We start from the raw sequence: 144,179 nt of genomic DNA, 5'->3' as shown, positions 1-144,179 counted from the left end.
CCTGTCTCCTCCATCCTCACCTCCAACAAGTGTGAGGAACTCATGGAGCTTTTTTGTCACTAAGATTGAGACAATCTGATCAACTGCCTCTGCTGCTTCCCTCCCTTCCAGTGGACCAAACTGTCCAGTTCTCCTGTCTTAGGCCTGAACTCGAATCTTGCTCCAGTTTCCCTACTTTCTGCCTTCATGCCTCTCAATGCTGATCTTATCCATCAACCCTGTTCAATAAAAACTTCTGATCACCCTACTTCCCCGTGGTCATTGATATTGTTAATGGCTTTCTCTCTTAACTTCCAGCTCTGTGACATATCCCGTTTCGTCTCCTGTTAGCTTATATGCTGCTGAACCACCTCATTCCTGCTTTTTCTTGCTCCAACATTTCCAGAACTATCGTAACCCTCTCCTCATACTTCAAGCACTGTAAATCCTGGTGCCTGTTTAAAAAAACTTTGCGATGTGACAAAGGCAGGATTTGCTACCCATCTTGATTGTACTTTGAACTGAGCGTCTTGCTGAGTCACGTCAGAGGGCAGTTCAGAATCAACTTTGGAAGAATGAGGGGGAAAAATGTTCCATAGAAATTAGAATTGTCTATTCTGAATTTCCATCCTTTTTTAAATAAATTTAGCGTACCCAATTCATTTTTTCCAATTAAGGGGCAATTTAGCATGGCCAATCCACCTAACCTGCACATCTTTGGGTTGTGGGGGTGAAATCCACGCAAACATGGGGAGAATGTGCAAACTCCACATGGACAGTGACCCAGAGTCTGGATCAAACCTGGAATGAGGTGCTGTGAGGCAGCAGTGCTAACCACTGTGCTGCCCCCCCCCTCTCCCCCTTGAATTTATATCCTCACTAAAAGTGTTGACTTTTGTAAACATCTACATGTATTGGAAGGGAAGGATTTGCAGACAGAAAGCTCAAACCAAACATCACATCAAGATCTGACAGAGTCACTCGATTCATCAGAACCTGAATATCATCATTTTGAATGTAGAAAAAGAAATGATTGTCTGTTCTGTCTGTGGGAGACAATTTCAAAGATCGGAGTGCCTGGAACAGGACCAAGACACACACACACCCGAGTGAGAGGGTTCCAGAACTGATTGTGGAAAGAGCTTAAACCAGTTTCACTGACTGAAAAAAACTACACACCATTCACAGCAAAGAGAAACTACACATACCATGTGTGTGGACAAGGAGTCTACTGAAATCCTAACTGGAGAAACACGGGCTGCCTTGCACCATGGAGAAACCATAGAAATGTGACACCTATGGGAAAAGATTCAATTATCCATCCCTGCTGGAAAATAATCCACACACTCGTACCAGGGAGAGGCTGTTCATCTGCTTCAAGTGTGGAACTCAATGCATGCCATCTGCATAGACACCAAAGGGCGCGGAGAGGCAAGTTGCTTGCTCTGACTGCGGGAAGGGATTTACTCAGTCACCTGACCTGCTGACACAGGTGTGTTCGCATGCGGAGAGGCCATTTGCTTATTACGAGTGTGTGAAGAGATTCGCTCAATCATGAAATCTTCTGCTACACCAGCAAGTTCACACTGGAGAGAGACTGTTCTCCTGCTCTGAAAGTGGGCAAATATTCACTGGGTTATCGCACCTCATTGCATAGCAACAGATTCACATTGGGGAAAAGACCATTCACCTGCTCCAAATGTGGGAAGGGATTTGATCAACTATCCCAGGAGTGGCCATTCATTTGCTCAGTATGTGCTACCGGGCAGTACGGTAGCACAAGTGGATAGCACTGTGGCTTCACAGCGCCAGGGTTCCAGGTTCGATTCCTTGCTGGGTCACAGTCTGCATGTTCTTCCCGTGTCTGTATGGGTTTCCTCCGGGTGCTCTGGTTTCCTCCCACAGTCCAAAGATGTGCAGGTTAGGTGGATTGGCTATGATAAATTGCCCTTGGGGACCGAAAAGGTTAGGAGGGATAATTGGGGTACAGAGATAGGGTGGAAGTGAGGGTTTAAGTGGGTTGGTGCAGACTTGAAGGGCCGAATGGCCTCCTTCTGCACTGTATGTTCTATGTGGGAAAAGTTTCACTGGATCCACTAATGTGATAAGTCATCAGCGAATTTGCACTGATGCACTTCAGCTGCACCTCCTGTGGAAAGAGATTCAAGCCTTCCAACCTTAGTATGCACCAGCAAGTTCACACTGGAGAGAGGCTGTTCATCTACTCCAAGTGTGGAAGGAACTCATTTAGTCATTCCACCTGCTGACACACGAGCGAGTTCACAAATGACTTGAACGATATTCATTTCAGTCTGTTCTGCTGATGTTAATTAACTCCAACCTAGGTATATGTATTAATGTTCTAAACAAAAGTCTGAATTAGCTGTTTGTTAAACACGCAGTGTGTCTAGTTTTTAATATATCTCTGACATTAAGTTAACTCATTTCGAAGGGCTCTCCGTTTCCCCTGACCCTCCTCCATCCTCACTTCCAACAAGTGTGAGGAGCTCATGGAGCTTCTTTGTCACTAAGATTGAGATAATCCGATCAGCTGCTTCTCTCCCTTCCACTAGCTCATCTGGGCAAACTCTCTCTAAAGTTCCACCTTGTCCGAACCCTGAACCCATATCTTTCTTTTTCCATAGGATCGTAGAAACCAGACATTGCAGAAGGAGGCCATTCGGCCCATCACTTCTGCACCAATACTCTGAAAACCCACCCTATGTGGACCCGTAACACTACATCCCTGGGTACTAAGGGACAATTTAACCTGCACATTTTTGGACTGTGGGAGGAAACCGGAGCACCCGGAGAAAACCCATACAGACATGGGGACAAAGTGCAAACTCCACACAATCACCCAAGAACTGAATTGAACCCGGGTCCCCGGCTCTGTGAGGCGGCAATGCTAACCACTGCTACCGTGCTGTCCAGATCCTTTCCTAACATTTTAATCAGTAATCTCCCAAATCCATGTCCATCTTTCCAGAACTCCATGTTTGAATCCCTCCAGTCAGGTTTTGACCCGGCCCCACAACTGAACCAGCTCTGATCAAAGGCATGGTAGCACAGTGGTTAGCACTGTTGCTTCACAGTGTCAGGGTCCTAGGTTCGATTTCTGGCTTGGGTCACTGCGGAGTCTGCACGTTCTCCTTGTGTCTGTATGGGTTTCCTCCCGGTGCTCTGGTTTCCTCCCACTATTCCCAAAAGACGTGCTGTTAGGTGAATTGGACATTCTGAATTCTCTCTGTGTACCCGAACAAGCGGCGGAATGTGGCGAATTGGGGCTTTTCACAGTAACTTAATTGCAGTGTTAATATAAGCCTACTTGCGACAATAAAGATTATTATCCTCTGTGACAAAGGTAAACTTTCCCTTCTTGACCTGTCTGTGGAGGTTAGGTGGATTGGCTGTGTTAAATTGCCCTGTGTCCAAAAATGGTGGGTGGGGTTACAGGGATAGGGTGGAGGTGGGGTGCTATTTTCAAGGGCCAGTGCGGACTCGGTTAGCTGAATGGCCTCCTTCTGCACTTCTAAATTCCCCGCTCTCACGCCCTGAGGTTTACCTGTTGTACTGAAAGCTGATAATATGAACCTTCTCCAGAACCTGTCCTGACCCTTCTACTGGTTCATTTGTTGACACCAGGGACTCTTCTTGTTCTACTGGGGACATTCCCTGTCTGCCCAGTTATTTCCTTTAAGTTTCCCTTGTATAATTTGTACATTGCTCCATCATATTGTCACATTTCAGTAACAAATGTTGAAATGTTTGCTCGTCATCCGTCCACTTTTCTCCTGGAGTTTCACACTAATCAAAATGATGCAGTTTCAGCCAATGAGGGAGATCCCGGCTCAGCCCCGCCCCTCATTCTCTCCGATTGATTGGAGGAGCAGCGTTTCAAGGTCTCCTTCCTCTATCTATTGGTCAGAAGCTGCCGTCAATCAGTGTGAGCTGGAGCATGCGCAGTTTGGACGGTGAGAGCTCCTGCACCCGGATTTTCAATGCGGGTTTTTACAAACACTGAATGGGAGCGGGAGCGGACAATAAACCCGTTTAGAACGACAGGACCGGCGGACGTGTTGGGAGGCCTCGTAAACTCACGCTGTCGGATTTAAGTCCTCAGGAAGGAACCATCGATCCCGGAGTTGACAGCCGGATGACCATTGTGGCTTTTAACGGGAGCCAGGTTCGATTTAACGGGTGCTATCTTTATCGGGGCATCGAGCAAGAGAGCGCATGTGCCGCAGTTCGTCTTGGGGCAATAACGGCTACCATTATAGTTTGAGCAATCGGCTCAACTGACTGAGATTGTGGCCAGACGGACTTCATCTCAGAGTGTTCCCAGGGAGAGGGGGGTCCAGCTGGTATTTAGTGAATGGAGATTGGAGCAGGGATTGCAAATTGCCTGAAGTCTTCAAAATATTTATGTGGAGTTAATTAGTAAACATAATAATCTTTATTAGTGTCACAAGTAGGCTTACTTACAGCGAAAATCCCCAAGTTGGCACACGCCGACACCTGTTCGGTGTCGACACCTTGAGGGAGAATTCAGAATGTCCAGTTCACCTAACAGCACGTCTTTGGGACTTTGTGGGAGTAAACCGGAGCACCTGGATGAAACCCATGCAGACACGGAGAACGTACAGACTACGCACAGACAGCGACCCAATGGTTGGGGCCTCACGGTAGCATGGTGGTTAGCATCAATGCTTCACAGCTCCAGGGTCCCAGGTTCGATTCCCGGCTGGGTCACTGTCTGTGTGGAGTCTGCACGTCCTCCCCGTGTGTGCGTGGGTTTCCTCCGGGTGCTCCGGTTTCCTCCCACAGTCCAAAGATGTGCGGGTTAGGTGGATTGGCCATGCTAAATTGCCCGTAGTGTAAGGTTAATGGGGGGATTGTTGGGTTACGGGTATGTGGGTTTAAGTGGGGTGATCATTGCTCGGCACAACATCGAGGGCCGAAGGGCCTGTTCTGTGCTGTACTGTTCTATCTATCTAATCCTGGAATCGAACCTGGGTCCTTGGCGCTGTGAAGCAATAGTGTTAACCACTGTGTTACCGTACCACAGGAAGAGAACCAGAAAACACAATGGTCATGAGACTGATCCCACATTTAAGTTAGAGAGAGATAGAAAAAGAAGGAAGGAAACCAAGACAAAACTGTGGCACAGTGGCTAGCACAGCTACCTCACAGCATCAGGGACCTGGGCTCGACTCTGGCCTTGGGTGACTGTGGGGAGTTTGTACTTTCTCCTTATGTCTTTGTGGGTTTCCTCCGGGTGCTCTTGTTTCCTCCCACAGTCAAAAGATGTGCAGGTTAGATGGGGTTGCCGGGACAAGGCGAGGGTGTGAGCCCAGGTGGAATATACTGACCGGGATGACTTTTGTAAATTCATTTTACAGAGAATTAGACGGAAAGCATTTTCCGTCTCCCAAGGGAGACACATCAAGATCTGACAGTCATTCGATTCATCAGCACCTGAATAGCATCAGCCTTTGAATGTGGAAGGAGAAATGTTTGTTCTGTCTGTGAGAAGATTTCAAATATAAGTGTGACTGGAAAAGCACCGACACACACATACACAAACATAGTCACCCAAGCAAGAGTGTTCCATTAAACTGACTGGAAAGAGCCTTCAACTAATTACACAGCCTGAAAAAAAAATCTCATCATTCACAGTGGGGAGAAACAGTAACGTGTCTTGTGTGTGGACAGGACATCAACTGATCATCCAACCTGGAGAGCAATAAGGACACCAGTGCTATGGAGAATCTGTGGAAATGTGAGAACTGTGGGAAAAGATTCAATTCCCCACTACCGCTTGAAAACCATCAACGCACCCACACCAGAAAGAGGCCATTCATCTGCTCTGAGTGTGGAAAGGGATTCAGTCAGTCAACCCACCTGCAGGCACACCAGCGAATTCACACTGGAGAGCGACCATTCACTTGCTCTGAGTGTGGGAAGGAATTCTCCCAGTTATCTACACTGCTGAGACACCAGCGTGTTCACACTGGAAAGCGACCGTTTACCTGTTCCGAGTGTGGGATGAGATTCACTGGCTCCTCTGACCGGCTGAGGCATCAGCGGGTTCATACTGAGGAGAGGCCGTTCATCTGTACTTCCTGTGGAAAGAGATTTAGATCTTCGTTCAACCTCACTGTACACCAGCGAGTTCATACTGGAGAGAGACCGTTCACCTGCTCCAAGTGTGGGAAGAAATTTGCTCAATCATCCACCCTGTTAAATCACCAGCGGGTTCACGCTGAAGAGAGGCCATTTACCTGCACTGTATGTGAAAAAGGATTCACTGGATCCTCTGACCTTCTAAAGCACCAACGAATTCACACTGAGGAGAGGCCATTCAGCTGCATTTCCTGTGGGAAAAGATTCAGGTCTTCATTCAACCTCACTGTACACCAGCGAGTTCACACGGGGGAGAGACCGTTCAGCTGCTTGGATTGTGGGAAGGGATTCACTCAGTTGACCAACTTGTTGAGACACCAGCGAGTTCACAAGTGACTGCAGGGTTGGCTTTTGCTGATATTCACACCCAGGACTGAACCATGTTCATTCTCATTAGTTTAAAGAATTGAACCATGTTCATTCTGACAAATCAGGTTTGTTTCTGCTGATGTTAATAATCCCTGTAACTGGGCTGGAATTCAATATCTTGGATCTATAGCTGATTGTGTTCTCGGGGCTGCAATGTCCCTTTAAGAACTGCTATCCGTGATCTTTCCCTGTGATTTAGGATCTCATCAGAAATTAGTTTACAGCAAGATTCTGAAATTTTACTTCAATCCTAAATTAATCCTTCGTATGAACTGTGCAATTTAGCATCTGGGAGTTCCCACTGATGAACACCTCCAATTAGAAAGTGCTGATTAATCTTGCTGACAATTCTGACTGACTTGCACATTACACCTCCATTATCCAGCAGAAAGAAGGGGAATAAGAATTGGTGGAGAATCAAAACTTCCCGAATGTTACCCCTCCTGCCTGGGACAGAAATTCCCTCGACACGGGAATGGAGACAAGGTCAATCCAAATAACAGACTGTCAGAAATCACTGTCTGAAAATCTTATAAAATCTTCAGAAATGTATGGAATATTATAGAAATTTCTCAATCTCTCTGCCTTCTGATTTCTTCTTTAGCAGCTTTTTGGTTGACAAACACAGGTCGGGCCTATTATCTCTGCCAAGGAGATGTCTCGAGCACAAGATATTTCTAACCCTCGCACAATTTGATCTCATGACCCATCCGTCTGTGTGAAGGTTAAAGCAGGCACTTGAGAGTAGAGAGATTTTGTAGTGATCCGCACTGTCCATAAGGGTGGCACAATGTTCAGCACAGATGCCTCACAGCGCCAGGGGCATGGGTTCAATTCTGGCCTTGGGCGACTGTCTGTGTGGAGTTTGCACTTTCTCCCCCTTTTCTGCCTGGATTTCCTCTGGGTGCTCTGGTTTCCTCCCACAGTCCAAAGATGTGCAGGTTAGCTGGATTGGCCATGCTAAATTGCCCCTTAGTATCCAAAGATGTGCAGGTTATGTGAGCTTATGGAGATAGGGTAGGGTGGGGTGGGATACTCTTTTAGAGGGTTGGTGCAGACTCCATGGGCTGAATGGCCTCCTTTTGCACTGGAGGAATTCTACTCTATGCTTCAGCCCAACACCCACACTCTGGCTCACACTAGTTAACCGTTCAGAGGAGACTGCCACCACCATCTACAGATTATGCTCCGTCCTGTTTGTCCTCCGGGAATAGTAAACCTGTCAAAGGTCATATGTATTTCTGCCTGTTTAGCTTCTGCATCATATTTAAATTGTTGCTTCTCAATAAACTACTTTAAAATCACTTCTGAGCTCAACCCCCTTTTTGGGTAATCTGACTCTCGGACCTAAATCTTACAAATGGTCTTCAGGGTGGGATTGCGGGAGTCGAGATCATAGGCTTGAGAAGCAGGCAGTAACTAGTGGGGTGCAATTTATCATGGCCAACCCACCTAACCTGCACATCTTTGGACTGTGGGAGGAAACCGGAGCACGGGGAGAACCCAAGCAAGCACGGGGATAACCTGCAGACTCCGCACAGACAGTGACCCAGCAGGGAATTGAACCTGGGACTCTGGTTCTAGCCACAGTGCTAATGACTTGTGCTACCCAAAATCAGGCGAATGGTATCTTGGCCTTCATTGCGAGGGGTTTTGAGTCAGAAGCAGGGATGTGTTGCTGCAATTATACAGGGCCTTGCTGAGGCCACACCGAGAATATTGTGCACAGTTTTGGTCTCCTTTTCTGAGGAAGGATGTCCTTGCTCTCGAGGGAGTGCAGCGAAGGTTTACCATACTGATTCCAGGGATGGCGGGACTGTCATAGGAGGAGAGATTGACTAGGTTAGGATTGTTCTCACTGGAGTTCAGAAGAATGAGGGGGGTCTCGTAGAGACTTTTAAAATTCAAACAGGACTAGACAGGTAGATGCAGGGAAGATGTTCCCAATGGTGGATGTGTCCAGAACCAGGGGTCACAGTCTGAGGATTCATAGAATAGAACATAGAACATAGAACAGTACAGCACAGAACAGGCCCTTCGGCCCTCGATGTTGTGCCGAGCAATGATCACCCTACTCAAACCCACGTATCCACCCTATACCCGTAACCGAACAACCCCCCCCCCCCCCTCCCTCCACCCCCTTAACCTTACTTTTAAGGACACTACGGGCAATTTAGCATGGCCAATCCACCTAACCCGCACATCTTTGGACTGTGGGAGGAAACCGGAGCACCCGGAGGAAACCCACGCACACACGGGGAGGACGTGCAGACTCCGCACAGACAGTGACCCAGCCGGGAACCGAACCTGGGACCCTGGAGCTGTGAAGCATTTATGCTAACCACCATGCTACCGTGCTGCCCAAACCATTTCAGACAGAGTCAGGGAGACATTTCTTCACCCAAAGAGAGGTGAGCCTGTGGAATTCGTTACCACAGGAAGTAGTTGATGCTGAATACATTGAATATATTAAGAGGCGGCTAAATATAGCACTTGGGGAGAATGGGATCAATGGCTATGGGGAGAAAGCAGGATTCGATTGTTGAGTTGGATGATCAGCCATGACTGTGATAAATGGCGGAGCAGGCTTAAAGGGCCAAAAGGCCTCCTCCTGCTCCTATCTTCTATGTTTCTATGGCACCCTGCACGAGTGTGCTGTCAATTCCAACCCGACAGAACTGGAGTCCCAACAAAAGTGAATTAACCAATAGTTTGTGCTTTCCGAAGATCTTTAACCCTTGACTGCTCCAATGGGTTACAGACACCAGATCTATAAGTAAAATATTAACAAACTGTTTAATAATAACAAAATGAAAGGATGAATATATTAAGAAAAAAACAGGACAATAGTTGACTAATCTACGTATTCCAAAAACCCTGCCCCACCCTCCACCCAGACAGACACAAGGGTTGGCGAGGATCAAAAAAAGGGAATTATAGGGAAAGGTTTGAACTGCTGTGGTTATGGCCTCTGGGAATAGATTTACTCAGAGGTTGAGGTTGGTGCAATTCTGTCCTTTGATCACTCAATGGCGCTTTACCCAAGAGTTCCAGGTTGGTGCAATTCCAATTGCCAGCCACCAGATGGTGCTGTACACAGGATGTTCAGATCAGTGCAATTTTGCTCTTCGACCGCCAGATGAAGCTTTCGTCTTCCTGTGAAATAATTACAGCTGCCTTCCTGAATAAACAGTTTTTATTCCCTTTGTCTGAACTCAGCACAGGAACTCAGGGTGTACTTTAAGGAATATTCTCAGTTTAAGCTTTGATTCAAGTTCTTTCCACGTCCCTGAGACACAGTGTTAGAATGTTACCAACCTGTGGAAAATGGCTGGCACTTTCTCATTCCAGATATCTCTAATGCAGGTCTTTTTTCTCTCTGTATCTTTTAAACAAGAAAGTCTCCACAGATTTAGTTAGAATGCCACTTTAAAATCGTCTGGCAAAGAGAGAGACAGACAGAGAGATTCTCCCCTACCTTCCAGCTGAGCTTCCTGATGGAACCCTGCAGAAGACATGCCTTCTTTCTGAAAGTTTCTAACTGGCTCCATGAATCACAGGCAACAATAGGAGAAGTGGGCAGCACGGTAGCACATGTGGCTAGCACGGTGGCTTCACAGCGCTGGATCACTGTCTGCTGAGTCTGCACATTCTCCCCGTGTCTGCATGGGTTTCCTCCTGGTGTTCCGGTTTCCTCCCACAGTCCAAAGATGTGCAGGTTAGGTGGATTGGCCATGCTAAATTGCCCTTAGTGTCCAAAAAAAAGGGTCAGATGGGGTTGTTGGGTTATGGGGATAGGGTGGAAGTGAGGGCTTCAGTGGGTCGGTGCAGACTCAATGGGCCGAAGGAGGCCTTCTGCACTATGTTCTATGTAAGTCTGTGAACTCTACAGACACCGAGTGGCTACCTCCCAAGTCTATCAAATTGACATCACAGGGTCTGCTCCAGAATCTAAAGGGAAAGTCCTGGCCTGCTCCAATGTCCAAAGGCTAATTTAAACAATTTGCAAATGCTGCAATAATGTTGTAGAAGCTCACCAGAAGACAGCGAGAAAAGGAAGCACAGGACAGATAAAAGGTCTTCCAACAATATTCCAACAATACTTGTTTGTTTGTTTTTTTATAAATTTAGAGTACCCAATTATTTTTTTCCAATTCGGGGACAACTTAGCATGGCCAATCCATCTACCATGCACATCTTCGGGTTGTGGGAGTGAAACCCACGCAGACACAGGGAGAATGTGCAAACTCCATATGGACAGTGACCCAGGGCCGGGATCGAACCTGGGTCCTCAGCTCCATAGGCAGCAGTGCTAACTACTGCACTACTGTGCCGCCTGACAATACTTTTTAAGTGGAAAGTTTCACTCAAGCCCCTTGAGTGTGTGTTTCCATGGCAGCCGAGTGTGCTAAGTGTACTTCACAGATGTGAAGCCCTCCAGTGTGCAGAGCAATCAGTCCAGATCATTTTGGAAAGTGACGATTGGAACTGCTTCCATCAGTCATTAGTGCATTCCAGATCATCATAACTCACTGAGTAAAATAATCTCTCCTCATCTCCATCCTGGATTTTTAACCAAATTATTTTAAAGCTGTGTTCTGTGGTTACCAACCATCCTGCCAATTGAAATAATTTCTCCTGATGCGCATGAAAACTCCTTGGCTATATCCACATCTCTATTAAATCACTCCTCAATCTCCTCTGCTCTAAAGAGAACAATTATAGCTCTCCACAGAAGTGAAACTCCCTCATCCCTGATAGTACTCTGGGAATCTTTCCCTGCACCCTCTCCAAGGCCTTAACATCTTTCCTAAAGTGTGATGCTCGGCATGGTCTACCTGGCGAATCTGAGAGTGACCTATAACTCAAGAGACTTCTACTTTGGGACAGTGGAGGCAGCGATGGCATTCATAAAGGCTGAGAGATGGGCTAGCATGAGCAATGGGACTGGGGTTTGGTACTGGACTGAGGGGAGGGGGTGAAATGCTGTTTACAGCCTCATTTCTTTGCTTCTTGTTTCAGGATGTTGATTTGTTTTTTTGGGAGGGGAACAGTTGAGGGTTTGGTTTTTGGGTTGGTTGCTGGGGAAGGATACCCTTTGCTATGGGTTACAGATGGTAGGAGAAGATTGAACTTTGGGGATATGGCAGTTTTCTGGGGCATGGTTTTTTGCGCTGGTTTTGTTTGTCTTTGTTTTCAGGGACTGGGTCATGTGGGAGGGGATCGGAAGGAGCAGGGTCTGGGTAGGGGCCTCCTCGCCAAGCAAAGGTTGGCTAGTGAATGGGAGTGGGGTGGGGGAAGAGGGGCCGCGGTCGTTGGAACCTAGTCGAACAGGTTTCGATGGGCCTGGAAAGTGGGGGGATGGGATTATTACTGGGAGAGGTGTTTTCAAGAGGAAGTGGATGGGGGGGATCCTGGGAGGGAGTTTTAGATGGCAAAGGGACTGAGCAGGTCAGGTTCAGTGGGCTGGACCGGGGTGCTGATAATGGCGGATAGGAGGGGGGGGGGGGCAGAAGGGTGAGAGACCCCCTGTCAGAATAATAATGTGGAACATGAGGGGTTTGGCGGGACTGGTGAAGAGGTCGAGGGTGTTTCTGCATTTAAAGAGCCTAAAGCCAATACAGGACACCCATTTGAGGGTGAAGGATCAGGTGAGCCTCAGGAAGGGCTGGGTAAGGATTTGATAGCAGGGCTCGGTTGGGGGGGGGGGGGGGGGAGGTGGTAGTGGTATTGGTGAGCAAGAGGGTGAGGTTTCAGATGGAGAAGGTGGTGGCGGACCAGGGGGGGAAGGTGCATGATTGTGACGGGGGAGTTAGCGGGGAGGTTGGTGGTTCTGGCGAGCATATGGGATGATGCAGGGCCCCCAACTGGGATGATGCAGGGTTTATGAAGAGAGTGCTGGGTGCCATCCCGGATTTGGATACCCACAAGTTAATGGGGGGGGATTGGAATATGGTGCAAGAGCCGAGGATGGACAGGTCTCAGCCACACTCACTGGCCCAGTGGAGGGAGAGAAGGTGCTGTCTGGGCTCATATGAGACATGGGAGGAGTTGGACGTTCCTGCACCTGAGGGAATCAGAAAATTTGGTTTTCTTCCTGGAACACAAAATGTATTCGAGAATAGACTTTTCTATGGTGGGGAAGACATTATTGGCCGGGGTCAAAGGAACGGAGTATTAAGCGATATTAATTTCGACCATGCACCGCGTTCGGTGGATGTGGTTCTGGAGTGGCCCAAAGGCCGGGCTGGAGAATGGATGTGGGGTTGTTAGGGGAACGGAGCTTTTCTGATAAGATTGGGAAGGTGATCGAGGAATATGTGGGATTTAATTGCAAAGCGGAGGTTTCGCAGGCATGGTTTGAGAGGCTCTGAAGGCAGTAGCAAAGGGGGAGGTGACCTCGTTCAAGGCTAAGGTGGACAAGGAAGCACCAAAAATTGATAGAGGAAATGCTGGAGGTCAATGGGAGGTACACAGGGGACATTTTTGCCAAGAGGAAGGAGCTGCAGGCAAAGTTTGACTGGTTGACAACAAGGAAAGCGGTGTGCCAGTTGAGAAGGGGCAGTCTATGAACTTGGGGAGAACGCCAACATGCATGTCGGCCAGCCAATTATGGAGGGAGGCAGTGGTGAGGGAGATAATCCAGATGCGGGATAAGACGGGGAAGTCAGTGGTGGCCCCGGAGCAGACTTATAAAGTTTTTGAGGAGTTCTATGAGAAGTTGTACAAGTCAGAGCCACCAGGAGAGAAGCAAAAAATGAGGGAGTTTCTGGGTGGGTTGGATTACCGAGGTTGGGAGAGGAGGGCAGGGCTGGAGGTGCCGGTGTGGGGAACAGGAGGTAAAGGAGACAATTGGGATAATATAATCAGGGAAGGCAGTGGAACTGGATGGATTCCCAGTGGAATATTATAAATTTAAGGACAAGTTGGCACCTCTGATGGTGGACATATTTGAGGAGGTGATAGGTAGAGGGTCTTGCCACGGACTTTGGGGCAGGCTTTGATTTCCCTGCTGTTAAAGAAGGATTACCTGTAGCTGGGCTGGCTAGTTCACTGAAGCGGAAGTGGATCAGACTAGACTGAGGAAGGGATGGGTCGGGCAGGTATTTCACTTGGGGCTAGGCTCTAAAACTAGGGGGGGTTGTGATCCTGATAAATAAGTGGGCGTCATTTGAGGTAGGGAATATAGTGGCGGACTCAGAGGATAGGTATATCATGGTGAGCAGGAAGCTGGAAGGGATGCCGGTCGTATTAGTGAATATTTACGCACCAAATTGGGATGACGCGGAGTTTGTGAGGCGGGTGTTAGGGAAGATCCAGGACCTGGACTCGTATAAGCTGATCATGGGGGGGGGGACTTCAATGCGGTTATTGATCCAAGGTTGGATCGGTCGGGTTAAAGGGTGCCAGCCACGGCAAAAGAACTAAAGGGGTTTATGGAACAGATACGGGTGGGGGGGGGGGGGGGGGGGGGGGTAGACCCGTCGATGTTCAGACAGTCAAGAGCAAAGGAGTTTTCTTTTTTTTCCCCCCACGTGCACGAAGTGTACTCCCGGATTGACTTTTTCATTTTAAACAGGGGGGTGGTGGATACCAAGTATTCAGCGATTTTTGTGTCGGATAATGCCCCACACTGGGTGGATCTACGGGTGAGCAAGGAGGGGGGTCAGCAATGGAGTTTAGATGTAGACTGTTAGCGGATGAGGGGTGTGTACGGACGGGTGAGGGAGGACACCCAGAATTATTTGGAGATAAATGATACAGGGGATGTGTCAGCACAGTGGAAGCGCTGAAGGCAGTGATTGGGGGGAGCTAATTTTGATGCAGGCTCATTGGTAGAGATGGATAGGCTGGTGAGATAAATATTCCAGGTGGATAGAAGGTGTTCTGAAGCCCCAGAGGCGGTGTTGCTGAAGGCGCGGCAGAAGTTGCAGATGGAGTTTGGTCTGCTATCCACAAGGAAGGCAGTGGGGCAATTGAAGAAGGCGAGGGGGGCAGTATATGAGTATGGTGAGAAGGCCAGTAGGCTGCTAGCACACCAACTAAGGAAGACGGAGGCGGCCAGGGAGATAGGAAAAGTGAAGGACAGTGCGAGAACATGGTCTTGGACCCAGCAGGGTGAATGGGGTCTTTTAAGTAGTTTTATAGTTGGCTGTATGAGTCGGAACCCCTCGCTAGGATGGAGGAGACGAGGCAGTTTTTGGAAGGGTTGGAGTTTTCGAAGGTGGAGGAAGGGTTAATGGAGGAGTTAGGAGCCCCGATCGGGATTGTAGAAGTAGTAGAGGGAATAGAGGCCATGCAGTCGGGCAAGGCCCCGGCACCAGATGGCTACTCTGTGGAATTCTACAAGAATGTTTTCTTGCTGAGCCCGCTGCTGGTGAGGCCATTTAATGAGGCAAGGGAGTGCGATGTCCTTCCCCCAACAATGTCACAGGCTTCGATCTCATTGATCATGAAGCGGGAGAAGGACCCAGAGCAATGTGGGTCAACCTCTCTGCTGAATGTTGATGCCAAATTGCTGGCCAAAATTTTGGCCTCAAGGATAGAGGACTGTGTTCTGGAGGTGATAGGGGAGGACCCAACGAGGTTTGTTAAAGGCAGACAGCTAACGGCCAACGTTAGAAGGCTCCTAAATGTGATTATGATGCCCACCGAGGGGAGGGAGGCAGAGGTAGTGGTCGCTATGGATGCGGAAAAGGCCTTCGACCGGGTGAAATGGAATTATCTGAGGGAGGTCCTGGGACGGTTTGGGTTTGAGCAGGGCTTTATTGACCGAGTTCGGTTGCTATACCAGGCACGGGTGGCAAGTGTGCGGACGAATCGGCTGAGTTCAGACTACTTTTGACTGCACCGGGGGACAAGGCAAGGATGTCCTCTCTCCCCACAGTTGTTTGCCTTAGCCATAGAGCCATTGATAACAATGAAAGCTTCAAAGGACAGGAAGGGGTTAGTCCGGGGGTGGAAGGGGGGGGGGGTGGAACACAGAGTCTCATTATATGCAGATGACCTACTATATATTTCTGACTCGTTTGGGGGGGATGGGGGAGATTATATGGATCTTTGGGGAATTTGGCCGGTTCTCGGGGTACAAAATTGTGAGCTGGGGACACAATTGGAAAATAAAATTATAGAAATGACAGGAATTAAAAGTAACACCTCTTGAAACCAAAACATTTTTGAATATCACAAAGGAACTTTGAACATCACAAAGGACAATGTAATCGGATCTGAGGGCTGAGGCCATGCTTAAAATGAATACTTAGTTGTATTAGAATGTTTAGATCAAAGGTACTTTTTACAATCAAAGTTAAATAATAGTTACTTTACAATAAGGTCATAAAAACTGAATAACTGTTAGAAAGAGAATATAAACCCAGAGACCAGAACCAGAATTCAGAGAGAAGGAATAAGAGAAGCAAGCAGAGTCAGCTCGGTCATGGGAAAGATAAGACATAGCAGCCGAGCTAAAACAGCTAATACATCTAAGGAAGACTAGAATTTAAACAGTAGGCAGAATCAGCTCAGAGATAGCCAGCAGAGCCAGCTCTCATAGCTCAGTACATGGAATCGACAAGACATAGCAGCCGAGCTAACCAACGAATACATGTAAAGAAGAACAGACTTTAAAGAAGATTGATTGTCAAGTTGGGCCTGAAGGTCCCTTCAACCAACCAGAAGGATCCAGAAGCAAGATCTTTTCACCTTTCTGTAAATAAAGTGATTGCAGCTTTTAAAAGAAAAAAAATAATAAAACTACTTAATTTAACCTGAAACAGTGGTTATTCCAAAGTCTACTTTACTTACTTAGCAATGCGGGACCCAGGACCGATGCTACTAAGTGGTAAGTAGATGAAATCTTCGGGGAAGGTATGGGTTATAGCGGGGGATAACTTGAAAATATAGTTTGACCTGAATAGCACCCACCGAAGCCTGCATCGGAGTCAGGGAGTGAGAATCCCTGTTCACCATTTAGAATGTCGGCCCTTTTTGGTATAGGGGGAATTCTAAGAATAGTGGTGAGGTTTTAACAACAGCCCCCAGAATCAAATTTTACCCTGATGCTTGATTCGGCTGCGAGCGACAGCGACAGCACAACTGGAGCCCCTGAGAGACCCGAACAAAGGACCCACAGACCAGGCCCCAGTCACTACAGCCCCAGAGACACCGACCAGGATATGTTCAGCCCCATTGAGACGATTTATTTGCCTACACCGGAACCTGACCCACCACCCGGTGATAACGACAGCCCCCTTGCGACCTCCCTACGGAACATAAAACACTGGCACCGTGATAATTCCTGTCACCTGACATGGAATGATGAAATGGACCCCACATCGGCACACGCTATGTCAGCACGTAAACTCTATGAACGAGTTTGGCACCCGGGAGATGGTGACAACTCAGAGTCTGACTCCCACCATTGTAACCCCTTTGAAAATCTTGGTGGAATGGAACCTTGAGGTGTTCAGATGATGAGTCAGGAACTGATTGAGATTTTCGGCGTCCTAAACTCCGATGGAACCTGCCCGCTTTTATGTTTATTTTGTTTTAAATGTTGTTCGTTCTCTCTTGTACGATTTTATGTGTCGTCCTCACGGATGCTTTCTTGATACAGTCATAACTACTCTTCCGAAGCCACATGGCAGTTAACGAAACAGGTTTGTTGGAGCCCATGGGCGGGATTCTCCAACCCCCCGCCGGGTCGGAGAATTGCCGGGGGGGGAGGGGGCGGCATGAAACCCGCCCCCGGCGTCCGACGAATTCTCCGTCACTGGAGATTCAGCGGGGGCGGGAATCGCACCGTGCCGGTCGGCGGCCACTCACAGCGCCCCCCCCCCTCAGCGATTCTCCGGCCTGCAATGGGCCGAAGTCCCGCTGATTGTTTGCCAGTCCTGCCGGCGTAGATCAGACTAGGTCCCTTACGGTGGGACCTGGCGGCATGGGTGGGCTCCGGGGTCCGGGGGGGTGCACGGGGTGATCTTGCCCTGGGAGGTGCCCCCAAGGTGGCCTGGCCCGCGACCGGGGCCCACCGAACTGCTGGCGGGCCTGTGCCGTGGGGGCACTCTTTTCCTACGCGTCGGCCGTGACAGCCTCCGCGATGGCTGATGCATAGGTGAACCCCCCTGTGCATGCACGGGATTGATGTCAGCAGCCGCTGACGCTCCCGCTCATGCACGGACTCTCGCCGGCCAGCGGAGTCCCTTTGGCCCCGGCTGGTGTGGCGCCAAAGGCCTTCCACGCCAGCCGGCGGGGCGCAAACCACTGCGGCGCCGGCCTAGCCCCTGAAGGTGCGGAGGATTCCGCACCTTTGGGGCGGGCCGACGCCGGTGTGGTTCACACCACTCAGCCCCACCAGGACCTCCCGCCCCGCCGGGTACAGGAGAATCCCGCCCTATATATTTACAAATTCTTACCGCTCTTGGAAGGTCACTCAGGCAGTGGAAAAACGGCACTTAGCCCCGCCCTACCTGGAGACCCCCTATACATTTGGTCAGCCAAGCTCGGGTAGTGGAGCAACGGCACTGATCACCGCTCTACCCGGGGATTCCACCCATTCTTGCCATTCATAACGCACCATCCCATTCGGAGAATTGTTTTCGAAACTCTTTTGCTGTTTTTGTTTTCAGTCCTGTGGTTTAAAGAATGCATTTTGCCACAACGTTTCCCCTTTCCGACGACCGTTCGGTTGCTATACCCCACCTATTTACATGTCAGAATCACTTGGTTGGAAAAACAAGTTTGCAGAGGACAGAGAAATTGTCTGCCCACTCAGTCCATCAAACACAGGCTGCAAGAGTGCTCGCACTGTGACAAATTTTTTTTTCTTCAGACGTCTTGTCTCCCAAATGGTTGGTTTAAAAAAAATGAGGGAGTCACATATGGTGACGATTCTAATGGGAAATTGACATTAAGGAGAAACAGACAAACGAGATGTTAAGCAACAAGATAATAACAGACATTATGCTTGTTCCCCTGGGAAGATACGAAGATACTCAACGGCGAAGGAAAGGCTGAACAAGATGAAGACCCTGATGATCGGCATCATGATCGTCGCTGGAACAGTACAGTTGCGTGCGTTGCCTACCTCCACCTCCCTCACCACACAAGCCCCAAACACGACTACCCAAGACAACACCCCCAGACTGGACACTACACCCCACATAGACCCAGCCACCGATACCCCCACATGGTGTGAGAATCTCGTTAAGTGGTATTCACTGTCATACACAATAGAAGCCTTACCATATACCTTACCTTACAATATAACCATATTGTACAGTGTCATCCAGACAATTAGATTGCGGCAATGGAGGAGGAGTACCTCCCAGCCTCCAGTATACACCTTTAGACCCCTTTCCTCAGACTCCAGCAAACCCCACACTCTTTCTGAACCTTTCTCTTTAATAAATTTCACCGTTGTTTTTTTGTTAATAAAGTAACTTCTCTGTATGTGAATGTTAGTGATAGGAATAAATATGATGCTGCTATCGGATTGTTGTATTGTAAGATAAGTTCTTTGATTGTTAAATAGTAGCATGAACATAGAACATAGAACATTACAGCGCAGTACGGGCCCTTCGGCCCTCGATGTTGCGCCGACCTGTGAAACTATCTGAAGCCTATCTGACCTACACTATTCCATTTTCATCCATGTGTCTATCCAGTGACCACTTAAATGCCCTAAAAGTTGGCGAGTCTACTACTGTTGCAGGCAGGGCGTTCCACACCCCTAGTACTCTCTGAGTAAAGAAACTGCCTCTGACATCTGTCCTATATCTATCACCCCTCAATTTAAAGCTATGTCCCCTCGTGTTGGTCATCACCATCCGAGGAAAAAGACTCTCACTGTCCACCCTATCTAACCCTCTGACTATCTTATATGTCTCTATTAAGTCAGCCTTCTCCTCTCTAACAAAAACAACCTCAATTCCCTGAGCCTTTCCTCGTAAGACCTTCCCTCCATACCAGGCAACATCCTAGTAAATCTCCTCTGAACCCTTTCCAAAGCTTCCACATCCTTCCTATAATGTGGTGACCAGAACTGCACGCAGTACTCCAGGAGCGGCCGCACCAGAGTTATGTACAGCTGCAGCATGACCTTGTGGCTTCGAAACTCAATCCCCCTACTGATAAAGGCTAGCACACCATATGCCCTATTAACCTGGGTGGCAACTTTCAGGGATTTATGTACCTGGATGCCGAGATCTCTCTGTTCATCTACACTACCAAGAATCTTGCCATTAGCCCAGTACTCTGCATTCCTGTTACTCCTTCCAAAGTGAACCACCTCACACTTTTCCACATTAAACTCCATCTGCCACCTCTCAGCCCAGCTCTGCAGCTTATCTATGTCCCTCTGTATCCTATAATATCCTTCAGCACTATCCACAACTCCACCGACCTTCGTGTCATCTGCAAATTTACTAACCCATCCTTCTACACCCTCTTCCAGGTCATTTATAAAAATGACAAACAGCAGTGGCCCCAAAACAGATCCTTGCAGTACACCACTAGTAACTGAACTTCAGGATGAACATTTGCCATCAACCACCACTCTCTGTCTTCTTTCAGCTAGCCAATTACTGATCCAAACTGCTAAATCACCCTGAATCCCATGCCTCTGTATTTTCTGCAATAGCCTACCGTGGGGAACCTTATCAAACGCCTTACTGAAATCCATATACACCACATCAACCGCTTTACCCTGATCCACCTGTTTGGTCACCTTCTCAAAAAACTCAATAAGGTTTGTGAGGCATGACCTACCCTTCACAAAACCGTGTTGACTATCGCTAATCAACTTGTTCTTTTCAAGATGATTATAAACCCTATCTCTTATAACCTTTTCCAACATTTTACCCACAACCGAAGTGAGGCTCACAGGTCTATAATTACCAGGGTTGTCTCTACTCCCCTTCTTGAACAAGGGGACAACATTTGCTATCCTCCAGTCTTCTGGCACTATTCCTGTCGACAAAGATGACATAAAGATCAAGGACAAAGGCTCTGCAAACTCCTCCCTGGCTTCCCAGAGAATCCTAGGATAAATCCCATCTGGCCCAGGAGATTTATCTATTTTGACATTTTCCAAAATTGATAACACCTCCTCCTTTTGAATTCCATCTAGCCTGGTCGACTGAACCTGAGTATTCTCCTTGACAACATTGTCTTTCTCCAGTGTCAACACTGATGAAAAATATCCATTTAACGCTTCCCCTATCTCCTCTGATTCCACACACAACTTTCCACTACTATCCTTGATTGGCCCTCATTTTACTCTAGTCATTCTTTTGTTCCTGATATACCTATAGAAAGCCTTAGGGTTTTCCTTGATCCTATCCGCCAACAACTTTTCGTGTCCTCTCCTCGCTCTTCTTAACTCTCCCTTTAGGTCCTTCCTGGCTAACTTGTAACTCTCAAGTGCCCTAACTGAGCCTTCATGTCTCATCCTAACATAAGCCTTCTTCTTCCTCTTGACCAGTGCTTCAACTTCCTTAGTAAACCACGGTTCCCTTGCTCGACAACTTCCTCCCTGCCTGACAGGTACATACTTATCAAGGATACGCAGTAGCTGTTCCCTGAAAAAGCTCCACATTTCGATTGTACCCATCCCCTGCAGTTTCCTTCCCCATCCTATACATCCTAAATCTTGCCGAATAGCATCATAATTGCCTTTCCCCCAGCTATAATTCTTGCCTTGCGGTATATACCTATCCCTGCCCATTGCTAAAGTAAACATAACCGAGTTGTGATCACTATCACCAAAGTGTTCACCTACATCTAAATCTAACACCTGGCCGGGTTCATTACCCAGTACCAAATCCAATGTGGCCTCGCCCCTTGTTGGCTTGTCTACATACTGTGTCAGAAAACCCTCCTGCACACACTGCACAAAAACTGACTCATCTATAGTACTCGAACTATAGTATTTCCAGTCAATATTTGGAAAGTTAAAGTCCCCCATAACAACTACCCTGTTACTCTCGCTCCTGTCGAGAATCATCTTTGCAATCCTTTCCTCTACATCTCTGGAACTATTCGGAGGTCTGTAGACAACTCCCAACAGGGTGACCTCTCCTCTCCTGTTCCTAACCTCGGCCCATACTACCTCAGTAGACGAGTCCTCAAACGTCCTTTCTACCGCCGTAATACTTTCCTTGATTAACAATGCCACCCCCCCTCTTTTACCATCTTCTCTGTTCTTACAGAAACATCTAAATCCTGGAACCTGCAACAACCATTCCTGTCCCTGCTCTACCCATGTCTCCGAAATCGCCACAACATCAAGATCCCAGGTACCAACCCATGCTGCAAGCTCACCCACCTTATTCCGGATGCTCCTGGCGTTGAAGTAGACACACTTCAAACCAGGGTCTTGCTTGCCGGTGCCCTCTTTCGAGCTTTTATCCCTATCCCTGACCTCACTACTCTCAACATCCTGTACACTAGGACTACAATTTAGGTTCCCATCCCCCTGCTGAATTAGTTTAAACCCCCCCGAAGAGCACTAGCAAATCTCCACCCCCAGGATATTGGTACCCCTCTGGTTCAGGTGAAGACCATCCTGTTTGTAGAGGTCCCACCTACCCCAGAATGAGCCCCAATTATCCAGGAAACCAAAACCCTCCCTCCTGCACCATCCCTGTAGCCACGTGTTCAACTCCTCTCTCTCCTTATTTCTCACTTCGCTAGCACGTGGTACGGGTAACAACCCAGAGATAACAACTCTGTTTGTTCTAGCTCTCAGCTTCCACCCAAGCTCCCTGAATTTCTGTCTCAAATCCCCATCTCTCTTCCTACCTATGTCGTTGGTACCTATGTGGACCACGACTTGGGGCTGCTCCCCCTCCCCCTTAAGGATCCCAAAAGTGTAGTCTAGTTAGAGACAGTTAGAGTTTCCCCTTTTATCGAATGTTAAATGGTCCCCTTAGGAATTATTCGGGATTGTATTCGGGAAATTTAGGTAAATGTTTTTGACCAATAGGACAGAGTAGCATAGAACCTGTCCTTGGTTGAGGGTTCCCGGCATTTCAGAGAACAAAGAAGACCCAGTATTATGATCCTTCACGCTTCGCGTTGAGGATCAAGGACGGAGTGTAGCCATCTGAGATGGCCACTTCCAGCTAGGTACAGGGAAACTCGCAAAGCCTAGCGGGTAAAATGGACAAGCCAAGACTCAGGCAGGCTCAGAGCCTGAAATGCATATTTGGAAGCAAGTCCAGACAGTATTGAAACTCCGGCCAATTAGCATTTTGATGGGCTGATTAGCATTTGACGGCCCATTTCCACTAAAACAAAGGACTGATACCCGAGCGACCGGTACAGTCCCAGACATTTCGGCGCCACTCCCTGTTCAAGGGAAACGCAAACAACGAGATGAGTGACCTCGCCCAGCCCAGCCCAACGCGCCCAGCCATCCAAACCCCCGCCCACTTATTGGTTAGGAATCGAATTGAGTGATCAGGGATCACCCAATTAGTGGGGCCCAAACTGAAGGACCGCCCAAAAGAGCACAAAAACCCTCAAGTATAAGAAGAAGAGTTTGCCACATGTTCGTCCTCTCATGGACCTGGTACCCCGGTCACGGCCATCTCCAATTGCAGCAACACCAGAAGCAAGTACAAGTTCAACGCTCACTACCAGACAGATGAGCCTAGCTGAGCAGCAGTTACTCCTTTGGAATTGATAGATCCAGAATCGAACATCGGCCACTGTTTCTCTGACCTAAGCCGGGTGCCCAAAGTTAAGTCTTAGTTGATTAGTGTAGTTAACTAGTAGTGTTTATGTTGCATGACTAATTGTGTGTAAATAAAGTACCCTTGACCATGAACTAACTGGTGTTTGGCCCTTTGATCAATAGCCGGTTGAAACTTGTGGTGGTATCATTTGATACCTGGCGACTCTAAGCATTAGGACATAGGTAACATAGAAAGAAGGGCAAATTCACTGATTGCCATAATTGGAACAGAGCCCCAGAAAGGACAGAGTAAAAGAGTAAAAGAAGAAAAGGCAATAGAACTAAGATGACTCCTGCTTTATTTGTCTTATCTCGCTTCCGTGTATCTCACCATTTCTCTGTTCCATAAGAACATAAATACTAGGAGCAGGAGTAGGCCATCTGGCCCCTCACGCCTGCTCCGCCATTTAATGAGATCATGGCAGATCTTTTGTGGACTCAGCTCCACTTTCCGGCACAAACACCATCCCTTTATTCTTCAAAAAACTATCTATCTTTACCTTAAAAACATTTAATGAAGGAGCCTCAACTGCTTCACTGGGCAAGGAATTCCATAGATTCACAACCCTTTGGGTGAAGAAGTTCCTCCTAAACTCAGTCCTAAATCTACTTCTCCTTAGTTTGAGGCTATGTCCCCTAGTTCTGCTTTCACCCACCAGTGGAAACAACTTGCCCGCATCTATCCTATCTATTCCCTTCATAATTTTAAATGTTTCTATAAGATCCCCCCTCATCCTTCTAAATTCCAACGAGTACAGTCCCAGTCTACTCAACCTCTCCTCGTAATCCAACCCCTTCAGCTCTGGGATTAACCTAGTGAATCTCCTCTGCACACCCTCCAGTGCCAGTACGTCCTTTCTCAAGTAAGGAGACCAAAACTGATCACAATACTCCAGGTGTGGCCTCACTAACACCTTATACAATTGCAACATAAACTCCCTAGTCTTAAACTCCATCCCTCTAGCAATGAAGGACAAAATTCCATTTGCCTTCTTAATCACCTGTTCCACCTGTAAACTAACTTTCTGTGACTCATGCACTAGCACACCCAGGTCTCTCTGCACAGCGGCATGCTTTAATATTTTATCACTTAAATAATAGTCCCGTTTGCTGTTATTCCTACCAAAATGGATAACCTCACATTTGTCAACATTGTATTCCATCTGCCAGACTCTAGCCCATTCATTTAACCTATCCAAATCCCTCTGCAGACTTCCAGTATCCTCTGCACTTTTCGCTTTACCACTCATCTTAGTGTCATCTGCAAACCTCCACTCTGGGTAGGGTGCTCTTTCCAGGAGCCGGTGCAGACTCGTTGGGCCGAATGGCCTCCTTCTGCACTGTAAATTCTATGATCAGTCACTTACCAGGGTTAAAAAGCACCTTCAAAAAAGCAGCTTCTCACTCTGCACCGAATTACCTCACTGCACCAAATTACCACGTTGTAATTCCCACTCTGGATGTGCCTCACTCCGGATGTGTCTCCTTGAAAAGCGCAAGCTTACTGAGTGCGCTTTCTGTCTGTCTTTTACACAGACCTCAGCTAACCGATGACTCAAAACTACTTAAACTTCAAAGAGAATACAATGTGCACCTTTGTGCACCTAAACAGGCCTCAGGTGACTGACAGATAACTGCCTCTCAGCAATTAGGGTGGGGGCAGCTTCAGCCAATCAGACACTAAGCTACACACTGCACTTTTAACTGAAAAACAGCAGAATTAGATTTACTACTTACCTTTCCTGATTACCTCACTGCACCAAATTACCAAGTTGCAATTCCCACTCTGGCTGTGCCTCACTCCAGCTATGTCTCTTTGACTTGCGCAAGCACAAATTGGCTGTGTCGGTATCCCACCCATCTTTGATCATTGTTTTTTTTTGTACCAGTGTATTTTGCTCTTACCCGAACGCCAGACTCATGGATCCCCAGGGACCCCAGAAAAGCGGCCTTGTGCCTCTCTTTTCTTTTCCATGATGTGTTAACCGTGTCGTCTCCATCACCCGCGTATCCGGTGTGACTAGGTGAATGTGCTCAGAGGCTTTACCTATTGTCCACTCCCGTAGGGTGGAGGTCCTGTCGCTTGGCACAGTGTCACAATAAATTTTGCGACAGTTATTCACTCAACAGTCTGTGCGTCTCGGATTCCCAACTAACTCTGGCAGTCAGTGAGAGCTCAATTGCCCCCTTAATTCAGGCTCAGTATGAGTCCTCGAGCAGCCAATTAGTACTAAAGAAAATGGTATAGCGGACCAACAAAACAAACCAAAAAAAAGAAATTTTAAACCGAGTCTTTTACTCACCTTGATACCAGATTCGTTGGATGTTGCTTCGCCGTCCATCCGCCTCGCCGTGTGACTCTAATTTCTGGCGGTCAAAGGTTTGACTACTGGCCTTGTCCACCGGCTTGAGTGGCGTTCGGCTCAGCAACCTGCCTCCGGACTACGCCAAATGTTTTTTTTTAATAAACAATTTTATTGAGGTATTTTTGGCAGGTAAAACAATGACATTGTATAGTACTGTACAAAAGGAAAAGCAAATAACACATAGTGCAAACCACGACTCCATTCTCTCAAGGACCTGCCTAAACCACCCCCTACTCTACACTACCCCAGCTCCCACCCCCTGCTGACGATTAATTCTCCGCGAAGAAGTCAATGAATGGCTGCCACCTCCGGGCGAACCCCGATAATGAACCTCTCAAGGCAAACTTAACTTTCTCTAGACCGAGAAAGCTCGCCATGTCCGATAACCATGCTTCGGTCTTCGGGGGCTTTGAGTCCCTCCATGCCAACAGTATTCATCACCTGGCTACCAGGGAAGCAAAGGCCAAGACGTCGGCCTCCTTCTCCTCCTGGACTCCCGGGTCCTCAGACACCTGAAAGATTGACATCTCAGGACTCATTACCACCCCAGTTTTCAAAACCCGGGACATGATGTCCGCAAATCCCTGCCAATAACCCCCCCCCCCCCCCCCCCCCCCGCCGAGTCTAGGGCATGACCAGAACATGTGCATGTGATTAGCCGGCCCACCGGCGCATCTGGCACACTTGTCTTCCAGCCCGAAAAATTTACTCATCCGGGCCACCGTCATGTGGGCCTGGTGCACGACCTTAAACTGGATCAGACTGAGCCTGGCACACGTTGCGGTCGTGTTTACTCTGCCCCGAGCTTCTGCCAAAATACTGTCCTCCATTTTCACCCCCCTCCCCCTGCCACATTAGTTTAAACCCTCCCCAACAGCTCTAGCAAACATCCCCTAGGACATCGGTTCCAGTCCTGCCCAGGTGCAGACCGTCCGGTTTGTACTGGTCCCACCTCCCACAGAACCGGTCCTAATGCCCCAGGAATTTGAATCCCTCCCTCTTTCACCATCTCTCGAGCCACGCATTCATCCTATCTATCCTGACATTCCTATCTGACTAGCTCGTGGCACTGGTAGCAATCCTGAGATTACTACCTTTGAGGTCCTACTTTTTAGTTTAACTCCTAACTCCCCGAATTCAGCTTGTAGGACCTCATCCTGTTTTTTACCTATATCGTTGGTGCCTATGTGCACCACGACAGCTGGCTGTTCCCCCTCCCCCCCCCCCCCCCCCCCTCCCCCCCAGAATGTCCTGCAGCCACTCTGAGACATCCTTGACCCTTGCACCAGGGAGGCAACATACCATCCTGGAGTCTCCATTGCGTCCACAGAACCGCCTGTCTATTTCCCTTACGATCGAGTCCCCTATCACTATAGCCAGTCATCAGTCTGTGTATCCTCTGCTCCCTTTAGTTCTTTGTAAATATCTGAGACTCTACCCTCACCAACTCTCCCCTAGAAACTACCCTGTCCTGCCTCCCCTTTGGCGGAAGGCGTGCGAAGGATGGCACCAGTCTGCGCACAAAATCCCGCACCGGTAAGTATCTAAAGTCATTCCCTCCCGCCAGCCCAAACTTTTCCTCCAACGCCCTCATGCTCGGAAAACTCCCTTCCAGGAACAGATCACCCACCCTCACAATCCCCGCCCTCCGCCACAGTCGATACCCACCGTCCATGTTCCCTGGGGCAAATCAGTGATTGCCGCAGATTGGGGTCCACACCGATGCTCTCACTTCCCCTATATGCCTCCTCCACTGGCCCCAGATTCGCAAAGCTGCCACCACTATAGGGCTGGTGGAGTACCGCGACGGCGGGAGTGGCAGAGGTGCTGTAACCAGGGCCGCCAAACTGGTGCCCCTGCATGAAGCAGACTGACCCAGTGCCCACCATTCATTTCCTTATCATCGCTATGTTGGCCGCCCAGTAGTAATTGCTCAAATTTGGCAACGCCAGCACCCCCTCCGCACTGCTTACGCCAAATGTTAGAGGTGAAAATATTCACACAAAGGCCTGAGTATAAGTAAAAAAGCAGTTCATTATGTCAGAATTCTGGGAGGCAAGGTCTGTGAAGCTATTATCAGCGTCTGTTGGGATACTCCCAATACATACCCACGGTTGGTTTTCATGAGACAGTTTACAGGGAATGTGGCTTGTTCAGCCATTTTGTGTCTTTAATATAACAAAATAGCTAACAGCCATTTTTGTCTTTTCTGATATTAACAGCATTGTGTATACACTATCTATTTCTACAAATTGCCTCTTCTAAACAGGTATCTAAGCCAATGAGTACCTTTTGTTTCATCAGAACTACTCAAAATACTCAATAGGACACAAATGTAGTTACAGGGCCACCTATAATTCATATCATAGTCCAGTATCACTAAATGCCCTCCAACAGATCTAATTCTTTTCTCACTGTATTTGAAATAAATATTCGGGAACTCACCTGGTAACAGTGGTAAAACGCTGCTATTTCCTTGCTGTCAACTTAAAATAACATCCCGGGCCTGTGTGACAATGAATGCTGATGGGGAGAAAACAGTGAAGGCTCCGTCCACTGGATGGTCTCGAACCACCATTCAGTTCACAACCGAATGCGCTGACCGATTGCGCAACAGAGTCCGCAACGCCGGTAGCACACGAGATATCCTAACCCAGGGTATCAGTGAGTTAAAGCTTCAGATTGCCGCCCAGAATAATAGTTGTTCTCTATCAGCTTTACTCTTGCAAAATAAAGGGTGGGACATTCATTTGTGGATAAATGTGAACAGTCTGATCCCACCATTGCAGACACATCCATGTCACCGGGAACCAGCTCACCTACAACCGGTAGTTTCCCTTCAAGCTTTTCGGTGTCGTGTCTGTTAGCTAGTATTCTGATTATCCCGAAGCTGATAGGTTTGAATTACTGATGTGCAGTAACGAGAACCCTTTCAATGTCTCCGATCAGTAAATTTCACTGATAACGTGATACCACACTCGGCCAAGTGCAACATTGCTGTCATTGGGCCAATTAGTGCTGAGGAAGTAGCTCTTCACAGCAGGACTGATGACCCCTTCCACCACAGTACTGGTGATCGAGAGTAGATGAATGGGGCAGTGATTGGCCGGGTTGAATTTCTCCTGTACACAGGACATAACAGGGCAATATTCCACATTGTTGCTTTGATGCCAATGTAACTGTATTGAAACAGCTTAGCTAAAGGCACAGCAAGCTTTGGAGCACAAGTCTTCAGTGTTATTGCCAGAATGTGGTCAAGGCCCATAGCCTCTATGGGGGCCATGTGAGTTTTAATTCACACTTCAACAGACAGGATGTGGGGGAGAGATTATTGGTTCATGATATCACCTGAATGATAGTGGGGCATGTTATCAGATTCATAAATACGAAGGAGCCTCCCAAATGGGTAAATTGAATTTAAGTGTGGTTTTACACATCTTTGGAACAAGATTGGTCTGTGTACAGATATGCGCAAAGCCGCAGCTTTGCTGATGGCTAAGGACAATTCTGAGAGGCCGATTCTACCACAAGGTCAGAGCCAGAATGAAGCCCCCAGGTGTGGTTGTGGGTTGATGTTTCCTCATTAATGACTATTGTGAAGTCACTGTAACCATTGGGATGCACGATAGCCCACAAGAGATGTCACCACGTTCCTCTGGGTGCAGTAAGAAACATTCTGGTGTGGAAATCCATATTTAGTGTCTTCATGTCACTCTCGCAAACATCATTGAAGTGGAGCTTTGGGTGTCCCACTGGTTGCCTGACTCCAGCTACCTCACTGTACATAAACCACTTGTGTATGTGACAGTCTCCCATCCCACTGATCAGAGGAAGCTGCCTCTGGTTGATGGGTCTCACAGACTTGGAAATTGTGCCTTTGAGAGAATCCTCACATTCCTGAGATGAGATCATGAATCAATCCTGTCTCATTCCAGAGGACAAGATCTAGGACCGTTTGTTCCCTTGTAGGTTCCATTACATACTGTTTGAGGAAACTATCGCAGATATATTCTATAAACTACTCCTCAAGACTGCCTTGACCGACCTGATTAAACCAATCGACATTGGGAACCTGAATTGTAGCACCAGTGCACAAGAAGCTGAGAGTAGTGAGGTCATGAGTAAGGTTTCAAAGTTGCAGGAGTGTACCGGCAGGAAGGAAGGTGGTTTAAAGTGCGTCTACTTCAATTCCAGGAGCACCCAGAATAAGGTGGGTGAGCTTGTGGCATGGGTTAGTACCTGGGACTTCGCTTGTGGTCATTTCGGAGACATGGATAGAGCAGGGCGAGGAATGGTTGTTGCAGATGCCAGGGTTTAGATATTTCAATAAGCTCAGAGAAGGTGGTAAGAGAGGGGGAGGGGTGGCATTGTTAGTCAAGGACAGTATTACGGTGGCTGAGAGGACATTTGATGAGGACTCGAATACTGAGGTAGCATGAGCTGAGTTAAGAAACAGGAAAGGAGATGTCACCCTGTTAGAGGTTTTCTATAGGTCTCCGAAACGTTCCAGAGATGTAGAGGAAAGGATTGCAAAGATGATTCTGGATAGGAGCGAAAGTAACAGGGTAGTTGTTATGGGGGACTTTAACTTTCCAAATATTGACTGGAAACACTATAGTTCGAGTACTTTAGATGGGTCCGTTTTTGTCCAATGTGTGCAGGAGGGTTTCCTGATGCAGTATGTAGATAGGCCAACAAGAGGCGAGGCCGTATTGGATTTGGTACTGGGTAATGAACCAGGACAGGTGTTAGATTTGGAGGTAGGTGAGCACTTTGGCGATAGTGACCACAATTCAATTACGTTTACTTTAGCGATGGAAAGGGATAGGTATACACCACAGGGCAAGAGTTATAGCTGGGGGAAAGGCAATTATGATGCGATGAGGCAAGACTTAGGATGCATCGGCTGGAGAGGAAAACTGCAAGGGATGGGCACAATGGAAATGTGGAGCATGTTCAAGGAACAGCTACTGCGTGTCCTTGATAAGTATGTACCTGTTAGGCAGGGAGGAAGTGGTCGAGCGAGGGAACCATGGGTTACTAAAGAGGAAGAAGGAGGCTTACGTAAAGATGAGACGTGATGGTTCAGTTAGGGCGCTTGAGAGTTACAAGTTAGCTAGGAAGGCTCTAAAGAGAGAGCTAAGAAGAGCCAGGGGAGGACATGAGAAGTCTTTGGCACGTAGGATCAAAGATAACCCTAAAGCTTTCTATAGATATGTCAGGAATAAAAGAATGACTAAGGTAAGAGTAGGGCCAGTCAAGGACAGTAGTGGGAAGTTGTGCGTGGAGTCCGAGGAGATAGGAGAGGTGCTAAATGAGTATTTTTCGTCTGTATTCACACAGGAAAAAGACAAAGTTGTCGAGGAGAATACTGAGATACAGGCGACTAGACTAGAAGGGCTTGAGGTTCATAAGGAAGAGGTGTTAGCGATTCTGGAAAGTATGAAAATAGATAAGTCCCCTGAGCCGGATGGGATTTATCCTAGGATTCTCTGGGAAGCTAGGGTGGAGATTGCTGAACCTTTGGCTTTGATCTTTAAGTCATCTTTGTCAATAGGAATAGTGCCAGAAGACTGGAGGATAGCAAATGTTGTCCCCTTGTTCAAGGAGGGTAGAGATAACCCCGGTAACTATAGACCAGTGAGCCTTATTTCTGTTGTGGGAAAAGTCTTGGAAAGGTTTATAAGAGATAGGATGTATAATCATCTGGAAAGGAATAATTTGATTAGAGATAGTCAACACGGTTTTCTGAAAGGTAGGTCATGCCTCACAAACCTCTTTGAGTTCTTCGAGAAGGTGACCAAACAGGTGGATGAGGGTAAAGCAGTTGATGTGGTGTATATGGGTTTCAGTAAAACGTTTGATAAGATTCCCCACGGTAGGCTATTGCAGAAAATACAGAGGCATGGGATTCAGGGTGATTTAGCAGTTTGGATCAGAAATTGGCTAGCTGATAGAAGACAAAGGGTGGTGGTTGATGGGAAATGTTCTGACTGGTGTCCAGTTACTAGTGGTGTACCACAAGGATCTGTTTTGGGGCCGCTGCGGTTTGTCATTTTTATAAATGACCTGGAGGAGGGCGTAGAAGGATGGGTGAGTAAATTTGCAGATGACACGAAAGTCGGTGGAGTTGTGGACAGTGCAGAAGGATGTTTCAAGTTACAGAGGGACATAGATAAGCTGCAGAGCTGGGCTGACAGGTGGCAAATGGAGTTTAATGCAGAAAAGTGTGAGGTGATTCATTTTGGAAGGAATAACAGGAAGACAGAGTACTGGGCTAATGGTAAGATTCTTGGTAGTGTGGACAAGCAGAGAGATCTCGGTGTCCATGTCCATAGATCCCTGAAAGTTGCCACCCAGGTTGAGAGGGATGTTAAGAAGGCGTACGGTGTGTTAGCTATTATTGGTAGAGGAATTGAGTTTCGGAGCCATGAGGTCATATTGCAGTTATACAAAACTCTGGTGCGGCCGCATTTGGAGTATTGCGTGTAGTTCTGGTCGCCGCATTATAGGAAGGATGAGGAAGCATTGGAAAGGGTACAGGGGAGATTTACAAGGATGTTGCCTGGTATGGAGGGAAGATCTTGTGAGGAAAGGCTGAAGGACTTGAGGGTGTTTTCGTTAGAGAGAAGAAGGTTAAGAGGTGACTTAATTGAGGCATAGAAGATGATCAGAGGATTAGATAGGGTGGACAGCGAGAGCCTTTTTCCTCGGATGGTGACGTCCAGCACGAAGGGACATAGCATTAAATTGAGGGGAGATAGATGTAGGACAGACGTCAGAGGTAGGTTCTTCACTCAGAGAGTAGTAAGGGCGTGGAATGCCCTGCCTGCAACAGTAGTGGATTCGCCAACACTAAACGCATTCAAATGGTCATTGGATAGGCATATGGACGATAAGGGAATAGTGTAGAGGGACTTGAGGGGTTTCACAGGTCGGCGCAACATCGAGGGCCGAAGGGCCTGTACTGCGCTGTAATGTTCTCTCTGTTCTATGTAGATTAAAATCCCCCATGATAACTGCTGTACCATTTCTACATGCATCCGTTATTTGTTTATTGCCTGCCCCACCATAATGTTACTATTTGGTGCCTGTAGACCACTCCGATCAGTGACCTTTTCACCTTACTATTCCTGATTTCCACCCAAATGGATTCAACCTTACCCTCCATAGCACCGATGTCATCCCTTACTATTTCCCGAATGTCATCCTTAAATAACAGAGCTACACCACCTCCCTTACCATCTACTCTGTCCTTCTGAATAGTTTGATACCCTTGGATATTTAACTCCCAGCCGTGACCATTCTTTAACCATATTTCAGTAATGGCCACTAAATCATAATCATTCACGATGATTTGCGCCATCAACTCATTTACCTTATTCCGAATACTACGAGCATTCAGGTAAAGTACACTTATGTTGGCTTTTTTTACCTCAGTTTTGAATCTTAACACCTCGATCAGTAACCTCTCCTAAGTTATATTTCCTCTTAACATTTCTCCTAATTTTCCTTGTCATTAGAACATAGAACAGTACAGCACAGAACAGGCCCTTCGGCCCTCGATGTTGTGCCGAGCAACGATCACCCTACTCAATCCCATGCATCCACCCTATACCCAACAACCCCCCTCCCCCCCTTAACCTTACTTTTTAGGACACTACGGGCAATTTAGCATGGCCAATCCACCTAACCCGCACATCTTTGGACTGTGGGAGGAAACCGGAGCACCCGGAGGAAACCCACGCACACATGGGGAGGACGTGCAGACTCCGCACAGACAGTGACCCAGCCGGGAATCGAACCTGGGACCCTGGAGCTGTGAAGCATTTATGCTAACCACCATGCTACCGTGCTGCCCCATTGAACCCATATTTTCATAGCGTCGCTTACCATTAATGTTTTTACTTCCAGTTTTATTCCTTTTAGTATTACTGAGCCTATTCACTGAGCTCCCCTCAGTCACTGTACCTTGTACTGACACCCTTTTTGATTTTTGACTATGACTTCTCTGCCTTACGCTTTCCCCTTACATCCTTTTGCTTCTGTCTCTGTTTTACTACCTTCCAACTTCCTGCATCGGTTCCCATCCCCCTGCCACATTAGTTTAAACCCTCCCCAACAGACTATATCTATCAGCAAACTATTAAATTATTCAATTCACATATCAATTATCCTCTCTTCCTCAACTCCACAGTGTGTGAGACAGGGAAAAGCAGCAATATGCCGGCCCCACACTCTCCAAACATGCACTGCCAGAAGAACATACTGGAGCTTTTGCTGAATGTATTTTTTAAAGAAATGGTGAAGAGCATATAGTCCATATTTTCCACCTATGTCAAATTGTGCAGTTTGATTGTACTTTAGAACCTTGTTTTGTGCGAGGACAATTCGGCTGAATACCTTAGCCATGTGGCAGAGAAATTAATCTGACATCAGAATCACAGAATTACTTTTGTCTCAATTTTGTCACTTTCTCTATAACTGCATTTTGCTGAATATTATTAAAAACTTGGGAAAGTGTAAATGTCACATGGTTGTGAGATAATGTTATAAATTAATGATTCACAACAAATGGGAATGAGGCAACTTTTCCGCACACCGAGAGATGAGTGAGTTTTAATAATGCTTATGCCTGGTTTTAAACAGGGGACCTTCCATCGTTAGGTGAATGCGGTAAATACACTTTGCAAAAATATAAAACAATAAAGTGTTCAGAATTTGGTGTGTGTCAGTTTGTTTCAGTGATGAACGTCTGTCATGTGTTGTCTTGTCCTTTTCACAGGAGCCACAGTGATCAAGTTGGCAAGTCTTGAAAATTGGAAGTTACACACGAGAAGCATGTGGAACTATTTTACGTCACTGTCGATTTGGGTTTATTGTCACGTGTACCGAGGTACAGTGAAAAATATTGTTCTGTGTACAGTCCAGACAGATCATTCTGTGCATGGAAAACATAGGACATACGACAGATAGACAATGTAAATACATAAACATAGACATCAGGTGAAGCATACAGACTGTAGTACTACTCGGTAGAGAAGATGTGTGGAGAGATCAGTTCAGTCCATACGAGGGTCATTCAGGAGTCTGGGACCAGCGGGGAAGAAGCTGTTTTTGAATGTTAGTGCGTGTTCTCAGACTTTTGTACCTTCTGCCTGATGAAGAGGTTGGAAGAGAGAATAACCCGGGTTGGGAGGGGTCTTTAATTATGCTGCTGGCTTTCTCCAGGCAGCGGGAGGTGTTGACAGAGTGAATGGATGTGAGGCAGGTTCCTGTGGTCAACTGGGCTGTGTTCACAACTCTCTGTAGTTTCTCACGGTCTTGGGCTGAGTGGTTGCCTTACCAGGCTGTGATGCAACCAGATAGGATGTGTTCTCTGGTGTATTTGTAAAAATTGGTAAGAGTCAATGTGGTCATGCAACATTTCCTTAGTTTCCGGAGGAATTCTAGGCGCTGTTGTGCTTTCTTAGTCATAGCATCGACGTGGGTGGACCAGCACTGATTGTTGGTGATGTGCGCACCTAGGAATTTGAAGCTGTCAACCATCTCCACCAAAGTACCATTGATGTAGACAGGGGTGTGTACGATACTTTGCTTCCTGAAGTCAATGACCAGCTCCTTAGTTTTGCTGACGTTAAGGAGAGATTGTTATTGTTACACCACGCCAGTAGGTTCTCTATCTCCATCCTGTACTCTGACTCTTCGTTGTTCGAAACCCACCCATTAGAGTTGTGTCATCAGCGTTGGAACCAAACTTTTCCACACTATAGTAATAATAATAATCTTTACTGTCACAAGTAAGCTTACATTAACACTGCAATGAAGTTACTGCGAAAACCCCCCAGTTGCCACATTCAGGCGCCTGTTCGGGTACACAGAGGGAGAATTCAGAATGTCCAATTCACCGAAGTGTGTATAGTGAGTATAGTAGGGGCGTATGAGCAGCAGCATAGCAGCCGTGTGGGGCCCCGGTATTGAGGACTATCATGGAGGAGTTGTTGTTTATCCTTACTGATTGTAGTCTATAGGTCAGGAAGTCAAGGATCCAGTTGCAGAGGGAGGAACCAAGTCCTAGCTTTTGGAGTTTTGAAATGACCTTGGCTGCGATTATGGTGTTGAAGGCGGAGCTGTAGTCAATAATTAGGAGTCTGAGGTAGGAATCCTTGTTGTCGAGATGCTCCAGGGAGATGGTGTCTGCTGTGGACCGTCGTGTTCCCGCCAACAACCGTGGGGACGACGGCCGGGGAGCAAGCGAGCGGGGCCGCCCCCCTCCCCAGTCCCGAGGGCCTGGGCCGCTCCCCAGCGATTCGCGGTGGACTTTGACAAAAAGTGGACGGAGATGGAGAATGAGATTGAGGACTGGGCTGCCCGCGAAAAGCGCCTGCTGCTCCGGGCCCTGAAGAAGGAATGCTCGGAGAGAGACCCCGACCTGAGCGGCAGCGAGGCGGCGGTGCCTGGAAGGAGATTGCTGCTCATCTCGAGGGGCTGAGGATCAGGTCGGTCCGGAGTGTCACCCAACGTAACTGCGCGAAAAACAGAAGAAGCAGCAGCAACTTCGAGCCCCACTACAGATCTGGACTGAACTGGCTGAAGAAGCCACGGGGAAATTGGATGAGGTGATTTCAGCTGCGTTCTCCCAGACATTGATGATCAGAGAATCATATAGAATTTACAGTGCAGAAGGAGGCCATTCAGCCAATCGAGCCCATCTCCCAGGGAACACCGAGGCCGAGGGCGTGCTGACTGTTCCAACATCCAGAGCTCCAGGAATGCTGGGATGTTGCCGGAGACTCCCACCTCAAGCCGGGATTCAGTGGTCTGCCTCCTGGAGACCCAGTGACTGAGCTCGGTCCCTCATCACAGGAGGAGCTTCTGCATTTCGACCAAATTTACACATTTCTGTCAGCAGCTTGGCATTCCTGCAGCTTTCTCCCCTCGAATCCGCAATTGTGCTTGATCTATCGTGGGGGCATGGAATGTACTGCCTGTGGAAGTAGTTGAGTCGGAAACATTGGGGACCTTCAAGCGGCTATTGGATAGGTATATGGATTACGGTAGAATGATGGAGTGTAGATTAATTTTTTCTTAATCTGGGACAAAAGTTCAGCACAACATCGTGGGCTGAAGGGTCTGTCTGTGCTGTATTTTCTATGTTCCACGTTCAACTGCGGCCATGCCATCTCCTCTCCAGCGACCGCCCCACACCGACCCCCACCTCCGCGCTGGCCGGCGTCAATCAGCACAACTGGTTGATGCCATTAAATAGGTGGTTCAATTTACGCCGGCGTGACCTGTGGTCACGTCGACGGGACTTCGGCCGATCCGGCTTGGAGAATTGGGGCGGTCCGGGGCCCATTGCGTCGCGCCGGTCCTCGCCATTCTGCGAGGTGCGCAGTCGGGGTCGGAGAATCCCGCCCCAGGTCCCCGGAACTTTTATAGCACTGCCCACAGTCTGGACATTTAAAAGGTTTCTCGCCAGTGTGAACTCTCTGGTGTTTCAGCAGGTTGCATAAGTGAATGAATCTTTTCCCATACTGGGAGGTGAATGGTCTCTCCCCAGCGTGACTGCGCCAATGCTTTTCTAGTACAGATGGGTATTTGAAACTCTTCCCACAGTCTCCACATTACCATGGTTTCTCCTCATTATGACTGCATTTATGTTTTGACAGGTCAGATGATCGGCTGAAGCTTCGTCCACACACAGAACACGTGTACGGTTTTTCCCCACTGTGAATGGTGCTTTGTCCTTCCATGTTCCGATGATATTCAGGTTACGATAAATTGGGCGACTCTGTTCGATCCTGATGTGATGCTTGGTTTCACTGTGCTGGTGGCAAATCTTTCCCTGTGAAATTGATTTAAAACAGAAAAAAGGGAGTGAGGGAGAACCTACAAAAACACAAATGCAGGTTATAAAATTGAATGAGTCTGGTAATTTGTGGGGCTGATACAAGGGAGAGGTGACCATGAAAGCTGTTCATTCGTTGTAAAAACAAAGATCCTTCAGGGAAGTGAACTTGGTCACAAACTCTGGGCATACACAATGTTATGGACCAGGGTTACAGAACCCCAAAGTGTGTCATGGAGTTCACCTGACTCACAACTTTTAAGAGATTGTGGTATGGGAAGCACACAGCCCACTCTGCAAGTGTGGTACAGCAGAAATGGAAAAGTATTTTTGAAAGCAAAACAATGTTTATTCTATGAACTCAAGTTAACGTTTAACAGTGAACATCTTAGCAACCATTAATTCAAATACTACCCCGAAAGAATACACTAAGTAATCCTTTAATGTTTTCCTTTTAACATTCATCTGACTTAAAACACCTTTTACCAGAAGCACATCAGGTTAAAGTCACTACTGTTATTAGTTTTAAATCACCAGGATTGATTTATAGTCTTTAGATTACAGAGAGAGAGATTCATACACCTTCTGGCTGTGACTGTAGCTATCCAGCTCTGAAAACGAAACTAAAACACACCCTGCAGCCTGCTCACAAACTAAAGTAAAAAGCTGACAGACAGCCCAGCTCCACCCACTCTGACATCACTGCAGTAGTAAACACCCATTTCTTAAAGGTACTCTCACATGACAACGACTTGCCTGCCATCCAGTTCCACTGAACAGAAATTCCGTACATTCTAACATTGGGAAGACTGAAGCCACTTTATGCAGTCCCCGCTGCAATCTCCAGTCCCTAGACAGATTCCATCGCTCTCCCTAACCACTGCTTAAGATAAGATTGTTCACAAAAATACTTCACTCCAACCACATATTCACATAACAAGGCCGTCTATTCCCACCTCAGTAACTTCATCCTGCTCCACCCCAGTCTCAGCTCATCTGCTGTTGAAACTCTCAGCAATTGTTTTGTCACCTCAGACGTAACTATCGCAACACCCTCCTCGCTTTTCCCCTTCTCATTCAACGTTCCTGTAATCTTAAGGTCATCCAAAACTCTGCTGCCCGTGTGCTTATTCACACCAAGTCTTGTTCACCCCTGTGCTCACTGACTTACAAAGACCCCCGTTGAAGACGCAAACTCTTAAAATTCTCATCTTTATTTTCACCATGGTTGTGACCATCCCTATCTCTGTAATCTCCTCCAGCCACATACCCTCAGAGGTCTCTACACTCAACTAATTATGGCTTCTGAATATTCCTGATTTTAGTCACTCCCCAATTGGTGATCATTCTTTCATTTCATAGAATTTACAGTGCAGAAGGAGGCCATTCGGCCCATCGAGCTTTTTGATTTTCATTTGTAGGAGCTACAAGACTCCTCAACGACTCCCCCTCGGACTGATCTGTTCCCTGTAAGAACACTATTCGCAACGCCCTATGCTGCTCTTACTCATGAATTTGCTTTGTTTGCCCCCTTGTTCCGCACTGGAACCAATCACTGTTCTGTCAATGTACCATTTGTCAATGTTCTCTGTTGGTTATTCTTCTGTCTACTATGTTAGTACTGTGTACGGTCCTCGGCCGCAGAAAAATACTTTTCACTCTACTTCGGTACATGTGACAATAAATCAAATCAAATCAAAATAAATGAAATCAAATTTGCCTGGGCCACAAGCTCTGGAATTTCCTTGTTAAACCTCTCCACTTCACTTTCTTCCCTCAAGATTCTTCTGAAAATCTCCCTCTTTGACCAAGATTTCGGTCACCTGCCCGAATATCTCCTTTTGTGGCTCTTTAGAAAATATTACTTGTCGAATTTCTGTGAAATGACTTGGAACGTTTATGAAAAGGTGCAATATAAATACAAATAATAGTCACTGACGTGGACATATTCGTCGTTCTGCCCCATCAATAAAAAATTGTGACTCAGTGTGAAGACATTTGATGGACAATTTGTTCCCATTCTGTCACTGAAAAGATTGAAAAACATTGCCTAATAAACATGGAGTCCTGCTGCAAATTGCCCGCTGTAAACATTGGCGGCCGTTAACTTGGGTCCGTAACTGGGAAGAAACTGCGACTCCGCTCGGTGCAAACGGGGTGAGGGAAATTCTTTTCCGGGGTTTGCAGTTTACACTGCAATGTTCACGAAGCCTCTCTGCCCACCTGCCTGATCCGTCGTCCCACCTTTCCACCCACTTACCAGTTCCGTATCTGATCAGTGTCTCTCCATCGTCATTACTCTCACTGCGCATGTTCCACTCCCAGCCCAGCCCAGCCCTTCATTCATTCCGATTAGACATACAGGCAGCGCTTCATCATCCAGCCCCACCTCCCCTTCCTATTGGTCCGGAGCTGCCGTCAATCAGCCAGGCATTGTGACGGTTCAAATGGTGAGTTCACCACAGATACAGCCTGACTTGCTGATTATTGGCAGCATTTTCTGTTTGGGGGTTCGAGCTCAGGGACATCAATTCCAGACCCTCCTCGTCCTGTTCAGACTGTTTTACAGCAGTTGGGCTTGGTGCAAGGTTCTGCTATTCTTCTGGTTGTCTGCTGCCTCTTCCAGAGTGGTTTTCTGCTTTCTCTGCCTGACTGTGCAGACGGAAAGGGGCGAACATAGAATTTACAGTGCAGAAGGAAGCCATTCGGCCCATTGAGTCTGCACCGGTCCTTACAAAGTGCACCCTACTCAAGCCCACGTATCTACCCTATCCCCATAACCTCCGCTAACCTTTTTATATACAAAGGGCAATTTAGCATAGCCAGTCCACCTAACCTGCACATCTTTGGACTGTGGGAGGAAACTGGAGCACCCGTAGGAAACCCACGCAGACACGGGAAGAACGTGCAGACTCCGCACAGATTGTGACCCAAGAAAGGGAGGGGTCGATAAGTCGGGGGACACTGATCTAGTGAGACCCGAAAACACGGTACTGCAGATGCTGCAACTCCCCATTTCGAAGCGGAACATGCAGGAAATACTCAGCGGGTGGATTGTTCGCTGCTGCCTCCTTTGTCCCCGTGCCTTGGACTTTGGACGGACGCTACAGGAGCAGAGGGGCAGCTGCCTGATTCGGCTGTGCAACTCCGAGGTATCAGGACACCTTGCGAATTACTGGTTAACTTCCGTGTTTGTGGCTATGTGCTGCTCCTGGTTTCGGAGCTGTGTGAATTGTTGATATTGTTTTACATCAGGCTACAGAAGGGGGACAGATCACTTGGTTGCATGGGGTACCGAAAACAACCTGTCCCTAAATGTCAACAAAACCAAGGGACCATCGACTTCAGGAAGGGTAGCACGACACACACTCCCATCTACATCAATGGCTCCGAAGTAGAGATGGTCAATAGCTTTAAATTCCTGGGGTCACCATCACGAATAGTCTGTCCTGATCCACTCACGTTGATGCAACAGTCGAGAAAGCCCAACAACGTCTCTACTTCCTACGGAAGCTAAAGAAATTCGGCATGTCTTCATTGACTCTCACAAACGTCTACAGATGTGGCACAGAGAACATCCTATCCGACTGTGTCACAGCTTGGTCTGGAAACTGCTCGACCCAAGATCACAAGAAACTGCAGAGTATGGTGAACTCAGCCCAGTGCATCACGCAAGCATGCCACCCGCACATTGATTCTGTCTACACCTCCTGCTGTCTCAGGAAGGCAGACAGCATTGTCAGAGACCCCTCACACTCAAGCTTTGCCCTCTTCCAGACCCTTCCATCAGGCAGAAGGTACAGAAGTCTGAAGGCCCGCACATCCAGACATAGGAACAGCTTCTTCCCCACAGCAACTGGACTCCTCAATGATTCTCCCTCGGACTGATCTGTTCCCTGTAAGAACATTATTCACAATGCCCTATGCTGCTCTTGGTCAACTCCACTCTGACTGGGGAACCCCATCTCCGTTCCAGGAAATGGAATCGGCCGCATCACCCAATCCAGCTCCCGATCCGGTGTATCCAGTCACCACCTGCAGACAGAATGGACAGAACCCCAATGTGTCTTACACGATGACGCAACTCACGGACATTGCTAAACTCATAGGCATATTCGAACCCTCAGGGGACCAAACTTGAGAACTTTGCCGAATACCGTATTTTAAACGGACCAATTGAGGCAGAGGTCAAGCTCATCTTATTATGTTTAAGCCCCACAATCCATTCCCCCCTACCTGACACCCAAAATGCAGCTGCGGACCCTACCTGAAATGAAGGCTGCCGATCGCGGTTAGGTATTCCAAGTGCTGCCTTTCCAAGGTTCTATACAACTGTAGCACAACTTGCCAGTTTTTATACTCTATGCCCCGTCCAACGAACGCAAGCATTCCGCAGAAAGCGGGTAATTGTAGGCCAGTTAGCTTAACTTCGGAAGTAGGAAAGATGCTGGAATCTATCATCGAGGAAGAAATTTTATAAATGACTTGGAGGAGGGGGCTGAAGGGTGGGTCAGTAAATTTACTAATGACACCACGATTGGTGGGGTAGTGGATGAGGTGGAGGGATGTTGTAGGCTGCAAAGAGACATTGATAGGATGCAGAGCAGATGGAGTTTAACCCTGATAAGTGCGAGGTGATTCATTTTGGTAGGACAAATTTGAATGCGGAATACAGGATCAACGGCAGGGTTCTGAGGAATGTGGAGGAACTGAGAGATCTTGGGGTTCATGTCCACAGATCGCTGAAGGTTGCCACTCAATTGGATAGAGCCGTGAAGAGGCCTATAGTGTGTTGCCATTTATTAACAAGGGGCTTGAGTTTAAGAGCCGTGGGGTTATGCTGCAACTGTACAGGACCCTGGTGAGACCACATTTGGAGTAGTGTGTGCAGTTCTAGTCACCTCATTACAGGAAGGATGTGGAAGCATTGGAAAGGGTGCAAAGGAGATTTACCAGGATGCTGCCTGGATTGGAGGTAGGTCTTATGAGGAAAGGTTGAGGGAGCTAGGGCTTTTCTCATTGGAGCGAAGGAGAATGAGAGGCGACTTAATAGAGGTTTATAAGATGAGGTGGATAGATAGAGTGAATGTTCAGAGACTATTTCCTCAGGTGGATGTAGCTGTTACAAGGGGGCATGACTATAAGGTTTGGGGTGGCAGATCTAGGAGGGATGTCCGAGGTAGGTTCTTTACTCAAGAGAGTGGTTAGAGTGGAACAGACTGCCTGCTGTAATAGTGGAGCGGGACACTTTAGGAACTTTCAAGCGGTTATTGGATAGGCACATGGAGCACACCAGAATGACGGAGTGGGATAGCTTGATCTTGGATTCGGACAAAGCTCGGCACAACATCGAGGGCCGAAGGGCCTGTTCTGTGCTGTACTGTTCTATGTTCCATGTTCTAAGAAATAACGAGGCATCTGGATGGAAATTGTCCCACTGGACAGACACAGCATGGGTTCATAAAGGGCAGGTCGTGCCTAATTTAGTCAAATTTTTTGAGGACATTACCAGTGCGGTAGACAACGGGGAGCCAATGGATATGGTACATCTAAATTTCCAGAAAACTTTTGACAAGGTGCTACACAAAAGTTTGCTGCAGGACTTCCGGTGGCAGCTATGAAGGAGTAGGTCGCACATTTGGTGGCTCCCGCTTCGGTCGGAACTTTGGACCTTTTTCCCCGATTTTCTGTCGGATCTGACGTGGAAAATTGATGTTGAATACAACTGTGACGAGGAATCCTGCATCAGTGCATGGCGAAGCGGACCAGGAGTGCTCACAAAGGAAGAAATAGGTGAACGGAGAAGGCTTGGGCTGAGGCTGCAATGGGAGAAAGCATGGCGGACGACCGGAGTTCTGGCTCTATGACCCAGCGGTCGACGGAGCAGTGGATGCAGTTTATACAGGAATGCTTGGGCCCGATTAAGGAGTCGATTGCATGATTGGAACTCAGACTGGATGCTCAAGATGGGGCGATCCAGAAAGTGGAGAAGGCAAGCAGGAGGAACAGCAAGCTGCAGTGGAGTTGGAGGTGGGAATGTTCAGAGACCAACAGAAAAGGCTCCAGGAGAAGGTGGAGGGTCGAGAGAACAGGTTCCGCCGACAGGACCCGAGAATCGTGGGTCTCCCGGAGGGATCCAAAGGAACGGACGCAGGGGCATACATAGCGGCTGTGTTTGAGAAGGTACTGGGGGAGGGGGATTCACCTGACCCCTTGAGGTGGACAACGCGTACAGAGTGCTAGCGAGGAAGCCGCGTGTGGGTGACCCCCCCCGCCTGCCAAGGGCAATGGTGGTGAGATACCACAGGTACCGTGACAAGGAGTGCATTCTACAGTGGGCCACACAGACGTGGAGCTGCACATGGGAGAACAGCATGGACGTGGCCAGGAGAAAAGCAGGGTTCAACCAGATAAAATCAACCCTCTTTAAGAAGAAGGTAAAGTTTGGGCTACTGTATCCGGTCCGTCTTTGGGTCCGCACGAAGAGCAACATTTCTACTTCGAGTCGCCCAAGGAAGCGATGGAAAGAACTGGTAGCGGACTGAACTTTGCTGCAGTGCTCATGTGGGTTTTTTTCTTCTGTTTAGTTTTTTTTTTTAAGTTTTTGTCTTTGGATGTTACTTGTAATGCCTTTTGTATAGATTTGGGGTCTGTGGACGAGCTGCTCGAGTTAAAATTTGCATTTGCACTGATGGGGGATGGAAGTGTGAATGTTAGATGTTGGATCTTCTTTTTGATTTTCTGTGTGTTTTTCTTTTGGGCAATTGGGTTGAGATTGTTTACGGTTACATATGTGTCCCCGAACGGTGGGGAGGGAACAATAGGTGGGAAAATGTCTGGCGCCATGAGAGGAGGCCCATGTGAGGGGTCTGGCACCACTGGGCAGGCTAGCTCGTGGAAGCGCAGTGGGGAGGGTGAGCAGATGGTATGCTTGTTGGAGGGGGCTGTGTATAGTGCTGTCACTAGGTGAGAGGGGGGGGGGATGTTTTGCTGACGGGGAGGGACTTTTGCTGTGGGACAATAGGGAGGTCAGGGACGGAGGTGCCGGCGGCGGGCCTACGGATGCGTGGGGCGCAGGCTGGAGATTGGCCCAAGAAAGGTGATGGCTGATCGGTGGAGGGGGGTGATAAAGTCCGTGCATAAAGTGTACTCCCGAATTGACTTTTTTATCCTGAGCAGGGCTTTACTGATGGGGGTAGTGGACACGGAGTATTCAGCGATCGCGGATCATGCCCCGCACTGGGTTGACTTACAGGTGAGCAAGGAGGGTGGCCAGCACCCGCAGTGGAGGCTGGACGTGGGACTTTTAGCTGATGAGCTGGTGTGTGATACAGTACTATCTGGAAGTCAACGACACTGGGGAAGTTTTGGCTGCGGTGGTCTGGGAGGCGCTGAAGACGGTGGTTAGAGGGGACACGGGCCCACAGGGAGAAGGCAGACAGAGGAGAGATGGACCGACTGATAAAGGAATTACCACAAGTCGACAGGAGCTATGCGAAGAACCCAGAGGCAGGGCTTCTAAGGGAACGACGGAAGGTACCAGGTGGAGTTTGGCTTGTTAACTACAGGGAAGGCAGTGGAGCAGCTGAGAAAGCCGGGGGGGGGGGGGGGGGGGGGGGGGGATCTATGAATATGGGGAGAAGGCCAGGGGGCTCTGATCAGGTTGGAAGCGATAGCAGATGGGCTGAAGGCCATGCAGTGGGGTAAAGCCCCGGGACCAGATGGGTATCCAATGGAGTTTTACAAAAGGTTTTCTGGGATGCTGGGGTCACTGCTGATGAGGACATTTAATGAGGCAAGTGGGAGAGTGGGCTTACCCCGACAATGTCACAGGCCACCATCGAATTAATCTTGAAGCGGGATAAGGACCCGGAGTTATGTGGATCCGACAGAACTACTAAATGTAGACGCCAAATTGTTGGCTAAGATCTTGTCCTCAAGGATTGAGGACTGCGTCCCAGACGTGACTGGGGAGGACCGGACGGGATTTGTTAAGGGGAGGCAGTTGGCGGCCAACATAAGAAAACTGTTGAATGTTATCATGATACCCCCAGTGGGTAGGGATGTAGAGGTAGTGGTCACAATGGACACAGAGAAGGCATTTGACAGGATGGAATGGGATTATCTGTGGGAGGTACTGGGGCGGTTTAGATTTGGGCGGGGCTTCATTGACTGGGTCGGGCTGCTGTATCAGGCACCCATGTCAAGTGTTCGGATGAACAGGCTGACATTGGGCTATTTTAGGCTGCACCGGGGGGACGAGGCAGGGATGAACCCTCCCCGCTGTTGTTCGCAATGGCCATAGAACCGCTGTCAATTGCGTTGAGAGCGTCAAAGGGCTGGAAGGGTCTGGTCCACAGGGGGAGACAGAGTCTCGCTATATAAGAACATAAGAACATAAGAACTAGGAGCAGGAGTAGGCCATCTGGCCCCTCGAGCCTGCTCCGCCATTCAATGAGATCATGGCTGATCTTTTGTGGACTCAGCTCCACTTTCCGGCCCGAACACCATAACCCTTAATCCCTTTATTGTTCTATCTTAACGATCTATCTTACCTTAAAAACATGTAATAAAGGAGCCTCAACTGCTTCACTGGGCAAGGAATTCCATAGATTCACAACCCTTTGGGTGAAGAAGTTCCTCCTAAACTCAGTCCTAAATCTACTTCCCCTTATTTTGAGGCTATGTCTCCTAGTTCTGCTTTCACCCGCCAGTGGAAACAACCTGCCTGCATCTATCCTATCTATTCCCTTCATAATTTTTAATGTTTCTATAAGATCCCCCCTCATCCTTCTAAATTCCAACGAGTACTGTCCCAGTCTACTCAACCTCTCCTCATAATCCAACCCCTTCAGCTCTGGGATTCACCTGTGAATCTCCTCTGCACACCCTCCAGAGCCAGTACGTCCTTTCTCAAGTAAGGAGACCAAAACTGAACACAATACTCCAGGTGTGGCCTCACTGACACCTTATACAATTGCAACATAACCACCCTAGTCTTAAACTCCATCCCTCTAGCAATGAAGGACGATCTGCTTTTATATGTGTCGGACCCATTGAAAGAATGGAAGAAATTATGGGGATTCTGTGGGAATTTCGGGCTACAAATTGAACATGGGGAAAAGCGTGATGTTCGTGATCCAGGCAAGGGGGCAGGAGAGGCGATTGGGGGAGCTGCCGTTCAGAGTGGTGGGGGAAGCTTTCGGTACCTGGGCTTCCAGGTGGTGCGGGAATGGGAACGGCTGCACAAACTTAATCTGGCTGGATTAGTAGACTAAATGAAGGAGGATTTGTGAAGGTGGGATGTGCTCCCGCTGTCACTGGCTGGGAGGGTACAGACAGTGAAAATGACAGTTCTCCAGAGATTCCTGTTTGTGTTTCAGTGTCGCCCCATCTTTATTCCTCGGTCCTTTTTTAAACGGGTCAGCAAGGTGATCCTGGACGAAAGAGAAAATGCTGGAAAATCTCTGCAAGTTTGGCAGCATCTGTAGGGAGAGAAAAGAGCTAACGTTTCGAGTCCGATGACTCTTTCTCAAAGCTAACAGACAGAAAAAGTGGGAAATATTTGTACTGTGGAGTGAGAACGAAAGAGGTGTCATAGCCACAGAAACCAGGGAAACGGGGTGCTAATGGCCACAGAAATCAAGAGGAAAGAGTGCTAATGGCAGTCCCCAGAGAGAACAAAAGATGTGAAAGGCCAAACATCAGAGGATGAACTGTAGATATGGGGGGAGGCGAAGGGGGAAGCAAAGAGGGGAAAGGTAGATAAGATTGGGGGGGGGGGGGGGGAATTGAATATATATTAAGAAAGACAAGAAATGGTAAAAGACAGTTAAAATGAAATGGGATGAAAACAAATGGGTCGAGGTGGGGGATAGCTGATCATTTGAAGTTGTTGAATTCGATGTTGAGACCGGAAGGCTGTAGCGTGCCTAACCGGAAGATGAAATGTTGTTCTTCCAGTTTGCGTTGAGCTTCACTGGAACATTGGAGCAGGCCAAGAACAGACATGTGGGCATGGGACCAGGGTCTTTTGTTAAAATGGCAAGCAACGGGAAGGTCAGGGTCTTGAATACGCACAGACCGAAGATGCTCAGCAAAGTGATCACCCAGTCTGCATTTGCTCTCCGATATAGAGACCACATTGGGAGCAGCGAATGCAGTAGACCAAATTGGAAGAGATGCAAGTGAAACACTGCATAACCTGGATTGAGTGTTTTAGGCCTGGAATGTTAAGCATGGAAGAGGTAAAGGCGCAGGTGTTACACCTGCGATTGCATGGGAAAGTGCCATGGATGATGGAAGAGGTACTGGGTATGTTGGAGGAGTGGACTAGATTATCTCGGAGGGAATGGTCTCTGCGGAATGCTGTCAGAGGGAGTGAAGAGAAGATGCGTTTGGTGGTGGTATCATGCTGGAGTTGGCGAAAATGGCGGAGGATTATGCTTTGCATACGGAGGCTGGTGGGATGAAATGTGAGAACAAGGGGGACTCTATCCTTCTTCTGGGAGGGAGGGGAGGGGGTGAGGGTAGGGGCGCGAGAGATGGACCGCACAATGTTGAGTGCCCTGTCCACAACTGTTGGCGGGAAATCACGGTTGAGGAAGAAGGAACACATTTTTGAAGCACCATTTTGGAAAGTGGAATCATTGGAACAAATGCGACGGAGGCGAAGAAGTTGAGAGAAAGGGATGGAGTCCTTACAGGGTGTAGGGTGCGAGGTGCTGTAGTCCAGATAGCTGTGGGAGTCAGTAGGCTTGTAATGGATATAAGTAAATAGTCTATTGCCGGAAATGGAGACAGAAAGATCAAAGCAGGTAAGGTAAGTAAGATGGACCAGGTGAAAGTGATGGAGGGGTGGAAACTGGAAGCGAAGTTGATGAATTTTTACAGGTCCGGGCGAGAGCATGACGCGGCACCAAAATAGTCATCGATGTATCGGTTGGTGGAGTAGCTTGTCGGCAGGAACGGCAGAGGCGCCGTTACCAATGCCCCCAAACTAGTACCCTTACAAGATGCCGCTTCAACTCTTCCCCCCCCCCCACCCCCATCCACTTCCTAATCATGGCTATATTCGCTGCCCAGTAATAATTCCTGAACTTTGGGAGCGCCGAGGTGATCTCGGGCTTTGTATGGGCAGGTGAGACCCCGCGAGTTAAAAAGGGGATGTTGGTGCGCAGCCGGGGGATGGGAGGCTGGCACTCGCGAACTCTCAACGCCCCCAAAGTCGGATCCTGGCTAACTGACATGGCTAGCTTTCTCTGTCTGGAGAAAATCAAGTTCGCCTTGAGAGGGTCAACGTTAGGGTTCGCCCGGAGGTGGCAACCGTTCGACGGCTTCTTTAGCGAAAATTAACCGTTAACTGGGGTTAGTTTAGTGTAGAGTAGGGGTTTAGAAAAGGTGGGACCGATGAGAGGAAGACGGTTTTTGGACTATGCTTATAATTGTATGTACACTGTTTCTTTCGTTAGTGTTATAAAACCACAAATACCTCAATAAAATGTTTATTTAAAAAAACACAAAAGGTTGCTGCAGAAGATAAAGATGCATGGCATTAAGAGTAAAATAGTAGCATGGATAGAGGATTGGCTAATTAATAGAAAGCAAAGAGTGGGGATTAATGGGTGTTTCTCTGGTTGGCAATCAGTAGCTACTGGTGTCCCTCAGGGATCAGTATTGGGCCCACAACTGTTCACAATTTACATAGGTGATTTGGAGTTTGGGACCAAGTGCAATGTGTCCAAGTTTGCAGACGACACTAAGATGAGTGGTAAAGCAAAAAGTGCAGAGGACACTCGAATTCTGCAGAGGGATTTAGATAGTTTAAGTGAATGGGCTAGAGTTTGGTCGATGGAATACAATGTTGACAAATGTGAAGTTATCCATTTTGGTAGGAATAACAGCAAGAGGGGTTGTTACTTAAATGATAAAATATTAAAACATGCTGCTGTGCAGAGAGACCTGCGTGTCCTCGTGCATGAGTCATAAAAATTTGGTTTTCAGGTGCAACAGGTGATTAAGAAGGCAAATGGAATTTTGTCCTTCATTGCGAGAAGGATGGAGTTTAAGACTAGGGAGGTTATACTGCAACTGTATAAGGTGTTAGTGAAGCCACACCTGGAGTATGGTGTTCAGATTTGGTCTCCTTACCTGAGAAAGGACGTACTGACGCTGGAGGGTGTGCAGAGGAGATTCACTAGGTTAATCCCAGAGCTAAAGGAGTTGGATTACAAGGAGAGGTTGAGTAGACTGGGACTGTACTCGTTGGAATTTAGAAGGATGTGGGAGGAATCTTATAAAAACAATAAAATTATGAAGGGCATAGATAGGATAGATGTGGGAAGGTTGTTTCCATTGGCTGGTGAAAGCAGAACTAGGGGGCATGGCCTCAAAATAAGGGGAAGTAGAATTAGGGCTGAGTTTAGGACAAACCTCTTCACCCAAAGGGTTGTGAATCTATGGAATTCCCTGTCCAGTGAAGCATTTGAGGCTCCTTCATTAAATGTTTTCAAAATAAAGATAGATAATTTTTTGAAGAATAAAGAGATTAAGGGTAATGGTGTTCGGGCAGGAAAGTGGAGCTGAGGCCACAAAAGATCAGCCATGATCTCATTGAATGGCGGAGCAAGCTCAAAGGGCCAGATGGCCAACTGCTCCAAGTTCTTATGTTCTTATGTCTGATTTCTTGACTTCCTTGCCACTTTCAAAGATCTGTGGACCTGCACGCCCAGATCTCTCTGACTCCATATATTCCGAAGAGCTTTGGCATTTACAGTCTATTTCTTCTCTGTATTTGGCCTACCTCACATCTGTCTGGATTAAATGCCATTTGCCATTTCTCTGCCCAAGTCTCCAACCTATCTATGCCCTTCTAAATCCTCTGACGATCATCAACACTATCTGCCACTCACGCAACCTTGGTGTCATCCACGAACTTACTAATCAGACAAGCCATATTTTAAGAACAAAGAACAAAGAAAATTACAGCACAGGAGCAGGCCCTTCGGCCCTCCCAGCCTGCGCCGATCCAGATCCTTTATCTAAACCTGTTGCCTATTTTCCAAGGTCTACTTCTCTCTGTTCCCCACCCGTTCATATATCTGTCCAGATGCCTCTTAAATGATGCTATCGTGCCCGCCTCTACCACCTCCGCTGGCAAAGCATTCCAGGCACCCACCACCCTCTGCGTAAAAAACTTTCCACGCACATCTCCCTTAAACTTTCCCCCTCTCACCTTGAAATCGTGACCCCTTGTAATTGACACCCCCACTCTTGGAAAAAGCTTGTTGCTATCCACCCTGTCCATACCTCTCAATTTTGTAGACCTCAATCAGGTCTTCCTTCAACCTCCGTCTTTCCAATGAAAACAATCCTAATCTACTCAACCTTTCTTCATAGCTAGCACCCTCCGTACCAGGCAACATCCTGGTGAACGTCCTCTGCACCCTCTCTAAAGCATCCACATCCTTCTGGTAATGTGGCGACCAGAACTGCACACAGTATTCCAAATGTGGCCTAACCAAAGTCCGATACAATTGTAACATGACCTGCCGACTCTTGTACTCAATACCCCGTCCGATGAAGGCAAGCATGCTGTATGCCTTCTTGACCACTCTATCAACCTGTGTTGCCACCTTCAGGGTACAATGGACCTGAACTCCCAGATCTCTCTGTACATCAATTTTCCCCAGGACTCTTCCATTGAGACTCTTCAAAGTCTGCTCTTGAGTTAGATCTTCCAAAATGCATCACCTCGCATTTGCCTGAATTGAACTCCATCTGCCATTTCTCTGCCCAACTCTCCAAACTATCTATATTTTCTGTATTCTCTGACAGTCCGCCTCGCTATCTGCAACTCCACCAATCTTAGTATCATCTGCAAACTTGCTCATCAGACCACTTATACCTTCGTCCAGATAATTTATGTATATCACAAACAGTGGTCCGTGCACAGATCCCTGTGGAACACCACTAGTCACCTTTCTCCATTTTGAGACACTCCCTTCCATCACTACTCTCTGTCTCCTGTTGCCCAGCCAAATCCTCCAAATCATTTATGTATACTACAAACAATGCCCCAGCACAGATCCCCGTGGAACACCACTAGTCACAACCTTCCATTGAGATAAAAACACCCTTCTACTGCTACCCTTTGCCTTCTGTGACCAAGCCAGTTCTGTATCCATCTTACCACCTCACCTCTGATCCCGTGTGACTTCACTACTCATCCCGGAATGGACACAGCAGCCCTGGAAAATAGATGCCACACTTGCCGAAGATCAGCCTACGATACCCCGGTTATATGTGGTTAACCCCACTGGATGCAGGTGAATGTGAGATGGCATCCTATGGGAACACCCCAATAAGAGTGTCACCTATGAGTGCAATAACCAAAAGGTGTTCAGGAAGGACAATGGGAGCTCCGATTACTGCTCTTTAAGGACGATCCTCACCAGTGATTGGTGGGCATACACTAACCATGGTTGTATGGAGCTAACCTGCCTGGCCCATGGCCTGGAGAAAGGACAAATTAGGACAGAGGTGCCAAGTAAAGTAATTTATAATGAATATGTTTATTAAATAATTTTAAATGGGTTACGGCCAACTTACTGTTCCTCACTTTTCCCGAAGTCACCCCAGGTTCCCAAAACAGGTTCATATTAAAACAAACGGGGAAGACATTATTTGAAAACACCCACAATAAATTGTTACTTGTGGTGGACCTAACCGGAACAGTTGCCAAGATGGTGCCCCTTCCCACTCAGGAAGGTATACGTCTACTTGACCTGAAGGTTACTAAGCAAAGAGACTGGGCCGGACAAGGGAGAGACGACATCCAGGTCAAGGGGTGCAAGAGGAGTGAAAACTTGAATGACTTGGCGACTGCGTATGGGGCAGGGGTATCCACCATTAACACGCATGTTTGGCTGATTTGGACAATAAGCTCAGAGTCCTAACTCGAAAAATAAAACAGACCTTGGGCAGCTTAAATGAAAATGCTGGGCAGGACACCAAGGGAGATTTGGCTGGGAACAGAACCAGTAGCCTTATGGTTGCTGTAACTAGAAGGACACACCCAAACCATTAATCAGATCACCTGTGGGAGGGTGGAAGATGATGCCACGCAACAGAACCAAACCCCTTGTAGCATCTACGGGCAATGAATGGTCAAGCAATTGAGAGAAAACCTCAACTGGGTGAGGAGGGGGAAGGTTTCATCCCGGATCAGTGAGCAAATTGAACACCTATACCGGGGGAAAAAGGCACTCCAATATCACTTCCTGCCAACTGCGGCAACTGACCAAGGCCTGGTCTAAAGACAGTTGTAGAGGGACCTCGGGAACCATCCTAGGGATGGTGATCCCTGTAATCTTAAAGGACAAGGTCAGGTTGAGATTCTTTGAAGCCGAAAACATAGGAATCATCCAAGGAGGAATATGGATGGGGTATCAGGGGACCCTACCATATGTGGTCAAGAAAGAGAAACTCATAGGAGCTGGTCTGGAGAAACACACAGACAAAATGGTCATGTGCCCATATCCGGTGTATGAAAACAAACATGCCTTGTGTGGATTCAGAACAACAACTGACCGAAATTGTACTTTTGGAAATTCGGAAAAGGATGTCACCCGGGAACTTACAGAAGGAGGGGGAATACTGTATCGCCACCTTGCTAGCAAAATACCAGTTTGGAGCAACATGTACCTTTTGTTTTAGGCCACACAACCCTGCTAGGATAGGATTAATTGAGATGGTGGACATATACCAGAGAGAAAATAGTAATGAATGCGAACCAGGAATTCGGACAAACTCTGGGGGAGTATTTTGAAAGAGTTGACACCAGGATAACACTTCAAAAGCCCCCAACAAATTCGGACACAATTGGTTACTACACACAAGACCTTTGCCAAGTGGTGCAACAAACAGGAGAAATAAAAACATCAGTGAAATAAAAGTCATTGAACCAGACGTGGGTTTGATAAGGTTCAATCTATGAATCATATCTATCAGAGAGAACACCAAAGACATTCCTTTCCGGACATTTTGGTGGGAATCACTCAAAATTGTCCAGTATCCATGAGAGTAGGACAGCATGTTGATATTAATTACACAAACTATCATAAACAATTCATAAAAGAATGAGACATTGTTTGCACAACTGCTCTATATTTATGAGGATATGTGATTTGTTCACAATCGAATGCAATAGCACAGTGGGCTAAACAGCTGGCCTGTAATGCAGAACAAGGCAGCAGCGTGGGTTCAATTCTGTACCAGCCTCCCCGAACAGGCGCAGTCATGTGGCGACTAGGGGCTTTTCACAGTAATTTCATTGAAGCCTACTTGTGACAATAAGCGATTATTAATTTGGAGGGGACGGGGAGGAGAAAATAAGAGCTAGACATTTGCCTCAGTATTCATGACTCTAGTTACAGAGGTGGGATTACACCAGGTGACCCTCACCCAAAGGCAATGAAAAAGGTTAATCTGGACTATTTCCTGATAAGGAGAGGGACAGTCAGAATGAGGCAGAAAAGTCAAAAAAATCAGTCTTTGTTGGCACAGTTTTACCATTACTTCCGTGGTATGATTCCTCTGAGAAATAGTTGTACATTATTTCAGAGAAGAAGAAGAAAGACATCACCTGTGCTGGAGGCACTTGAGGAATCCTAGGACCTTGAGGGATAAGAAATGTCCACATTGTCATCACTGCTTTTATAAGTGTATCTGACACATTGCTGAATGAATGAGATTAGATTTATAAATGAGGTTTTTGTACCTTGTTAGATCAGGCACAGCTGAGGACTCCAATGTAATAAATGAAGAATTGCCATTCGGTGATACAACCTCTTCTTGAAATGTCCTGATGAATGCAAGATCAAAACATGTCAGCAATACTCAAATTAAGAACTCAAGTATTTTAAATAAAAAAGGATTTATATCTCAAAAGCCCCAAAGGTAACGACAATGCCAATAGCAGAATACAATCCTGCAGTTACCTGTGAACACGTTGGTGTGTTAGCAAGTTGGATGACTGAGTGAACCCCTTCCCACATTCAGAGCAGATGAACGGCCTCTCCCCACTGTGAACTCGCTGATGTGTCTGTAGGTGCGATAGACGGGTAAATCCCTTACCACAAACGGAACAGATAAACGGTCTGTCCCCGGTGTGAACCTGCTGGTGTGTCAAAAGGTTTGAGGAGTTACTGAACCCCTTCCCGCACACAGAGCAGGTGAATGGCCGCTCCCCAGTGTGAAGCCGCTGGTGTTTCACCAGGGTGGATGAGCGAGTGAATTGCTTCCCACACACGGAGCAAATGAATGGTCTCTCGCCGGTGTGGGTATATTGGTGAGCTATCAGATCCTTTTTGCCTTTGAAGCTCTTCTGACAGTCAGAACAATTAAAAGGTTTGTTACTGGAGTGAACTCGTTGGTGCGTCGCAACATGGGAAGAGTGAGTGAATCCCTTCCCGCAGACAGAGCAAGTGAACGGTCTTTCCCCAGTGTGAGTGCGCTGATGAATCTCCAGCTCCGATGGGTAACTGAATCCCTTCCCACAGTCCGGACATTTCCACGGTTTCTCCATGGTTGGGTGTCCTTGTATTGCTCCAGGTTGGATGGTCAGTTGAAGCCTCGTCCACAAAACGTGTATGGTTTCCCCTGGCTGTGAATGGTGTTTTGTTTAGGCATTGCGATGGTTAAAGCTCTTTCTCGCTTGGGTATGTGCGTGCGTGTCCCTCGGTGCTTTTCAAGTCACACTGATGTTTGAAATCTTTTCGCACAGACTGAAGAGACGAACATTATCTCCATATTCAAAATCTGATAAATTGAGTGACACTCAGATTCAGCAGGATGTTTGGTTTGAGCTGTCTGCCTGTAAATCCTCCCTTTTCATTCCCTGTAAAAGGTGTTTACAAAAGGCATCACTGTCAGTACATACGAACATACAAAATAGGAGCAGAAGTCAGCCTATCTGCCCCTTGAACCTGCTCCGCCATTCAATAAGATCATGGCCGATTTCTTTGTGTCGAGTTCCACACTCCCCGTCTATCCCTGATAACCTTTGATTCCCTTGCCTAACAAGAATCAATCTACCTCAACCTTCAAATTATTCAGTGCCCCCCCCCCTCCCCCCTCCTCCACCACCTTCTGAAGTTCACTGCACTCCCTCGAGAGCAAGAACATCCTTCCTCAGAGAAGGAGACCAAAACTGCACACAATACTCCAAGTATGGCCTCATCAAGGTCCTGTGCAATTGCAGCAACACATCCCTGCTTCTATACTCGAAACCTCTTGCAATGAAGGAAGGATGTTCTTGCACTCGAGGGAGTGCAGCGGATGGCTGCAGGGATGGCGGGACTGTCAGATGAAGAAAGATTGACTAGGTTGGTATTGTTCTTGCTGGAGTTCAGAAGAATGAGGGGGGATCTCCTAGAGACTTATAAAATTCTAACAGGATTAGACAGGGTAGATGCAGGGAAGATGTTACCAATGATGGGTGTGTCCAGAAGCAGGGATCACAGGCTGAGGATTCAGGGTAAACCATTTCGGACAAAGACAAGGAGGCATTTCTTCACACAGAGTGGTGAGCCTGTGGAATTCATTACCACAGGAAGTAGTTGATGCTAAAACATTGAATATATTCAAGAGGCGGCTGGATATAGCACTTGGAAAGAATGGGATCAAAAGTTATGGGGAGAAAGCAGGATTAGGCTATTGAGTTGGATGATAAGCCATGATAGTGATAAATGGCAGAGCAGGCTCGAAGGGCCAAAAGGCCTCCGCCTATCCTCTATGTATCTATATAACACACCATTAGCCTTCTTTACCACCTGCTACACCTGCATGCTTACCTTCAGCGAATGGTGCACAAGGACACCCAGGTCCCGCTTCCCGCTGCACACTCCCCTCTCCCAATTTACAACCATTCAGGTAGTAATCTGCCTTCCTGTTTTTGCTTCCAAAATGAATAACCTCACACTTATCCAAATTACACTGCATAGAACATAGAACAGTACAGCACATAACAGGCCCTTCGGCCCTCAATGTTGTGCCGAGCCATGATCACCCTACTCAAACCCACGTATCCACCCTATACCCGTAACCGAACAACCCCCCCCCCCCTTACATTTATTAGGACACTACGGGCAATTTAGCATGGCCAATCCACCTAACCCGCACATCTTTGGACTGTGGGAGGAAACCGGAGCACCCGGAGGAAACCCACGCACACAGGGGGAGGACGTGCAGACTCCACACAGACAGTGAACCAGCCGGGAATCGAACCTGGGACCCTGGAGCTGTGAAGCATTTATGCTAACCACCATGCTACCCTGCTGCATCTGGCATTGGTTTGCCCACTCGCCCAACCTGTCCAGATCTTGCTGTAGGATCCCTGCATCCTTGTCACAATTCACCCTCCCATCTGATTTGGTATCATCTGCAAACTTTGAGATGTTACATTTTGTTCCCTCATCCAAATCATTCATATATACTGTGAATAGCTGGGGTCCCAGCACCGATCCCTGTGGACCCCACTAGTTACTGCCTGCAAATTTGAAAAGGACCCATTAATCCCTATTCTTTGTTTCCTCTCTGCCAACCAGTTTTCTATCCTCCTCAATACATTTCCCCCAATCCCATGCGCTTTAATTTTGCACAATAATCTCTTATGCGGGACTTTGTCAAACACCTTCTGAAAGTCCAAATATACCACATCGACTGCTTCCCCCTTGTCGACTTAGTTACCTCTTTAAAGAATTCCAATACATTTGTCAAGCATGATTTTCCCTTCATAAATCCATGCTGACTGACTGATCCTGCCACTGCCTTCTAAATGTTCCACTATGAAGTCCTTGATAATGGATTCAAGCATTTTCACCGCTACCGATGTTAGGATTACTGGTCTATAATTCCCTGCTTTCTTTCTACCTCCCTTTTTGAATATCGGAATGACGTGAGCTATCCTCCAATCTGCAGGGACAGTTCCAGAGTCAATCGAATTCCGGAAGATGACCACCAATGCATCCACTATTTCCAGAGCCACCTCCTTAAGCACTCTGGGATGCAGATTCTCAGACCCTGGGGATTTGTCCACCTTCAATCCAATCAGTTTTCCCAACACCATTTCTCTACTAATGTTGATCTCCCTCCCTTATGTACTTCAATCAAGTCACCCTTCACTCTTCTAAACTCGAGTGGAAACAAGTACAGGATTGAGGTTCAGAACAGATAATTCTAGTTTCGATGAAACATTGTTTTCTCTCTTGTTTCCCCACACAAATGGTTCAAAGCAAAAGAGCTAAAATCAACAACAAAAGGAAAGGGGAACTTCCTAAATGAATCAGATTGTTGTTTCCAGTATCTCAGACACTCTACACCCGGAGGTGCCCACTGGGTGCGGAAGGTACAAGTGGACACTGCATTCTCCCTCTGCAGGGCCACCTGGGTAGAAATAAGACCATGGAAGAGAGGTTGGCAGCTAGTGTAACCATCTCCCAGGTGTGTCATCCATCATGGACTTACATATTGCTATTTTCACCACAAGAAGGTCCAACTTACACTCCCCACACCTTAAAGGTTAGTCAAGGGAAATACTGTTTCTTCGAAGATGTGATCAGTAAGGAGGTGGAAGCAATAGAGAATTTCGATTTTCAAAACGCACTTGATGGGGTGCCACATTGGACTAATAACCAGAGAGCCAGGTGATGTTCTGGGGGCCTGGGTTTGAATCCGGTCGCAGCAAAATGGTAGAGTTTGAATTCAATAATCTGGAATTAAAAGTTTAACGATGACCATGAAAACATTAATGATTGTTGCAAAAATCCATCTGGTTCACTAGTCCTTTAGGGAAGGAAATCTGTCATCCTTACCTGCACTGGTCTAAGTGTGACTCCAGACCCAGAGTAATGGGGGTCTCTGAAATACCTGAACAAACCACTCAATAAGGGGATCAGAGGTTATGGGGAGAAAGCAGGAGAATGGGGATGAGAAAATATCAGCCATGATTGAGTGGCGGAGCAGACTCGATGGGCTGAGTGGCCTAATTCTGCTCCGATGTCTTATGGTTTAATTCAAGGGTAATCAGGGGTGGGCAACAAATGCAACATTCCATTAATAAATGTTTAAAGCACAAGAGGTCAGGATATAAAATTAGATCTCATGCGATTGGTGCTAATAAATTAACATGTGTTGAGACATCACATACACAGAATCCACAGGATTCAGTCAGTGCAGGAGGAGGCTATTATGCTCATCAAGTCTGCCCGGAGCGTCCTACCTCAGCCCACACCCCACCTTATCCACGTAAGGGCAGCACGGTAGCATAGTGGTTAGCACAGGTGCTTCACAGCTTCAGAGTCCCAGGTTCGATTCCCGGCTGGGTCATTGCCAGTGCGGAGTCTGCACTTTCTCCCTGCGTCTGCGTGGGTTTCCTCCGGGTCCTCCGGTTTCCTCCCACAGTCCAAAGATGTGTGGTTAGGTGGATTGGACATGCTAAATTGCCCTTAGTGTCCAAAAAATCTGAAGTGGGGGTTACTGGATTACGGGGATAGGGTAGATACGTGGGCTTCAGTCGGGTGCTCTTTGTAAGGGCCGGTGCAGACTCGATGGGCCGAATGGCCTCCTTTTACACTGTAAATTCTATGATTCTATGTAACCCACTTAATCTTTGGACACTAAGGAGTAATTTAGCACGGCCAATAAACCTGACCTGCATATCTTTGGAATGTGGGAAGAAGCCGGAGCACCCGGAGGAAACCCACGCAGACATGGGGAGAAACTGCAAGTCATCTAAGGCCGGAATTGAACCCGGGTCCCCGACACGGTGAAGCAGCAATGCTAACCACTGTGCCACCATAGCGGCCATAGGTTGAGGTTTGGTTAACAAATAGAAAACAGAGGATAGGAATAAACAGGGCATCGTCAGGTTGGTGGGCTGTAACTAGCAAGGAACCAACTCCAAGGCTTTGGGCTTCAACTATTTATAATCTATATTAATGGTGTAACTGAGGAGATGAATGGCTTAAATAAGGGGACTGAGTGCAACCTATCCAGGCTTGCTGATGAGACAAAGTCAGGTGAGAAAGTAAGTGGTGAGGCGGATACAAAGAGACTGCAGAGGGATGTAGACAGGTTGAGTGAGAGGGTTAGGAGTTTGGCAGATGGAATACAATGTGGTGAAGTGTGAAGTTATTTACCCGTATATACTCGCGTATCATGCGATCTCGCACATCATGCGACCCCTAAATTTCATCCCCAAAACATGATTTTATGCTATATCTCATGTATCATGCGAGTCACTTTTTTGGAAATTAATGGCCAAACTAAAACTTCCAAATGGTATCATTGTTTGTGGATTCTGCAGAGTGGATTCTGTTGTGAAAGCTGTTCGCGAATCGAACAGTTTTCCAGCTGGCTTTACTAGCGTCGTTCTGCCACTTGACGTTTCCATTCATAAAAACGGCAAGTAAAACACCCGCGAATTCTGTATCGGAAAAAGACGGAGATACTTCCAAGTTTGCTGACGATACAAAACTTGGTGGGAATAGGATGGTGAGGTGAGGAGGAGATTAAGAGATTTCAAGGCGATTTAGACAAGTTGATTTAGTGGGTATATGCATGGGAGCTACAGTATAACATGATTAAGTGTGAATTTATCCATTTTGGACGGAGAAATGGCAGCATATGATTAAATAGTGATAGATTGGGAAATGTTAACGTACAAAGTGGGGCAGCACGGTAGCATGGTGGTTAGCATAAATGCTTCACAGCTCCAGGGTCCCAGGTTCGATTCCCGGCTGGGTCACTGTCTGTGTGGAGTCTGCACGTCCTCCCCGTGTGTGCGTGGGTTTCCTCCGGGTGCTCCGGTTTCCTCCCACAGTCCAAAGATGTGCGGGTTAGGTGGATTGGCCATGCTAAATTGCCCGTAGTGTCTTAATAGTAAGGTTAAGGGGGGGGGGGGGGGGGGGGGGAGTTGTTGGGTTACGGGTATAGGGTGGATACATGGGTTTGAGTAGGGTGATCATTGCTCGACACAACATCGAGGGCCGAAGGGCCTGTTCTGTGCTGTACTGTTCTATGTTCTAAAGGGACCTGGGTGTCCTACTATACCAGTCACTGAAAGCAAAATACAGGTGCAGAAAACAGTTAGGAAGGCAAATGGTATGTTGGCCTTTTCTGCAAGAGTACTTGAGCAGAGGAGCAAGGATCACTGCAACTGTGCAGGGGCTTTGTGAAACCACACCTGGAGTATTGTGTGAAGTTTTTGGCTCGTTATCTGAGAAAGGATATATTCAACTGAGGGAGTGCAGCGGAGGTTCACCAGACTGATTCCTGAGATGGCAGGATTGTTGTACGAGAAGAGATTACTGTTCACTAGAATTTAGAAGAATGAGCAGGGATCTCATTGAAACATATAAAATTCTGACAGGGCTGGGCAGACTAGATGCAGGGATGTAGTTTCCTTTGATTGGAGGCTCTAGAACACGGGGACATTATCTCAGGATACAGGTTGGCCATTTAGGGCTCAGACAAGGAGAAATTTCTTCACTCAGAGGATGGTGAACCTGTGGAGTTCTCTACCACAAGGCTATGGAAGCCAAGTCACTGAATATATTTAAGGAAATAGATATATTTCTGGAGTCTAAAGGTGTCAAACGTATGGGGAGAACTCGGGAGTATGGTGTTGAGATAAAGAATCAGCCATGATCTTAGTTAATGGTGGAGCAGGCTCGAAGGGCAGAATGGCCCACTCCTGCTCCTACTTCTTCTGTTTCTAGATACCAATGACATCAAGGAATACAGCGATAGTGTGGGAGGGTGGCATCCAGATCGAAGATCAGCCATTATCCAGTTAAATGGAGAATCAGGCTTGAGGGGCTGAATTACCTACTCCTGCTACCACCATTACACAGAGAATTGCTGAGGCTTCATCTGGAGTACTGGGAATAGATTCAGCCTTCTTACCTAAGGAAGGATATACTTGCCCCAGCGACTGTACAACAAAGGCTCACTGGACTGGTTCCTGGGATGAGGGAATTGCCCTCAGAGGATCTGGAACCTGATTCTGGGCCTGAAGAGGAGCTGGAACCTGATTCTGGGCCTGAAAAGGAGCTGGAACCTGATTATGGCCTGAAAAGGAGCTGGAACCTGATTCTGGGCCTGAAAAAGGAGCTGGAACCTGATTCTGGGCCTGAAAAGGAGCTGGAACCTGATTCTGGGCCTGAAAAGGAGCTGGAACCTGATTCTGGGCCTGAAAAGGAGCTGGAACCTGATTCAATCGGGAATTTTAAAAGAGAATTGACGAGTAATTAAGAATGAAAAGATTACACGGTTACAAACAGAAAGTAGTGCGTGAGACTAAACTCGACAGCTCTTTCAAAGAGATAGCACAAGCACAAAGGGTGGATCGTCCCCCTTCTGTGCTGCAACATCTGAACTAGGAGGAGTCAGCCACTCGCCCCTCGAACCTGTTCCACCATTTAATAAGATCACGGCTGATCTGATTGCAACTGAACCCCACAATCATGCCAACCCCGATAACTTTTCACCCCCATGTTAATCAAGATTCTCTCTCGTGCTGCCTTGAAAATATCCAGACCTTGCTTCCACTGCCTTTTGAACAACAGAGTTGCAAAGATTTGCAACTCCCAGAGAAACATTTCTCGTCATTTCTGGCTTAAATGGACAACCCCTTATTTTTAAACAGTGACCCCTCGTTCTAGATTCTTTCCCCATCCACCCTCTCAACACCCGAGGATCTTTTCAATCAAGTTGCCGATTACTCTTCAAATCTCTAGTGGAAACAAGTCCAGCCTTTCCACCCTTTCTTCATTAGACAACCCACCCAATCCAGGTACTATTCTGCTAAACCTTCCCTGACATACTTTTAATTGATGTCATCTTTCCCAAAATAAAGAGACAAATACTGCACGCAAATCTCTAGATGTGGTCTCACCAATGCCCCATACAATGAACATAACCCTCCCTACTTTTGTATTCCACTCCCATTGCAATGAATAAAGAATACAGCACAGGATCAGGCTCTTTGGCCCTCTAAGCCTGTACCGGTCATGATACCACCCTTTCCAAAACCCTCAGCACTTCCTAGTGCCATATCATAGAATTTACAGTGCAGAAGGAGGCCATTCGGCCCATCGAGTCTGCACCGGCTCTTGGAAAGAGCACCCTACCCAAGGTCAACACCTCCACCCTATCCCCATAACCCAGTAACCCCACCCAACACTAAGGGCAATTTTGGACACTATGGGCAATTTATCATGGCCAATCCACCTACCCTGCACATCTTTGGACTGTAGGAGGAAACCGGAGCACCCGGAGGAAACCTACGCACACACGAGGAAGATGTGCAGACTCCGCACAGACAGTGACCCAAGCCGGAATCGAACCTGGGACCCTGGAGCTGTGAAGCATTTGTGCTATCCACAATGCTACCGTGTTGCCCTTCACACCATATCCCTGTACATCAATCCTATCCATGTATTTGTCGAAATGCCTTTTGAACGCCATTAATATATCTGCTCCAAACCTCCCCTGGCAGCGCGTTCCAGGCACTCACCACCCTCTGGGTAAAAAACCTGCGTCGCACATCTCCTTGAAACTTTGCCCCACAGACCTTAAACCTATGCCCCATGGTGACTAACCCCTCCACCTGGGAAAGAGTGCCTGCCCACTAACTCAATACATGCCCCTCATCACCTTGCAGACCTCTATTACGTTGCCCCTCAGCCTCCATCGTTATAATGAAAACAGTCCGAGTCTATTCAGCCTCTCCGCATAGCTAACAACCTGCAAACCAAGCAACATCCTGAAGTTTCAGTAAGTTTCTATGATGAGGCCGTTTTGCTCCTTGAGTCGGTTCCACTGTACAACGACGTCATGGCTGATCTGTGGACCTAACTCGATATACCCAAGGTAGACAAGTCTCCTGGCCCTGACGGAATGCATCCCAGAGTGCTGAAAGAGATGGCTAGGGAAATTGCAGATGCACTGGTGATAATTTACCAAAATTCACTAGACTCTGGGGTGGTCCTGGTGGATTGGAAATTAGCAAACGTGACACCACTGTTTAAAAAAGGAGGTAGGCAGAGAGCGGGTAATTATAGGCCAGTGAGCTTAACTTCGGTAGTAGGGAAGATGCTGGAATCTATCATCAAGGAAGAAATAGAAATTGTCCCATTGGGCAGACGCAGCATGGGTTCATAAAGGGCAGGTCGTGCCTAACGAATTTAGTGGAATTTTTTGAGGACATTACCAGTGCAGTAGATAACAGGGAGCCAATGGGTGTGTTATATCTGGATTTCCAGAAAGCCTTTGACAAGGTGCCACACAAAAGGTTGCTGCATAAGATAAAGATGCATGGCATTAAGGGTAAAGTAGAAGCATGGATAGAGGATTGGTTAATTAATAGAAAGCAAAGAGTGGGGATTAATGGGTGTTTCTCTGGTGGGCAATCAGTAGCTAGTGGTGTCCCTCAGGGATCCGTGTTGGGCCCACAATTGTTCACAATTTACATAGATGATTTGGAGTTGGGGACCAAGGGCAATGTGCCCAAGTTTGCAGATGACACTAAGATGAGTGGTAAAGCGAAAAGTGCAGAGGACACTGGAAGTCTGCAGAGGGATTTGGATAGGTTAAGTGAATGGGCTAGGGTCTGGCAGATGGAATACAATGTTGACAAATGTGAGATTATCCATTTTGGTAGGAATAACAGCAAACGGGATTATTATTTAAGTGATAAAATATTAAAGCATGCTGCTGTGCAGAGACCTGGGTGTGCTAGTGCATGAGTCACAGAAAGTTGGTTTACAGGTGCAACAGGTGATTAAGAAGGCAAATGGAATTTTGTCCTTCATTGCTAGAGGGATGAAGTTTAAGACTAGGTAGGTTATGCTGCAATTGTACAAGGTGTTAGTGAGGCCACACCTGGAGTAATGTGTTCAGTTTTGGTCTCCTTACTTGAGAAAGGACGTACTGGCACTGGAGGGTGTGCAGAGGAGATTCACTAGGTTAATCCCAGAGCTGAAGGGGTTGGATTACGAGGAGAGGTTGAGTAGACTGGGAATGTACTCATTGGAATTTAGAAGGATGAGGAGGGATCTTACAGAAACATATAATATTATGAAGGGAATAGATAGGATAGATGCGGGCAGGTTGATTCCACTGGAAGGTGAAAGCAGAACCAAGGGGGCATAGCCTCAAAATAAGGGGAAGTAGATTTAGGGCTGAGTTTAGGAGGAACTTCTTCACCCAAAGGGTTGTGAATCTATGGAATTCCTTGCCCAGTGAAGCAGTTGAGGCTCCTTCATTAAATGTTTTTAAGGTAAAGATAGATATAGTTTTTTGAAGAATAAAGGGATTAAGGGTTATGGTGTTCGGGCCGGAAAGTGGAGCTGAGTCCACAAAAGATCAGCCATGATCTCATTGAATGGTGGAGCAGGCTCGAGGGGCCAGATGGCCCATCCTGCTCCTAGTTCTTATGTTCTTATACCCACCTTTGCCTCACATCTCTCAATGCCTTTGGTTAACAATGGATTTTCAATGCCAGATTTAAAATCCAGACTGACCCAGCATGAACTGCTGTCTGTGGAAGAGAGCTCCAAACTTCTCCAACCTTTGGCGTGGATATGTGTTTCCTGACATCATTCCTGAAAAGTCTGCTTCTAATAGATGACACTACCTAGTCTGAGAATTCCCAACCAGTGGAAAGGGTTCCTAATCATCGACTCTATCAATTCAAATCACATCTTCAAACTTTTGACTAAATAACCCCTTAATCTTCTCAATTCCCAAGATTACAGTCTTCATAGTGAGGTCATGCAGGACAGACAGGGAGAGAGAATGGCCTGGATTTTCCAAACCTGCCAGTGTTGACAGGAAATCCCGCCAAATATACACTTAACAGCACAGTTCTGAAAAGTGAGCAAGGACAGAGGAAACTGCAGGTTCATGTGTACAAATCTTCCAGGGAGACAGGCCATATTGAGAGAGCAGTTGGCAAAGTACATGGAATCCTGGACTACACCAACTTGAGGTATGGAATACAGAATCTCAGAATTGTCACGGTGCATAAGGAAATCATTCAGCCATTGTGTCTTATGACTCAATACTTTTCCTTTCACATTGTTTCTATTCAAGTAATCATTGAATGATCTTCTTTTAAAAAGTAAATTTAGAGCACCCGATTCTTTTTTTCCCAATTAAGGGGCAAGTTAGTGTGATCAATATACCTACCCTGCACATCTTGTGAGGGTGAGATCCATGCAGACACGGGGAGAATGTGTAAACTTCAAGCGGACAGTGACCTGGGTCCTCAGCGCCTTGAGGCAGCAATCATCGAATGACATCTTGAATGCCTCAAGTGAACCTGCCTCTAACACTATTCCAGGCAGTGCATTCCAGACCCCAAGCACTTGCTGTGTGACAGTTTGTTCTCACATCACACGGGGCAGCACAGTAGCACAAGTGGATAGCACCGTGGCTTCACAGTGCCAAGGTCCCAGGTTCGATTCTCCACTGGGTCACTGTCTGTGCGGAGTCTGCACGTTCTCCCCATGTCTGCATGAGTTTCCTCCGGATGCTCCGGTTTCGTCCCACAGTCCAAAGACATGCAGGTTAGGTGGATTGGCCATGATAAATTGCCCTTCGTGACCAAAAAGGTTAGGAGGGTTTCCTGGGTTACGGGGACAGGGTGGAAGTGAGGGCTTAAGTGGGTCGGTGCAGACTCGATGTGCCGAATGGCCTCCTCTGCACTATGTACAATATTCTATCACATTTGCTTCTTTCACAAATCACTGTCAATCTGTGCCCTCTCATTCTTGATCCTGTTATGAGCGGGAATAGTATCTCCCTATCTACTGCCCAGCCCCCTCCTGATTTTAAACATCGCTATCAAATCTCCTCTTCGTCATCTTCTCTGCAAGTAGAACAGTCCCAACTCAATCTACCCTCATAGCTGAAGTTACTCATCCCTGGAACCATTATTGTGAATACAAAAACGGAGGTTATGCTGAACATTTATACAGCTCTGGTTAGTCCACAACTAGAGTATTGTGTCCAGTTCTGCTCACCACACTTCTGGTAGTATGGCAAAATCATTGAGAGGGTGTGCAGAGAAGATTAATCAGGATGGTTCCAGGGCTGAGGGGACTTTAGCTGCGAATGTAGGGTGGGGCTGTCCTCCTTGGAGGCTGCAGGGTGTCTGATAGAGGTGTGAGGTTAGATTGGAGGGGCTGGGGCTGTTCTCTTTGGAGGCTGCAGCAATGTCTGATCAAGGTTATGACAGCTTTAGGTGAGGTACACAAGGAAAAGCTCTTGCCATTAGCTGATGCTGCAAGGACCGGGAACACAGATTTAAAGTTTGGGAAAGGGATTCAGGTGGACCGTGACGAACAACATTTTTTATGGAGCGAGTGTTAAGGACAGGAATGTCAGTGCCTGCGAGATTGGTGGATGTGGAGATGCTCGAAGATTTCAAAACAAAATTAGATAGAAATTGCACAGAAATAAATGTGTTGGGGATAGTGCAAGGGATTACAACTAAACGGACAGTCAGACAATATATATTTGATGGGTTGAATGAACTCCTTCTTTGCCTTAATGACTCTATAACTAATTTGTGTAATTTCTCCTCATTGTTGAACCCTTGGGAGTCGATCTATCATTCAGATCGGGCCAATCATTACTTCCGAACGCGTGATACCCAGAAGGGAAGACGGTGTTCCAGGTGAGGTACACAAGGAAAAGCTCTTGCCATTAGCTGATGCTGCAAGGACCCGGGAATATAGAGTCTAACCAGGGTTTTGGACATCTCGTTAAATCTTTAAACACAGAAAAATCTCATCTTCTATATCATCGGTTGATGATATTTGGGTCCTGAGGAATCGAGGGGTTTTGACAGATCTTGATAATGTGCCCCATGGTTGGCTCATTCAGAAAGTAAGGAGGCATGGCATAGAGGGAAATTTGGCCGATTGTATCAATAAGTGACGATCAGATAGAAGACAGAGGGTGGTGGCAGATGATAAATTTTCATCCTAGAATTCAGTCACCAGTGGTGTACCACAGGGATCAATGCTGGGTCCTCTGCTATTTGTGATTTTTATCAATGACTTGGATGATGGAGTTGAAGGTTGGGTTAGTAAATTTGCTGATGACACCAAGATCGGTGGAGTAGTGGATAACGTGGAGGGCTGTTGTAGGCTGCAAAGTGACAATGATAGGATGCAGAGCTGGGCTGAAAGGTGGCAGATGGAGTTTAACCCTGAAAAGTGTGAGGTGATTCATTTTGGTAGGACAAATTTGAATTCCAGGGTTAACGGCAGGGTTCTGAAGAATGTGGAGGAGCAGTGAGATCTCGGAGTTCATGTCCATAGATCTCTGAAAGTTGCCACCCAAGTGGATAGAGCCGTGAAGAAAGCCAGTGTGTTAGCATTTATTAACAGGTGGATCTGTACAAGACCTTGGTTAGACCACATTTGGAGTATTGTGTGCAGTTCTGGTCACCTCATTATGGGAAGAATGTGGAAGCATTGGAAAGGGTGCAAAGGAGATTTACCAGGATGCTGCCTGGATTGGTCTTATAAGGAAAGGTTGAGGGAACTAGGGCTTTTCTCATTAGAGCGAAGGAGGATGAGAGGTGACTTAATTGAGGTGGATAAGATGATGAGAGGGATAGATAGAGTGGACGTTCAGCAACTTTTTCCTCGGGTGGATGTAGATGTTACAAGGGGGCATAACTATAAGGTTCATGGTGGAAGATATAGGAGGGATTTCAGAGGTAGGTTCTTTACTCGGAGAGTGGTTGGGGTGTAGAACGCACTCCCAGCTATGGTAGTGGAGTGAGACACTTTAGGAACTTTCAAGTGGTTATTGGATAGGCACATGGAGCATATCAGAATGATTGGGAGTAGGTTGATTTGATCTTAGTTTCAGACTTCAGCACAACATCATGGGCCGTATGGCCTGTACTGTACAGTTCTATGTTCTATGCTGCTTTTCACATAATTCGGGTCTTTAAAGCTCACGGATGTGGAGTGACTGCTCTCCTCCCATTTTCTCCTGAATCTGGCTGTACAACACAGCCCCCCCCCCCCCCCCTCTACTCCAACGACCGTATGTCGGAGTGGCTCTTCAACATTCTCTGCGAGAGTTGGTCACCCTGGTCCATACGATCTTCCGCTGCCCCTATTTCTAATGCATAGGTTTGCCAACTGTGTAGAAATGCTTTCCTAGAGAAGATTTCACCACATGATTCCCTGCCACACTCCAGCTGTTAATCAGCGGACAAATCCAACCTTGGGACACATTGCCTTCCTGCACCATCAGAGAGCAAAAAGAATCATTACCCATTCAGATGAAGCTTGACTCTCAATCAAAATGCGCCCACCCCTCCAATTTTGAATATTTTCTTATATCTGGAAAAGAGACAGTTCAAAGAAAATGACAAATTACAAAAACTTTATGTTTCTCCAGGGGTGCACAGAGCTCCATTATGTATACAGATCCTGAATTAGTTCCTGGAGACTCCAGGGCAATCCAGGAGGGTTGACAACCCTGTCCCACACATCCTTCTCCTGCCCCCATTTCTGAGGTTACATGCAGAGGAGATTTACCAGGATGGCTGAAATCCAGGACTGAGGGATTTTTACTTTCAAGCTGAGTCTGGAGAAACTGGGCTTGTTCTCGGGAGAGTAAAGGAGGTTGTGACGGGATGTCTGATAGTGGTATACAGGTTTGGGTAAGGTAGACACGGAAAATTAGTTGGTACAAGAACTAAGGGATACAGATTTTAAGGTTTTGGGAAAGGATGGGTGGTGGAGAAATGTGAATTTTTTTTATATATCAGTGGCCAAAATGGCCACCCTTCTCCTTGAACCTGCAGCACCAAGATAGCAGCAGGCGACCAGTTTCCCAGTAACCGGTGTCTATCACTGGGGAGGAGGCACCACCTCCATGACTCTCACTCCCAAAATAGATTCATGGAATTTTACAGCCCAGCAGGAGGTCCTTCGGCCCATTGTGTCTCTGCCAGACATCAAGAGCCTATCTATTCTCATCCCATTTTCCAGCACTTGACCGACAGACCTCTGTATTATGTCATTTCAAGTACTCATCTAAACGTTTCTTAAATTGAGGGTTCCCGCCTCCACCACCCATTCAGGTACTGTTCCAAATTTCAACCATCTTCTGGGTGAAAAGGTTTGTACTCACTTCCCCTCCAAATCTCATATCCTTCACATTAAATCTATGCCCTTGGTTATTGGCCCCTCAACTCAGGGGGCCAGTTTCTTCCTGTCTATCCATGTCCTCATTATTCTCTGCTCTAAGGAAATCAACCCCAGCCTAAGTAGCCTCGCTTCATAGCTGAACCTCTCCAGTCCAGGAAACATGCTGGTGAATCCCCCGCACCCTTTCTCGTATAATCACATCCTTCCTGTAGTGCGGTGACCAGAACGGCACAAGTACTCTGGCTGTGTATCAACCATCGTTTTATAAAATTACATTATAACCTTCCTGCTCTTATATTATATGCCTCAGTTTATAAAGACAGGTTTCTGCCTGTATCTACCTGCCCTGCTGCCTTCAGGAATTATAGACATGCTCGTTTGTACTTCCGAGGGTCCTGCTCTGTTAATCCTCCCAAATCACATCAGCTCCCACTTTACCGGGTTGAATCCATCAGCCACTGTTGTGCCCATGACGGCCCGGGCCTGTCCGCGCGGGATCACCACCCGCCCTCTGGGCTCCGGAGTCCCAGTTTCCTGCCGCGGTTTCTAGGCCCACCCGGCCCTTTGTTCACACACGGTTTCCGGTTTCCCCATTTCTTCCCCCACCCCCAGTTTCTAGGCTCACTCACAATCGCCTCTCAAACCGTCTCCTTCTGTCCGTCACCAGCACTCATACTGAGCATGCCCAGAGCGCTCCACGTACTGATCGGGGACCTTTTGCGGCGAGGTACATTCTGGGTAGACCATTCACCATTTGTTGTTTGATATGGTTAAAGAAAATTGACTCCCCGGCATCTCAGTTGAGGTCCGAGCCAGAAGCAAAATTCAAAATAAGCACTTACATTATTTAGAAACCCAAATTCCTGGTCCTTCTGCCCCGATGGGAAGCCTGGATTGGAAAAAGGCCGAAAGTCATGATCCGCAAGGATTTGTTGCTGGACCCACAGTTACTCGTAATTTATATTAACGATTTGGACTTGACAACAAGTAGCTCTGTGAGAAAATTTACAATTGATACCAAACTGAGAATGGCTGGCAGCATGGGAGGATGCAACATAATAAAAGACAATATTACAAAACCTGCAGGTTGGATACTTGGAAAGGAAAATTAACTTTAACAAGATGATATGTGATCCAAACATATGCAACCATTTTTCCTCTACTCTCAGTTTTATCCCTTCCTCCATTCTTCCTCCAGGAGCTGCAGAACTGAACCTACCCAAAATGAAATGAAAATCGCTTATTGTCACAAGTAGGCTTCAAATGAAGTTACTGTGAAAAGCCCCTAGTCGCCACATTCCGGTGCCTGTTCGGGGAGGCTGTTACGGGAACAGCCTCCCCGAACAGGCACCGGAATGTGGCGACTAGGGGCTTTTCACAGTAACTTCATTTGAAGCCTACTTGTGACAATAGCGATTTTCATTTCATTTAATTCTGGGTAGGTTCAGTTCTCCAGCTCCTGTGTGTAGAGTGAGACAAAAGTCAACGTGTCAATCATTTTCTCCCCTGCCCACTGTCTGTTCACAAAACAGTCGCGACATCGTCCCGCTGAATCAAGATGGCGCCCCTCAGTCTGGGCCCTGTCCCCAAGATAAGGCCCCAGAACTGCAAACGTGAGTCCTCGAAGTTCTTATTCAGACCTTGCAGCATACAACTGGTTTTTGTAAGTTCTCCAACTCCCTATCCTTCTGTCAGCTCCATTTTTTACCTTTGCCCCAAAGCTGACTGAATTGTGCAGAATTAAACTCTTTTGACACAGTTCCTTTTCACTCTATCTCCTCCCACCCCTCTCTTCTCTCCTGAAGATGATGACTCTGCTTCAGTACTACACTAACTGCTTTTTCTCTTCCTCTGTCTCGTACAGGTACATCTTACACATCTATCTGGAAAGATCTAACATCCAAAGTAGATATCAGGAGTTCACTGGTTAGTTAAGTACAGAGTCCTGGAGGAATTTAGTCCAATAATTCAATAAACTCCACATACACCAGAAGCATTACTTTAAAATATATGTTTTAATTAAAGTTTTATATTTTTAACACTGTACATTCTTGAGAGCATTTGTACATTTGGCACCTCCCCCCATGCGACCATCAATTCACGCGAAACAGTGTAGCTGTAAACTGTGGCTTAAATCGACTAGAACAGTGCTCTGCCTGCCTGCGACTGCTCTGCTACTGAGAGCCGCCTACAGGCTTCTGCTCTTTATACCTCCCCTGAGCCCACAAAGGCACCAACATGATACATCACAGGTCATACCTTACAATGGTCCATAGGTGGAGCCCTCATGGGCAACAGCGTGGTACAGTTACATATATGGTGAATGGTTACTGCAATACGTTCATCACATTCACCCCCTGTTAAAAAAATGAAGTCCGGCGCGGGTGAAGGGTTCACAAGTTCAGCCTGTCCGGCGCCCGAATCGTGCGCTGTGATCGCCGAAGCTCTGGTATCGCAGCTGGCCAGGGCATCTGGGGGCTCGTTGAGCTTCCCAGGATGATATACTATATCGTAATTATTGGTGGAGAGTTAGATCCTCCACCTCAAGATCTTATCATTCTTGATTTTGCGCTGCTGCGTATTATCGAACATGAAGGCTACCGATCGTTGGTCGGTGACGAGGGTAAACCTCCTACCAGCGAGGTAGTGCCTCCAGTGCTGCACGGCTTCCACGATGGCTTGGGCTTCTTTTTCGACCGAGGAGTGTTGAATTTCAGAGGCGGTGAGGGTGCGTGAAAAAATGCGACTGACCTGCCTGCCTGATTGAGGGTAGCGGCGAGGGCGACCTCTGAGGCGTCGCTCTCCACCTGGAAGGGGACAGACTTGTCCAGCACGCGCATTGTGGCTTTGGTGATGTCCTCCTTGATGCAGCTGAAGGCCTGGCGGGCCTTGGCTGTCAGTGGGAAGGTGGTGGCCTTGATTAGTGGGCGGACTTTGTCCTCATAGTTGGGGACCCACTGGGCGTAATAACAAAAGAACCCAAGGCACCTTTTCAGGGCCTTGGGCAGCGGGGAAGGGAGAGTTGCAGGAGGGGGCACATACGGTCGGCGTCGGGTCCTCGAACCCCATTTTCCACGACGTAGCTGAGGGTGGCTAGACTGATTGTGCGGAAACCGCATTTCTCCTTGTTGTAAGTGAGGTTAAGGGTTTGGGCAGTTTGGAGAAATCTCTGGAGGTTGGCATCATGGTCCTGCTGATCATGGCCTCAGATGGTGACGTTGTCCAAGTACGGAAATGTGGCCCGCAGCCCGTACCGGTCCACCATTCGGTCCATGGTTCGTTGAAAGACCGAGACCCCATTTGTGACGCCGAAGGGGACCCGGAGGAAGTGGAAGAGATGGCCGTCTGCCTCAAAGGCCGTGTAGTGGCGGTCCCCCGGGAAGATTGGGAGCTGGTGGTATGCAGACATCAGATCCACCGTGGAGAACACCCAGTAGTGAGCAATCTGGTTAACCATATCTGCAATCTGGGGGAAGGGGTACGCATCAAGGTGCGTGTACCAGTTTATGGTTTGGCTGTAATCTACAACCATCCGGTTCTTTTCCCCGGTCCTGACGACCACCACCTGAGCTCTCCAGGGGCTATTACTGGCCTCGATGATCCTCTCCCGCAAGAGTCGCTGGACCTTGGACCTGATGTCCTGAATGCTATGAGGAATTGAACAAACAAATGTGATATGAAATAGGATTATTAGTTAGAATAATGTAGATATGAGCCAGTCTGATGGTAGCGAGTTCACAGACAAAGGACAAAGGAATTCAGCAAAGCATGGCTAGGAGGAGGGGGAAGGGAGCCTCGTGCAGGGTGGTGAAAAGGATGCTGGGTAACAAGAGGCCCAGGGTTGAGGAATGCGAAGTGAGCCAATCGGGATATATGGCCAGGTCAGGAGGTGTATAGGATGACCTATGGGAATCTTGTATGTGAAACTTGATGCCATTTGAATGATATGTGTAGAGTTCTCTTTGTCTCCGATTTCACTCGGTTCTGGGGCTTTAGAAGACTGCATTGTTCTGAATATCTATAGAGCGGGTCAGCCTTGCAAGTTGTTTAAAAATAAATATTACTATACCTACAAATCCCTCTCGAGTTTTATTGAGGCCAGAATGACGGGTAAAGAACTTGATTTGTCATTTGGTGCCGAAAACCCGGGATTTCTCCAGACGGTCATCGGCCAGCTGTGAAATCAGAATTAGACTGATGTTGGACAAGGAAAATGGAAACGGGCCCACAATGTGAGTAGCTGGAAAATGACCACATTGATTTTCCCCCTTTCTCATGGTCTGATTGGTCTGGTCACTCGCGGTTGGGACGGAAAGATCGTCTTGAAAAAATCAAAGGTCAGTCTGGGGTTTAGAAAATTAAAAAATTCAGTTGATGTAGGTGCGACTGAGGGCTGGAAAAAAAACTGATGGGATGTCGGAAAGACAGTTCAGTTAAAGGTTGATTGCGGAACTGATGGGATATCGGACAGACAGTTCAGTTCCACGTGTGTTTTGGAAACTATAATTGATTAAGCTAAAATTGTATCCTTGGACTGTAGTGGTGAACAACGCAGTCTTGAGGACTAGTTCAAGATATGGGGAATTGCTTGGAAAACACGAGTGATCCAAACAGTTCATTGGAAATATTATGTGATATTTATCCAGATAAAGCGAGAGATTTTAGAAAAATGTCAGCAACTTTAAGGAAGAAATTGGGTGACGAATGGCCACTAGGGGGCACTAAAGATCTGGAGATTATTAAACAAATTCAGGGTGAAATATGGAAAAAAAAAACAAAGTATGCGGGCCAAAGAGTTGATTGGATTATGGAGACAATATTGTCAAGAGGAGAGGGATAAGATCATGTTATCAAATTGGCAAGAAAATGCCTTTAAAATGGGGATTCCAATTAGTGAGGGGGGGAACCAGAAAACTCTGGAGATCTTGAAAAAGGAGTGTGCATTCACAAAATGAGCAAGTAAAGAGAGGGAGATACCTAACAGGGCAGACTTGAGTAAAAACAATGGGCTACGTAGTTCAATGGCTGGCCTTGCATTGACAGAGGCAGATGATGACCTAGAGAATTGGATCATGTCGGGTAGAGTCCCGACTGCACCAGCGGCATTGCCCACACTAATTCCAGAACCACCAGGGTATCATAATTTATATCCAGTCACTGCTTCCCAGATTCAAATCATGCCAGCCTCTCCAGTCCCTTCGGTTGATAGTTTGGGTCCTATTTCTGCACCTTCACCGTCGGTTAGAGAACAGGAGCTCTGTTCCACAAGTCTGGTTAGCTCTAGGACCCGATCTCGGACAATGAGAGAGGGGCCTGATCCTATCCAGAAACAATTACGCATACCACCTAGATCCCTTAAGGCTAATATGATAGGACAGAAAAGTATGAGAACACGGGGTGAGGACGGGAATGGTTCTGAGGAGCCGGAGCTCCCCCTATCGGAAGGGAAGGATGTCGAAGTCTTTGAAGAGCCAGAGGAATCCGCTAAAGGCCCCCCTAATGAGACTCTGAGACAGTTGCCGATTAGGAAAATACCCAACCCTGATGCTGCTACAGCAGCAGCCCAGACCACCATAGACGTTTATCTCCCGTGGAGACCCAGTGAGATGATGGCTATTCTGGCTGCAATCCTAGACAGGAAGAAATCTCCTGCTTTGCTTCTCCTGTAATTCCAAGTCTGTCACTACATCTTCAGATCACTAGTTAATGTTCTACTTCCATTTTCCTGATCTGAATTTAACTTATCTGGTCACACCCCTGGGATCCCATCCCCGTCACAGGTGTTTTGTGTGTGGGTGAGGATTCAGCTGATCCTCTGACCTATCAAAACATAAATGTATTACAATGGGGATGAACCATAGAAATGTGGAGACTGTGGGAAGGGATTCAAATTCCCATCTGTCCTGGAAAAGCATCGGTACAGTCACACTGGGGAGAGACCATTCATCTGCTCCAAGTGTGGGAAGAGATTCATTCAGTTATGCAACCTGTTGAGGCACCAACGAGTTCACACTGGGGAGGAACCTTTTAAATGCCCGGACTGCGGGAAGTGTTATAAAAGTTTTGGGGACCTGATGTCCCATCCACGTGCTCACACTGACATAAGAATGTTCACGTGCTCTCAGTGCAGGTCTGGGTTCAAGAAATCATCTAATTTCAGTGTACACCAGCGAGTTCACACTGGGGAGAGACCTTTTAAATGCCCAGATTGCAGGGAGTGCTTTAAAATCTTTGGGAATCTGATGAACCATTGACGTGTTCACACGCCTGAGAAACCATTCAGGCGCACTCACTGTGGGACTGAGTTCACGCAATCATTTTTTCTCACTGCACACCAGTGGGTTCACACTGTGATCGTGGGAAGGGATTCATGATTTCATTCAACCTGCTGGGATATCAGGAAGTTCACAACCAACTATAGTGATTGGCCTTTTCTCCTGCCACATCCAGGATTGAACCATATTCTTTGGGGTTTGTTTCTGCTGATGTTAGTAATCTCCATAATAGTTACTATTCTGAATAAAGTCAATAAATCACCTTCTGTTAAGAACACAGTGAGTTAAATCTTTTAATATCTCTAAGACAAGTTAATCCCTTTTGAAGGGCTCTCCCTCTCCCCCGTCTCCTCCACCCTCATCTCAAACAAGTGTGAGGAGCTCATGGAGCTTCTTTGTCACTAAGACTGAGACTATCTGATCAGTTGACTCTGCTGCTTTCCTACCTCCCACTAGCTCACCGGGACAAGCTGTCTCTGAAGTAACCCAATGCACAAGCCCTGAACCCACATCTTTCTTCAGTTTGTCTCCCATCTCCCTTGAGCCCTCTCATGTCATCTTGTCCACGAGACTCACCTCCTTCTCCATTGACCCTAGGTCCATTAAATTGCTGATCCCCCATCTTTACCATGTTCACTGACATTGTTAACAGTTCTCTCTCATCAAGTACTGTCCCCCTCCTTCAAATCATCACCGCTTCCGCGATAAACAAAGCCATCTCTGCAAACGGCTACCCCATCTCCCACTACCCGTTCCTTTTTACACTCCTTGAACGTGTTGTCACCTCCCAAATCCATGTACATCTTTCCCAGAACTCCATGTTTGAATACCTTCAATCAGGTTTCTGCCCTGTCATGGTGGTGAAATAACTCTTGTCAAATTAATCAATGACATCCTGTGTATGTGTGAGACAGGGGTAACCTATCCGTTCTATCCATCTCCAGCTATCTGCAGCCTTTGACAAGATTGGGAAGATGCCGGCGTTGGACTGGGGTGGGCACAATAAGAAATCTTACAACACCAGGTTAAAATCCAACAGGTTTGTTTCGAATCATGAGCTTTTGGAAAGTAAGTCCTTCCTCAGGTGAATGAAGAGGTGGGTACTATAACCACATATATAGACAAATTCAAGATGCAAGATGATACTTTGAAAGCGAGTCTTTGCAGGTAATTAAGTCTTTACAGGTTCAGACGGTGCGACTGGAGAGAGGGATAATCACAGGTTAAAGAGGTGTGAATTGTCTGAAGCCAGGACAGTTTAACATAGAACATGCAGTGAAGAAGGAGGCCATTTGGCCCATCGAGGCCGCACCGACCCACTTAACCCTCCCCGTAACCCAATAACCCCTCCTAACCTTTTTGGTCACTAACGGCAATTTATCATGGCCAATCACCTAACCTGCACATCTTTGGACTGTGGGAGGAAACCGGAACACCCAGAAGAAACCCACTCACACGGGGAGAACTTGCAGACTCCACACAGACTGTGACCCAGCGGGGAATCAAACCTCGGAGCCTGGCACTGTGAAGCCACAGTGCTATCCATTTGTGCTACCGCGCTGCCCATGACAGTTGGTAGGATTTTGCAAGCCCAGGCCAGATGGTGGGGGGCGAATGTAATGCGGCATGAATCCAAGGTCCCGGTTGAGGCTGTACTCATGCGTGCGGAACATCGCTGTCAGTTTCTCCTCGCATGTTCCCTTCCAGTGGGGGAAGACTTCAGCAGTTAAGGGCATTCAGCCTCTGATCTTCAGGTAAGCGTTCTCCAAGGAGGCATTTAGGATGTGCCACAACGCAGAATTGCCGAGCATAAACTGATACCACTGCGCCCTACTCTCCCCCCCCCCTCTTCCCGTCCTGCCTTCCCCATTTTAATGCCCTTATCCCACCCCTGCCTGTTTGCTGATTCATCAATCCTCCTTGAAGAAGTCAATGAGCGGCTTCCACCGCCAAGTGAACCCATCAACTGACCCCCTCAGGATGATTTTGACCTTCTCCAGCCTCAGGAATTCTGCCAGTCTCTCACTCACAGCCCCGCGTTTGGCACCTCCAAGTCCCTCCATCCAAGTAACATCCGTCTCCGGGATATCAGAGAGGCAAAGGCCAAAATGTCAGCCTCTCTCACCCCCTGGACTCCCAGAATTCCGACACCCCAAATATCGCTACCTCTGGACTGGGGGCCACCTTTATCCCCAACACCTTGAACATTATGTCTGTGAACCTCTTTAGCTTTGGACATGCCCAAAACATGTGGACGTGATTCACGTGCAGCCACGCACACTGTCTAGATCTGTCTTCTACCCCTCAAAAAACATATTAATTCGTGCTACTGTCATAAGTAAAGTACTTTAAACTGAATATGGCTCAGCCTCGTGCATGACGAGGATGCATTCACCCTTCCCAGAGCCTCACCCCACATCCCAGCTTCCACCTCCCCACCCAGCTCCTCCTCCCACTTCCACTTTATATCTCCCACCGCCTGGGGCTCCATGCCAATCCATCAGCTCCTTGTAGACCTCAGACACTTTCCTGTCCTCTATCTTGCCCTTTGGTAGGGCAGCACAGTGGCGAAGTGATTAGAACTGCTGCCTCACGGCACCGAGGACCTGGGTTCGATCCCGGCCCGGGCCCCTGTCCGTGTGGAGTTTGTACATTCTCTCCATGTCTGCATGGGTATCACCCCCACAGTCCAACGATCTGCAGGGTAGATGGATTGACAATGATAAATTGCCCAATAATCGGGGGGAAAAAGTAATTGGATGTTCTAAATTTTAAACAATCTCCCCTTCGACAACTCGGGAAAGGACGGCATCCCTCTCTTCACAAAATCCCACACCTGCCGGTATTTGAAACTATTCCCCCTGGGGAACACATACTCTTCCTCCAGGCCCTCTAATTCCGTGAAACTGCCCCCTACAAGCAGGTCACCAAATTGCTCAATTCCTGCCTGCCACCTCCCCTAAAACCTCCCATTGAGTACTCCCCCGGTGCAAACCTATGATTATCATAGACGTGCCCACACCGAGGCACTCTCCAATCCCAAATGTTGCCTCCACTGCCCCCATACCCTGAAGACCGACATCAGCACTGGGCTCATGGAGTGTCCAGCCGGCGAGAAGAGCAGAGGCGCTGTTCACAATGCCCTTAAAGCCTGTTTCCCTCCATCCAGCCCCATGCCAACCCCACCCTCACTACCCTAATCATGGCATTGTTCAGTCCAGTGATAGTTCATTTCATTTACCCACCCACCCCCTCCTTGCCCCCGCTCCAAAAAAGCCCAGGGGGTCTTCCCCGCCAAACAAAGTCAGAGATCAGGTGTTAACCTTTTTAAAGAACAACTTCAGAATAAAGATCGGGCGGTACTGAAATATAAACAGGAATCTTGGCATCAGACTTCCGGTTGCGGCTATGCGGAGCTAAGCCGCACGTTCGGCAGCACCCGCCAGGAACGGACTTTTGGGCTCTTTTAGGGCCCCCAGCGGTACTTTTCCGACGTTTCCCGACGTGGGAAGGAGTCAGCGACATTTCCCCAGTAGTATATGGCCTGGACCAGGAGTGGGGCGAGTAAGAAAGTGGTTGCAGCGCCAAAGCAGAAGCGAGGGAAGAAGCACAAGTTGGCGGCGGGCGGAGACCAGGAGGCATGGAGGCAGTGGGCGCAGGAGCAGCAGGAGACTCTCCAGCGCTGCTTCAGGGAGCTCAAAGCGGAGTTGCTAGAGCCGTTGAAGGCTTCAATTGACAAGCTGCTGGAGAGCTAGATGGCCCAGGGGTTGGCAATCCGAGAGATCCGACAAAAGGCCTCCGAAAGAGAGGACGAGAGGTCTCGCGGTGAAGGTGGAGATGTACGAGGCGCTCCATAAAAAATGGCAGGAGAGGTTCGAGGAGATGGCGAACCGGTCGAGGCGGAAAAATCTGCGGATCCTGGGCCTTACGGAAGGGCTGGAGGGGTCAGACATGGGGGTCTACGTGGTGATCATGCTAAATTCGCTGATGGCAGCTAGGTCCTTTCAGGGGCCCCTGGAGCTGGAGGGGGCCCACAGAATATTGGCAAGAAGACCCAAGCCGAATGAGCCGCCACGGGCGGTGCTGGTGCGGTTCCACCGGTTTGCTGACCGGAAGTGTGTGCTCAGGTGGGCCAAAAAGGAGCGGAGCAGCAGGGTGGGAGAATGTGGTGGTACGGATCTACCAGGACTGAAGTGCGGAGGTGGAAAAGAAGAGGGCCGGGTACAATCGGACAAAGGCGGTGCTGCACAGGAAGGGAGTGAAGTTCGGCGTGCAGCAGCCGGCGCGTTTGTGGGTCACCTACAGGGACTGACACTTTTACTTTGAGTCCCCGGAGGAGTCGTGGGCCTTTGTGCAGGCCGAGAAGTTGGACTCAAACTGAGGGATGGGGGGTTCTCTGTTTAATGTTGGTTCTTTGTTGTTTTCAGGGCAGGTGGGGCACTGTTTCCTGCTTGGGTTTATTGGATGGGCTCGAGGAGGGGGGCAGACCTGCAGTGTGGGGGGCTGATGGTGTGAAGGGGGGTTGGGGCCCCGCGAGGGGACCGGGCCGGTAAAGGGAGCTACTTTAGAGGAGGTGGGGTCGGGCAGGTGGAAAGCGCGGGCTTTTTCCCGCACTGAGGGTTGATGGGGCGGGGCTAGAGCTGGGAAGGGCAGGCTTTTTCCCGCTTGCGAGCGGGAGGGGGAGGAGGAAAGCCTGCTAATGGACACTGGGGAGGAGGGGAAGCCCCACGCTGGGAGGGGTCGGAGGAGTGGCGGGAGCGGCCGGGGTCAGCTGTCTGCAGGAGTGCAATGGCGGGAGTAACGTAGCTAGGGGTGATCCTAGCTGGGGGGAGGGGGCAGGGGGTACCGGGTTGCTGTTGCAATGGCCAAGAAGGGGCTGCAGTATGTAGAGGGGGTTGGGATGGGGGTTTGCCGCCGTGGGGAACGGGCCAAGCAGGGGGCGCGGGCACGTGGCGGGCTGAGGAAGGGTAATGACTAGTCGGCGGGGGAGGGGGCAGGTAGCCTACTGATTCGGCTGATAACCAGGAATGTGAGGGGACTGAATGGGCCGGTCAAACGTTTGCGCACCTGAAGGGGCTGAAGGCGGATGTGGCCATGCTTCAGGAGGCGCACCTGAAGGTGGCGGATCAGGTTAGATTGAGGAAGGGATGGGTAGGCCAGGTGTTTCATTCGGGGCTGGATGCAAAAAATCGGGGGGGGGGGGGGGGGGGGGGGGGGGGGGTGGGGTGGCGATCCTGGTGGGGAAGAGGGTGTCGTTTGAGGCTTTGAATGTGGTGGCAGACAGCGGCGGGAGGTATGGGTGATGGTAAGCTGCAGGTGGAACGGTGGTGCTGGTCAATGTATACGCCCCCGAATTGGGAAGATGCGGGTTTCATGCGGCGCATGTTGGGCGTTTGCTGACCTGATTATGGGGAGGGGATTTCAACACGGTGCTGGATCCGGCACTGGATCGATCCAGATCCAGGACAGGTAGGAGGCCAGCGGCGGCTAGCGGTGTTGAGGGGGATTTATGACCAGATGGGATGGGTGGATCCATGGAGGGTTGCGAGGCCGAGGGCCAGGGAATTTTCATACTTCTCCCATATGCATAAGGCCTATTCCGGATTGAGTTTTTTCTTATGGGTAGGGGGCTGCTGATTGGGAGGGTGAGGATGCTGAGTATTCGGCGATAGCCATTTCTGACCATGCCCCGCACTAGGTGGACCTCGAGCTGGGGGAGGAGAGAGACCAGCACCCGCTTTGGTGCTTGGAGGTGGGGCTGCTGGCGGGACGAGGAGGTGGGCGGGCGGGTTCGAGGATATATCGAGAGGGCACCTGGAGGCCAATGACAATGGGGAGGTCCGAGTGGGGACGGCCTGGGAGGCACTGAAGGCGGTGGTCAGGGGGGAGTTGATCTCCATTTGAGCCCACAGGGAGAGGAGAGAGCAGAGAGAGAGAGGGAGAGACTGGTGGGGGAGATGGTGAGGGTGGACAGGAGATACGCGGAGGCTCTGGAGGAGGGATTGCTGAGGGAGCGGCGTAGTCTCCAGGCTGAGTTCGACTTGTTGACCACTAGAAAGGCGGAAGCTTAGTGGAGGAAGGCACAGGGAGCGGTGTATGAATATGGGGACAAGGCGAGCAGGATACTGGCGCACCAGCTCTGCAAGCGGGATGCGGCCAGGGTGATTGGTGGAGTTAAGGATAGGGGAGGGAATGTGGTGTGAAGGGGGGCAGACATTAATGGGGTCTTCAGGGACTTTTATGAGGAACTGTATCGGTCAGAACCCCCAGCAGAGGAGGGGCTGAGATTCCCGAGGGTGGAGGAGGGACTGGTGGAGGGACTGGGGGCGCCGGTTGAGCTGGAGGAGCTGGTCAGAGGGATAGGGAGCATGCAGTCGGGAAAGGCGCTGGGGCCGGATCGGTTCCCGGTCGAATTCAATAAGATGTATGCAGACGTGTCGGGCCCCCTGTTGGTTAGGACCTTCAATGAGGCGGTGAGGGGGGGGGGGGGGGGGGGGGGGGCTCTGCCTCCGACGAGGCCTCGGGCTTTGATTTCCTGATCCTTAAGCGGGACAAGGATCCCCTGCCAGTTGGGTCATACAGGCCAATCTCACTCTTAAATGTGGATGCCAAGCTGTTGGCGAAGATTTTAGTCACGAGGATAGAGGACTGTGTGCCGCAGGTTCATCCACGCGGATAAACGAGGTTTGTGAAAGGGAGGGCAGCTGAATACTAACATACGGAGGCTCTGAATGTTATAATGATGCTGGCGGTAGAAGGGGAGGCGGAGATTAGTGGTGGCGTTGGATGCGGAGAAGGCCTTTGATAGGGTTGAGTGGAGGTACTTGTGGGAGGTGCGGAAAGGTTCGGGTTTGGGGAGGGGTTTGTCAGGTGGGTGAGGCTGTTAAATGAGGTCCCGATGGCGACGTGGCCACGAATGGGGAGGAGGTCGGAGTATTTTCGGTTTATACCAAGGATGAGGCAGGGGTGTCCCCTTGACCCCCTGCTTTTTGCGCTGACAATTGAACTCCTGGCCATGGCGCTGAGGGAGTCGAGGAAATGGGAGGGGGCTGGTGCGGGATGGGGAGGAACACCGAGTGTTCGCTTTATGCGGATGACCTATTGTTGTATGTGGTGGACCCGGTGGAGGGAATCATAGAATCATAGAATTTACAGTGCAGAAGTGCCGGAGGTGATGAGGATTCTCAGGGAATTTGGGATTCTCAGGGTACAAGCTCAACTTGGGGAAGAGCGAGCTCTCGTTGTACACCCGGGGGACCAGGAGGGAGGGATTGGTAGGCTTCCCACTAAAAAAGGGTGGAGAGGAGCTTCAGATACTTGGGGGTCCAGGTGGCCAGGAGCTGGTGGGCCTTGCATAAGCTTAACCGCACAAGGCTGGTGGAGCAAATGGAGGAGTTTAAGATATTGGACATGTTGCCACTGTCTGCTGGCGGGTAGGGTGCAATCAGTCAAGATGACGGTGCTCCCGAGAATTTCAGTTCCTGTTCCAGTGCCCCCCATCCTTATCCCGAAGGCCTTTTTCAGGCGGGTTAACAGGAACATTACGGAGTTTGTGTGGGCGCACGGGACCCTGAGGGTGAGAAGGGTGTTCCTGGAGTGGGGCAGGGATAGGGGAGGGCTGGCGCTGCCAACCTCTGTGGGTATTATTGGATTGCCAATGCAGCGATGGTGCGTAAGTGGGTGATGGACGGGAAGGGACAGGCATGGAAGAGGATGGAGATGGCGTCCTATGTGGGACGAGCCTGGAGGGCGTTGGCAACGGTGCCGCTGCCGCTCCCTCCAACGAGGTATACCACGAGCCCGGTGGTGGCGGTTACCCTCAGAATTTAGGGGCAATGGAGACGGCACAGGGGGGAGGTGGGGGCCTTGATGGGGTCCCTAATACGGGGGAACCACCGGTTTGTCCCGGGGAGAATTGACAGCGGGTTCCCTGAGTTGGCACAGGGCAGGTGTTAGGAGGTTGAGGGACCTGTTTGTTGACGGGAAAGTTTGCGAGCCTGCGTGAGCTGGAAGGGAAGTTCGGGCTCTCCCCCGGGGAAACACCTTTAGGTACATGCAGAGTAAGGGCGTTTTGGCAGGGCGGCAGGTGGCGAGGTTCCCTCTGTTGCCGCCGCTGGGGGGTCCAGGCACAGGGTGCTACTCGGGGGTGTGGGTTGGAGAGGGGAGAATCTCGGCAACGTACCAAGTGATGCAGGAGGTAGACGAGGCTTCGGTGGAGGAGCTGAAGGGTAAATGGGAGGAGGAGCTGGGTGAGGAGATTGAGGGGGGAACGTGGGCGGACGCCCTAGGAAGGGTGAACTCCTTCTCGTCTTATGCAAGGCTTAGCCTCATACAGTTTAAGGTGCTGCATAGGGCTCATATGACTGGGACAAGGATGAGCCGGTTTTTTGGGAACGAGGACAGGTGCATTAGGTGCTCAGGGAGCCCAGCAAACCATGCCCATATGTTCTGGGCATGCCCTGCGCTGGGGGAATTTTGGAAGGGCGTAGCGAGGACGGTGTCGAGGGTGGTAGGGTCCAGGGTCAAACCGGGCTGGGGGCTCGCAATATTTGGGATTGCAGAGGAGGCGGGAGTGCAGGAGGCGAAAGAGGCCGGCATTCTGGCTTTTGCGTCCCCAGTAGCCCGGCGGAGGATTCTTCTTCAGTGGAAGGATGCGAGGCCCCCAAGGTCTCTTGTTTTGGGCTGAAGGGACGTGTATATTTGTTCTTTGCTAATGACGGGCGTTAATTTATTTCTTTGTTTTTGTTTACACGGAGGGGGGGGGGGGGGGGGGGGGGGGTTTGTTCATTCTTTGCTTAGTTTTTTTGTTATTGATATTTTGTGAAAATTTTAACAAAAATTATTTTTTTAAAAAGGAATCTTGGCATCACCATCATCTTAACTGTCTGCACCCGACCCACCAGCAACAGCACATCTAACCTCTTGAAATCTCCCTTCATCTGCTCTGCCAATCGAGTCAAATTTAACTTGTGCAGCTGTGCCCAACCCCGCCTCACCTGAAAGCCCAGGTATCTAAACTTCACCCCGACTACTTTAAATAGCAACTCCCTAACCTCTTCTCCTGCCCTCTAGTCTCAATCGGGAACACCTCGTTCTTTCCCATATTCAACTTGCACCCAGAGAAACGGCCAAAGTTCTCCAAAATTTCCACAATGCCACCCAATGGGTCCGAAATACATAACAACAGATCATCCGTGTACAGAGAAACCATGTGCTCGACGCCTCTCCGTACGCTCTAAGTGCCATTGCCAATGGCTCTATAACAAAGGCAAAAAAGCAATGGGGAGAGCGGGCACCCCTGCCTCATCCCGCAATGTAGCCCCAAATATCCCAAACTCACCCAGTTCGGCCGCACACTTGCGAGCGTTGCCTTGAACAGCAACCGGAGCCAGTCCACAAACACTTGTCCGAATGCGAACCACCTCAGCACATCTCACGAATATTCACACTCCACCCTGTTGAAAGCCAACTCAGTTTCCATCGCCACTACCACCTCCACCTTCTTCCACTCTGGAGACATCATAATCACATTAAGCAGCCTCCTCATATTTGCCGACAACTGCCTCCCTTTCACAACCCAGTTTGCGCCTTGCCTATCAACACCGGGAAGCAGTCCTCAATTTGCGAAGCCAACAGGTTCTCCATCAACTTGGCGCCACATTCAATAGCGATATCGGATGTTACGATCCACACTGCTCCGGATCCTTGTCCCTTATCAATATCAGAGAGATGGATGCCTGCGATAGTGTAGGGGGGAGTTCTCCCCCTTCTCCCTCGCCTCATTGTATGCCCTCACCAGTAGTGGCCCCAGGTCTCCCCAAAACCTTTTTATAAAACTCCACCGGGAACCCATCTGGGCCAGGGGCCTTCTCTGCCTGCATCGCCCCCATGCTCTCCAGCCGATTGGGGACCCCAATCCCTGCACCAAATCCTCAGCCACCCTGGGAAACTCCAGCCCATCTAGGAACCGCCGCATTCCCTCCCGGGTCAGGGCTCCGACACAATGTAATCTCCTGTAAAAAGCCTCAAACACCCCAATCTCTTCCACCAGTCTTGCCATCTCTGCCCATTCTAACTTCTCTCTATGAGCAAGAATTGAAATAAACTCCCCGCTGACTACCGTCTTGAATCCGCCCACAGCATGGCAGCCGTGACCTCTCTCAAATCATTGAGCTCCACATACCCCGGATGGTGGCTCTCACCCGCTCACACACTCCTCATCCGCCAACAACCCCACAACCAAGCTCCATTGTGGGCGCTGACCCCCCCCCCCCCATTCCTCTTGCAAATCAACCCAGTGCAGTGCGTGACTACAATCGGCGAATACTCCAAGTCGACTGCCCCTGCCAATAACGCCTTGTCCATCAGAAAAACGTTAATCCGAGAGTGCACATGGGAAAAATATGAAATTCCTTCATATGAAAGGCCTCTCAAACCTCCACGGTTCCCCCACCCCCACATATGCTCTATAAACCCCTTCAGATCCTTCGCCACTGCCAACACCTTCCCCACCGGAGGGCTCAAATGGCCCAAGCTTAGCTGTATAACTGTGTTAAAATCCACCCCCATGATCAACCGGTGTGAGTCCAGGTCAGGAATTTTCCCCAGTACCACCTCATTGAATCTACATCATCCCAAGTTGGGACACAAGAGCTTACCATGAACAACGGCATCGCCTCCAGCTTCCCACTCACCAACATGGAACCCCCCCCCGGATCTGGCACAATGTTCTGCACCTTGAACTGACACCGCACCCGACCTGACCCCCCCCCCCCCCCTCCCCCCCCACTATCTTCATGTCCAGTCCTGAGTGGAACACCTGCCCCACGCATCCTTTCACCAACCTTGCCTGATCCCCTATCTTTAAGTGTGTCTCTTGTAAAAAGGCCACATCCGCCTTCAGCCTCCTTAAGTATGCAAACACACATGACCACTCGATCGGTCCATTCAACCCCGTCACGTTCCACTTGACCAATCTGGCTGGGGGTGCTCCCCGCCCCCTTCTCCAGCTGATCAACCATATCCCTTTTTGGGCCGACCCACAGCCCGTATCACGCGGCCCTCCCAGCCCAACCTCGGATGTTCACCGTCATCACTCACTTTCCAGCTGTGCGATAGCAACCACACCCTTGTCAGCAACCCCTCCCCGCTTTCCAAACAAAACAACAACCACCTCCCCTAAACCTATGTCCTGACAACCCCCCACTGCACTCCCGTGAACTAGCCGACCCAGCTAGCATGACAGCCCCCGCCTAAGGCCTCAAAACCCCTAATTCTTCCCCCCATTCCGTTCACTCACGCCCCCCAAAAAAAACCCAGAAACGGTGCTCTCACCCTTGATATTCCCCCCACGGAGGGACCTGCCCTCCAAACACCCCGCCATCAAAACCATCAGAATATTTCAAGGGGGAAAGTTTCCCGAGAACAAAGAAACGTCCTCACAAACTCCTCCAGAGTTCAATGTCCTTTCTCCTGCCAGTTCATTATCTCTCAGAAACCCCATTGCCTCCTCTGGCGTTTCAGAATATTTTTTTTTGAAAGACAATTTATTGAAGGCATATCCAAAGCATATACAGAATACAAAGACAGCAACAGCCCATAACATTAAACAATAACAAACACCGCATAACATATAAACAATATATATATATAACCCTAAAACAACACAATACAACAGGAGCCCCCAAATATACAAATATGATGCCAATGCCCTCAACAAAAAAGAGGAAACATTTTTTGTTCTTATTAAAACAAAATAATGTATCCCCACCCCTTAACAGTCAACAAAATTACTATCCCCCGCCACGGTCTAGTAGTTCTTGAAAGTCTATGAACAGCTTCCACCTCACAGAGAACCCTTCATCCGAACCTCTAATGGCGAACTTGATTCTCTCCAAATGAAGAAACTCAGGAAGGTCTCGTACCCATGACCCAGTGCTTGCCGTTTCTGCGGCCCGCCACTTGAGCAAAATTCTCCTTCGAGTTAGTAGGGAGGCGAAAGCCAAGACGTCTGCCCCCTTTCTCACAGAGCACCAGGATCCACAGACACCAAAGATAGCTACCCATGAAGAAGGTGTGACCTCTACCCCACCACCTGAGACAGTACATTCATAACAACCTTCCAAACCCCACTAATTTTTGGACAGGATCAGAACATGGTTTCGCACATCGTGCACATTGATCAGCCACTCCGGAAGAAACGGCTCAGCCCTAGCCGGTGTATATATGCTCTGTACACAACCTTAAACTGAATAAGACTGAGCCCAGCACTCTGGCAAGGTGGGATGGTCTCCCTCTGTCATTGGCGGATCGGGTACAGGCGGGTTAAAATGAATGTGCTGCCGCGATTCCTGTTTATGTTTCAATGCCTGCCGATTTTCCTGCCAAAGGCATTTTTTTAGAGAGATTGAAGGGATGATTACCTCGTTCATATGGGGAGGGAAGGTGGCCAGAATTAAAAGCTGCTACTACAGAGCGGAAGGCAGGACAGGGGGTTTGGGTCTTCTGAACCTGATCTATTATTACTGGGCGGAGAATGTGGAGAAGGTACGGAGCTGGGTCAGAGGGGTTAACTCCCAATGGGTCAGAATGGAGGAGAGTTTATGTTGGGGGTCGGGATTGAAGGCGCTAGCGACAGAGCCGCTCCCGACAGCCCCGTGAGATACTCAGGGAGTCCGGTAGTAATAGATTTGTTGAGAATTTGGAGGCAGTTTCACCAGCACTTCGGGTTGGAGGCAGGGTCAAGGGAAATGCCGATTCGGAGGAACAGTAGATTTGAGCCAGGTTAGTGGGATGGTAATTTTCGGAGATGGGAGAGGAAGAAGGAATTAGAACACAAAATTATTTATCTCTTGGGGGTGTTTTGTGGGATTGAAGGAGATGGGTGCAAAGTATGGGCTGGAGCAGGGGGAAATATTTTAGATACATGCAGGTTTGAGACTTTGCCAGAAAGGAGATACTGAACTTCCCAGTAGAGCGGCTTCCACACTGCTGGAGGAGGTGCTGACGACAAGGGGACTGGAGCAGGGGGTAGTGTCGGTGGTTTACGGGCTATTTTGGAGGAGGAGAAAGCGCCACTAGACGGGATCAAGGCCAAAGTGGGAGGAAGAGTTGGGAGAGGGTATGGAGGAGGGTTCCGGTGTGAGGTGCTCCGGAGGGTGAACGCCTCCACCTTCTGTGCGAGGTTGGGGCTGATAAAGCTGAAGGTGGTGTATCGAGCGCACCTTACAAAGGCAAGGATGAGCCGGCTCGTTGAGGGAGTAGAAGATGTGTGTGAACATTGCGAGTGGGGCCCCGCAAATCACGTTCATATGTTTTTGTCCTGTCCAAAGCTGGAGGATTACTGGAGGTGATTAGTGTAATCTCTAAAGTGGTACACGTGAAACTGGACCCGGGCGCTCGGGAGGCCATATTCGGGGTGTCGGACCAGCCGGGGTTGGAAACGGGCGTGGAGGCAGATGTTGTAGCCTTCGCCTCGTTGATCGACCGAAGGCGGATCCTGTTAGGGTGGAGATTAACCTCTCCACCCTGTGCCCTGGCGTGATGGGGGGGACTTGCTGGAATTCTTAACGCTAGAAAAGGTCAAATTTGAACTGAGGGGAAGGGTGGACGGGTTCTACAATTCATGGGCGTTATTCATCATGCACTTTCGAGAATTGGATCACTTCGAACATTAGGGGGGTTGGGAGCTGGGAGGGGGAGGAGAACTGTATGTGTTAATGGTGACTATGGATAATTTCTGAATCCTTTTTGTCATTTGTTTATGTTAACATGCGGGCCAATGTCTGAGGTTTGGTGAAGGATGGGATTGTTGTTATTGATATGGGGACTGACATTACATTCATTGCTGATTATTGTTTATTGTTGGGTGTAAATTTGGAAGAAAATGTGAAAAAGGAGAATTAAAAATATTTTAAAAAGCATTAACCCTACACAACGCTTCCTCCCAAATCAAGCCCTGCACTGCACCTCCCAACTCCTCCTATTTCTGCCGCATCAACACCATTGAGACTTCCTCCCTACTGGTCAACACAGCATACACATTGGAACTCTTACCCTCCCCAGTCTCATCCTCCGAGAGGAACCTATCCTGTAGCCCAAGGGCGGTAATATTGGGAATGCACTCAACTCTTTACTCAAAAAAGTCCTTATCTGGAGATACCTAAACTCATTATCGCTGGGCGTTTGATCGGCCTCTATCAGCTCAATTAGGTCCGCAAACATCCCACCCAAGAACAGGTGCTCAAAGCAGTGGATTCCCAAGTGGTTCCATTCCTTAAACCTGGCATCCAAGCTTGCTGCAATAAATCTGTGGTTACCACTAATCGGAGCCTTCCTGTACATGCCCTCCAAACCAAAATGTAATCGGCACTGGTTCCAAACCCTCAAAGTGGAAACCACCACTGGTTTTGATGAATACCTACCAGGCTAAAAAGGAAGGGGAGCCAAAACTAATGCCCTTAAGGAAATCCCCTTCCATGAGTCCTCCTCCACTCTACACCACACCGATCCTGGTCCAACAACCATCTTCGGACCATAACAATACTCGCAGTCCAGGAGTAACACTGAAGATTGGGAAGGGCCAGGCCACCCCATCGTCTACTCCTCTCCTGACAAACTCTTTTAATACGGGAATCCCTCCTCATCCACACAAAGCCCAAGACAAGTTTATTAATCTTTCTGAAAAAGGATTTGGGCAGAAAGATTGGGAGGGTTCTGAAATGGGAAAAGGAACCTCAGCAGTATCACCATCTTAATAGTCTGAACTCTTCCGGACAAAGACAGAGGTAGACTGTCTCACCCTTTTAAACTCCTCTTTCATCCCCTCTACTGAAACATGTGAGATTGAGTTTGTGAAGCTGGGCCCAATCCCTCGCCACCTGAATGCTCGAATAGCGAAAACTCTTTCAAGCCAGGTGAAATGGGAGCCACTCAAACACCCCTCCCGCCCTCCGGAGCCAATCAAGAACATCTCACTATTTGCCAACTCAAGTTTGTATCTGGAGAAGGAGCTGAATTCATTCAGAATTCTCAGGATCTTTAGACTCCAAGGTATTTAAACATACATATATCCGCAAACAAGAAAAGCCGACGTTCCCACTCCCCCCTCCCCCGGCTTAATACCGTCCACTCTCCAGACGTCCAAAGAGCCATTGCCAAAGTTTCGATCGCAAGGGCGAATAGCAAAAGAGAGAGTGGTACCCCTGCTTCGTCCCACGCTGCAGAGTAAAGTACTCAGAAGTAACCCTGGTAGTAGAGATGCTTGCATTTGGGGCTATATAGTTTAGCCCAGTCCACAAATCCCTGTCTGAACCCAAATCACTCCAATACGTCAAATAGGTACGTCCATTCCACTCAGTCGAATACCTTCTCAGCATCCATTGACAGCATAAACTCCGCATCATTTCCTCCAGCGGGCATCATGATTACGCCAAGTAGCCTTCAAATATTAGGTGCGAATGCGTGGACTTTTTTTCAGCACGCAGGTCTACCCAGTGAGGGGCATGGTCAGACACCACGATCGTCTAGTACTCTGCCCCGCAACTACAGAAATCAGCGACTTGTCCAAAACAAAAAAAACTATTTGGGAATAACATTTGTGAACATATTGATAAAATAAAAACTCCTTCGCCTTAGGCCTCCCAAAGCGGCACGGATCTACACCCACCTCCCCTCAAGGGCTGCATAAATGTACCAAAATAATATTCACGCTTATGCAAGTCACCCAGAGGTGAGCTGGCTACAGCATCCCTTCTTCAAGAGGGCAGCCTTGACTTGCTTAAACCCGGCCCTCCTCTTCGCCAGTTCTGCACCCAGGTTCTGGTACACCCGCAGTTCGTTCCCTTCCCAGGTGCGCTTTCCCACCAAAGTATCTTCACTTTATCCATAAAGCGCTGCGACCGCACCACCATCGCACTTGGCGGCTCGGCGACTTGCGGCCTCCGCACCAGAACCCTGCATACTCGGTCGACTTATGGGTCTGGTCAAAGGCCTCCTCCCCCATCACTGTTCCAACATCACATGTGCTGGCCTCCGTACCTTCGATGCCTTTTGGGCATCCCACGATCCTCAAATTTTGCCTTCTGGAGCGGTTCTCTAGATCTCTACCTTCTCCTTCAGACTTTTCTGGCTTTCCTGCATCACCCCCACCTTGGCCACCAATTAGGCCAGCTGCTCCTCATGCTCCCTTACTGCCTCCTCCACTTTTTGGAGGATCCATCCCTGGGACTCCAGCCTCTGCTCTTCTCTCTCAATACCTGCTTTGACTGGTGCCACCACATTGCCTCGTTCCTCTGCTGGCTGAACTTCGTATTCAGAAATTCCACTAACTTCTCCATTAACCACTGGGCAGCCGAACAGGCCCTTGGCCCTCTGCCATCTTAACCTGTGACACACCACAAAGACTTTCCTGCTCCATTGCATCCTTTCTTCTCAACCCACTCCTAGTTCATGGATCTACCCATCAGTCACACCAAGGGAGTTACACCTTCTCCAGGTACTTCTACACCTCTTTCCATCCAAACCTTCATCCCTCAGACGGGGAAAGGAATACAAAATACCACTTTGAGCGGGAGCTACCAAATATGTGACCGCTCACTCAATGGCTGCCACCTGAAGTCGCTCCCCACAATAACATCATCTCAAACCACAGTGCCGTTTATCACATTTAAACCGACAGCTCCCAGGTCTACCTCACTTCCACCTCTCTCGACTTCTCCACTGTTGTTATGCTCTCAGTTGGTTGTCTGATATCCAGTGAGAGATGAGCAGACATTTCCTCCAATTAAATATCGAGAAAACTGAAGCCATTGTTTTCATTCCCTTGCTACGAACTACATTCCTTGCCCTGATAATTGACGAAATCTGACCTTTTGCACACTTGATATCATGGTTGACCCGGGGATGAGATTCCGCATCAGCTGTGTGTAACTGGTGATTTACCACACACTGATTAAAATTTCTCCCCACAGACAAACATTTCATCTTCAATAATCAGAGGCTCATCATAAATTAATTAATTGGTTTTATAAGGTCTTGTTCAAAGTTTTGGTTTGAGTTTCCCATCTGTAAAGTCCATAAGACCATAAGACATAGGAGCGGAAGCAAGGCCATTCGGCCCATCGAGTCCACTCCACCATTCAATCATGGTTGATTTCAACTCCATTTACCCGCTCTCTCCCCATAGCCCTTAATTCCTCGAGAAATCAAGAATTTATCAATTTCTGTCTTAAAGACACTCAATGTCCCGGCCTCCACCGCCCTCTGTGGCAATGAATTCCACAGACCTACCACTCTCTGGCTGAAGAAATTTCTCCTCTTCTTGTTCTAAAGTGACTCCCTTTTATTCTAAGGCTGTGCCCCCGCGTCCTAGTCTCCCCTGCTAATGGAAACAACTTCCCTACGTCCATCCTATCCAAGCCATTCATTATCTTGTAAGTTTCTATTAGATCTCCCCTCAACTTCCTAAACTCCAATGAATATAATCCCACGATCCTCAGACGTTCATCGTATGTTAGGCCTACCATTCCTGGGATCATCCGTGTGAATCTCCGCTGGACCCGCTCCAGTGCCAGTATGTCCTTCCTGAGGTGTGGGGCCCAAAATTGCTCACAGTATTCTAAATGGGGCCTAACTAGTGCTTTATAAAGCCTCAGAAGTACATCCCTGCTTTTATATTCCAAGCCTCTTGAGATAAATGACAACATTACATTTGCTTTCTTAATTACGGACTCAACCTGCAAGTTTACCTTTAGAGAATCCTGGACTAGGACTCCCAAGTCCCTTTGCACTTTAGCATTATGAATTTTGTCACCGTTTAGAAAATAGTCCATGCCTCTATTCTTTTTTTCCAAAGTGCAAGACCTCGCACTTGCCCACGTTGAATTTCATCAGCCACTTCTTGGACCATTCTCCTAAACTGTCTAAATCTTTCTGCAGCCTCCCCACCTCCTCAATACTACCTGCCCCATCACCTATCTTTGTATCATCGGCAAACTTGGCCAGAATGCCCCCAGTCCCGTCATCTAGATCGTTAATATATAAAGAGAACAGCTGTGGCCCCAACACTGAACCCTGCGGGACACCACTTGTCACCGGTTGCCATTCCGAAAAAGAACCTTTTATCCCAACTCTCTGCCTTCTGTCTGACAGCCAATCGTCAATCCATGTTAGTACCTTGCCTCGAATACCATGGGCCCTTATTTTACTCAGCAGTCTCCCGTGAGGCACCTTGTCAAAGGCCTTTTGGAAGTCAAGATAGATAACATCCATTGGCTCTCCTTGGTCTAACCTATTTGTTATCTCTTCAAAGAACTCTAACAGGTTTGTCAGGCACGACCTCCCCTTACTAAATCCATGCTGACTTGTCCTAATCCGACCCTGCACTTCCAAGAATTTAGAAATCTCATCCTTAACGATGGATTCTAGAATTTTGCCAACAACCGAGGTTAGGCTAATTGGCCTATAATTTTCCATCTTTTTTCTTGTTCCCTTCTTGAACAGGGGGGTTACAACAGCGATTTTCCAATCCTCTGGGACTTTCCCTGATTCCAGTGACTTTTGAAAGATCATAACTAACACCTCCACTATTTCTTCAGCTATCTCCTTTAGAACTCTAGGATGTAGCCCATCTGGGCCCGGAGATTTATCAATTTTCAGACCTTTTAGTTTCTCTAGCACTTTCTCCTTTGTGATGGCAACCATATTCAACTCTGCCCCCTGACTTTCCTGAATTGTTGGGATATTACTCATGTCTTCTACTGTGAAGACTGACGCAAAGTACTTATTAAGTTCCTCAGCTATTTCCTTGTCTCCCATCACTAGATTACCAGCGTCATTTTGGAGCGGCCCAATGTCTACTTTTGCCTCCCGTTTGTTTTTAATGTATTTAAAGAAACTTTTACTATCATTCCTAATGTTACTGGCTAGCCTACCTTCATATTTGATCCTCTCCTTCCTTATTTCTCTCTTTGCTATCCTCTGTTTGTTTTTGTAGCCTTCCCAATCTTCTGACTTCCCACTACTCTTTGCCACATTATAGGCTCTCTCTTTTGCCTTGATGCATTCCCCGACTTCCTTTGTCAGCCATGGCTGCCTAATCCTCCCTCTGATAACCTTTCTTTTCTTTGGGATGAACCTCTGCACTGTGTCCTCAATTACTCCCAGAAACTGACCTCCTGCCAGCGGGCGACCCAGAAACTCCAGGGTGGAAGCGAGACTCCAGAGGTGGACTTCCTGGGGAAGACAAACAAATGATTGTGAGGGGTCTCGTTCGTGGCCGTACAGAGGAGCGACCTAATGGAGTGCAGGGCATCGGGTAGGACCTCCTGCCAGCGGGCGACCCAGAAACTCCCAGAAACTCCAGAAAGTCCTCTCCCTCTAATCCCCTTTAAACAGAGTTTACAAATCTATCACCGTCAGTACAGGATAGAAATTCAGAACAGACAATTCTGTTTTTTATGGAAAATAATTTCTCCTTTCATTCCCCCCGGAATCTATAAATTCTGTCCCACACACTTTCCCCCTTTGCTCATTGCTCCAGTTTGACTCAGTTTGTGGGTGAATCCCACTCCTTCACTTTAAATCTGCACAATAATTCATCTTACAACAACAAATCAATGACTTTATCAGTCATTATCAGTGATTGAAAGAATCATCTTTGTCCAAGTGTGGAAAACAGAAATCCAGCGGTTAGTTCAGAGCTTTCTTCTCCACAGGTCTGTTCCAACAAGCCTGAATCTTGTTGAATTTTCCAGACTCACTCACTCAGTAAGGGATCAGATCTCATGGAACTATGGCCAAGCTGTGTCTATCTGGGTAACATTAACAGTCACTCACTAAGTAATCAGATCTCTCTGAACTATGAAAAAAGCTGTGTTTGTCTGAGTTACATTCATGCAGACTTTCTCATTTAGTGAGGGATCAAATTTCACTGAATTCTGACACAAGCTATGTCTATCTGAGTTACCTTTTAAAAAAAATTAATAGAGTTCCCAATTCACCTTTACCAATTAAGGGGCAACTTTAGGGTGGCCAATCACCTAACCCGCACATCTTTGGGTTGCGGGTGGAAACCCACGCAGACACTGGGAGAAAGGGGGTGGTTTAGCACAGTGGGCTGAACAGCTGGCTTGTAATGCAGAACAAGGCCAGCAGCGCGGGTTTAATTCACGTACCGGCCTCCCCGAACAGGCGCCAAAATGTGGCGACTAGGGGCTTTTTACAGTAACTTCATTGAAGCCTATTTGTGACAATAAGTGATTATGATTATTAATGTGCAAACTCCACACGGACAGTAACCCAGGGCCGTGAGGCAACAGTGCTAACCACTGTGCCACAGCGCAGCGATCCGAGTTACATTATACAGATTCGCTCAATGGTCAGATCTCACTTAACTCAAACAACTGATATTGAAAGAACTTTAACTTGATAAAATGTCCCATGGATTTCACAGGAACATCAGGACATATTTGTTCAGATGACCAAAAAGAGGTCAGTTATGGAGTGTCTTAAAGGCAGAAAGTGAAGTAGAAAGCTGGAGACGTTTATGGAGGAAATTCCAGAGCTCAGGCTCCAGTCAGCTGAAGGCATGGTCACGGTCACCAATGATGGAGTGATTAAAATCCGGGATGAGGACATCAGGTGTGTGTGGGCCCCATCGCACAGGCTCAAAGCCAAAATCTGATCTTTGGAACAGAGTTTAACAATTCCTGGGATAGACATCTTGTAAAAATCTTTGTTTACTGATAACAGAAATAGTTAGGAACACTTGAGCCCTCCTGTGTGCTCGATGGGGATTGACTTTAACAGTATTCAAATCCTCCGGATTTCAGAATTAGAACAAGAATCTGTTTCTCCAGACATAAAACAATATATAAATACAGAAAAGCTGAATAGAACAAACACATTGAAATGCACAACAGGTCAATGATCATCAGAAAACAATTAATTAATAGTTGGGTTTGAGGGAGCTGTTTTGGTGTTTTGGTAAATGGTGCAGGACCTGATTTTCATCGGGGTCAATTTTCAACAGTAAATGAGCTGGAGTGGATACAGGCATCATTATAAAGATTGAAATATTTGGTATTAGTGAGGAGAAGCACACTGATGCAGTCATTAGCACTGATGCTTCACAGCGCCGCGGACCCGGGTTTGACCCAGCCACGGGTCACTGTCCATATGGAGTTTGCAGATTCTCCCCGTGTCTGCGTGGGTCTCAACCAAAAAGATGTGCAGGGTAGGTGAACTGGCAATGCTAAATTGCCCCAGATTGGAAAAAAAGAATTGGGTACTCTAAATGTTTTTTAAAAAGTAATACATCCTGGGGTTAAATATGACACAGAGATTGTGACGTGTTTGATTCAACCTCAGACAGGTGGCAGGGAGAGGGATGGACTCAGTAGTTAGGGAATGGAATTTGTCATGGTGACCGAAGACAAAATCTTCCCAATTTTTAATGGGAGGAAATTTCTGCTCATCCAGCAGTTTGATAATTTAGTAACAGTGGAGAGGGATGGTATTGAGGTAGGGCTGGATATTGTCAGCCTACCTGTGAACAATAACTTGCTTTCGGATGATCTCACCTAGTGGCAGAAAGATGGCCCAAGAGTAGAGAGGGAACCGTGACCAAACCATGGCTTGCAGGGGAAATTTCAAAAAGTATTAGATACAAAGAAGGGGCATACAAATTAGCTATAAAAAACAATAGACATGAGGATTGAGCACAGTTTAAAATACAGCAAAGGTGGACCAAAGGATTGATTAAGAAGGGGAAAATACAATATGAAAATAAGCTGCAGGGAACATAAAACTGACTGTAAACGTTTCATTAGGTATGTAAAGAAAAAAAAAAGATAAAAACGAACCCCTTAGTCATAAATGGGAGAATTCATAACGGGGAACAAAGAAATGGCTGAGGTACAAAATATGTACCTTGCTTCCGTTTTCACAAAGGAAGAAAGGATAATGTACCAGAAGTTCTGTAATTACAATCCTGAAGAATCTGTTTCTAACTTTTAGACTACATCATCTATTCGTAGACTACCTGACAATGGAAATAATCTCTATTTACCCCCTGCTCCTCTTAATATGCTTGATTTTGTTGTTACCGTCACTGCTAATTACACCCAGAACAGAACCATGTTCAGTTCGAAAGCTGAGATTTTTTTCTACTGATGTTAATATTCTGCACGTTCTCCTCGTGTCTGCGTGGGTTTTGTCTGGGTGCTCTGGTTTCCTCCCACAAGTCCCGAAAGACGGATTGTTATCACTAAGGAGGTAGTGATGGGCAACCTAATGGGGCTAAAGGTAGGCAAGTCAAAGGGGGGTTGTTGGGTTACGGGTATAGGGTGGATACGTGGGTTTGAGTAGGGTGATCATTGTTCGGCACAACATCGAGGGCCGAAGGGCCTGTTCTGTGCTGTACTGTTCTATGTTTTCCTGGCCCTGATGGAATGCATCCCAGAGTGCTAAAAGAGATGGCTAGGGAAATTGCAGGTGCACTAGTGATAATTTACCGAAATTCACTAGACTCTGGGGTGCTCCCGGTAGATTGGAAATTAGCAAACGTGACACCACTGTTTAAAAAAGGAGGTAGGCAGAAAGCAGGAAATTATAGGCCAGTGAGATTAACTTCGGTAGTAGGAAAGATGCTGGAATCTATCATCAAGGAAGAAATAGCGAGGCATCTGGATAGAAATTGTCCCATTGGGCAGACGCAGCATGGGTTCATAAAGGGTAGGTCGTGCCTAACTAATTTAGTGGAATTTATTGAGGACATTACCAGTGCAATAGATAATGGGGAGCCAATGGATGTGGTATATCTGGATTTCCAGAAAGCCTTTGACAAGGTGCCACACAAAAGGTTGCTGCATAAGATAAAGATGCATGGCATTAAGGGTAAAGTAGTAACATGGATAGAGGATTGGTTAATTAATAGAAAGCAAAGAGTGGGGATTAATGGGTGTTTCTCTGGTTGGCAATCAGTAGCTAGTGGTGTCCCTCAGGGATCTGTGTTGGGCCCACAATTGTTCACAATTTACATAGATGATTTGGAGTTGGGGACCAAGGGCAATGTGTCCAAGTTTGCAGATGACACTAAGATGAGTGGTAAAGCGAAAAGTGCAGAGGATAATGGAAGTCTGCAGAGGGATTTGGATAGGTTAAGTGAATGGGCTAGGGTCTAGCAGGTGGAATACAATGTTGACAAATGTGAGGTTATCCATTTTGGTAGGAATAACAGCAAACGGGATTATTATTTAAACGGTAAAATATTAAAGCATGCCGCTGTGCATAGAGACTTGGGTGTGCTAGTGCATGAGTCACAGAAGGTTGGTTTACAGGTGCAACAGGTGATTAATTTTGTCCTTCATTGCTAGAGGGGTTGAGTTTAAGACTAGGGAGGTTATGTTGCAATTGTATAAGGTGTTAGTGAGGCCACACCTGGAGTATTGTGTTCAGTTTTGGTCTCCTTACTTGAGAAAGGACGTACTGGTACTGGAGGGTGTGCAGAGGAGATTCACTAGGTTAATCCCAGAGCTGAAGGGGTTGGATTATGAGGAGAGGTTGAGTAGACTGGGACTGTACTCGTTGGAATTTAGAAGGATGAGGGGGGATCTTATAGAAACATTTAAAATTATGAAGGGAATAGATAGGATAGATGCGGGCAGGTTGTTTCCACTGGCGGGTGAAAGCAGAACTAGGGGACATAGCCTCAAAATAAGGGGAAGTAGATTTAGGACTGAGTTTAGGAGGAACTTCTTCACCCAAAGAGTTGTGAATCTATGGAATTCCTTGCCCAGTGAAGCAGTTGAGGCTCCTTCATTACATGTTTTTAAGGTAAAGATAGATAGTTTTTTGAAGAATAAAGGGATTAAGGGTTATGGTGTTCGGGCCAGAAAGTGGAGCTGAGTCCACAAAAGATCAGCCATGATCTAATTGAATGGCGGAGCAGGCTCGAGGGGCCAGATGGCCTACTCCTGCTCCTAGTTCTTATGTTCTTATATTTGGACATTCTGAATTCTCCCTCTGTGTACCCGAACAGACGCCAGATTGTGGTGACTAGGGGCTTTTCACAGTAACTTCATTGCAGTGTTAATGTAAGCCTACTTATCACAATAAAGATTATTATTATATGAGGAGGAATTTCTTCTCTCAGAGTAATGAACCCATGGAATTCTTTATCGCAGAGGGTTATAGAGGCTGGATTATCAAGTATGCTCAAGGGTGAGATTGGAAGTTTTTTAATCAGTTGAGGAATCAAGGGTTGGAGGCACGGAGGCACTGCTGTCTCATGGCATTTTGGATCCAGGTTCGATACTGGCCCCAGGTCACTCTCAGTGTGGTGTTTGCATATTCCTCCCATGTCTGCATGGGCCTCACCTCCACAACCCAAAAAGATGTGCGGGGTAGGTGGATTGGCCACGCTAAAATTGCCCCATAATTGAAAAAAAGAATTGGTTACTCTAAATTTATTTTCAAAAAGAAATCAAGGGTTATGGGAATTAGACGGAAAGTGGAGTTCAGGATTATCGCATCAACCAGTCATGATCTCTCTAAATCTGAATGGTACAGCAAACCTGATGAGCCGAATGACCTACTTCTGTTCCTAACCCTTATAAGAACATAAGAACTAGGAGCAGGAGGTGGCCATCTGGCCCCTCGCGCCTGCTCCGCCATTCAATTAGATCATGGCTGATCTTTTGTGGACTCAGCTCCACTTTCCGGCCCGAACACCATAACCCTTAATCCCTTTATTCTTCAAAAAACTATCTATCTTTACCTTAAAAACATGTAATGAAGGAGCCTCAACTGCTTCACTGGGCAAGGAATTCCATAGATTCACAACCCTTTGGGTGAAGAAGTTTCTCCTAAACTCAGTCCTAAATCTACTTCCCCTTATTTTGAGGCTATGGAATAACAATGCACATGGAATTCCTGCTCCATTTTCCAACAACCTGACCCCATCACCCGACTCAATGCCCCTATCACCCGACACTCTGGCTCCATACCCCGACACTCTGGCTCCACCTCCCGACACTCTGGCTCCATCTCCCGACACTCTGGCTCCATCCCCCGACACTCTGGCTCCATCCCCCGACACTCTGGCTCCATCCCCCGACACTCTGGCTCCATCCCCCGACACTCTGGCTCCACCTCCGAACACTCTGGCTCCACCTCTCGACACTCTGGCTCCACCTCCCTACACTCTGGCTCCATCTCCCGACACTCTGGCTCCACCTCCCGACACTCTGGCTCCACCTCCCGACACTCTGGCTCCATCTCCCGACACTCTGGCTCCATCTCCCGACACTCTGGCTCCACCTCCCGACACTCTGGCTCCATCTCCCGACACTCTGGCTCCATCCCCCGACACTCTGGCTCCATCTCCCGACACTCTGGCTCCATACCCCGACACTCTCGCTCCACCTCCCGACACTCTGGCTCCATCTCCCGACACTCTGGCTCCACCTCCCGACACTCTGGCTCCACCTCTCGACACTCTGGCTCCACCTCCCTACACTCTGGCTCCATCTCCCGACACTCTGGCTCCACCTCCCGACACTCTGGCTCCATCCCCCGACACTCTGGCTCCATCTCTCGACACTCTGGCTCCACCTCCCGACACTCTGGCTCCATCCCCCGACACTCCGGCTCCATCACCCGACACTCTGGCTCCATACCCCGACACTCTGGCTCCATCCCCCGACACTCTGGCTCCATCCCCCGACACTCTGGCTCCATCCCCCGACACTCTGGCTCCACCTCTCGACACTCTGGCTCCACCTCCCGACACTCTGGCTCCATCTCCCGACACTCTGGCTCCATACTCCGACACTCTCGCTCCACCTCCCGACACTCTGGCTCCACCTCCCAACACTCTGGCTCCATCCCCCGACACTCTGGCTCCATCCCCCGACACTGGCTCCATCCCCCGACACTCTGGCTCCATACCCCGACACTCTGGCTCCATACCCCGACACTCTGGCTCCATACCCCGACACTCTGGCTCCATACCCCGACACTCTGGCTCCATCTCCTGACACAACACTCCCATCTCCCGACACAACACATACATTTCCTGACACACCTTCCCCATCTCCAGGCACACTGCACCTATCTCCCAACACTCTGCTGCCCCCGCATCTCTTGACCACTGCCGCCATCTCCTGATAGACCAACCCCATCTCGTGACATACAGCCTGAGCAGCCTATCTCTACCACTGCTGCAGCCACACAAGAGTATTGTGTCGAGCCACAGGAAAGGACTGGGATGAAATTGAAATGCAACTAGTATCTGAACAAGGAGCTTTGACAAATAGAAAGGTTCCTTTTTTAACAAAAACAGCCAAACTGTATCAATCAGAATTGCTTGCAACTATTGACCATCCCTGCATCCCTTGGGCCAGCTGACCCTTTCACTGGCTTCATTTTGAATGTCAGTCCAGGCTGGGAGCCATTGGGTAAATGAGTGGTTCGGAGGACTGTTCAGCTCACAGGTTGGGGCTCGAGGGGCCAGATGGCCTACTCCTGCTCCTAGTTCTTATGTTAGAACATAGAACAGTACAGCACAGAACAGGCCCTTCGGCCCTCGATGTTGTGCCGAGCCATGATCACCCTACTCAAACCCACGAATCCACCTTATATCCGTAACCCAACAACCCCCCCTTATCCTTACTTTTATTAGGACACTACGGGCAATTTAGCATGGCCAATCCACCTAACCCGCACATCTTTGGACTGTGGGAGGAAACCGGAGCACCCGGAGGAAACCCACGCACACAGGGGGAGGACGTGCAGACTCCACACAGACAGTGACCCAGCCGGGAATCGAACCTGGGACCCTGGAGCTGTGAAGCATTTATGCTAACCACCATGCTACCCTGCTGCCCCTGTTCTTATATTTGGACATTAAAAACACACAACACACTGGACGTCAAACAAAACTGATTTATTTTACATCCATCCAGCACATTATCCACTAAATGTGGGCGAGAGTTTACCAACATCAGCAAAAACAGATCGCAATAAACATTCCCGTACCAGCCTCCCCGGACAGGCGCCGGAATGTGGCGACTAGGGGCTTTTCACAGTAACTTCATTGAAGCCTACTCGTGACAATAAGCGATTTTCATTTCATTTTCATTTCACATGGTTCAGACCTGGACCTGATTAACAGCAAATTCCTATCACAGTAGTGATATGTGAACTCGCTGGTGTCTCAGCAAGTTGGAGGACTGAGTGAATCCCTTCCCACACTTGGAGCAGGTGTACGGTCTCTCCCCAGTGTGAACTCGCTGATGTACTGTGAGTTCAGATGATCTCCTGAACCCAGACCTACAGTGAGAGCACATGAATGGCCTCTCGTCAGTGTGAACACGTTGATGCGTAGCCAGTTTCGCAGAACTTTTGTAACATTTCCCACAATCTGGGCATTTAAAAGGTCTCTCTCCGTTGTGAACTCGCTGATGTGTTAGTAGGCTGGACGACTGGGTAAATTCCTTCCCACACTGGGAGCAGGTGAAAGGTCTCTCTCCAGTGTGACTGCGCTGATGTTTGGTGAGGTCAGATGTTCGTCTGAAGCCAGTCCCGCAGTGAGAGCACCTGAATGGTCTCTCCTCAGTGTGAACACGTTGATGGGATATGAGTTCCCCGGAACTTTTATAGCACTTCCCACAGCTTGGACATTTAAAAGGTCTCTCATTTGTGTGACTTAGTTGGTGTTTCAGCAGGTGGGATGACTGAGCGAATCCCTTCCCACATTCAGAGCAGGTGAACGGTCTCTCCCCAGTATGACTACGCCAATGAATTTCCAGCTCAGACGGACATGTGAATCCCTTCCCACAGTCCCCACATTTCCACGGTTTCTCCCCAGTATGACTGCGCTTGTGTTTTGACAAGCCAAATGATCGGCTGAAGCTTCTTCCACATACAGAACATGTGTACATTTTTTCCCCACTGCAAACGGTACTTTTTCCTTCCATGTTCAAAATTCAAATAACTTCAGGTTATGATCAATTGGGTGACTCGTTTGTTTCCCAACTGCAAATTCTCCCCTTCTCCCCTGTGAAATTCATTTAAAACAGAAATAAGTGAGCGAGGGAGAACCGACAAAAAACCGACAAAAGCAGGATATGAAATTTAGCTGAATTAGTCTGGAAATCTGTGGGGCCAGTAATAGGAAAAGGGATCATGAAAAGTGTTGGATTGTTGTAAAAACATAACTGGTTCACTGAAGACTCTGCCCGGAGGTGCTGAGAGTTCGGAGGCTGAACGTGAAGGAGAAAGATTTTGTATGAAATACAAATTTTTGTTACTGATTTGAACAAACGTCGTCGTTCTGTCTCAGCAATAAGATATTGTAACTCTAAAAGTGTGAGGAAGTTTGATGGACAAGTTGTTCCCATTCCTCCATTGAAAACGTGAACTTTGCCCCAAACAACCATGACGGTCGCGCATGCGCTTTGTCGCACTTTGCCCGCTGACGACAAGGCGTCACTTTTCATGAGGGGAAAAAACTGCGCTCCGCTCCCTGTAAACGGAGCAAACGGAATCCGTTATGGATTTTTACAGATTACACAACATGTTTACGAAATTTCTCCGTCCACCCAGTGGATTCATCTCACCTTTTCTCTCGTCTTTTTTACACTCACCTATTTCGATTCGGAGAACGAAGTGCCCATTCATGGCCAATATTTCCATTACGCATGCTCCACCTTCACTCCGGCTCCGCCCCTCATTCACTCTGATTGGTTGGAGGACCATCTTCTCCTGTCGGTCCTCCAGTCCTGACCCTTCTTCCTATTGGTCCAGAGTTGCCGTCAATCAGCTGGCGTTGTGACGGTTGAAAATTGACAGCATTTTCTGTTTGGGAATTAGAGCTGAAGATGGATGGTCAGTTGCACTCTGTCTGGGGAGGGGGATTCACACTAATTTCTCTTGCACACTGATTATGACCTTTACTTTACATGAGGAAGTCCCCGCTTCAATCCACCTGCAAACTTTGTGTTTCAAATTGTTACTGAGGAGGAATTAACAGGGAGTTTAGTTTCATGTTGAACAGGGGGACAGTTATTGTCTCATTCTTTCAAAGCTCCTTCTACACCTTTAAATAGGGATCGATAAGTTGGGGAAAGCTGATCTGCTGTGATCTTAAAACATGCTGCAGATGCTGCAAATTCCACCTGAAAAATGACCTGGAGGAGGGCATAGAAGGATGGGTGAGTAAATTTGCAGATGACACTCAAGTCGGTGGAGTTGTGGACAGTGCTGAAGGATGTTACAAGTTACAGAGGGACATAGATAAGCTGCAAAGCTGGGCTGACAGGTGGCAAATGGAGTTTAATGCAGAAAAGTGTGAGGTGATTCATTTTGGAAGGAATAACAGGAATACAGAGTACTGGGCTAATGGTAAGATTCTTGGTAGTGTGGATGAGCAGAGAGATCTCGGTGTCCATGTTCATAGATCCCTGAAAGTTGCCACCCAGGTTGAGAGGGTGTTAAGAAGGCGTACGGTGTGTTAGCTTTTATTGGTAGAGGAATTGAGTTTCGGAGTCATGAGGTCATGTTGTAGTTGTACAAAACTCTGGTGTGGCCGCATTTGGAGTATTGCGTGCAGTTCGCGTCGCCACATTATAGGAAGGATGTGGAAGCATTGGAAAGGGTACAGAGGAGATTTACAAGGATGTTGCCTGGTATGGAGGGAAGATCTTATGAGGAAAGGCTGAAAGACTTGAGGCTGTTTTCGTTAGAGAGAAGAAGGTGACTTAATTGAGGCATGCAAGATGATCAGAGGATTAGATAGGGTGGACATTGAGAGCCTTTTTCCTCGGATGGTGATGTCTAGCATAAGGGGACATAGCTTTAAATTGAGGGGAGATAGATATAGGACAGATGTTAGAGGTGCATTCTTTACTCAGGGAGTAGTAAGGGCGTGGAATGCCCTGCCTGCAACAGTAGTGGACTCGCCAACACTAAACGCATTCAGATGGTCATTGGATAGGCATATGGACGATAAGGGAATAGTGTAGAGGGACTTTAGAGTGGTTTCACAGGACGGCGCAGCATCGAGGGCCGAAGGGCCTGTACTGCGCTGTAATGTTCTATGTTCTACGTTCTAACAGAAAATGTAGGAACAGCTTCGTTGAGAGGGAAACGGAGTGAATGCTTCACGTTGCTGACATTTTATCCAAACTGGAAGGATTGAAAAATAAATGAAAATCGCTTATTGTCACAAATAGGCTTCAATGAAGTTACTGTGAAAAGCCCCTAGTCGCCACATTCCGGCGCCTGTTCGGGGAGGCTGGTACTCGAATTAGAGATTTAGTCGTTTAAAAAACAAGTACAGAGTCGGGGACGAAAGAACAAAATGTCTTGTGTTAGATGGAAGGCTGGAGTGATTAAGTGACAGAGGGCCTGATGGTGCAAGGGAACAGTGAGTGATAAGAACATAAGAACTAGGAGCAGGAGTAGGCCATCTGGCCCCTCGAGCCTGCTCCGCCATTCAATGGCTGATCTTTTTTGGACTCAGCTCCACTTTCCCGGCCCGAACACAATAACCCTTAATCCCTTTATTCTTCAAAAAACTATCTATCTTTATCTTAAAAACATTTAATGAAGGAGCCTCAACTGCTTCACTGGGCAAGGAATTCTATAGATTCACATCCCTTTGGGTGAAGAAGTTCCTCCTAAGCTCAGCCCTAAATTTACTTCCCCTTATTTTGAGGCTATGCCCCCTAGTTCGGCTTTCACCCGCCAGTGGAAACAACCTGCCCGCATCTGTCCTATCTATTCCCTGCATAATTTTATACGTTTCAATAAGATCACCCCCCCGCCCCCAGGAGACAGGAGCCAGGAGACTGAACCATGTGTGGGACCTTTCTTTTATAGGTCCCAGGGGGTCCGCACCCCTTTGGGCGGACTCCCTTACCTGCTTGGAATCGATTGGGTCTCTTCCCAATCGATATGTTTGAACCCCCCAATCATAGGGCAGTTCCTCGGTCACTGGGGCGGTTCTTGGGACCTATTGTTTTGGGCTTCTCTGGCGCCACAGGGTCTGGCCTTCCATAGAATGTATCGATTTGTGCTTAACTTGTGTCCATTGTATCTGGGACTCGCCCGGTATTGCCTCATTAGTATGTTAACTGGTTTCCTTTCACAGTGCTGTCTGGTCTCTGCAACAGTCAAAACCGGTTTCTGCAGTCGTCCCAATACACAATTGCCTTGCAAGCTGCTTGCTTTCCAACATGTCCATTTTCCCTGCATTCCTTGCAATCTTCCATTTTGTGTTGGGCAGTGGCCACCCCAGGTGGCTACACCCTTCAGCTCTGGAATTAACCCAGTGAATCTCTGCAGACCCTCCAGTGCCAGTATGTCCTTTCTCAGGTAAGGAGACCAAAACTGAACACATTACTCCAGGTGTGGCCTCACTAACACCTTATAAATTGCAACATAACCTCCCTAGTCTTAGAACATAGAACAGTACAGCACAGAACAGGCCCTTCGGCCCTCGATGTTGTGCCGAGCAATGATCACCCTACTTAACCCCACGTAACCCGTATACCCGTAACCCAACAATCCCCCCATTAACCTTACACTACGGGCAATTTAGCATGGCCAATCCACCTAACCCGCACATCTTTGGACTGTGGGAGGAAACCGGAGCACCCGGAGGAAACCCACGCACACACGGGGAGGACGTGCAGACTCCACACAGACAGTGACCCAGCCGGGAATCGAACCTGGGACCCTGGAGCTGTGAAGCATTGATGCTAACCACCATGCTACCGTGAGGCCATCCCTCGTGGCCCGTTAAACCATCCCTCGAGCAATGAAGGACAAAATTCCAGTTGCATTCTTCTGATGAGAAGTAAATCAAATAATTGGAAGAAACAAGAGACGTGCAGAGGAGAGATAAGTGCTCACAGCAGGACCTAATGACTTAAAAATAGGTGATTCTGATCTGAAATTGGTGAAATTAATGTTGAATCTGGAACGTGTAAAGTGTCCCATCAATGCTTAGCTGCTGTTTCTCGAGTTTCCATTGAGCTTCATTGGGACAGTCACATTTGCGGGGTGAACGGTGATGTTCCACAAAACAGTCACCCAATTGCGATTTAGTATCCTCAGTGTAGAGCGACCACATTGTGAACATTGAATACACAATACAGAATTTGAAGAAGTAAATCTCTGTCACTTGAAAAGATTGTGGCCCTTCAATGTTGGAAAGAAGTAAGTGACAGTGAACATTTTCAATAACTCCGTATCAGGAGCTCATGTTTTATCACAGTGATCTTGGCTGGTAGGGCACGGTGCCACAGTGGTTAGCATTGTTGCTTCACAGCGCTAGGCTCCCGGGTTCGATTCCCGCTTGGGTCTGTGCGGAGTCTGCACGTTCTCCTTATGCCTGCGTGGGTTTCCTCTGGGTGTTCCTGTTTCCTCCCACAACCCAAAAGACATGCATATTAGGTGAATTGGACATTCTGAATTCTCCCTCTGTGCACCCGAACATATGCCGGAATGTGGCGACTCGAGACTTTTCACAATATATTCATTGGTTAATTAATAGAAAGCAAAGAGTTGGGATAAATGGGTGTTTCTCTGGTTGGCAATCAGTAGCTAGTGGTGTCCCTCAGGGATCCGTGTTGGGCCCACAATTGTTCACAATTTACATAGATGATTTGGAGTTGGGGACCAAGGGCAATGTGTCCAAGTTTGCGGATGACACTAAGATGAGTGGTAAAGCGAAAAGTGCAGAGGATACTGGAAGTCTGCAGAGGGATTTGGATAGGTTAGGTGAATGGGCTAGGGTCTGGCAGATGGAATACAATGTTGACAAATGTGAGGTTATCCATTTTGGTAGGAATAACAGCAAACGGGATTATTATTTAAACGATAAAATATTAAAGCATGCCGCTGTGCATAGAGACTTGGGTGTGCTAGTGCATGAGTCACAGAAGGTTGGTTTACAAGTGCAACAGGTGATTAAGAAGGCAAATGGAATTTTGTCCTTCATTGCTAGAGGGATGGAGTTTAAGACTAGGGAGGTTATGTTGCAATTGTATAAGGTGTTAGTGCGGCCACACCTGGAGTATTGTGTTCAGTTTTGGTCTCCTTACTTGAGAAAGGATGTACTGGCGCTGGAGGGTGTGCAGAGGAGATTCACTAGGTTAATCCCAGAGCTGAAGGGGTTGGATTATGAGGAGAGGTTGAGTAGACTGGGACTGTACTCGTTGGAATTTAGAAGGATGAGGGGGGATCTTATAGAAACATTTAAAATTATGAAGGGAATAGATAGGATAGATGCGGGCAGGTTGTTTCCACTGGCGGGTGACAGCAGAACTAGGGGACATAGCCTCAAAATAAGGGGAAGTAGATTTAGGACTGAGTTTAGGAGGAACTTCTTCACCCGAAGGGTTGTGAATCTATGGAATTCCTTGCCCAGTGAAGCAGTTGAGGCTCCTTCATTACATGTTTTAAGGTAAAGATAGATAGTTTTTTGAAGAATAAAGGGATTAAGGGTTATGGTGTTCGGGCCAGAAAGTGGAGCTGAGTCCACAAAAGATCAGCCATGATCTAATTGAATGGCGGAGCAGGCTCGAGGGGCCAGATGGCCTACTCCTGCTCCTAGTTCTTATGTTCTTATGTTCTTATTGCGGTGTTAATGTAAGCCTACTTGTGACAATGACAAAGATTATTATTATGATTGTGGGTGCTGTAGTTTTTTCACCTATCTCTGATCTTATCAAGAAGCTTTTTTAAAATTAATTTACAGAATGTGGGCGTCACTGGTTCGGCCAGCATTTATTGTCCATCCCTAGTTGCCCTTCAGCTGGTGTGGGAAGAAGTACTTGGTTAGTAAAATGCAGTCACTGAGAGAGTGATAATGATACTTTGTAAATCAAGGGTCAGTGACATTTGATCCCTTACCGGGTGAGTCAGACAATGAAAATGTAACTCGTGTAATCACAGCTACTGCAAATGATGACAATGGTGACAATGAGATAGACATCAGGGGCGCGATTCTCCGATGTCACCCTGGTTGGGAGAATAGCGGGCAGCACCAGTTTTTCACGCGACGCCGGTCCGACACGTTCCCGCGATTCTCCCAAACGGCCAAATCGCTTCCGTCGTGTTCCGCGCGGCAAAACCCGAATAATCGCCCGAGGCACCCAAAATGGCGATTCTCCAGAATTCTCCGCTATTCTCCGGCACGGATGGGCCGAAGTCCCGACGGTGTGAACTGGGGACACGCCGTCGCCGTCCACACCTGCTTTTAATAGTCGCCAGCCAGTCGTGCTGGCTGACGAGCAGTGAGGAGGTGAGCGGACCGTCCCGGAGTCTCCGCAGACTGGGGGGGGGGGGGGGGGGGGGGAGGGGGGGGGGAGTAGGGGGGGGAAGAGGATGTAGTGGGAGGGGGGGGAAGAGGGACTATTAGGGGGGGGAGAGGGAGCGAGTAGTGGGAGGGGGGAGAGGCAGTAGTGGGGGAGGAGAGGGAGTGAGTAGTGGGGGGAGAGGGAGTAGCGGGGGGGAGAGGGAGTAGTGGGTGGGGGGGAGAGGGAAGTAGTGTGGGGGGGAGAGAGGGGATGTGAGGGGGGGAGAGGGCGTAGTGGGGGGGAGTGGGAGTGAGTAGTGGGGGGGAGTGGGAGTGAGTAGTGGGGGGGAGTGGGATGAGTAGTGTGGGAGGGTGGGAGAGGGAGTAGAGGGAGGGAGTAGTGGGAGGGGGGAGAGGGAGTAGTGGGGGGGAGAGGGAGTAGTGAGGGGAGAGGGAGTGAGTAGCGGGAGGGGGGAGAGGGAGTAGAGGGAGGGAGTAGTGGGAGGGGGAGAGGGAGTGAGTAGTGGGAGGGGGGAGAGGGAGTAGTGGGGGGAGAGGGAGTGAGTAGCGGAGGGGAGGGGGAGAGGGAGTAGTGGGGGGGGTGAGGGAGTGGAGTAGTGGGAGGGGGGGGAGTGGGAGTGAGTAGTGGGGGGGCGAAAGAGGGAGCGAGTAGTGGGGAGGGGGAGAGGGAGTGAGTAGTGGGAAGGGGGAGTGGGAGTGAGTAGTGGGAGGGGGAAGAGGGAGTAAGTAGTGGGAGGGGGATGAGGGAGTTAGTAGTGGGAGGGGGAAGAGGGAGTGAGTAGTGGGAGGGGGAAGAGGGAGTTAGTAGTGGGAGGGGGAAGAGGGAGGGAGTAGTGGGAGGGGGAAGAGGGAGTGAGTAGTGGGGGGGGTAGAGGGAGTGAGTAGTGGAGGGGGGAGTGGGAGTGAGTAGTGGGGGGGGCGAAGAGGGAGCGAGTAGTGGGAGGGGGAGAGGGAGTGAGTAGTGGGAAGGGGGAGAGGGAGTGAGTAGTGGGAGGGGTAGAGGAAGTGAGTAGTGGGAGGGGGGAGAGGGATTTAATAGTGGAGGGGGGAGAGGGAGTGAGTAGTGGGAGGGGGAAAGAGGGAGTTAGTAGTGGGAGGGGGAAGAGGGAGTGAGTAGTGGGAGGGGGAAGAGGGAGTGAGTAGTGGGAGGGAGTAGAGGGAGTGAGTAGTGGAGGGGGGAGGGAGGGAGTGAGTAGTGGGAGGGGGGAGAGGGAGTAGTGGGGGGGATAAGGAGTGAGTAGTGTGGGGAGAGGGAGTAGTGGGGGGGAGAGGGAGTAGTGGGGGGATGAGGGAGTAGTGGGGGGGAGAGGGAGTAGTGGGGGGGAGGGAGTAGTGGGGGGGAGGGGAGTAGTGGGAGGGGGGAGAGGCAGTGAGTAGTGGGAGGGGGAAGAGGGAGTGAGTAGTGGGAGGGGGAAGAGGGAGGGAGTAGTGGGAGGGGGAGAGGGAGTAGTGGGGGGGAGAGGGAGTAGTGGGGGGGAGAGGGAGTAGTGGGGGGGAGAGGGAGTAGCGGGGGGGAGGGGAGTAGTGGGAGGGGGGAGGGAGTAGTGGGAGGGGGGAGAGGCAGTGAGTAGTGGGAGGGGGAGAGGGAGTAGTAGTGGGGGGGAGAGGGAGTAGTGGGGGGGGAGAGGGAGTATTGGGGGGAGGGAGTAGTGGGAGGAGAGGGAGTGAGTAGAGTGGGTTGTCTACCCCCGGATGCAACATCTCAGCCGCCCTGCCGTGGTAGGATGGTGACGAAGACACGGCCGCTGTTTGCCATGTGGCTGATGGGCACAGCCCACTGACGCACCGGTGAGGAGGACGTTGTTAACTGACCGTTGGACGCAGGAAGTGACCAGGGGTTAGGCTGGCCACGTGTCAGCGGTGCGACCAGGCCACCGGACACACTGGTATCCCGTGGCAGGCGGCTGCCGAGGTGTCGAATAACCTCCGTCTAACATGATGTTTCTCTGCCCCCCCCCCCCCACCAACCTGCTGTAGGTGACCATAATGTATTCGAACCGAACGGCGATGTTCACCTCAGTGGTTGGGGCAGCTGCACTGCAGTTAGATATCCAGCAGCGTCCACAGTGACATTCCACAGTGGATGCAGGGGCAGCTGCAGCAGCAGAGGGAATGGCCGCGGAGTGGCCCGTCGTCGCTGTACAGGCCGCAGGCAGTCATGGCCCGTATGTTCAGGTGGATGCCGAGGGGAACATTGACCCCCAAACGCTGAGGACGGCACAGGATGCGGGCACTGATGTCGAGCAGCATGGGGAGGAGGAGGAGGAGGAGACATTGATGGTGGAGCCAGGATGCCAGAGGCGACAATCGAGGCCTAGGGTGTTCCGTGACCGGATCTCTTTCGAGGCACTGCCGGACATCACCTGCAGGAGGAGCAGGGAGACGGTCGCACATAGGAGGACACGCAATACCGGTTGCTATCAAGGTGACGGTGGCACTTAACTTCTATGCTACCGGTTCCTTCCAGTCTCCGAGCGGGGACCTATCCGGGATATCGCAGGCATCGGTCCACAGGTGCATCCGGGACGTGACCGACGCGCTGTTCGCCATCGCGGACCGATACATAACCTTTCCCGAGGACCGAGCAAATCAAGAAGCACGAGCCCGTGAATTTGCCAACGTGGCCAGGATACCGATGGTCCAGGGAGTGATTGATGGTGTTCACGTCCCCATGCGCCCGCCTGCAGGCCACAGGGAAGTGTTCACTAACAGGAAGGGGACATGCTCCATGAACATCCAGGTGGTATGCGACCCCCAACATGAGGATCATGCATGTGTGCGCAAGGTTCCCTGGGAGTGTGCATGATGCGTACATTCTTGTGCAGTCGCTCATCCCTGCTATGTTTGAGGGACGGCCCCCCCCGGCTGAGTGGCTGGTTGCTGGGCAACATGGGTTATCCACTGAGGTCTTGGCTGATGACGCCCATACAGAGGCCTCAGACCAACGTGGACACCCTGTACAATGAGGTCCATGCAGCAACCAGGAGTGTGGTGGAGCGCTGCTTTGGTCTGCTAAAAATGAGATTCAGATGCCTGGACCGCTCCAGAGGGGCCTGCAGTACCAACCCGACAGGGTCGCTCGCATTGTTGTGGTATGCTGTGCGCTGCACAACATCGCAATGCAGAGGGGAGATGCCCTGGTGGAGGAGTCAGAGGGAGAAGCCACTGGCAGTGGTGCCAACGCTGAGGAGGAGGAGGTTGGTGGTGCGTCGGGCACAGCACACAGACACGACCTGGGTGCTGGTAATGTCCAGGAGGCTGCACGACAGCACCGGCGAGGACAGCGGGCACGCGACACATTGGTGGCTGGAAGATTCACGCGTCGCGTGCGATGGCATCGCTTAACACTACCACTACCACCTGCATCGCCAGTCGTGCAGACGGACAGCACACAACTCTCACCCCCCCCCGCACCCAGGGCCGGCTCAAGGTACCGGCAACTCGGGCAGTCGCCCGGGGCGCCATGTGCTCGGGGGCGCCAATCCCATCACGAGACAAAATCCCATCACGAGACAAAAAAAAACTAACTTGTTTGAAGGAGAGAAAAGGAACCAGACGAAGGAATGAGAGAGAGAGAGTCAGAGAGAGAGAGACTAAACAAACTGTGAGTTAAACCCTCACAATCTTAGTTTGGGCTACAATAAGCTGAACAGCCACAAGTGGGCTGAAAGCAAACTTTAGGAGAATAATGCCTCAGACTCTGAGACTGGCTCGGAATTTTTCCTACTCGGAGCGCTGCAGTTTCTGAGCTGCTATGCCTATTTAGCCCTCTTGGTGGAAATTGGAATGCGCACCTTAGGTCAGCGAGAGTCAGGTCAGGTATTGTAGATTAACTGGGTCTAATTAGCTTCCCGAAATTTCATTATACTTCTGGTGCTCTCTCGAAGTGTTGTTTAAAAAAACACACACACAAGGCAGATTTTGCCGCCGTAAATAGCATTTGGAGGGAGTTTCTTGTTTCTGGGTACTCCTTGCCGAGTTAACCTTATCTGTTAAGTTTATTTGCAAGGCTGAATTTTGAAACCTAAGCGTCGTGCTTATTGCGTGATTCAGAGTTCGCCCAGACACTCTAGGTTTTCAAAATTCATCAGTTACAATACACTTAAGCAACTGACTGTAGTGTATTGTAACTGATGAATTTTGAAAACCTAGTGTGTCTGGGCGAACTCTGAATCACGCAATAAGCATCGACGCTTAGGTTTCAAAATTCAGCCTTGCAAATAAACTTAACAGATAAGGTTAACTTGGCAAGGAGTACCCAGAAACTCCCTCCAAATGCTATTTACGGCGGCAAAGTCTGCCTCGTGTGTGTGTTTTTTTAAACAACACTTCGAGAGAGCACCAGAAGTATAGTGAAATTTCGGGAAGCTAATTAGACCCAGTTAGTTAATCTACAATACCTGACTCTATTATAAAATATAGAGTTTATAACTCTTATAATAGAGTCAGGTATTGTAGATTAACTAACTGGGTCTAATTAGCTTCCCGAAATTTCATTATACTTCTGGTGCTCTCTCGAAGTGTTGTTTAAAAAAACACACACACGAGGCAGACTTTGCCGCCGTAAATAGCATTTGGAGGGAGTTTTTGGGTACTCCTTGCCGAGTTAACCTTATCTGTTAAGTTTATTTGCAAGGCTGAATTTTGAAACCTAAGCGTCGATGCTTATTGCGTGATTCAGAGTTCGCCCAGACACACTAGGTTTTCAAAATTCATCAGTTACAATACATTTAAGCAACTGACTGACCCTGACTATATTTTATATTATCTGAATCTGATTTACATAGACTTACATCGAATTTACAGTGCAGAAGGAGGCCATTCGGCCCATCGAGTCTGCACCAGGCTCTTGGAAAGAGCACCCTACCCCCTATCCAAGGTCAACACCTCCACCCTATCCCCATTACCCAGTAACCCCACCCAACACTAAGGGCAATTTTGGATACTAAGGGCAATTTATCATGGCCAATCCACCTAACCCGCACATCTTTGGACTGTGGGAGGAAACCGGAGCACCCGGAGGAAACCCACGCACACACGGGGAGGATGTGCAGACTCCGCACAGACAGTGACCCAAGCCGGAATCGAACCTGGGACCCTGGAGCTATGAAGCGATTGTGCTATCCACAAGGCTACCGTGCTGCCCCTGGTGTTGACGCAATGACATTGACACACGGACAAATCACAATAACGTGAAGAGCATTATATGAAGAAAACCCACACTGGTGGTAAACAGATTTATTCTGAACAGTTCCTCATCAGACTGGAACAAAAAGACCAGTATCTTACACTCACCAACAATATATATATATATATATATATATGTATATACTATACATATATATTATATTCCATTTTAGATTTGTTTTAATATTTTCCTAGATAGCAAATGCCTCCAAAAAAGTTATCCGGCTATGAAAACAGAAAAAGACGTCTTCAACAAGAAGAAGCAGCCAGGAAACACCCAAAGCTATCAAGTTTTTTCAGTCCTAAGTCTAACAGTGGGGACAATGCAGGCTCAACTTCTTCAGCTACATCTATCTCTCCAGATTTGTCATCTAATAATTGTGAAGTCAAACCAACTGAAGATACTGTACTTTCTGAAGGAAAGAACAATTGCATGCATGAATTAAAACATCAAGATCACAATTGTAATGCTGTTGACGACTTAGGCAATAATGTCACAGCAGGTAATACTGAGAATGTTGAAAGTAAATTTGAAAACTCCCCCAAAAGAAATATCAACTACAATGATCCAGCACACTGGCCAGATGAATTATCAATGGCTGAAAGTGATAACATCATTATGAATGGGTCGCATCCTATTAATAAACAGTACAATTTTCCAAAAGATGCAAATAAACGTAGTTTCTCTGTGACAATGATGTATAGGAAAATAAACAACGGTGAGAATTTTCTTAGAAGGTGGCTTATTTATTCAGAGAGCACCAATAAAATTTATTGCTTTTGTTGCAAAATTTTTGGCTTCTCAAATAAGTCATTGTTAGGAAAATCTGGAATTAATGACTGGAAGCATGCTCATGAATATTTGCAGTCACATGAAAATGCAGTACATCATCTGGAATGTCTTAAGAAGTGGTTTGAAACATCACTGCGATTGCAGACTAATAAATCTATTGATAAGGGGATGCAGTCACGAGTGGGAAAAGAACGAGAGCATTGGTGTAAAGTTTTGGAACGTTTAATGAGCATCACTCTGTATTTAGCTGAACATAATTTGGCTTTCAGAGGAACTTCAGACACATTATTTACACCGCACAATGGGAATTTTTTAGGTCTTATCGAGCTACTTGGAAAATATGATCTGACAATGAGTGAACATTTACGTCGGGTTGTGTCTAAAGAAACTCACATTCACTATTGCGGAAAAAATGTTCAGAATGAAATAATCAATTTGTTGGGAAATGCTGTTCAGGAAAATATATTAAACCGAGCTAAAGAAGCCAAATATTTTAGTCTTATCTTAGACTGTACGCCAGATATAAGTCATGTGGAGCAGCTTTCATTTACAATACGATTTTTAGATGTAGAAGACATTTCAATAAAGGAACATTTTGTTAACTATAAACCAGTTATAGATACTACAGGCAAAGGATTATATGAAAGTATACTTGATTTTCTGAGAGCGAGCGAGCTAGACTTACATAACTGCAGAGGTCAGGGCTATGATAATGGTTCAAATATGAAAGGAAAGAATAAAGGGGTTCAGGCACGGATCATGAAAGAAAATCCACAGGCGTTTTATATGCCATGTGGATGTCATAGCCTAAACTTAGTGGTTGGTGACAGGGCAACAAGTTGCCGGGAATCCACTTCATTTTTTGGTACTGTCCAGCGCATATATATTTTGTTTTCTGCCTCTCCTTGCAGATGGCATGCACTGAAAAAACATGTTAAATGCCTCACTGCAAAACCTTTATGCGAGACTAGATGGGAGTGCAGATTAGAATGTGTCAAAGCCATTAAATATGAAATTATAGGAATCCGAGAAGCTCTTTATGAACTTTCAGAAATGCCTGCTTCTGATCCTGCAATGCGACATGAAGCAGAGACTCTTGTAACACAAATAGAAGATTACAGTTTTCTAGTGATGCTGAATGTCTGGTATGATGTCTTAGGCAGAGTAAATGTTGTCAGTAAAACTATGCAGAACACCTCTGTGGAAATGTCTACCGCAGTTTCATTAATGAATAATGTCACTGATTACTTAATTGATTATCGTGCAAATGGATATGAAAAAGCACTAGAGTCAGCAAAAGAATTAGCTACAGAATTAGATGTAGAGCCCATTTTCAGAAGTAAAAGAATAAGCAGAAAAAGGAAGCTGTTTGAATATGAGTGCATTGACGAGGTTCCAAATGCAGATGACCCAGAAAAAAGATTTCATAATCATGTGTTCAATGTAATACTCGACAGAGCTATTAATTCTTTATCAGAGAGATTTGAACAGTTACAAAGTTTCAATAACACATGGGGATTTTTAAATAACCTAAAAGATCTGCCAGATAAAAGTAAACTCAAAGTAGCATGTCAAGGTTTGGAGGATAAGTTAAAGTACCAAGAAAATAGTGATATTAATGGATGTGATCTCTTGACTGAACTGGATATTGCAAAAGAATTATTTCCTGAAGATGTAAAGCTTCCAATAGAAGCCGTTAGGTTCATAAACATTAATAAGTTACAGGCTGTCATGCCAAATCTGTGGGTTGCATTAAGAATAATGCTTACAATACCTATTACTGTGGCCACCGGAGAGAGAAGCTTTAGTAAACTGAAGCTTACAAAGACATACTTACGGTCGTCCATGACTCAAGACAGATTAAATTCTTTGGCAATTTTGTCAATAGAAAATGATCTTGTAAAGAAGATAGATATAGAAAGTGCCATGAAAAGATTTGAAGATCTAAAGGCTAGAAAAAAAATGTTTTAGGTAGGATAATAAATGTTTTCCAGCGTCACTGTCTGTGCGGAGTCTGCACGTCCTCCCCGTGTGTGCGTGGGTTTCCTCCCGGTTCTCCGGTTTCCTCCCACAGTCCAAAGATGTGCGGGTTAGGTGGATTGGCCATGCTAAATTGCCCGTAGTGTCCTAAAAAGTAAGGTTGGGGGGGGGGGGGGGGGGGGGTTGTTGGGTTACGGGTATGGGGTGGATGCGTGGGTTTGAGTGGGGTGATCATTGCTCGGCACAACATCGAGGGCCGAAGGGCCTGTTCTGTGCTGTACTGTTCTATGTTCTATGTTCTATCTGTTCATTTGTTCATACTTTTTATTAGGAGCAAATTCGTTACAGCTACAGTTTTTATCATCGTGAACTTACGGAATATAGTATGCTTCTCAGTTTGTTCAGATTCTGTGCAGATTTGAATGCCTCGATTTTGTAATATTGTAATAAACTCTTTATTCTACATTTTCAGTTTTTCTCCTTGTGAAAATTTAAAAAAATTATACTTGTAAGGGCGCCGAAGTTCAGCTTGCCCGGGGCGCCAGCAACCCTAGGGCCGGCACTGCCCGCACCCCCGCTCCGTGTACACTGCTATACTTCGAAATCACCCTTACCACTGTGGCACAATGGTATGGCACGACTTTGATGGCTGTGTCAGCAGGTGTGATCAGTGCCATGTTGTAAATGATGACAGCCCGATCTGCGACGGGCTGTGAGCTCAGAATTGTTAGACAAAGTCTGACTCATGGCAATAGCTGAACCATCCATCTCGGTGGTCGCTGAGTTCGTCAGGGACACTCCATCACGTGCCCACGTGGGGTAGCTGGCATCAGAGTGCCGAGGACTACGGTGTCCGACTGTGGGGGAGGGGGGGGGGGGGGAAGAAGAGACTGCACACCCGGCACCGTAGTTTCACCACTCGTCAACCCCAGCGACACTTGGTCACCATCACGATCCCCATGGCAACGGAAAAATCACAGTCTTACAAGTTAGGTGCAACAGTGAGTTTAATGGCAATATTATGTACAGATGCCCTAGCCCCTACAACTAAACTGTGCCCTACACCCGTGCCAACTTACTCTGTGTCCCTCTTCATTGCCTTACGGGTCCTACCACTACGTCTAAGTGAATCCCCAGATGGTACAGCAGGAGTGGAGGCGGACTGCTGAGAAACACGCCCCGCGACATGTCTCCCCGTCGGCACTCGTTTCCTGGGGCGACCCGGCCTTGATGGGCCAGCCTGCTCCGCGGGTGTTTCAGATGACGTGGTGCCACCCTGCTCTGCCTGCTGCCCACCCGATGCACCAGGGATGGGATGGGGGTAGGCCGAGCCTTCAGGGACGTCCCGTGATGGAGTTAATGGGACGGGCCCCAGAACCACCTCCTCCCTCGGGGAGCCCATTGGCCCCGGGCCTCACTTTGGGACAGAGGTGCGAGCAGGGAGGTGCCCAGTCGTCCCACCGACACCTGGCGCTGCCAGTCTTGGAGGCCTGCAACGGTATCGACCAGGGTCCGAACGTTCGCTGAGACGGAGTCCAGGGAGTGAGACATTCCCGCCAGGGTCTGTCCGACCTCAACCTGTGAGTGCGCGACGCCATACAGCACATGCGTCAGGCGGTCGATGCTCTCCGCGACTGACTGCTGGGACTGTGCCATGGCCTGCTGAGACTGTGCCATGGTGTGCTGGGACTGTGCCATGGCGTGCTGGGACTGGGCCATCACCTGGTGAGACTCGGCCAGGGCCCGTAGCGCGCTGGCAATGTCATGTTGGCTCTGGCGCATTGCTGCCTATGAGAGGGAAGCCCTCTGCTGGGCCATGGATGACGTGTGCACATGAAGCCCAAGGCCTTGCAGAACCTGACCCATGGCCGATACCGTTTCACCCATTGCCTCGACCGCGGACGCCACCCGTGCAGTGTCGGCCTGGGTGGCTGCCATGAGCGGCACCACTCCCTGCTCCTGGACGTGGTTTGACTCCTCTAACTGCATCTGCAGCTGCTGGAAGACGGCCCTCATCCCGTCATTGTGTCCCTGGGTATCAAAATGCATCCGCTGTCCAGGTGGGTCGAGTAAATCGAGGAACCCGGGAAACGTCTGGCCGCCAGCTGGATGCTGGGCCTGGGCTGCCCTCCAACCGTCCAGCCCCTCGGCTGCTCCGATCTCCACCTGCTGTACCGGCTCAGCTGTGTGATGCACACCAGACTGTGACCCAGGAGCCTCATCACTTAATTGCCCAACCGAGGTGAGTGTCTCTGGGATGGTGGATGGTGTGGGAGACAGCAGTGCCTCAAGCTCTAGGTCCTCATCCGTCAGAAATTCAGGAGTGTCCAGGACCCAGCCATGTCCCAGCGTGGCCATGTACAGTTCAGCGTCAGGTGAATCCGTTGACTGCGTCGCCGTCCTCTGTGCGTCTGGGTCCACTGACCCCGTCCTGTCCGGTCTCACGGCCCGACCTTCTGGCAACGCACAGCCATGAAAGTCGTCACTGTCTGTCCTCTGTACGTCCCGCTCGAGAGTCCCGGATGTGGAAGATGGCACTCCTGGCCGACCTCCTGCCAGCCTCTGGCATGCGACCCTGGGTGCGGTGGTCGTCGCGGATGGTCGCCTGTGTGTGGCACCAGACGGCCCTGGATGTTCTTCAGCTGGCCCTGGGGAACAGAATGATACGGGGTTAGTTAGACACGCTCGGCCGGCCTTGGGATGGTCCAGTGGGCAGAGTGTGAGGGGACAGAGGATCGAGCGTCCAGTGGGCAGAGTGTGAGGGGACTGAGGATGGGGGGTCCAGTGGGCAGAGTGTTAGGGGAGAGAGGATGGGCTGGGGGAGGGGGGGTTGTCATGCAGGGTTGTCTCACTTGGTTCTGCACCTCCAACCTCGCATTGCGCGACCGCCCGGGTGGCAGATCCCCCAGAAAGGTCCAGTGCCCTCTGCTCGAACACTGTCAGGGGGTGCATAATGTGTGAACCCCGTCCGGTTCTGTTGCGCTCCCGGCTGTTGTGAGCAGTCTTGTCCTGTTGGGGGAGGGCATAGATAGAGCATCACAATTCGGCAGGTATCATCAGGGCGTTCAGATATTGGCACAGGGTGGGGGGAAAGTTGCAGCCACACCATGGCATCTCTCCAGGGGGTTGCAGCGCTCATGTGGGTCTGTGACAACTTTGTGAACCACCCTCCACTCACTCTCCCCCCTTCCTCCCCCTCGTGCCCGGGGGGTGGGGGGGGGGGGGGGTGATGAGGGACATGGGGGCGGATGGTTGTGACCCGGGGGCACCCTTGTGGCACTTACCCTGGCAGCCCTGGTGAGGTCGTGAAGCTTCTTGCGGTAATGCTCCCCGGACCGAGGGGTCTGCCCTACAGCACTGACTGCCATACCCACCTCACGCCAGGCCTGCCACACAGTGCTGGAAGGGTGGCGATGCCCTAGTGTTTGGCAGAGGATGCCCCCGCGCTGCTCCACCTCATCGAGGAGGGTCTCCAGGTCCGTATCAAGGAACCTCGGGGCAGCCCTCTGTGGCTCCGACATTTCCCTCCCTCTTTTCCGTGCGTGGATCGCGCCCTTTTACGACACGGAGCTGTATCATTCGGGCGTCGCGCGCTGACGACGCGCTTTCGACATCACTCCCCCCGTGTTCCTCGCGGCCCCAATGCTAGGCCATTCCCGGGGCCAGAATCCACCGCGATCGGGTCTGTTTCCCGCCGTCGTTGAACTCGACCGAGTTCACAACGGCTTTCCCGATGCGGCGTGACATCTGAGAATCGCGTCCCAGGAATCAGGAGTGTGCAATCCCACACAGCTGGACAACACTGGAGAGGCACTCGAGCAGGATGGTTTGACCAACAGTGTCAAAGACTGTAGAGAGACCGAGAACAATGAAGGAGAGTTTACTTTTGTCACATTCACAAAGGATGTAATCCATGACTTTGATAATGGCTGTTTCCATATTGAAGCAGGGTCAGAAATCTTGTTGGAGAATTCAAGTAATAAATTGCAAGAAAGATCGTCATGGACTTTGGAGGTTACCAGGGCACGAGTGAAGAATAACGTTGGAGATGGCTTGGGGGATTTACAAGGAAAATGGGCTCAAGGTTTGATTTATTGAAGAAGGGATGATGTTGGCAGATTTCAAGGAGGGACAGTACCTCAGCACCTGAACGGTCACGCGTCAGTGTGAACACTTCGATGTTACATCAGCTCCCCAGAACTTTGAATGCACTTCCCACAGTCCAGACAATTGAAATGTCTCTGTGTGAACTCACTGGTGTGTCAGAAGTGTGGATAACTGAGTGAATCCCTTCCCATTCTGGGATCAGGTGAAAGGTCTCTTCCCTGTGTGACTATGCCAATGACGTTCCAATGCGGATGGGTAATTAATTCTTTCTCACAATGCCTACACTGCCACGGTTTCTGCTCAATGTCGCAGTATTTGCGTTTTGTCAGATCTGATAATTGGCTGAATCCTCATCCACAGCAAGAACACGAGTATGGTTTCTCCCCACTATGAGCGTTGCTTTTTCCTTCCATGTTCAAAATCCAATGATATAATAATCTTAATAGTAATTGCTATTCCCGTACCAGCCTACCCGGACAGGCGCCAGAATGTGGCGAGTAGGGGCTTTTCACAGTAACTTCATTGAAGCCTACTCGTGACAATAAGCGATTTTCATTTCATTCATTTTCATTTCATTATTATTGTCACAAGTGGGTTACATTGACATGGCAATAAGAGCTTCCGGTGGCAGCATGTAGAGGGGAAGTCACAGGTTGGGTGGCTCCTGCTTGAGGTGTGGTTTTCAGAGTTTTAATGTCCGGTCCTGGGGGCAATTTGTGAATGATTGGGTTTGTGAAGATATAAAGCAGGAAAACAGCCATGAAGAAGGGAGGGAGTGACGTTTTGCTGTTGAGTGAGAGGGCCAGCCAGGGAGCTAGCAAGGTGGCGGAGGCTGGGCTGCTGGGTGAGCCTGCACTGTTTACGGCACAGAAGATGACTGAGGTGATATCCTTGGAGTTGGAGAAGCAGTTCACATAACATATGGAGGTTGAGAAAGGAGATGGCGGTGGCTTTGAAGACATTGGTGGAGGAGGCAATTGCCCCGGTGAGGGTGGCTGTGGGCGCAGACACCAGCCGAGGTGAGAGAGCAGGGCGAGAAGATGATGGGAGTGGAGGAGGCATGTCACAGCACATCAATCAGCTTATCTCGATGGGGGCTGATCTGCGGAGGGTGTTTGAGGCCAATAAGGGGCTGTGAGCAAAGCTGGAGGACTGGGTGAACTACGCGAGGTGGCAAAATTTGAGGATTGTGGGCCTGCCTGAGCGGGTGGAGGGCTCGAGGCTGACGGAGTACTTCATCAAGATGTTGGCAGAACTGATGGGGCAGGGAGAGGAACCCTCTCGTGAACTGGACTGAGACCATCGGTCGCTGAGGCTGAAGCCAAGGTTGAATAAGCCACCAAAGGCAGTGATTATCTGCTTCCACAGGTACCACACGAAGAAGAAGGTTTTGAACTGGGCAAAGCAAAAGCGGGAGGTGCAGTGGGCTGGTGCTGGTACATAGAACATAGAACATAGAACAGTACAGCACAGAACAGGCCCTTCGGCCCTCAATGTTGTGCCGAGCCATGATCACCCAACTCAAACCCACATATCCACCCTATACCCGTAACCCAACAACCCCCCCCCCCCCCCCCCCCCTTAACCTTACTTTTATTAGGACACTACAGGCAATTTAGCATGGCCAATCCACCTAACCCGCACATCTTTGGACTGTGGGAGGAAACCGGAGCACCCGGAGGAAACCCACGCACACGGGGGGAGGACGTGCAGACTCCACACAGACAGTGACCCAGCCGGGAATCGAACCTGGGACCCTGGAGCTGTGAAGCATTTATGCTAACCACCATGCTACCCTGCTGCCCCATGCATTTACCAGGACTTAACGGGGAAGCTGGCACAGAGGCGAATGGCTTTTGGCCGAGTGACGAGGGCATTGTGGGATTTGGAGTGATGTACCCAGCGAAGTTGAGGGTGACGTACAACGCCAGAGATTTCTATTTCAAGACGGTGGAGGCGTTTGGAAAGGCAGAAGGCTTGTGGCAGAAGTGAAGAATGGGACTGAAGAAGGGTTATGAACTGTGAAAGGGGACTTGGGAACGTGTATAAACGTAATTTTGATCTATATGGTTTTTTACTTTACGCTTTTATAGAGGTTAAGTTTTTTATTGTTATTTATCGCGCCGGCTTTTATTTTGCTGAGATGTTTGTGTTTGATTGTTTTTCCTGGGTCTGAGCAGGAGGGAGACCTGGGCGGGAGCGCCCTCACTAGCTGACAAGTCGACTAGTGAATGGAGGTATGGTGGGGGCAGGGGCTGCGGACATTGGAGCCTGGCAAGCAGGTTTCCATGGGCCCAGAATGTGTGAAAAGTTGGGGAAGGGGATCGATACTGGGTGAGGCTTATTCAAGAGGAAGTGCAGGTGGGATTCTGGGAGGGGGTTCAATGTTAACAATGGATAGGGGCGGGGTCAGGCTCATGGGCAGGGTACGGAGTTACGGTGATAGTGGATAGGAAGGGGGGGGGGCGAGACCCTTAGTTAGGATAGTTATGTGGAATATGAGGGGGTTGGGGGGCCCAGTCAAGAGATCGAGGGTGCTTGCGCATCTTGAAGGCTGCAGGAGACTCACTTGAGAGTGAAGGATCAGGTGAGGCTTAGGAAGGGCTGGGTTAGTCAAGTATTTCACTCAGGATTTGATGGAAGGGCACGGGTCTTGGTTAGTAAAAGAGTACAGTTCCAGATGGAGAAAGTGGTTGTGGACCAGGGAGGTAGGGGCATTGGAGGGAAGGCTGGTGGCACTGGTTCTTTGTTCTTGTTCTTTGGTAAGCATCCATGGTCCCAACTGGGGTGATGTAGGGTTTGTGAAAAAGGTGTGTGGCGCCATCCCTGACTTGGATTCACATGAATTGATAGTGGGTGGAGACTGGAACTTGGTGCAGGAGCCAAGATTGGGCAGGTCATGGCCCCATTCGCTTGTCCCATCAGGGGGGTCTGATGGTGGACCCCTGGAGATTTTTGCACCCGGGAGAGCGGGAGTATTCATTTTTCTCTTCGGATCATAAAGTCTATTCGCGGATTGACTTTTTTGTGGTAGGGAAGGCACTGTTGGCCGGTGTCAAGGGGTCAGAATATTCGGCAGTGCGCCACATTGGGTGGATATGGTGTTGGAAAAGGGGCAATGCAGAGGCCATGGTGGAGATTAGATGTGGGGCTGGTGGGGGACTGAGGGTTTTGTGATAAGATTGGGAAAATAATTGAGGAGTACGTGGGCTTTTGCAGGCAGTGATATAGGAAGCTCTGAAGGTGGTGATGAGGGGGAAGGTAATCTCACTTAAGGCAAAGGTGGATAAGGAGGAGAGGGTGGAGCGGTAATGGATAATAGATGATATGTTGAAGGTAGGCAGGAGGTGAAATGAAAAATGAAAATCGCTTATTGTCACGAGTAGGCTTCGATGAAGTTACTGTGAAAAGCCCCTAGTCGCCACATTCCGGCGCCTGTCCCGGGAGGCTGGTACGGGAAGGTATGCAGAAGTTGGGGATCCAGCACTGATGGAAAAGAGGAAGGAGTTGCAAGTGAGCTTCGATCGAATGTCCACAAGGAAGGCTGTGTGCCAACTGAGGTGGGCAAGGGGAGGGGATTAGAAATATGGAGAGAAGGTAGGGTGCTTGTTGGCAGGCCAGCTTCAGAGGGAGGCTGCGGCAAGGGAAATTGTTCAGGTGCGGGATATGGCATGTAAGTTGGTGGTGACTCCGGACCAGATTAATAGGGTGGTTGAGGAGTTTTATGAGAAGACTAGGTCGGAGCGACCGGGGGAGAATCGAGAGATGCAGGAATTGCTAGAATACCCAAGGTTCTGGGAGGAGGATAGGGCCACATTGGAGGGGGCGATAGTGGAGCAGGACATAAAGGATGTGATTGGGAGGATGCAGTCGGGGAAGGTGGCAGGGACAGATGGGTTTCCAATAGAGTACTACAAGAAATTTAGAAATACGTTTGCTCTGCTGATGGTGGGGATGTTTGAGGAGGCGATAGGGAAGGGGGTGTTGCCACCGACTTTGGGGGCAGGCATCGATCTCCCTGTTGCGCAAGAAGGATAAGGGCATGGGTCGTATAGGCTGATGCACGATCAATTGTACAAAGACTAAGGTTGGATACAACTGTGGCTTTATTGCAGTAAGATGTGTGGCCTCCCACAGCAGCTGGCGAAATGGCTGCTGAATGGAGGACACGCTCCTCCTACTGGGCGGAGCCAGCAGGCAGGGTCTACCGGCGAGCCTGTAGTACAGGTCCTAACTTACATCAGCTAATATAGGTGTAACAGTGGTTTACCACATAGGCCCATATCACTCTTGAATGTGGATGCAAAGGTGTTGGCAAAGGTATTGGCGGGTACGTTGGAGGAGTGCCTCCCGAAGCTCATAGGGGAAGATCAGGCGGGGTTTGTGAAGGGGAGGCAGGTCTTTTCGAATATTAGGAGGGTATTGAACATAATTATGGCACCGGTGGAGGGGAGGGGGGTAAACTGAGATGGTAATGGCGTTGAACGGCGAGAAGATGTTTGACTGGGTAGAATGGGGATAGTTGATGGCAGTGCTGGAGTGATTTGGGATTGGGTCATGATTTCTAGTCAGAGGTGTGGAGAGGGATAGTGTGGGGGGGTGGTTGCAGCATGGGGTCTCTTTGTATGCGGACGACTTGCTATTGTATGTATCAGAACTGAGCGAGTCGATGGGTGTGATATTTGAGCTGCTTCTGGTGTTTGGGTCTTTGCGGAGTATACAAAGAACAAAGAAAATTACAGCACAGGAACAGGCGCTTCGGCCCTCCAAGCCTGCGCCGATCCAGATCCTTTATCTAAACCTGTCTCCTATTTTCCAAGGTCTACTTCCCTCTGTTCCCGCCCATTCATAAACCTGTCCAGATGCATCTTAAATTATGCTATCGTGCCCGCCTCTACCACCTCCGCTGGTAAAGCATTCCAGGCACCCACCACCCTCTGCGTAAAAAACTTTCCATGCACATCCCCCTTAAACTTTCCCCCTCTCACCTTGAAATCGTGACCCCTTGTAACTGACACCCCCACTCTTGGGAAAAGCTTGTTGCTATCCACCCTGTCCATACCTCTCATAATTTTGTAGACCTCAATCAGGTCCCCCCTCAACCTCCGTCTTTCCAACAAAAACAATCCTAATCTACTCAACCTTTCTTCATAGCTAGCATCCTCCATACCAGGCAACATCCTGGTGAACCTCCTCTGCACCCTCTCCAAAGCATCCACATCCTTCTGGTAATGTGGCGAGTAGAACTGCATGCAGTATTCCAAATGTGGCCGAACCAAAGTCCTATACAACTGTAACATGACTTGCCAACTCTTGTACTCAATACCCCTTCCGATGAAGGCAAGCATGCTGTATGCCTTCTTGACCACTCTAACCACCTGCGTTGCCACCTTCAGGGTACAATGGACCTGAACTCCCAGATCTCACTGTACATCAATTTTCCCAAGACCCTTCTATTGACCATATATTCCGCTCTTGAATTTGATCTTCCAAAATGCATCACCTCGCATTTGCCTGGATTGAACTCCATCTGCCATTTCTCTGCCCAACTCTCCAATCTATCTATATTTTGTTGTATTGTCTGACAGTCCGCCTCACTATCTGCAACTCCACCAATCTTAGTATCATCTGCAAACTTGGTAATCAGACCACCTATACCTTCCTCCAGGTCATTTATGTAGATCACAAACAGCAGTGATCCGAGCACGGATCCCTGTGGAACACCACTAGTCACCCTTCTCCATTTTGAGACACTCCCTTCCACAACTACTCTGTCTCCTGTTGCCCAGCCAGTTCTTTATCTATCTAGCTAGTACACCCTGAACCCCATACGGCTTCAATTTTTCCATCAACCTGCCATGGGAAACCTTATCAAACGCCTTACTAAAGTCCATGTATACGACATCTACAGCCCTTCCCTCATCGATTAACTTTGTCACTTCCTCAAAGAATTCTTTTTTTTTAAACTTAGATTAGCCAATTATTTTTTCCAATTAAGGGGCAATTTAGCGTGGCCAATCCACCTACTCTGCACATTTTTGGGTTGTGGGGGCGAAACCCACGCAGACACTGGGAGAACGTGCAAACTCCACAAGGACAGTGACCCAGAGCCGGGATCGAACCTGGGACCTCAGCGCCGTGAGGCGGTTGTGCTAACCACTAGGCCACCGTGCTGCCCTCCTCAAAGAATTCTACAGTAGTCCCTCTTTATAACGCGGGTGTTGGGGTCCAAGACAGCCACCCGCGTTGCAACCGAGCCGCGGATATCCACGATGGGGGTTTTAAATTTATTTAAAAATCTATGCTAGCGCTTCCCATTGAGAGTCTACGGGGGGCGGGGGGAGAGGTCAGACCCCCGTAGACTCACAATGGGAAGCGCTAGCATAGATTTTAAATAAATTTAAAACCCCATCGTGGATCTAATTAAAACAGTGTCAATTTCAGCGGCCGGCTCACTTTGATCCGGAGAGGGAAGCTGCTCTCTCACTGAAACAATCAGCCGGCCGCTGAAATTGACACTGCCGGCTGCTCTCTCCCTCCAATCCAACTTTTAAGTTTTAATGTTTCTGATTGGAGGGAGAGAGCAGCCGGCAGTGTCAATTTCAGCGGCCGACTGATTGTTTCAGTGAGAGAGCAGCTTCCCTCTCCGGTTCAAAGTGAACCGGCCGCTGAAATTGACACTGCCGGCTGATTGGAGGGAGAGAGCAGAGAACACAGGAGGAGGTCATACGGGCCTCTGCAAGACCAGCATGGTCTCACATCGCCCCTCCCCTCTGTAGCTGGGGTTCAGGCTGTGGCTGCTGGGGTACTGATTGGAGGGAGAGAGCAGCGGGCAGTGTCAATTTCAGCGGCCGGCTGATTGCTTCAGTGAGAGAGCAGCTTCCCTCTCCGGATCAAAGTGAGCCGGCCGCTGAAGTTGACACTGCCGGCTGCTCTCTCCCTCCAATCAGAAACATTAAAACTTAAAAGTTGGATTGGAGGGAGAGAGCAGCGGGCAGTGTCAATTTCAGCGGCCGGCTCACTTTGATCCGGAGAGGGAAGCTGCTCTCTCACTGAAACAATCAGCCGGCCGCTGAAATTGACACAACTGACAGTTGGGGTCCATAAGCGAACCGCGGTATTGCAGAGCGCGGTATAACGGGGGACTACTGTATTAGCTTTGTAAGACATGACCTTCCCTGCACAAAACCGTGCTGTCTATCACTGATAAGTCTATTTTCTTCCAGATGCGAATAGATCCTATCCCTCAGTATCTTCTCCAACAGTTTGCCTACCACTGACGTCAAACTCAAAGGTCTATAATTCCCTGGATTATCCCTGCTACCCTTCTTAAACAAAGGGCCAACATTAGCAATTCTCCAGTCCTCCGGGACATCACTCGTGCTCAAGGATATTGCAAAGATATCTGTTAAAGCCCCAGCTATTTCGACCCTCGCTTCCCTCAGTAACCTGGGATAGATCCCATCCGGTCCTGGGGACTTGTCCACCTTAATGTCTTTTAGAATACCCAAAACTTCCCCCTTCCGTATGACAACTTGACCTAGAGTATTTAAACACCCATCCCTAGCCTCAACATCCGTCTTGTCCCTCTCCTTTGTGAATACCAATGCAAAGTACTCATTAAGAATCTCACCCATTTCCTCTGACTCCACGCATAAATTCCCTCTTTTGTCTTTGAGTGGGCCAATCCTTTCTCTAGTTACCCTCTTGCTCCTTACATACAAATAAAAGGCTTTGGGATTTTCCTTAACCCTGTTAGCCAAAGATATTTCACGACCCCTTTTAGCCCTCTTTATTGCACGTTTGAGATTCGTCCTACTTTCCCAATATTCCTCCAAAGCTTCATCAGTTTTGAGTTGCCTCGATCCTATGTATGCTTCCTTTTTCATCTTAGCTAGTCTCACAATTTCGCCCGTCATCCCTAATCTTGCCATTTCTATCTTTCATTTTCACAGGAACTGTCCTGCACTCGAATCAACCTTTCCTTAAAAGACTCCCACATTTCAAATGTGGATTTACCCTTAAACAGCTGCTCCCAATCCACATTCCCTAGCTCCTGCCGAATTTTGTTATACTCTGCCTTTCCCCAATTTAGTACTTTTCCTTTCGGACCACTCTTGTCCTTGTCCATGAGTATTCTAAAACTTACGGAATTGTGATCGCTATTCCCAAAATAATCACCGTCTTATTTTGTTGACCGACTGATGTGGGGCAGCACGATAGCATGGTGGTTAGCATAAATGCTTCACAGCTCCAGGGTCCCAGTTCGGTTCCCGGCTGAGTCACTGTCTGTGCGGAGTCTGCACGTCCTCCCCGTGTGTGCGTGGGTTTCCTCCGGGTGCTCCGGTTTCCTCCCACAGTCCAAAGATGTGCGGGTTAGGTGGATTGGCCAGGCTAAATTGCCTGTAGTGTCCTAAAAAGTAAGGTTAAAGGGGGGGGTTGTTGGGTTACGGGTATAGGGTGGATACGTGGGTTTGAGTAGGGTGATCATTGCTCGGCACAACATCGAGGGCCGAAGGGCCTGTTCTGTGCTGTACTGTTCTATGTTCTATGAAACATCAACCACCTGTCCGGGATCATTCCCCAATACCCCGATTTCAAGGTGAGAGGGGGAAAGTTTAAGGGAGATGTGCGTGGAAAGTTTTTTACACAGAGGGTGGTGGGTGCCTGGAACGCTTTACCAGCGGAGGTGGTAGAAGCGGGCACGATAGCATCATTTAAGAGGCATCTAGACAGGTATGTGAATGGGTGGCAACAGAGGGAAGTAGACCTTGGAAAATCGGAGACAGGTTTAGATAAAGGATCTGGATCGGCGCAGGCTGGGAGGGCCGAAGGGACTGTTCCTGTGCTGTAATTTTCTTTGTTCTTTGTTCTTTTAATACCTGGTCCAGTATGGCCCCTTCCCGAGTTGGACTATTTACATACTGCTCTAAAAAACTCTCCTGGATGCTCCTTACAAACTCTGCTCCATCTACGCCTCCAACACTACACGAATGCCATTCAATGTTGGGGAAGTTAAAATCTCCCATCACAACCACCCTATTGCTCCTACATTTTTCTATAATCTGTCTGCATATTTGTACCTCTACTTCATGCTCGCTTTTGGGAGGCCTGTAATAAAGTCCCAACAATGTTACTGCACCCTTCCTATTTCTCAGCTCCACCCATATTGCCTCAGTGCTCCAATCCTCCATCGTGCCCTCCTTAATCACAGCTGTGATATCATCTCTGATGAGCAATGCAACTCCTCCACCCCTTCTACCTCCCTCTCTATCCCTCCTGAACCATCTATAAGCTAAGTTCAGACAAAAGTGAATATTTTGTAGTGTCGCGGCAGGGGGTGGGGGTTACCATTCCACTTTAAGTATCTGAGGGTGCAGGTGGCCCAGGTTTGTGGGGGAGGCTCCAGAGGTATAATATAACTAGTTTGGTGGGGAGGGTGAAAGCTAATTTGGCAAGGTGGGATGATCTTCCTCTGTCGCTGGCAGGTCGGGTTGAGGCAAATAAGGTGAATGTGTTGCCAAGGTTTTGTTTATTTTCAGTGCCTGCCGATCTTTCTGCCAAAGGCATTTTTTAAGGAAGTTGAAAAAATTGTCACCTTGCTTGTATGGGGGCGGGAGAATGTGGCCAGGTTTGGTGCTGTTGCAGAGGGCGCGACAGTCAGGAGGTTGGGTCTCCCGAACTTACTGTGTTACTACTGGGTGGAAAATGCAGAGAAGGTGAGGAGTTGGGATGAGGGAGTGGGGGGGGGGATCTCAGTGGGTTAGAATGGAAGAGAGTTTGTGCAGGGGGTCGGGGCTGAGGGCGTTGGCAACAACGCTGCTGCCGATGGCCCCGGTGAAATATTCAGGGAGTCCGCTGGTAGTAGCGACGTTGAAAATCTGGAGGCTGTTGCACCAGCATTTAGGTCGTGGGCGGGGTCAAAGGAAATGTTGATTCGGGGGATCATAGATTTGAGCCAGGGAAGCAGGATGGGAGTTTTCAGAGATGGGAGAGGGGTGTTAGGGCATTAAAGGATTTGTTTATGGGGGGTCGGTTTGCGGGACTGAAGGAGCTGGGGGCGAATTGTGGATTGGGGCTGGGGAGATGTTAGGTATATGCAGGTCCGGGATTTCCCCAGGAAGGAGGTACAGAACGTTCCGGTGGTGCTGGCCCCACATTGTTGGAATAGGTACTGATGACAGGGAGAATGGAGAAGGGGGTGGTGTCAGCAATTTATGGGGTGATTGTGGGAGAAGATAAGGCACCGCTGGAGGGGATTAATACAAAGTGGGAGGAAAGTTGGGGAAGGGTATGGAGGGAGGCGTTGTGGTGTGAGGTGCTTCAACGTCGTGCGCGAGGTTGGGGCTGATACAGCTGAAGGTGGTGTATAAGGCACACCTCACAAAGATGAGGATAAGCTGACTCTTTGAGGGGAGTAGAGGATGTTTGTGAATGCTGTGTGTGTGTGGAGTCACAAAGCATCTGCATATGTTTTGGTCCTATCCAAACTGGAGGGGTATTGGAGGGTAATCTCGAGAGTGGTGCATATGAAACTCGAAGCAGGTACCGTTGAAGCCATGTTCAGGGTGTCGGATTGGCCGGTGTTGAAAGCGGGTGCGGAGGCAGATGTTTTAGCCTTCACCTCGTTGATTGCCCAAAGGTGGATCCTGTTGGGGTGGAGATCAACCTCTCTAACCTGTGCCCTGGTGTGGCGGGGGGTTCTGCTGGAGTTCTTAACACTCGAGAATGTGTAGTTCAAGTTGAGGGAAGGATGGAAGGGTTCTACGATTCAAGGGCTTTGTTTATTATGCATGCTAAAGAACTGAATGACATTGAACATGGGAGGCGGGGAGGGGGGTGTTTGGAGTGTATATGTTGTTGATGACTATGTCTGGGGTGATGGTGTATTACTGATTCGTTTTCTTTGACTTTTGTATTTAAAATGTTGAAGACTGTTTGGGGTGGTGTGGGATGATGGGATTGTTGGCCAGGGCATTGCCATTGTGTTTGTTACTATTGAGATTATTTGTTGGTGGGTGTAAATTTGATGAAAATGTGACAAAGGTTGACAATACAAATATTTTTTAAAAAATTAACACTGCAATGGCGTTACTGTGAAAATCTCCAAGTTGCTTGTTCGGGTACGGTACACAGAGGGAGAATTCAGAATACACCTAACAAGCAGTCTTTCAGGACTTGTGGGAAGAAACTGGAGCACCCGGAGGAACTCACGCAGGCACAGGGAGAATGTGCAGACTCCGCAGACAGTGCCCAAGCCAGAAATCGAACCTGGGACCCTGGCGCTGTGAAGTAACAGCGCTAACCACTGTGCTACCATGCCACCCAGGTTACAATACATTGGGTGACTCTGTCAGATTCTGATACGATTGTGTTCAATTTCCCGATTGCAAATCCTCATCTTCTAATATCCTGTGAAACTGATTTAAAACAGAGAGTGAATGAGTGAGAACCTGCAAAAAAAAAGGCAGGTTGTGAAATTGAACTGAATGAATCTGGTAATTTGTGGGGCTGCCTTGAGGAAAACATGACTATAAAAGCTGCTGGATAGTTGTAAGAGCCCATCTGCTTCACTAATGTCTCCAGGGAAAAGAACTTGACACCAAGAATGGACCAAAACCAGACTCTGGCCTCTATAAGAGCAGAGATGAAGAGAGAGGGACAGAGTCAAGAGACAGAAATAAAAACAGCAATATGCTTGTGGCAAGAGATTAGGTTAATTTTCAGATTTCTGACTTAACCAGAACTTTGACAGAATCTCCCAATACTTCAAACTCCACCACCTAGAAAGAACGTGGACACCATCACCTTTGAGTCACACCTCTTCCTGATTTGTCTGACATCCAGTACTGGATGAGCAGAAATCTCCCCCAGTTGGATATTAGGAAGATTGAAGCCATTCCCTTCAGCACCTGGACAATGACTCCACCCCTCTCCCTGATCACTGACTGAGACTAACCCAGACTGTTCACAACCATGGTGAAATATTTTACCAGGTGAGCTTCTGACCATATATCTGTACCATCTTCAAGAACGAGTTTCCATCACAGTCACATTGCTCGAATGGGTTTCATGTTTCTGAAACTCTCAACCATTCCTTTATTACCTCTACTCTGAATGATGCAAACACACTCCTGAACCAGTCTTCCTATTGAAATCCTTGTCCTCTGTATTGAGTCTCATTCATTCAGCCATCACCTTGTCCTCACTGATCTACACAGCTTCCTGGTTAAATGGCAACTCAATTTCAAATTTTCACACTGCTCTTCAAATGTCTCCATGACATTGCTCGTCACAATTTCCAGTCACACAGATGTTTGAATGTTTTTCCACAAACACACTCACATTAAGGTCCTGGTGAATCAAATGACTGTCAGATTTTGAACTGATGTTTGATTTAAGATTTCCCTGATGGCAGCTGGACAGATCAGACGGGTAGTTATGAAAACATCTGGGACACTTGCCTTCATCATTCATGGCATAGATTATAAGAGCAGGTAGGTTATGTTGGAGCTGTACAGACTTTGGTTAGGCTACATGTTCAGTTCTGGTCACCACACGATAGGAAGGATGTGATTGCACTACAAAGGGTGCAGAGGCGATTCACCAGCATGTTGCCTGGGATGGAGCATTTTAACCATGAAGAGAGGCTGGAGAGCTCAGGTTGTTTTCCTTGCAACAGAGAAGGCTGACTAGTGACCAGATTGAGGTGCATAAGATTATGAGGGGCATGGCCAGGATGGATTGAAATCAGCTGTTCCCTATAGTTGAAGGTCAATAACAAGTGGGCATAATTTTAAGGTGAAAGACAGGTGGTTCAGTGTGGATTTGAGGAAGAAAAATCACCAGAGGGTGGTGGGAATCTGGACTGTCTGTGAGATAGTTGAGGCAGGAAGCCTCACAATCTTTAAAAAAGCATTTGAAATGTCATAACTTTCAAGGAAATTGGCGAAGCTGGGAAGTGGGATTACTGTACCTTAGCACAGTTCCTTTGTCGGTGCAGGCTTGATGAGCTGAAGCGCCTCTTCTGTACTGTATGATTTTACGATCTATATCGCTGCTCACTCAACTCTGTTTCTCAGTCCTCAGATGCTTCCAAATATTCAATGTATTTAAAGCCTTTGCACATTTTATCTCACTGGAATTATTGGGCTGGTATGGTGGCTCTGTTGCCTCACAACTCCAAGGACCCAGGTTCGATTCCAACCTTATGCCTGTATAGAATTTGCACATTCTCCCTGTGTCTGTTTGCCGGGTTCTTTGGTTTTCTCGCATAGTGCAGCTTAGGTGGATTGGCTATGCTTAGTTGCCCCTTAGTGTTCAAAGGTTTTGTGGGGTTACAGGAATGGGCCTGGGTTGTAATACTCTTTCAGAGGGTTAGTGCAGAGTTGATGGGTCTCCTTCTGCACTGTAGATATTCTATGATTGTTATTTCCATCTCTCCACAAGTGGAAACTTTGTCCACTTATCTACCCTGTCAAAATCTTTCAGAACCTGAAAGGCCTCTCACTCTTTCCCAGAGAAAGACCCGGTTTAATTCAATGTGATTTATCTTTCCAATTCTGGCATTATTCCAGTACATTGTGATGCACCTATGGACAAGGAGTACTATATTCAGTGCTGGTCACCACACTATAAGAAGGATGTGATTGCACTACAAAGGGTGCAGAGGTGATTCACCAGCCTCCTCCTTGTCCACATCCCAAGGCCCCAAATGCAATTTCCAGGTTATACAGCAATTTAATTATACTTTTTGCAATTTAGTTTTCTATTTTCACAGTGTGATCACCTCTGCACTGAGACTAAAGCCAGATTGAGTGACTCTTTGGAGAAATATCACCATTCAGTCTGGAAACATAATCCTGAGCATTCAATTGTTTGTTTCATATGCAGCTCACTGGAAGCTGAGAGAAGAGAACCTCACCTTTTGATCAGGTACTTAAAACCTTCTGGACTCAAAAATTACAATTCATAACAAGTACCCCTTTTTTAAGGTACTTCCTCACAGCGCCAGGGACCCGGGTTCAATATTGGCCTTGGGTGACTGCTTGTGTGGAGTTTGCACTTTCTCCCCATGTCTGCGTTTATTTTCCTCTCACGTTTCAAAGATGTGCAAGTTAGATGGATGGCTATGCCAAATTGCCCCTCAGTATCCAAAATGTTAGGTGGGGCTACTTGGGTTACAGGGATAGGGACGGACTGTAGGTAAGGTGGGCCAGTGCAGACCCGATGGGCCGAATGGCTGCCTTCTGAACAGGAGATTCTATCCCACCCATGCTTGTCCCTCATCAGGGAATGTTGCTCATCTTCACCAGGAAATCTTGTTCGCGTGTGAACTGCCACAATGAAGTGATCCTGGGGTCTCTTTCATCCTGGGATCTACAAAACCCCTCACTTTGTTCCTTCTTTCATTCCCAGTTTGCAAGGAAGATGAAGAAAGGCAGTAAAAGTAGCAGATTCCATAGAAAAGATGGGTCACAGCCGAACAGTAAGGGCAGAACACCTCTTTCTCTGCAGTGTCGATCCCTGGCTTTATTGGGTCCACCACCCTGCCAGGTCCTCCAAATGCTCCTTCCTCTTCTGGGTGAACTTTGCATTCAGGAAGCCCACCAGCTGCCCCATGGACCACTGAGCAGGTAGGATCGATCCCTGACCCTCCACCATTTTCACCTGTGTCGCAGGCACCCCTCCAACTTTCACAGACTGTTCCCTTCTATTTTTGACTACTTCTGGTCCACAAATCCATCCGCCGATAGGTCACACTCTCCCACCATCCCTCCTGCACCCTTTGCAATCACAAAATCCACCCGTTAGCTGGGGAAAAGGTCCGGAAATTCCACCACTAGCAGGAGCCATCAAATGTGTGACCACTCATACCATGGCCGCCAATGGATGTTGCTCCTGATAATCTTGTGCAACTCAATCAGGTCACCCCTCAGTCTTCCCTGCTCCAGCGAAAACAACCCAAGCCTATCCAACCTGTCTTCATAACTTAAATGTTCCATTCCAGGCTGCATAAGAACATAAGAACATAAGAACTAGGAGCAGGAGTAGGCCATCTGGCCCCTCGAGCCTGCTCCGCCATTCAATTAGATCATGGCTGATCTTTTGTGGACTCAGCTCCACTTTCCGGCCCGAACACCATAACCCTTAATCCCTTTATTCTGGTGATTCACCTCTGCACCCCCTCCAGTACAATCACATCCTTCCTATCACGGTAGCACAGGGACGACATGGTTGCTTCACAGCACCAGGGACCCTGGTTCGATTCCAGACTTTGATCACTGTCTCTGTGGAGTCTGTGCATTCTCCCTGTATCTGCGTGTGTTTCCTCCGGGTGCTCTGGTTTCCTCTCACAAGTCCCAAAAGATGTGCTTGTTAGGTGAGTTGGATATTTTGAATTCTCCCTCAGTGTACCGGGACAGGCGCCGGAGTGTAGCGACGAGGTGACTTTCAGAGTAATTTCATTGCAGTGTGAAGTAATGCATTTTGGAAGGTCTAATGCAGGTAGGGAATATACAGTGAATGGTAGAACCCTCAAGAGTATTGAAAGTCGGAAATATTTAGGTGTACAGGACCACAGGTCACTGAAAGGGGCAACACAGGTGGAGAAGGTAGTCAAGAAGGCATACGGCATGCTTGCCTTCATTGGCCGGGGCATTGAGCATAAGAATTGGCAAGTCATGTTGCAGCTGCATAGAACCTTAATTTGGCCACACTTGGAGTATATCGTTCAATTCTGGTCACCACACTACCAGAAGGATGTGGAGGCTTTAGAGCGGGTGCAGAAGAGATTTACCAGAATGTTGCCTGGTATGGAGGGCATTAGCTATGAGGAGCGGTTGAATAAATGTGGTTTGTTGAGGGGCGACCTGATAGAGGTCTACAAAATTATGAGGGGCATAGACAGAGTGGATAGACAGAGGCTTTTTCCCAGGGTAGAGGAGTCAATTACTAGGGGGCATAGGTTTAAGGTGCGAGGGGCAAGGTTTAGAGGAGATGTACAAGGCATGTTTTTTACACAGAGTGTAGTGGGTGCCTGGAATTCGCTGCTGGAGGAGGTGATGGAAGCAGGGACGAAAGTGACATTAAAGGGGCATCTTGACAAATACATGAATAGGATGGGAATAGAGGGATACGGACCCAGGAAGTGTAGAAAATTTTAGTTCAGACGGGCAGCATGGTCGGCACAGGCTTGGAAGGCCGAAGGGCCTTTCCTCTGCTGTACTTTTCTTTGTTCTTTGTTCTTTTTTTTGTGTTAATGTGAGCCTACTTCTGACACTAATGAAAATTATTATTGTGTGGTGACCAGAATTGCACGCAGTACTCCAGCTGTGGCCTCACCAAAGTTTTATACAACTCCAACATAACCTCTTTGTTTTTATGATGCCTCGATTGATTTAAAAAACAAAATTTTGAGTACCCAATTTTTATTTCCAATTAAAATGTAATTTTAGTGCGGCCAATTCACCTAACCTGCACATCTTTGAGTTGTGGTGGGGAAACCCACACAGACATGGGAGAATGTGCAAACTCCACACAGACAGTGATCCGGGGCTGGGATCGAACCCTGGTACTCAGCGCCGTAGCCAGCAGTGCTAACCACTGCACCACTGTGTTGCCCATATGCCTCGATTGATAAAGGCTAGTGTTCCATATGCCGTTTCCACCACCCTATTAACCTTCCCTTCTGCTTTAGAGATCCATGGCTAAACACGCAAGACCACTTTGTTCCTCGGAACTCAATTCATATATTTAAATAATCCAGATGTTGGAAAGCACCAAAAAGACACAAAGCCAGCTGAGAGTGTTCCAATGAACTTGCTGTGGAAACCGCTTTAACAAGTTACACAGATTGAAACAAAAATCACACCATTCTCAGTGGGGAAGTGGTACTTGTCATTTGTGTCAACCTCACCTAAACATCCAACCTGGAGAGGTACACGATCACGCACAGCAGGGAGAAATTGTATCAACATGGGGAGTATGGGATGGATCTGAAGAGCTTGTCAATGTTCCTATTTCAAGAACAGATTTAAAATTAAATTAGAAATGGTGACACTTCAAATCATTCACACTGAAAAGCAGTTCACCTGCTCTAAATGAGGGACGAGAGCAGGGTAAAAACAAATTACTGCAGATGCTGGAATCTGAAACAAAAACAGAAAATACTGCACAATCTCAGTAGGTTTGACAGGATCCGTGGAGAGAGAAGGGAGGTAATGTTTCGAGTCAGGATGACTCTTTGTCAAAGCAGTTTATAAATGTTTATAAGAATGCTTCCAGGAACTAACTCAACAAAATGTTTAATGCAAAGCAGGGTGCGATGACCTTCTGATGGGCGGTTGAGAGGCAGGTCTCAACATGTTCTGGCAGCTTGCCTGTTGGTTGTGTATGTGATGTTGGCCAAGTCTGAATTCCAGGGTGGCATGGTGACAAAGTGGCTAGGACTGCTGCCTCATGGTGCAGAGGACCCAGATTTGATCCCAGCCCATCAGTATGGAGTTTGCACATTCTTCCAGTGTCTGCATGGGTCTCAACCGCACAACCCAAAGATGTGCAGGGTGGGTGGATTGGCCAGGCTAAATTGCCCCTTAATTGGAAAAAATAATTGGGTACTCTAAATTTATTTTTAAACAAATTATTTAAAAAACAAAGTCTGAATTCCATCAGCCTGCCTGAGGTTTGACTGCAGCATGAATTTAAAATGCCCAATTCTTTAATTTCCAATTTAATATCCAATTGAATCGGCCTTTCAACTATGCCCTATTGGCGTCCCAAGGTCCATCTGTTCCTCTAAGCTTCCGAGTGTCTTGCCATTCATTACATACTCCCTTGTCCTGTTTCTTCTTCAAAGTGCATCATCACGCACCTAACAGAGTTCGATACCATCTCTCACTGCTTTGCCTATCTGACCAGCTATCTATATAATCATCTTTACAATAATTTTTTTAAAAAAAATTTATTGTACCCAATTATTTTTTGCCAATTAAGGGGCTATTTAGTGTGGCCAATCCACCTAGCTTGCACATCTTTGGGTTGTGGGGGTGAAACCCACGCAGACACTGGGAGAATGTGCAAACCCCACACGGACAGTGACACAGAGCCAGGATCGAACCTGGGACCTCGGTGCCGTGAGGCTACAGTGCTAACCCACTGCGCCACCGCACAGCCCATCTTTACAGTAATAATCTTGTTTTTTAATAAACAATTTTATTGAGGTAGTTTTTGGCTTTATAACAGTTACAGACATCATCAGAAAGAAAGCAAAAAAGGCAAAAATGTGCAAACATCCACGTACTTTCAATACTTCCATCGTAACATATTACACAAGCCCGTTGCCCTCCCACCGGTACTACCCGCCATATTTTCCCTCCTACTCTACTCTACCCCCCCCCCCCCCACCCCCCTGCTGACGCTCACTCTCCCGCAAAGAAGTCAATAAATGGTTGCCACCTCCGGGTGAACCCCTGCACAGATCCCCTCAAGGCGAACTTAATTTTTTCCATCCCCAGGAAACTCGACATGTCCACAAGCCACCGCTCAGTCTTCGGGGGCTTTGAGTCTCTCCACGCCAATAATATTCGTCGCCGGGCTATCAGGGAAGCAAAGGCCAAAACATCGGCCTCTTTCTCCCCCTGGACGCCCGGGTCTTCCGAAACCTCAAAAATTGCCACCGCTGGACTCATCACCACCTTTGTTTTTAGCACCTGGGACATGACCCCCGCAAATCCCTCCCAGTACCCCCTCAGCTCAGGGCATGCCCAAAACATGTGAACATGGTTCGCTGGTCCTCCCGCACACCTAGCGCGTTTGTCCTCTATCCCGAAAAATTTTCTCATCCGAGCCACCGTCATATGGGCCTGGTGAACGACCTTAAATTGGATCAGCCCGAGCCTAGCACATGTCGCGGTCGAATTTACCCTACTCAGGGCCTCTGCCCACAGCCCATCCTCCATTTCCCCGCCTAGCTCCTCCTCCCATTTAAGTTTCAGTTCCTCTGTCTGGGACCCTTCCTCCCTCATAAGCACCTTATATATACCCGAGACTCTGCCCTCCCCTTCTTCCCTCCTAGAGACTATTCTGTCGAGGATCCCCATTGGCGGGAGGCGTGGGAAAGATGGGACCTGTCTACGAACAAAGTCCCGCAACTGTAGGTATCTAAAATCATTTCCCCATACCAACCCAAATTTCTCCTCCAAGCTCCTCAAACTCGCGAAGCTCCCTTCCAGGAACATATCACCCACCCTTCCCGCCACTGCTCGCCGCCATACTCGGAACCCCCCATCCATACTGCCGGGGGCAAACCGATGGTTGTTGCAGATTGGCGCCCAGACAGACGCCCCCATCTCCCCCACATGCCTCCTCCACTGGCCCCATATCCGCAGGGTCGCCACCACTACCGGGCTGGTGGTGTACTTGGCCGGCGGCAGCGGTAGAGGAGCCGTGACCAGGGCTTCCAAGCTGGAGCCCCTGCACGAAGCCGCCTCCACCCGCTCCCAAATAGACCCCGTACCCACCATCCACTTCCTTATCATAGCGATGTTGGCCGCCCAGTAATAATTGATCAGACTCGGCAAAACCAGCCCTCCCTCGCTGCGGTTCCTCTCCAACATTGCCTTCTTCACCCGCGGGGATTTTCCCGCCCAGACAAAGCTCATGATCAGCCCGTTAACTCTTTTGAAGAAGGACTGTGGGATAAAGATCGGGAGGCACTGAAAAATAAACAAAAATCGAGGGAGGATTGTCATCTTTACAGTCTGCACCCTCCCTGCCAGCAACAGCGGGAGTGCATCCCATCTCCGAAACTCTCCCTTCATATGCTCCACCACCCTGGCCAAATTTAACTTATGCAGCCTGCCCCAGTCTCGTGCCACCTGGATTCCCAAATACCGGAAATTTTCCTCAACCAGCCTAAACGGTAGCCCTCTCAATCTGTTCTCCTGGCCCCTTGCCTGGACCACAAACATTTCACTCTTGACCGTATTTAATTTGTATCCTGAGAACTGGCCGAACTTCCTCAGCATTCCCAGTATAGTTCCCATCCCGGCCACTGGGCCCGACACGTACAGGAGCAGGTCGTCTGCATAAAGAGAAACCCTGTGTTCAACCCCGCCCCTCACCATCCCCTTCCAACCCTCTGCGGCTCTCAGCGCAATCACCAGCGGCTCTATGGCCAGCGCAAACAGCAGCGGGGAGAGCGGGCAGCCCTGTCTGGTCCCTCGGTACAACCTAAAGTACTCCGACACTTCTCTGTTAGTCCTGACGCTGGCCCTCGGGGCCTGATATAATAATTTGATCCAATCTACCAATCCCTCCCCGAACCCAAACCGTCCGCGCACCTCCCATAGATAGTCACACTCCACCCGGTCAAAGGCCTTCTCGGCGTCCATTGCCACCAGTACCTCCACCTCTCTACCCACCGGGGGCATCATTATCACATTGAGTAATCTCCTCAAATTGGCCGCCAGCTGCCTACCTTTCACGAACCCCGTTTGATCCTCCCCAATCACCTCCGGTACACAGTCCTCCATTCTACCCGCCAGTACTTTTGCCAGGAGCTTGGCGTCTACATTAATCAGGGAGATTGGCCTGTAGGACCCGCACGCCTCCGGGTCTTTACCCCGCTTCAATATCAGAGATATGGTGGCTTGTGACATTGTCGGCGGCAGGGTCCCTCTGTCCCTTGCCTCATTGAAAACCTTCGCCAAGACCGGGCCCACCAGCTCAGAGAACTTCCTATAAAACTCTACTCAGGGGCAGCAGGGTAGCATGGTGGTTAGCATAAATGCCTCACAGCTCCAGGGTCCCAGGTTCGATTCCCGGCTGGGTCACTGTCTGTGTGGAGTCTGCACGTCCTCCCCCTGTGTGCGTGGGTTTCCTCCGGGTGCTCCGGTTTCCTCCCACTGTCCAAAGATGTGCGGGTTAGGTGGATTGGCCATGCTAAATTGCCCGTAGTGTCCTAATTAAAGTAAGGTTAAGGGTTGTTGGGTTACGGGTATAGGGTGGATACGTGGGTTTGAGTAGGGTGATCATGGCTCGGCACAACATTGAGGGCCGAAGGGCCTGTTCTGTGCTGTACTGTTCTATGTTCTATGTCTACTGGGTATCCATCCGGCCCCGGGGACTTCCCCGACTGCATAGCCTTAAGGCCCCCCAATACCTCCTCTACTCTAATCGGGGCCCCCAGCTCTTCCACTCGCCCCCCACCAACTTTTGGAAATGTTAACCCGTCCAGAAACCTTTTCATCCCCTCCGGTTCTTCCGGCGGCTCCGAAGTGTACAGCTTACGATAGAAGTCCCGGAATACCCTATTCAATTCTGCCGGGTCCTCCACTTTGCGCCCCCCCCTCGTCCCTCACTCTACCTATTTCCCTGGCCGCCTCCCTCCTCCTGAGTTGCTGCGCTAACAGTCTGCTAGCCTTTTCCCCATGCTCGTACACCACTCCTCTCGCCTTCCTAAGCTGTTCCACGGCCCTGCTCGTGGACAGTGCCCCCAGTTCCGCCTATAGTCTCTGCCTCTCCCTGAATAAAACCTCCCCCGGGGACTCCGTGTGCTCTTCATCTATCCGACCCATTTCCCTGACCAATCTATCCATCTCTGCCCGGCCTGCCTTGGCTCTGTGGGCCCCAATTGAAATCAGCTCCCCCCCGCACTACTGCCTTTAGCGCCTCCCACAAGGTCGCCTCTGAGACCTCCCCCGTGTCATTCACCTGCAGGTAATTTTTTATGCATTTCCGCAGCCTCTCGCAGACCCCCTCCTCCGAC

General features: G+C 48.5%; 2 protein-coding genes across 18 annotated transcripts; one reads left to right on the top strand and one right to left on the bottom strand.

Annotated features, from left to right (window-relative positions):
• The first annotated feature begins 3,938 nt into the window (after positions 1-3,938).
• LOC119951439 (zinc finger protein 418-like) lies at positions 3,939-7,419 on the top strand. The gene is made up of 2 exons (XM_038774636.1): positions 3,939-4,165; positions 5,382-7,419. The coding sequence occupies exon 2, from the start codon at positions 5,743-5,745 to the stop codon at positions 6,499-6,501; it is 759 nt and encodes a 252-aa protein (XP_038630564.1). The 5' UTR covers positions 3,939-4,165; positions 5,382-5,742; the 3' UTR covers positions 6,502-7,419.
• A 27,745-nt stretch (positions 7,420-35,164) lies between these two features.
• LOC119951435 (zinc finger protein 239-like) lies at positions 35,165-104,745 on the bottom strand. Of its 17 annotated transcripts, none has more exons than XR_005457620.1 (5): positions 70,368-70,426; positions 54,490-55,388; positions 54,270-54,353; positions 54,135-54,166; positions 35,165-37,486 (listed from the first exon to the last, which is right to left on the bottom strand). XR_005457620.1 is itself a non-coding variant. In XM_038774626.1 (5 exons), the coding sequence occupies exons 3-5, from the start codon at positions 55,074-55,076 to the stop codon at positions 37,408-37,410; spliced, it is 750 nt and encodes a 249-aa protein (XP_038630554.1). In that variant the 5' UTR covers positions 55,077-55,388; positions 95,186-95,246; positions 104,663-104,731; the 3' UTR covers positions 35,165-37,407. The 17 variants fall into 17 exon arrangements, 10 of the variants coding, with proteins under 10 accessions (XP_038630554.1, XP_038630550.1, XP_038630552.1 ...); XM_038774626.1 differs by lacking the exons at positions 54,135-54,166; positions 70,368-70,426 and adding exons at positions 95,186-95,246; positions 104,663-104,731; XM_038774622.1 differs by lacking the exon at positions 54,135-54,166 and adding an exon at positions 68,857-68,925 and having other exon boundaries at positions 70,368-70,402.
• Between the last annotated feature and the right edge of the window lie 39,434 nt (positions 104,746-144,179).

This window comes from Scyliorhinus canicula, chromosome 17 (assembly GCF_902713615.1).
Source record: "Scyliorhinus canicula chromosome 17, sScyCan1.1, whole genome shotgun sequence".
NCBI classification, from domain to species: domain Eukaryota; kingdom Metazoa; phylum Chordata; class Chondrichthyes; order Carcharhiniformes; family Scyliorhinidae; genus Scyliorhinus; species Scyliorhinus canicula.
Note: the sequence above shows the minus strand (reverse complement) of the source record. Positions and strands in the feature narration are given on the sequence as shown.

Coding starts and splice junctions, on each gene's coding strand:
- LOC119951439 (XM_038774636.1), top strand. CDS start 5,743: ATGGAGAATCTGTGGAAATGTGAGAACTGTGGGAAAAGATTCAATTCC.
- LOC119951435 (XM_038774619.1), bottom strand. CDS start 103,993: ATGGAAGGAAAAAGTACCGTTTGCAGTGGGGAAAAAATGTACACATGT.